This window comes from Pyrus communis, chromosome 8 (genome assembly GCF_963583255.1).
Source record: "Pyrus communis chromosome 8, drPyrComm1.1, whole genome shotgun sequence".
Lineage (NCBI taxonomy): Eukaryota > Viridiplantae > Streptophyta > Magnoliopsida > Rosales > Rosaceae > Pyrus > Pyrus communis.
The window spans coordinates 25,181,412-25,286,049 of NC_084810.1; the positions used below are offsets into that span (position 1 = coordinate 25,181,412).

General features: G+C 37.1%; 10 protein-coding genes across 12 annotated transcripts in view; 2 read left to right on the forward strand and 8 right to left on the reverse strand.

The window, feature by feature from the left end:
- Window positions 1-12,660: 12,660 nt before the first annotated feature.
- On the reverse strand, window positions 12,661-13,693 carry LOC137741329 (heavy metal-associated isoprenylated plant protein 47-like). Of its 2 annotated transcripts, XM_068481049.1 has the most exons (3): window positions 13,626-13,693; window positions 13,329-13,407; window positions 12,661-13,209 (listed from the first exon to the last, which is right to left on the reverse strand). In XM_068481049.1, the coding sequence occupies exons 1-3, from the start codon at window positions 13,629-13,631 to the stop codon at window positions 12,956-12,958; spliced, it is 339 nt and encodes a 112-aa protein (XP_068337150.1). In that variant the 5' UTR covers window positions 13,632-13,693; the 3' UTR covers window positions 12,661-12,955. The 2 variants fall into 2 exon arrangements, with proteins under 2 accessions (XP_068337150.1, XP_068337151.1); XM_068481050.1 differs by lacking the exon at window positions 13,626-13,693 and having other exon boundaries at window positions 13,329-13,591.
- Window positions 13,694-17,644: 3,951 nt separating this feature from the next.
- LOC137741596 (heavy metal-associated isoprenylated plant protein 47-like) lies at window positions 17,645-29,379 on the reverse strand. Its single transcript, XM_068481290.1, has 3 exons — window positions 29,295-29,379; window positions 29,135-29,196; window positions 17,645-17,830 (listed from the first exon to the last, which is right to left on the reverse strand). The coding sequence occupies exons 1-3, from the start codon at window positions 29,377-29,379 to the stop codon at window positions 17,645-17,647; spliced, it is 333 nt and encodes a 110-aa protein (XP_068337391.1).
- A 4,796-nt stretch (window positions 29,380-34,175) lies between these two features.
- LOC137742037 (NDR1/HIN1-like protein 10) lies at window positions 34,176-36,705 on the forward strand. The gene has a single exon (XM_068481770.1). It carries the CDS (start codon window positions 34,599-34,601, stop codon window positions 35,397-35,399), a length of 801 nt encoding a protein of 266 aa, XP_068337871.1. The 5' UTR covers window positions 34,176-34,598; the 3' UTR covers window positions 35,400-36,705.
- On the reverse strand, window positions 34,635-38,231 carry LOC137742036 (sufE-like protein 1, chloroplastic/mitochondrial). The gene is made up of 3 exons (XM_068481769.1): window positions 36,674-38,231; window positions 34,999-35,148; window positions 34,635-34,770 (listed from the first exon to the last, which is right to left on the reverse strand). The coding sequence occupies exon 1, from the start codon at window positions 37,852-37,854 to the stop codon at window positions 36,706-36,708; it is 1,149 nt and encodes a 382-aa protein (XP_068337870.1). The 5' UTR covers window positions 37,855-38,231; the 3' UTR covers window positions 34,635-34,770; window positions 34,999-35,148; window positions 36,674-36,705.
- A 1,459-nt stretch (window positions 38,232-39,690) lies between these two features.
- Window positions 39,691-42,472, reverse strand: LOC137741585 (fructose-bisphosphate aldolase, cytoplasmic isozyme 1). Its single transcript, XM_068481280.1, has 4 exons — window positions 41,946-42,472; window positions 41,217-41,489; window positions 40,676-41,085; window positions 39,691-40,150 (listed from the first exon to the last, which is right to left on the reverse strand). Exons 1-4 carry the CDS (start codon window positions 41,971-41,973, stop codon window positions 39,788-39,790), a joined length of 1,074 nt encoding a protein of 357 aa, XP_068337381.1. The 5' UTR covers window positions 41,974-42,472; the 3' UTR covers window positions 39,691-39,787.
- Window positions 42,473-42,617: 145 nt separating this feature from the next.
- Window positions 42,618-48,306, reverse strand: LOC137741584 (uridine kinase-like protein 3). Of its 2 annotated transcripts, XM_068481279.1 has the most exons (15): window positions 48,148-48,306; window positions 46,978-47,138; window positions 46,773-46,864; window positions 46,531-46,600; window positions 46,059-46,177; window positions 45,765-45,861; window positions 45,296-45,375; window positions 44,689-44,883; window positions 44,512-44,595; window positions 44,325-44,385; window positions 44,165-44,225; window positions 43,747-43,840; window positions 43,563-43,635; window positions 43,324-43,406; window positions 42,618-43,216 (listed from the first exon to the last, which is right to left on the reverse strand). In XM_068481279.1, the coding sequence occupies exons 2-15, from the start codon at window positions 47,132-47,134 to the stop codon at window positions 43,037-43,039; spliced, it is 1,446 nt and encodes a 481-aa protein (XP_068337380.1). In that variant the 5' UTR covers window positions 47,135-47,138; window positions 48,148-48,306; the 3' UTR covers window positions 42,618-43,036. The 2 variants fall into 2 exon arrangements, with proteins under 2 accessions (XP_068337380.1, XP_068337379.1); XM_068481278.1 differs by having other exon boundaries at window positions 43,563-43,840.
- Window positions 48,307-66,767: 18,461 nt separating this feature from the next.
- LOC137743420 (kinesin-like protein KIN-14F) lies at window positions 66,768-74,912 on the forward strand. Its single transcript, XM_068483308.1, has 18 exons — window positions 66,768-66,987; window positions 67,358-67,571; window positions 69,319-69,482; window positions 69,925-70,068; window positions 70,191-70,547; window positions 70,673-70,741; window positions 70,901-71,128; window positions 71,294-71,375; window positions 71,503-71,598; window positions 71,678-71,857; window positions 72,055-72,161; window positions 72,265-72,444; window positions 72,555-72,721; window positions 72,819-73,072; window positions 73,181-73,344; window positions 73,434-73,625; window positions 73,796-74,505; window positions 74,598-74,912. The coding sequence occupies exons 2-18, from the start codon at window positions 67,409-67,411 to the stop codon at window positions 74,737-74,739; spliced, it is 3,399 nt and encodes a 1,132-aa protein (XP_068339409.1). The 5' UTR covers window positions 66,768-66,987; window positions 67,358-67,408; the 3' UTR covers window positions 74,740-74,912.
- A 5,977-nt stretch (window positions 74,913-80,889) lies between these two features.
- LOC137743219 (low affinity inorganic phosphate transporter 1-like) lies at window positions 80,890-85,704 on the reverse strand. Its single transcript, XM_068483102.1, has 2 exons — window positions 85,687-85,704; window positions 80,890-82,476 (listed from the first exon to the last, which is right to left on the reverse strand). The coding sequence occupies exons 1-2, from the start codon at window positions 85,702-85,704 to the stop codon at window positions 80,890-80,892; spliced, it is 1,605 nt and encodes a 534-aa protein (XP_068339203.1).
- Window positions 85,705-87,866: 2,162 nt separating this feature from the next.
- Window positions 87,867-91,846, reverse strand: LOC137743358 (leucine-rich repeat receptor-like serine/threonine-protein kinase RGI4). The gene is made up of 2 exons (XM_068483238.1): window positions 88,826-91,846; window positions 87,867-88,716 (listed from the first exon to the last, which is right to left on the reverse strand). The coding sequence occupies exons 1-2, from the start codon at window positions 91,734-91,736 to the stop codon at window positions 88,253-88,255; spliced, it is 3,375 nt and encodes a 1,124-aa protein (XP_068339339.1). The 5' UTR covers window positions 91,737-91,846; the 3' UTR covers window positions 87,867-88,252.
- A 10,696-nt stretch (window positions 91,847-102,542) lies between these two features.
- The window catches only part of LOC137743441 (protein transport protein SFT2-like), a 2,654-nt gene continuing 558 nt past the window's right edge, over window positions 102,543-104,638 (reverse strand). Inside the window, exons 2-4 of the mRNA XM_068483331.1 lie at window positions 103,336-103,603; window positions 103,130-103,234; window positions 102,543-102,939 (exon numbers count right to left, since the gene is read on the reverse strand). Coding sequence (XP_068339432.1) covers window positions 102,829-102,939; window positions 103,130-103,234; window positions 103,336-103,603 — 484 coding nt within the window. The 3' untranslated portion in view covers window positions 102,543-102,828. The remainder of the gene's footprint in view (window positions 102,940-103,129; window positions 103,235-103,335; window positions 103,604-104,638) is intronic.

The window sequence follows — 104,638 nt, forward strand, 5'->3', positions numbered from 1 at the left end:
TATTGGGTCAAAAAGGCTTAAGGATTTGGGCTTCATAACCAGGTAGGGTTCTAAGGCCCAGAGGCCTTGGTTCCAAGGAACTGGGCCTTGAGGTTCACTAGGCCGAAGGCCTGTTTTGGCTTTGGGGTTCGAATGGACCTTGGGCTTGTAAGCCCAGCCCAAAATAAGGGTTTTAAAGAAAATAAATATAATCAAATCAATTAAATAAATGGGTTGGGTTTGGAGATTTAGCGGGCCAAAGGCCCGATGTTGGTCACGGCCCGAAGGCCTGGTCTTTTTGGTTTGGGCTTGAAGGCCATTTCCTCATCGGGGAAGAAGGTCAAAGCCTTCCAAGCTCCAGTCGACGCCATTTCGCCGATCTACCGTCCAATCTACTTACGAACATGAAGATACAAGAGAAGGGAAGAAGTTAGTTACCTTTGTTTCGTTGAGAGAAGACCGGAAGTGGCCAGATTTGGGCTCGCACACCCACGGTTCGCCGGACTTGGGTTTTGGGTGCCCTCTGGGTGTCCCGGGGTTCCACAGAGACAAAGGGAGCGGGAGAGAAAGTCCGGGAGAGTGGTGGTGGTGCTACGACGTCGTCGGATGCCTCTGGGTGTGAGGGTGGTGCTGCGTCGATCGGGAAATAGAGAATGAGAGAGATTCGGGAGTGAGAGATAGAGAGCTGAAAGAGAGAGTCTTGGGTGGGGGAAAGAGAGAAGAAGGGAAAGGGTTAGGGAACTGCCACGTGGCAGCTACAAAGAGAGAGGAGAGAAAATCTAAAAAGGATACATATTGGTTAAGGATACGGGGACAAATTTGTAAAAAAAAGTGTAAATCTTTAGGGGAAATGTAAAATTCACAATAAATTTGGGGAGGGGTTTTACAATTGTAAGATTTAATTGTTTGATATAATCAATTGAATAAAAAACAACAAACCTCTTTTGTATATAAAAGGTAAAACGTCAAGCGACTCAAACATGTCTTATTGACTTGAAATACAAATCTGTTTACTTCTTTTGTCTCACTCCCCAAAGTGCCAAACACCAAACCCTAAACAACTAAACCCATTGGCCTTTATGGCATTCCCCAAAAAACTCCAAATCATAAACACCCTTGTTTATTCTTGGCCGGACTTCAAAGTCTCATTTAGGATCCCAAATCCTCAGAGCCAGCCCCGCTTATATTATTTCCCCAATTGATAAGAAAATATGACTTTATCATTGTACATCTTCGCTAGCACAAAATAAGAAAAGAATTGTACCAAACCAATCCCTCAGTGTTTTAAAGTTTTAGAAAAGGAGTTACACTTATAAAAAGTCTTCAACGCTCCAAGTTTCACAGAGCTTGATATCTAAAATTTGTATTGACATGTATGCAATCATAGTACATTACGTAAAAAACAAAGTAAACCAATTCTTTTTTGTCTTCTATTTACCGGTTTGGCTTCAGTCCCCGTTTGTATTTCTTTGTTTTTTATTTGAATAAAATTTTGGTGATGGGGGACAAGGGATCATTCTATTGGGAAGTTAGCCCTTCAAATTGCTCTAGGCCGGAAAATAACCCACTTTTGTAGTTAATGGCTAAATTTCGGGTCTTGATTCTTTTTTACCGCTTTGCGCATGTTAAGAGTAAGGCTACTTTTGTAGTTCAACTCACCTAATCTTCATCCTCCTCATTTATATATTTAAAAAAAAAAACAAAATTCATAGTATTTTAGTATTTTAGTAAAGCTGGAGAGTTTGGAAAATCTCTCAATATCTTTTTCTCATCCTGATATTAGTCCTTGGATCTCATCGGCGATCAAATTCCCACCAGCAAGTGCCGCAAAATCACCAATAAAAAATAATAATAATAATAATAATTTCAACAGAAAACCCACTTCTAAATCCAAAATCACAAAAACCCCATATTTGAACAAAACAAAACCCAAATGTAAGATCCCAAGAACAAACCAAGAAACGCTAGCTTTTCTGGGTAAAAATCTTCTTCGAATCAAACTGAAAGCATCTATTGGCTTGGTCAAAGCCGAGATTTGTGAGAAAGAGGGAGAGAGACGTACAGAAGAAAGAATGCTTTTCAATGAAATTATTTTATTTCATATCAAAACAAGGTATATATACAACCCTATACAGATATGGGAAAGAATAATTACATCCTAAACTAGGAAACCAATTACAGTAGGAATCCCACAATTATAGGAATCCTAATACAAGTCAACACTCCCCCTCAAGTTGGTGCATAGATGTTGCACATGCCCAACTTGTCTAGAAATTTGGAGAACTTGTTACTAGAAACCGCCTTCGTGAGAATATCTGCTACTTGGTCGTCCGTTCCTATGGGAGGAACCTCAATTACTTTATTATCTAGCTTCTCTTTAATAAAGAACCGATCAACCTCTACATGCTTGGTCCGATCATGTTGCACAGGATTATGAGCAATATCCCATGCAGCTTTATTGTCACAGAATAACTTCATAGGTAGACCTTGTTTGACACCCACATCTTGCAACAGAAACTTAAGCCACAAGAGTTCACAAATACCGAGTGCCATGCCTCTAAATTCAGCTTCTGCACTTGACCTTGATACGACATTCTGCTTCTTGCTTCTCCACGTTACTAGATTTCCCCCAACAAAGGTGAAATACCCAGATGTCGAGCGTCTATCATCCGTCGATCCTGCCCAATTAGCATCCGTATAGCACTCAATTCTGAAATGCTCATTTTTCCGAAATAAAATTCCTTTACCAGGGCTTCCCTTTAAGTAACTCAATATTCTCATAACTGCACTCATATGTTGTTCTCCTGGATTGTGCATATATTGACTAATCACACTTAAGGCATGAGCAAGATCGGGCCTAGTGTGAGCCAAGTACATTAATCTTCCTACTAACCTTTGATACCTCCCTTTATCAACCGGTACTTGGTTCTGATCTATACCCAACTTCATTCCTTCGGCCAACGGAGCAGACACCGGCTTACATGCTGTCATACCGGTTTCTTCCAACAGGTCAAGAACATACTTCCTTTGTGATAGAAATATCCCGGACTTGCATCTTGATACTTCAATCCCAAGAAAATATTTCAAAGGACCAAGATCTTTCATTTCAAATTCTGTGGACAAATAACTTTTCAAGGCTGCTTGCTCAACAGGATCATCACCAGTAACCACCATATCATCCACATACACGATTAGAGCCGTAACCTTTCCGTTCTGGTGTTTCAGAAACAACGTGTGATCCTAATTACTCTGTATATACCCAAATGCCCTCATGGACTTGGTAAATCTACCAAACCAGGCTCTAGGAGACTGCTTTAATCCATACAGTGATTTCTTGAGCCTACATACCTTTTGTTTCCGTTTGTCCGAATCACTGCACCCTGGTGGAAGGTCCATGTAAATCTCCTCAGTCAGATCTCCATGGAGGAAAGCATTTTTTACGTCGAACTGTTGCAAAAGCCAATCCAGATTTGCTGCTAAGGACAGTAGAACACGAACTATATTGATCTTTGCCACTGGTACGAACGTATCAGTGTAATCAATGCCATATTTCTGTGTATACCCATTTGCCACCAATCTTGCTTTAAAGCGATCTACCGTTCCGTCAGCTTTATATTTTACTGTATAAACCCATTTGCATCCTACTGTTTTCTTTCTGGCTGGCAAGTCAGTTATTTCCCAGGTAGCATTCTTCTTCAACGATCTCAATTCCTCGTTCATTGCATCTTTCCAGCGGGAATCTGCTAACGCCTCCTGCACACTGTTAGGAATAGATACAGTAGATAATTGATATACAAATGACTTATTTGATTCTGACAGGTGACAGGTAGACACATAATGGTTTAATGGGTATCTCACTCTGGAATCAGAGTTTGGCTCACTCATGGAATACTTGTGTTTACACTGAGGATCTGCCTCATAAGTGGGTTTGGGAATACCTCTATTAATACGCTCTGGAAGGAGACGAAGTGGAGGTGCATCCGGTGTAGAAGACGATTGGTTATGAAAAGTAGTATCTCGTGACACATGCTCTAATTGCTGCTCTGTTTCACTGCAATTGGGCGGCTGTATCTCATCTTCCAACTCAATACCCGTGAGACCCGTGGGCTGCTCCTCTTCCTGACTTGTTGGCTGCTCCTCAGTAGGCTGCTCGGTAGGACTAAACCCAGAAAACACGGGCTGCTGCCCTTCTCTAGGTGTCACAGGCACATGCTGTTGCCCTTCCCCAGGTGCCGTGGGCTGTTGCCCTCTTCCAGAAGCCGTGTACTCCAAGCTCAACACGTCCCTATTATCGTGAGTCAGAACTTCATCATTGTGGTACTCCCCCTGAAGTGAGGACAGGGAGGAACCAAAGAACATGTCATTCTTGTGAAAACTCACATCCTGAGTAATAAACATCTTTTTACTCGAAGGATGATAACAACGATACCCTTTCTAGGTAGTAGCATACCACAAAAAAACACAACGAAGAGCTCTAGGTTCAAGTTTAGTCTTCCGTTGAGGTGGATGGAGGTGAACAAACGCAACACATCCGATGACCCGTGGGGGAAGATTGGGAGTCGGGGGGCTGCTAGTCTGAGATGTGAGAGCCTGAAATGGCGTATGGAAGTTGAGAGTCCGAGATGGAATGCGATTAATAAGATAAGTTGCAGACATAAGTGCCTCTCCCCAATAATTGAGTGGCAGATGTGCCGCAAATAGGGAAGCACGAACCATTTCCAACAAGTGTCGATTTTTCCTTTCTGCAACCCCATTCTGTTGAGGAGTATACGGACACGTGGTCTGATGAACAATACCATGCAACTCTAAGAATGAACGAAGTTCCATATTAACATATTCTCCCCCATTGTCACTGCGAAGAACCTGGATATTCCTGTTGTATTGTACATCAATCATTTTATGAAACCTTTGGAAGGCCGAACTAACTTCACTCTTCGACTTTAACAAAATAACCCAAGTCATGCGGGTACAATCATCAATAAAAGTAACAAACCAATGAGCACCACCAAGAGTGGCTACTTTTGATGGTCCCCATACATCAGAATGCACAATCATAAAAGGAACGGTACTTTTATTTAAACTGGGAGGAAAAGAGGTTCGATGGCTCTTAGCCATTGCACAAACATCACACTTAAACTGAGAAACATCATTCTTGACAAACAAACTAGGAAATAACTTATGCAGATAACCAAAGGAAGCATGCCCAAGGCGCCGGTGCCACATCCAGATGTCTGACACTTTATTAGTAATCCCTTGAGAATCATCAACGGAGAGAGCTTGAGTCAGCAAGCTAGAACTACTGGTGGTCAACTCCAAGTAATAAAGTTTCCCTCTTCTAATACCATAACCAATCGTCTTCCGCGTCCGGATGTCCTTAAAAACACAAAAATAGGGCCAAAAAATAACCAAACAATGTAAGGCAAGGGTTATTTGAGCAACAGACAACAAATTATAATTTAGAGAGGGAACCACAAGAACAGTGTCAAGTTTCATGGTATCGGAAAGGGAAACAACGCCTTCCCCAATAACAGGGACGACATTACCATTAGCAACATTGACCTCGGTTTGTGTGGATGTTTTTAGTGATGGAACCTGTCTAGAATCATAAGTCATATGTTCAGTAGCTCCGGAATCAATTATCCATGTATTATTCATAACAGAAGTAGAAGTACTGAGTGCCTTACCATCACTTCCTGCCGCAGCTATCATGGCAGATGCCTTGTCCGCTATCTGATCCGAATCATTCTTGGTTTCGGCAATGGATGCTCGAGATTTGTTGCACCGAGGATCACGGGTCTTATCCCAATTCTCGGGATATCCAATCAGCTCAAAACAACAACTCTTGGAGTGTCCTGTCAGGCCACAGTGTGGGCACTTACCTTGTGGACGATCCCGGCTTGTCTGGCTCGGCTGAGTTGATCCAGGCCGGTTTTGTACCCCTTCTCGGTTCAACCCACTAGATGATCCACGGGCCCTTGCTGCCATGGCAGCAGACTCCCCCTTGTCAACCTCTGTCTTCATTGCTTCCTTTCGATCGGCTTCTCGACGAACATAGGCATAAGAAGCCTGCAGACCAAGTGAGGGATCCTTCCGCAGCACTTCTCCACGCACCTGATCAAACCCATCATCGAGACCACCAAGAAACACATAGACCCGTTGTCTCTCAGTGAATTTTTGAAACACTTTGATGTCATTCTCACACTCCATGGATACTTTATTAAAGTGATCTAATTCTTGGAAGATCTCAATGAGCTCCCCAAAATAGGTAGCTAAGGGTCGGCCATTCTGACGCAGACGGGATGCCTTCTGATTCAACGAATAAATTCTAGCCTCGTCATTCTCATCAAAGTAGGCTGCCTTCAAGGAGTCCCAAATCTCCTTCGATGTAGACAACCGAATGTACCGTTTCATAATCTCGGGCTTCATTGAAGACAAAAGCCAACTCTTAATTTTTTGATCTTCAGAAAACCAATCATCATATTTAGGATCGTCTTCGCTAGGTGCCTTGATAGACCCACGAAGATATCCCATCTTCTTCCTTCCAGCAATATGAATTTGAATGAGAGGAGCCCATAAATCATAGTTCTTTTCATCCAAAACCATACCAATATTAAAGCTTGAATTCTCTGACTGCATCATAATTGGAGCAGCCGCTGAAACAATCTGTGAACCAGCCCCCTTTTCTTCAGTCATCTCTCTGTTGCTTCGGTGTTGACTGACACAAACTAGGCAGAGAAGAAAGAAAAAAAAACAGCAGCGGTGATGGGACCTAGAACACGTTGGACAAATCAACAGGGCAGCAATACTCTATCTGGTGCTCGCTGCAATCGGTCAGGGCACGGGCAGCAACAATCCTAAGGTTGCTCGCTGCAATGGATCAGGTACACGGCAGAAAAGAAAAAAAAAATTATTACGGTTCAGTGTCTTTCTAACCCGGCTCTGGTGCCAAGAAGAAAGAATGCTTTTCAATGAAATTATTTTATTTCATATCAAAACAAGGTATATATACAACCCTATACATATATGGGAAAGAATAAGGGAAAGAATAATTACATCCTAAACTAGGAAACCAATTACAGTAGGAATCCCACAATTATAGGAATCCCACAATTATAGGAATCCTAATACAAGTCAACACTTATGGAGGCCAGCGATTAGGAGCTTGGGAGAGAGCTCGAGAAATCTATGAGAGCAAATGGAGGAGCCTGCTTTTCCATGTTTCTTCTCTTCCACGATGAGCAACACGTGTATAGCAGGAAGAAAATCCAATGAAAGGGCGCTCGATGAGGACGCAGGGAACACGCACGCGCAGCATGCATGAAGAAGGGCAAAATCGCCACTTCACTGCACAATCCCAATAAAACCGGAAAACCATGAAGAAAATGAGGGACAGAGCCGGGTGGACACTATTAATGAACAATAGTTTTCCACTGGCTTTTAGAAGATTATAATTTGGTTCCAAAATACTCTGATTTTCCAGATGGAACAAATTAAGGTAGAGAGAGTTTCCAACATTTCCACAAAGTGAATCAAAACCGTGGTTATAATTTCAGATGGAATACAAATTAAGAGAGAGAGGGATATTATATACATATTGATAATGCTTGCATTTGTGAATAATGTATCTTTACAATATAAATTCATAATTGGAAATGTTCAATATCTTAATCTTAATTGATATCATCCCTACAAAATCATTAGAATCAGAGATCGTTGAGTTATCCAACGGTATAAATAAATCATCGGGTAATTGGGCTGTTCACACTATACTAAGTCAGACACAGTACATTGTACGATGCGCTAGTTCTCTGTTTTAGCTGCAAAGCTCATTTAGCACATAAGAGACAGATATTGGATTGGCAAGTCATCCAATAAGGTTAATTGGTGGTGGTCTTTAACGGAAAAGGATCCTCACCGGATTCTTTTTTTAGGGATCCCGGAGATCCTATGATCGTGACCGTTTATCTTATATCGTGCGGTCATAAATCATTTAAATTTAAAATTTAAAATTAAATATAAATTGTACTTAACGAAAATTGACCGCACAATATACAATGAACGGTCATGATCACAGAATCCCCGAGATCCCTAAAAAAAGAATCCGATGAAGATCCTTTTTCGTGTTTAACAAACTACAACCACAATAATTGAAAGAACGAAAGAAATAAACTAATTCCAAGTTGCAAGTTGTAACACGTCTGCTCGTTTGGTCCAGGAGACAAAAATGTGCTTCATGTGATAATTAAATATTGCAAAAGTTTTATGGTGTTGCTGATATGTGTATAGTGAGTCTTAGGAGCCATCTACGTGAGTCAATTCAAATAACAGTTTAAAGGGCTGTTTGATACTCATTTGTTTGTAATTTTTTACTTTTTAGTTTTTAATTATTTTGTTAAAGATAGAGGACAAATACATTATCATCTGACTCATTTGTTTGTAATTTTCTGCTTTTTAGTTATTAATTTTTTTGTTAAAGATAGAGGACAAATACATTATCATCTATTTGAGTGTTGCTGATGTGTGTCTATCATGGTAGACATATGGTGGAGTCTAATGGGCCATTGGTACAATCGATCAACCTTGCATGTAATGTTAACTTGAGCCACCAGTTTATTCTTTGTCACTTAAATGAGGAGAAGACCCAAAATATTTAGAATACATCTCTATTTTTATTTATTGGGACTTTATCTGTTTTGTACTAGTTCTATAGAATATGAGACGATAATTAAGAGAAATTTTATGGAACAAAACTTTGGATCTTGAGGTATTTTGAGTGTAAAGTAAATGTTTTTAATTACTTGAACTACAAATTTCTTGTTAAATGATAATGAGTACATGTACACAAAGTAAACTAAACTTCCCATTTAATTATTGGATTAAGTAATGAAAACTATCCAACTTTTTAGTGTTATTTCAAATTGGTCTCAACATTTCAAAACATTCCAAAAAAGTACCCAACCTATTAAAAATGTTATGTCCAATAGGCCATGTTTGGACTGAAAAGAGACAGTGGGCCTGGCCAAAGCCCATGATCCCACAAATCACTTTTATTTCTTAATGGGTATCTCATTTTAATAGGAATAAACAGTGGACGACCCAAAGTTCAGAAGTACTTTTGAAGTAGCAGGAATGGGCGGCTTGATCGCCCTCTTTCACACTAAAGGAGGATTGTTCAGTTGAGTTTTGCAGTGGAAAAGTACATTTCAATGGCAAGTTCATAGTTCCAAGAGGATCAGAGCTTAAGCATCCAAGTGGAAGCTTATCATCTGGCAATAATCACATCAACCACTTGAGTCAAAGGCAATGAACTGAGAATGAAAGGTTTAATCTCGAAGAATGAAGGGTTTCTATAAAAGGCAGCAAAAAGGTTAAAGAAAAGGACATTCAACTCAACATACAAAATACTTCTAAAAGCTCTGCAACCTACTTTTCACATATTCTCTGACACACCCCGACCTGATGTCCAATGGGCATTGAAACCGAGGTGTGTTGACCATCACCTGTATAGGTGATGAAGCCATGATACACATGAAATCACAGCTAGACTGTGAAACTATTACAATCTATTTAAATTCGGCAGTACGTCTCCTAAAAATAGTGATAAGCCCAAATTAAAACACCTGCAAGTATCACAAATTTTCTCACACATCCCTCGAAATGCCACATCTAATAGGTCTCTGACCCTTAATTACATGCCTGATAACATGTGTAGAGCATATTTGTCAAAATAGAAGTTCTAATAAAAATGAAGAAGTAACTTATCTGTCAAAGCTTCGGAAAGATGTCTCCACATCAAACGTGCTCACCAAAATTGCTACTTACTCTAGTGGCATAGCATACAATACAAATACACTAGCCATGGCTAGTGTAAGTTGGTTAATATAATCATATCATTATTGTAGTCTGGAAGTAATGACAAGCTAAGTGCATGACTGTATAATCATGTCATTAATGAGTAATTTTGAAGTAATGACAAGTTGAGTATAACAGTATAATCATGTCATTACAGAGTGATCTTGACATAATGACAAGCTATAATGACATGAAATCCTATGAACCATACCCTTGGGTTCTAGGAAATCCTTAAATGCCCATTACATACCTTGATCCACTACTGTCCGAATAGCATTTCCTGCTGGACTCTAACAAGCTTGCTTCGCTTCTCCCCTGGCTAAAACAAGCCAGTGGCATATGCTTGCTTTGACTGAGATCTTTGGAGATGATTCTATACTACAATTTGGTGGTGGAACTTACTTGTGAATTTACCACCCCATCAGATTACAAACATTGAATATTCATTCCAAACTAAACTTCTATAAACTTATAAAACTTGATAAAAATTGAGAAAACTTCTAATTTATTGAATAGAGGAAAAATCCATACAAAACGAGTACAACCATCAACAAACACTATATAATATATGTAGCCTTCAATGGATTTTATAGGAGATGACCCACATACATCACATACATCTGTATGAATCCATAAAAAAGGAACAAACACCTAGTAGATTCAACATGAAAATGATTCCTAATCCTCTTTCCTTGAATACAACCACTACACATTTTATGAGTATAATCTAAGGGGGCGTTTGTTGCACCGGACTATCTCGGACTGGATTAGCTTCAAGGACTAAGGTGGACTGGCTTAGACTAGACTAAACTGGACAAACTTAGTGAAGCGTTTGGTGCAGTATTGGACTAAGAAGCTAGATAATAACAAATTCTAATATTTTTTTATTTAATATATAAATTATTAATATTTTATTATGATCTTATCTTTTTCTCCATCTTTTCTTCTCAGACCTCTCAATTCATGTCTCTTTCTCATTCCTGGTCAAACTCCTTATTGATTCCAGTCTCTATTTCTCTGTCCTCCCTCCCTCTCTAGCTATGCGTTGTTCGAACGGAACCTCACGGCTCCAATTTTCCTGATGAGTTGCAGGTTTCCCGATGTGTTTTTTGGCCAACCCTCATTAAATTGGATGAAGTTAGCACGCCAAAAAATTCATCACCATCCCTGGACCGAGATCTTAGCTTTGCATACTCGAATTTGTCATGGATTTGAAGAAGCCCAAACAGGCCGAGACTTCCAAGCCATTTTCCGACCACATTTTGGCCTCGATTCAAGTAAAATCGTAATCTTGTCACTCCCAGCTTCAATTTGGTATATTTTATATGAAAGTTGGTTGTGAAATGGATTTGAAAGAGAGTCGGGAAATTAATGATTGATCTAGGTGATCGGCGATGACGAGGAGTCTGTCGGGAGTGGTCATTGAGCATGACAAGGACGAGAAATAGAGGATAGTCTTAGCTAGTCCCATGGTTATTGGGGGGTCTCACTAAGACCTCTTAGTGAAGGGTTTTGTCCATGCTAGTCCCCTTTAGTCTCATTAATGTTAGTCCCAGCATGGAACAAACACAGTATTGGACTAATAGCTAGTCCAGTCCAGTCCAGTCCAAGTTAGTGAGGGCAAACAAACGCCCCCTAAGCCTCTAAGGTGTGAGAAATCTGCGACTTAGATAGCATAATAGACATGACTTTATTTGCTGAATAACCCAATCTATGATGCCAAACAGAAGATTTCACCGATTGTCCAATGAAAGCACTTGCATTTTGAAAAGTAGAAATATAAATCTAAAACAATTCACCAGGATTACTCTTACCTTTGTAAAAGATTACCCTTGTCAACTTGTCATGCACAAAAAAACTGGGTATCATCATAGACAAACCAATATTTGTTGTCCTTGCACAATTAAGGAAACGACATAAGATTCACAGCAATGGAAGGTACATGCAAAACATTCTTTAAAATAAGAGAGTGAGAAGGAGTGTAAATCAATGTATATCCAAGATTCTTAATAGGCAAACCTTGACCATTGCCTATTTTTATTTTCTCTGAACCTTCAAAATTAGTTACTTGATTAAGAAATATCTGAAGTTATATGGTGAGAAGCTTGTGTATCCATAAACCAAGAGGTAGGATTGGAAAAAGATTTAGATCCTTGAGCAGTCATGGCATTCATGTATGAAGGTTGATAATGATTCTCAGGAATTGGTAAACTTTGTGGTACTGTAAATCCTTGAGGAGAAGGCACCTGATATGAATAATGATAAGCAAAGGGAACTGAAAGTATTAATGGTGGCTGTGGCTGGTCAGAGTAAGTTGGAGCGAAGAAAAATGGTGGCTGTGGCTGGACAGAGTAATTCCTCACATGATAGCATTCCAGTGCAATGTGCCCCTCTCTTCCATAAATTTGGCATTCTTGAACACAACCAGAAGAAACACCATTAGAATTCCTGAAGAAGCAGTTTGGAGTTGTATGTCCTCTTCTATGGAGTTTGGCATTCAGGTTGTAGAGGAGTCATTGAAATAGTATTTCCAGACCAACATTTTCTAATAGTGACATATTCTTTTGGTAACCTAGATAAAGCTACAATAATGACATCATTGTCTAAGATGAATTCACCAGCTGCTGTCTTTTCCCGGATGGATACAAACAAAAATGACATGGGCTTTTAATTAAGATAAATAAAATCTTAGTTAAACAAACTAATTAACGTGTAAAGCCCAAAACTAAATAGTTTATTGAACACAAACTTAGACCATATGAATGCATATGAATGTCGAACTTATTCGAGTGAATGTTTATAAAACTCTTGATATTTTGTGAGTTCGAGAGCACTGAAGACAAATTTAGATTTAAATATTTCAACAAAAAACATACACTAGTCTAAGATGTTATAGACTTAGGCATTTTTTTAGAAATTGCCAATTTTACACTAACAGTAAAATTACAAGAAGGGGGAAACTACACTTTCCACGACAGTTATTTAACCACTGGCACTGAGAGGGCCTGCGGTAAAAAACAAATGTATACAACATGATTCTTGAGGTCTGTTGCAGGAAGCCGATTCAAACTACGGGCCACAAATTGCTGAGTCGTCAAACTCACTTAATTTTGAATTGCTGAATTTACCATCTGTAGGATCCATCGTAGTAGTACTGCACAGCTGGATACTGTGGATAGTGAATATAGCTTGATGCCCACTGAATTGGCTCAGGCTGCTCAGCTGGTTTTTCTTCCGGTTTTTTCACTTCTTCGACACTTACTATGGTGACAGAGCCAAGCTTCTTCTTCAATGATTTAGCCAAGTCAACGGCATCAATTCCGTCTCCGATAACCACCACATGCTCTTTCTCTACTTCTATGGACACCGTGCTCGCACCTGCTTAATCAGTGACTCATCATTAGTTGATTGTTTAATTAATTTTCAATAATTCATATGAATGATCAATGATCATTTGGATAGTCACCAGATTGCTTCTTGATTTTAATGATGCATACCTTTGGCAACCGCAGCAATCTTCAAGGCCTTGGTTCTGCATTTCTCGGAGTTCAGCTGCACCTTCATGACTATCTTTTGCTGCATATACAAAGATCATATGTTGTTAAAAGCCTTTGTGATTTGGCTTAACAAAGGTGAAAATTTCAAATTAATAAAGAACACGGAGTGATTTCGCACAATCTTTTCTCTCGCACACACTCCTTTGACGAAAAAACATGTTTGACAAAATCGTTTCTCTAAAGAAATGGAATACTTAAATATATATACGTTATATCTGAACAAATGAAAACGCTTGCCTTCATGTTCGGGAGCAGAAAATGAGTCTTATGAATCTATGAACTGTTTACTTTATATTTCTACTTGGGCTACTTGGATGCCACTTAAAAACCAATGATAAGGTATTTATAGGAGCTTAATCTTTATAAAGTATTACTTCTTGTTGACTTGTGTGTCCCCACGAAAACGAGTATCTTAAAGTAGGGTTAATACGTACAAAGGACCATCTGCTTGAAAACCAAGATTTTCACACTGGACCGGGTCAGACGCGGTATGCATTTGGTGTACAAGAGACAGATATTGAATTGGCAAGTCAACTGTAAGGTTGGTGTCCTATTTGACTTAATGATTGGGGCATCGATCCTACATTTCATATGGAATTTGAAAAAATATAAATTAATTTCAAGTTTGTAAATACGTCTGCGCATTTGGTTAAAGAGAAAGATATGCCTCAAGTGGACGACCAAGACTTGATTAAATATTGCAAAAGTTTTATGGTGTCGTTGTTTTGTGAGTCATTTCAGATTAAAAAAAAAAAAACTACGGTGGCGTCCAATCGGGTACTACCATCATCGATCAACCCTGCATGTAATCTCAATGAAACATCTTTTACCAAAACCTTGAATGTAATCTTAATTTGAGCCAACCACTTAGTTTTTGTCACTTAATGGAGTGGAAGGCCCAAAAAATATAGAACACATTTTTATTTGTTGGGGCTTAATTTATGTTTTTTTGTCGTGTTTTTGAGAAAGAAGTACCTTAATTCAAAGAGAAACCTTGGGTACTTCCAAGGTGTTAGAGCTTTGTGTGTTTTGTTTTAGTTCCGTAGGAAATGAGAGATAATTAATAGATAAAATTTATCGATCAAAACTTTGAGTCTTAAAGCATTTTGAGTGTAGGTAAACGTTCTTAATCACTTGAATGATAATGAATACATGTACATGGGTTTAATACAAAGTAAACTAAACTTTCCATTTAATTTTTACAAAGGGATATTATGAGGGTAGAATCGAAAAAAAGTCTAAGCTCGTTGTTATCATAGATCTTGCTAATGCGAAAAAAAATGGAGTCTAATTGGCTATTGGTACAATTGATCAACCGTGCATTTGCATGCAATGTTAATTTGAACCACCTGCTCAGTCTTTGTCACTTAAATGAGGGGAAGACCCAACATATCTGGAACACATTCTTATTTATTGGGGCTTTATCTGTTTTGTGCTATAATTAATCCTCATACAATGATAATGAGTACGTTGACACAAAGTAAACTAAACTTCCCATTTAATTATTTAATTTTTTTTTATGCAAGCAATATTATAAGGTTACGTCAAAAAAGTCTAAGTTTGTTGGTTGTCATGGATCTTGCAGATGCGAGACGAAAGTATAAATTGAACAAAACAAAAATGCTCTTGCATCTCGGGAGCAAAAAATTTAAGGACTTATTTGGGACTAGGATTCTTTCTCTTTCTTTTTTCATCTCTTTCCTTCCCCTCTTTTCACACTCTTTATTTTATCTTTATCTTTCTATAAAAAAATTAACATAAGATGTTGACGTGGCTTAACTATAACCGTTCAAATAGAAGGAGAGAGAATGAGAGGAAAAAAAAAAGAGGAGAGAGAATCCTACTCCATCTATTTGACGTTTATCTTGCTTTAATTTTCAATTTTAATTTTTTTCTAGAATTAGAGGACAAATATATGGAAGAAATAGGATATACAACAAGGCGGGAGAGATAAAGAGATAAATGCCACTTTGGACTTCAATGCTCACATAACGCCACTAAGCTCACAAACAAGGGAGGAAAATGACAAGACATCAATTGTCATTATGGGACTCTTCACATATGAGTCAGACCCAACATAAAGAAAGATGAGATTCCATCATAAAATTAATTGATAAATGAGGTGTAGTCTAATCTATTATAAACCTTTACAATATTTCTCTTTTCAGCGATGTGAGACTTTTTACCATTATAAACAAAACTTGATTGTTGCACTGTTTTCTTGTAGGTCACACGCTCCAAATTTTGCCTTATTGGTGGCAAGCAAAGTTGGTGTGTCAAACATAAATTGGATGATTGCTTGTTGGAGGAACTGAAATATTTGCACTAACAATTGGCGACGCCTGTGAAAATTGAACAATACCGATATTGATAAGCGACGCACAAAATTTTCCTAACCGCTCTTCTATGATTTCCCCAATTGATAAGAAAATATGACTTTATCATTGTACATGTTCGCAGTCGAAACGAAAAAGAATTATACCAAACCAATCCCTCAGTGTTTTAGAGTTTTAGAAAAGAGTTCACTTATAAAAAGTCTTTAACATTTCTATCTAGTTTCACAGAGCTTGATATCTAAATTTTGTTGTATTGACATGTATGCGATTATGTAACAAAACAAATTAAACCATCCAATTTTTTTTTATTTTTTTAGTTTTGTCTTATTTTGTGGGTCTTGACTTCGTCTCCCCGCTTTCATCTCTTTATTTTTTATTTAAATTAAATTTTGGAGATGGGGGGCAATGCGTTTTTCTATTTGGAATTAGTAATTTCAAATCGCTTTGAGCGCAAATGAAGTAGTCTACTTTTGTAGTTGAAGGCTAATTCCCGGGTTTTGATTCTTTCTGACTGCTTTGTGCATGTTAAAGAATAAGGCTACTTTTGTAGTTCGACTTGCCTGATCCTTCATCATTCTCATTTATATATAATAAAAAAAATTCAAAGTATTTAATTATATATATATGCTTAGGTAAAAGTGCTTATACTTGGGTAGTCTATTTGCTACAATGAATCTGGAAGAAAATAACTTGGTAAATTACATAAAATTACCTCAATTATTGGGTCAGTCACAATTTCATATCTCATATTTAAAACATTTCAATGTCATACCTCATCTTACAAATTTGTTATAATTTCATACCTTTCGTCAGTTTGTCTGTCAATTTTTTTGTTAAATAGTGACGTGGCTTGAGATGGAGCCCACTCTCTATTAAAAATTAATTAAATATCAAAAACTAAAAAAAATAAAATCATGTAATATTTTTTTTGCATGGGGGACCCACCTCTTATCCCCCTCACCCTTTCTTCCCCATCCACCCTTGTCCCCCCAACCTTCCTTCAACGCCAAAACAGAACCCTCGCCACCCTCATTTCCTCCATCTCCACCTCCCTCCCATGGTGCTCCTCCCGCTCCCCCTCCTCCTACCCACTTATCACCCTTACCAAATTAATCCCTGTAACCAATTTCAAACAAAATACCCCAATTTGACCCAAACCCTAACCCTAAATTTCAAATTCACCTGTTTCGGAGAAAGCTTCAGGCTTTGCTCAAGGGTTTGTGGGTTTTGGTTCAGGGGATGGGAGGCAGCTATGCTTGGGTTCTGGGGTCGAATGAGAAAGAGTTCGATCGGGTTTTTTTGGGTTTTGGTTTGGGGTTCGGGAGAAGAGGCGGGGAGCGACGTTGGCGTCGGAGGGAGGGGGAGCGACAGCGGAATTGGCCAGAAGAGAAGAGAAGAGTGGGGAGAGAATCGATGGAATCGATCACCTACAAAAAAAAATTTCTGGGTTTTTTTGTTTCAAAATTTGTTTGTTTCTAGGAGAGAAGAGAAGAGTGAGAGAGTAGGATGAGTGGCCGAGGAGGGTTGGGGGGTGGGGGAGGGAGATGTTGGCGAGGTGGGATTTGGGTTTAGGGTGGTTCTGGTTTTGGGTTGGGGGAAGACGAGGTGAGGTGGATAAAGATGAGGAAGAAAGTCCCCCATGCAAAAAAAAAAAAAAAAAATTAAATTAAATGATTTATTTTTTTTTAGTTTTTAATATTTAATTAATTTTTTAATAAAGAGTGGGTCTCGTCTCAAGTCATGTCACTATTTAACGGAAGAATTGACAGACAAATTGACGGAAGATATGAAATTGTAACAAATTCGTAAGATGATATATGACATTAAAATGTTTTAAAGATGAGGTATGAAACTGTGACTAATCCAATAATTATAGTAATTTTATGTAATTTATACTAACTTTAAGTAAAAGTGCCTAATTTAGTACCTGCAGAATCTATCATAGTGGTACTGCACAGCTGGATACTGTGAATAGTGAATATAGCTTGACGCCAACTGAATTGGCTCAGCTAGCTTTTCTTCCGGTTTTTTCACTTCTTCAATACTGACTACGGTGGTGAAGCCAAGCTTTTTCTTCAACGACTTGGCCAAACAAACGCCATCAAACTGAGACAAAACCGTGCTTAGATTCAAATTTGGTAGAGAGTGAGTTTCCAACATTGCCACAGACTGAGTCAAAACCGTGCTTAGATTTCAGATGGAATACAAATTAAGAGAGAGGGGTATTATTTATATATATATATATATATTTTTTTTTTTTTTGGACAATGCGTGCATTTTCTTCTTAGCGGATGAGCTCAGTCATCTACTAGCGAATAACGTTCATTCACATTAGAAATTCATAATCGAAAACGTTCAATATCTTAATCTTAATTTGAGACCATCCCTACAAAATAATTTGAATCATAAATTGTTTAGTCATCCAACATTATCAAATTAATAAATCAATGGTACATCATGAATATGATACTTGATGCCTACATTGTTGATTTATTTGATACATTTAAATGATTAAACAATCTCCAGTTTAAATGATATTTTATAGAAATAGTTGTCAAATAAAGATTTAAGGGATTGAACCACTCCAATTATGAAACTCTACAGTAAAGTACGTTATTTGGGAGAATGTAAGTATTACCATGGAAGAGAATATGATATTAACAAGTGGTTTAACAAAAAATACATTAATTAGTACAGTATAATACACCCTTGTACCATACACGAATGTTCTCTAGTTTTGATTGGCTTCAAACATCAATTTAAGCCCTACCTATGTTAGAAAGTATATTACGCCTATGTGTCAATTTTATGTGTTTAAATAATTTATATCTCTATAAAAGTACATACAAAAATCTTCTTATCGATGATCATATCTTGTACATCCCCATTGGCAAACCGAAGTCAAAGTCTTTGAGTAATCAAAACAAATTGATCGTAAAAAGCAGTTTCCAAAATCTGAAAATTTTCCTCGTTCCTTTATTTGTTCTTCCTCTTAACACACAGAGATGAAGAAAGAGAAGGAATGCGAAAAGTCACAGAAGAGAGAAAGAAGACTTTGATATTACAGCAATAACAGTTTTTCATTACATTGGAAAATGACTTGGCTCACTATATATAGTAACTAGGATACTTAGTTAGTAAGTAAACTTGTAACTAACTAAAACCAACACTCTAGGATCATTACACATGTCATAGCAAAGATTATGCCACTTGGTATTCTTATGGTTAATACTTCCAACCTGCAGTCTTTGTTATACATCTTGTGAATACAAATGTGATAGAAGGCATACAAAGTCTCAGTCTTCTGTTTTTACGTAAATTAATATATATGGTACTATCACAAATTTTGAATGAATTCTTTCTTGACGGCCAAACCACCATAATCAACTAACATGGCACTAAATAGGGCTTAGTATTGTGAATTTTGAATGAATTCTTTCTTGACGGCCAAACCATCATAATCAACTAACATGGCACTAAATAGGGTTTAGCATTGTGAACGTAGGGAGAGTTCCTTATATAATTGGTAGCTTGGGCAGTCTAAGGGACTCCAAATCACAATTATATAATTGCCATGTGCTCTGTCTTTTATTACCCATTTTCAAAAATGGCTAACTTAAAATATCATGCATAGGAAGAAATTGAGGTTCCACCATAAAATCAATTGATAATATGAAGAATAACACAACTTATTTATAAACTCATGCAAGGTATCTCCTCACATCATCATTCTCTACACGCCCCCTCACATGTATCTTTCAAGCCTAACACGTGGACACCATAATGGGGTGATGTGGAGTACGTGTGTTTGTTTGGTTGAACTGAACATGTGGAACAACCTGCTTTGATACCATGAAAAAGTTGATGTTCCACCATAAAACATATTGGTAATATGGAGAGTACCAACCTTAGTTATAAGCCTATACAAGGTCCATTCTCACATCAATGTGAAATTCATTCTCAACACATTAGGATCATAATCGTAAACATTCAATATCTTAATCTTAATTTGGGATCATTCACTAGTAAAAAAAACCCTTGCACGACGAAACACACATCGTTACCCAATGTCACTTTGCACGACGAAATTGTAAACTTCGTCGCGCGAAGTCTTGCACGACGAAAAACACATTGTCGTGCAAAGTTACTATGTGCGACGAAATTTTGCGTGACAAAACAACATCGTCGCGTAAAGTGACTTTGCGCGATGAAATTATAAACTTCGTTGTGCAAAGTCTTGCACGACGAAAAACACATCGTACTTTGCGCAACGAAACTTTAAACTTCGTCATGCAAAGTCTTTACAAAAATAAATAAAATAAAATAATTTTTTTTTAAATCTTTGTGCGACGTAATTCAAATATTTCATCCCCTAAACCAATTTATTTTCGTTTTTTATTTTGTAACACACCCCGACCGAGATCAGGGCGTGCTGGCCGCCACCCAGAGGTGACGTAGCCATGTGCACGTGCGGAAGCTAATAAAATAGTAATATAAAAAGTAAGAATAATTAAAAACTAGCAACATAAGGTGATAAAACAAGTGCTAGCGTAAGTGAGACGCTAAGTTCAGAGCATCAAGTCTACAGCAGTCCAAAGAAAATGGTACGACAATAGTACACCCGGAGGTGACCCTACGCTGGTGAGGGTCTGTCAGAAATGCCGGGAAAGCCCTCTAGGAAACCACCGAACCTGCTAAGCAACTAGAACCTGGAGGGGCGCAAAACAAAAGCGTGAGTGGGCAAAAACAAAGCTTTTCTAAAACCATTTAGTAAAATACATTCTAACCCCTCGCCGTAAAACCTGTATACTTCCCAGAAAATAAACATATATACGTATATATAGATATGCCAATCATGCTCGAGAATATGCCATGTCGAATCCTCATAATGAAATGCAAGTGCTCAGGTATAAATCATAACAATAGCATATAATCTGGCAGCCGGAGTCACCTAACGTGACCTGTACGGCTGCATATAGAGCTCAAGTTTCAAACTAAATAACTGAACCTGCCCACGAGTCGGAACCACCTAAAGTGGTCTGTACGACAGGCCTGGGTGTAACATATATATATGCTCTAGTGCTACGATCACGTGAAGGCTGTGCGAATAATCGCGGGTCACCTACGAGTTAGAACCACCTAAGGTGGTATGTACGACAGGACTGTGCACCTAACTTGGATCCAAGCTGAGCGTGTGGTGCGGAAGGTGAACATCACGTGAAGGACTGTGCCCTACTCTGGGCGGGAGCACTAACACCGGGGGTGCAGGTTATGAGCTCTCTAAGTATCTCAAATCACTACTGAATGTAAATATGAACAACGCTTACCTGGCACTTACATGTGCGTCCACAGCACCCAAATATGCATATGTATATATAACCATTGATAAAGCAACTAACGATGCATGACCAATGATAATGCAATGCATGGCATATAACTAATAAACATTTAAATCAATTCTGGGAAAATATAGTATATAGGTATATACGGAAAACCAAAAGCCCACTCACTGGTATGTGGAAGGGTCGTAGCCCCCCTGCCTCGAGTGAGCACGCTCGTCATCAGGATACGTATCACCTATATGCGAAATAACTATAAAAACGTTAATTTTAAAGCACATAACCAACTTCTCGTAATAACTTCTCATACATTGCTCAAAATGGACAATTGAATATACCAACATGCTCTACACAACCTCAGGATCACACCCATATTTTTAGAAAAATTTTCCACCGCCGCACGCGCCCCCACGCGCCGGCCAAGGCACGGCCACACGCGCCGGCCAAGGCACGGCCACACGCGCCGGCCACGCGCAGGCACGTGCCTGGCACGCTGACGGCGTCAACTGACGCCGTAAGGAATATTCCGTTAGTTCTAACGGATTCCGTTAACGACGTCAGGAATATTCCGTCAGATTTGACGGAATATTCCGTCTCCTTCCCCGACGAACCTCCGGCGCTGTCGCCGGCGCCGGAAAATCGCAAAACCTGCAACCTTCGTTTTCTCTCTCGTTTTTCAACCATTTTTCGTGATTCTTGCACCAAAATGAAGCCTAAGACTAGTAGAACACGACCATACAATTTTTAAGGTCAAAAACTACTAGATCTTACCTGTCCAAACCACCCAATACCGGTCAACTCCAAACGCAGTGATTCCGACGTCAAAATTCTTCGAACGAAGTACTCCGAGGCTCCTTGGGACCTCACCAAGCCACCCACGAGCTTTGTTTTCCCTAAAACGCAAGAAAATACGTTTGCATGAATAGTACCCCAAGTCGGACCTCGTGAAATCGACGTGAAAACGGTGATAATCTTACCTGAAAATGGTACAGTTGCACTCCTCTCAACCTCACGAGTTCGACAGTGGTCTTGGTTCCCTCGATCTGCTAAGGTTTGATGGGTTCTTGGTGTGTCCGTACGTGTTCGAAGAGAAAGGGAAGAAATGAGAGCACGGGAGAGAGACAGGGAAAGGGACAGAGAGACAGTGAGAGTGACAGTGTGTGTGTGTGTCTGTGTGGTTCCAAACATGCCAACAAAGCTCACAACGACAATTAAACGTAAAAGAAACGAACCAGGGGTAAAAGTGTCCTTTCACACGCACGTTTTCAATATTTCCGGGACGGGATGTCACATTTTGTACATATAACGCTTAAGAAATTGAACGGTATATATATTTATTAAGTAGCTTTAAATTTATTATTGTAGTTTGGATCGGGTTTTTGTTAGAAAAATATATTATTGTAGTTTGGATCAAATTTTTGTTAGAAAAATGTATTTTAAATTGACGATCGAATTAGTTTATTATATTCACATAGGGTCAACGAGTGTAACTGTAAAAAATCATCAAAATCGGAGTTGAAATAACCATTAAATCGTGATTTTTCGTTTATAACCGTCGAAAAGTTTTGTCTCATTCCTTGATCTCTGAATATTTATTTTTTGCAATTTTTGGCGTATATGATCTCAAACTATATATAAACAGGTTTGACAGTTGGATCGTTGAAACTAGTTTCGTAGAATGTGTATCCCATCAAAACAATAGATTCACTAACACTTAGAGTTTATGTATACTTTCATCAAGTATAACATAAAATTTTGTGGTGTCCATTAGTGTAAATATTTTAAATTGAAAATCGAATTCCTTCATTGTATTCATATAGGGTCAAGGAGTGTAGCTGTAAAAAAAATCATCAAAATCGGAGTTAAATAACCATTAAATCGTGATTTTTCGTTTATAACCGTCGAAAAGTTTTGTCCCGTTACTTGATCTCTAAATATTTGGTTTTTTTTAATTTTCGTCGCACAAAGTGTTTTTTGTAGTAGTGATTCCTACAAAATCATTTGAGTCAGAGATCGTTTAGTCATCCAACAATATCAAATTAATAAATCAATAGCCCATCATGAATACGATACTTGATACCTATACCATTGATTTATTTGATACATTTAAATGATTAAATAATCTCCAATTTGAATATTTTTTGCAGGTATAGTGTTCAAATAAAGATTAAGAGATTGAACCAAAGTAAAATCATTCAAATTGGAGATTATTTAGTCATCTACATATAAGTTAATCATCTCCGATTCAAATTCAAATCCGATGGGGCAGGTTAGACTGAAATTTATAAAAATCCGTCCACTCCCAACCCGACCTCAATCCTATCATTTATTGGGTTGAGTTGGGTTGATGTCTTGTCGGTTTATGTCAATCCAAACCCAACTCAATTTTTAACCCGAATTCTCTCACACACATATTAAGACTTACGCTTCGTATTATTAAGCGAGGTACACTTTTTGGTAGGGATGGAATTTTTCAGAGAGAAAAGCAATTGATTTAAAAAATATTTCTTGTGAACTTCAGATCCATCTGCATGTAGGGAAAAGAGAAAATGGTCATAATCAAGTTCAACTAATTCATGTCATAGGCAATTACATTATGGAGCAAGTGGTTGGTTCTGGATATTCATGAACCAATTCACAGTACACTGGACGAAACTGGGGAGTGCAACAATATTGAACACAGCTTGCCGAAGGAACTGAAGGAGTTGGCTTTTCCACAGTTTTAACTGCCGGCTTCACTTTTTCAACTTCGACTATAGTGCAGGAACAGCCGAGCTTCTTCCTCAATGACCTCGTCAAGCAAACGGAGTCTACATCATCCCCAATCTGTTAGTGTTTAGGCTAGTTTTAGACTAAATTTCTCAGTGCAATTGTTATCAAATCAACAAATAATTGAAATGAGATTGAAGATGATGTATAGAAGGTGAAATTCAGGAAAGAATGGAGTTCATAGCTACTCGAATCTACGTTGGATTCCATCCACCAAAATTGGCTACAAAGTGGGGATTATAGCCGATGCACACCCACACTCGCAGCGTGACTATGATCACGTACTCAACACATGTTTTCATTAACTTTCTAACAAACTAGACATGTGGCAAGATATACACCATAGAGACATAATCTTGAGCGTTCATTACAAGGATTTAAATTCAACTAAAGCTAACACTTAGAACAATTCGATCTTCAACTTCTTCTTCCATGTTGCAGCTGCATTGCTTCAGTGATCCAGCTACCATGCTTATGCACCAAGGCGATCACCTCAATATGATCTGTGTTTGCTCCTTCTATCACACTTTTGTAACACTTGCTTTCATTAATTTTGATACTCTAATTATTTACATGCCAACTATAATTAACAATGAAAAAGGTGAAAATAAATTTTGAATGATAATATCGAAAGGCGCGTACCCTTGTGCAGCAGCTGCAATCTTCAAGGCCTTGGTTCTGCATTATCACAGTACATTGGCACTATCTTCATTGCTGCACCATCAATTTGTGTACAAGATATAAAAATAATGTGATCAATTATACATTTAATTAATGTCAGTTAATTTGAAGAAAACCTTCTCGTTTTTAATTAGTTTCAGTTGGATGAAAGGAAAAAGATATATAATTTCTACAAAATGCAAGAGCAGGAGAATATATATATATATAGGATAGGGAAGGGATCCTTATTTTTTTTTTATAAAAATGTAGATTAGTTGTAGGGTTCACACCACATCGAATTTTAACGATCCAAACCGTTTATTTTTCAAGTTGCACCTCATAGATTATCCTTGCAAAATATTAGTCAAATTGGAAATGTTTAAGACATCTAATTGAGTTAAAAAAAAAATTAACGAATACCTTGTTATATAAGAAACAATGAAATTTTATCTTGATAATTAAATATGCAAATAATTTCGGATTAAATTGAATTTTTGTAAGGATGTATGAATCGAGACTTATAAAATAGACGGTTCGGATCGTTAAAGTTCGATGTGGAATGGGCTCCACACCTAATCCCCATTTTTTTCAAAAAATAAAGATCCCTTTGCATAAAGGACCTAATATATATGAAAAGGCTTACCAGCGGCATTTTGGAGAGAATATTGAAACATTGAAGCTTTAAGTTCTTGGGATGGAAACCCATGAATCTGTGGAAGTAGAACTACATATCGATTACTATGGTACTTATAGAAGATAGGAAGCAGATAGGAACCCTTAATATTTTTCTTGACTTTGTGTTACAAGTCCATATACATGCTACTCCGTACCAATTACATGAGATCGTATCTTTCTTTTTCTTTTCTTTTCATTTTTTTTTTGGTGTGAAAAATATGAGATCGTATATATCATATGGACAAGATTTTGTTTATTGTTATACAAGAACAGTCAGATCTGAAGAGATACTGAACTGAATAGGTTTTCCATTATGATAAAATTAGTTACAACCTCTATTTTTATATTACTCTGTAGCACCCCAGGTAGGTATGATTAATCCACTTGATCTACAACATAATGATAACAAAAGTTACTATTACTAGAATAAAAATGTTACTATTACCATATTTTTTATATAATATTTGTATCATCTCTGTAGTAGAGATGAGATTCACATGTGTTGGTGGCCTCTATCCTTATTAGAGATGGTACAAGTGTAAATTATAAATTTCAAAAATTTAGAATAATACATCGTCAAAACTAAACACAATTACTAGATGTTTATGAAGGCGCAATATTTAATTCTCACAATTCACCTTTGCTCATTGCCTTAAAGGTATGTAGAGTAATTTTTTGTTCTAGCCGTCACACTGTTGCGTAAATTTGTACTTCATTCATGTTATAATAAGTAAAATAATCATAAAATATAATAGTGACAAATATAGTCAAGCCTAAACTTTGTCACAAATTGTGTTAATATATATGCACGTTTACTTTCTTAAAAAAATACACACACACACGCGTTTTAACCCGTGTATATATATACTTCTACAAATCTTGTTATCGATAATCAGATCTTGTTGTACATCCCTATTGGCAAATCGAAGTCAAAGTCTTTGAGTAATCGTAACAAATTGATCGTAAAAAGCAGTTTCCAGAATCTGAAAATTTTCCTCGTTCCTTTATTTGTTAGTCCAACCTGTAGCTATCTTTGTTATATATCTTGTGAATACAAATGTGATAGAAGGCATAGCAAAGTCTCAGTCTTCTGTTTTTACGAAAACTAATATATATGGCACTATCACAAATTTTGAATGAATTCTTTCTTGACGGCCAAACCACCATAATCAACTAACATGGCACTAAACTAAATAGGGTTTAGTATTGTGAAAGTAGGGACAGTTCCTTATATAATTGGTAGCTTGGGCAGTCTAAGGGACTCTAAATCACAATTATATAATTTCCATGTGCTCTGTCTTTTATTACCCATTTTCAAAAATAGATAACGTAAAATATCATGCATGGGAAGAGGTTGAAATTCCACTATAAAATTAATTGCCAATATGAAGAGTAGCTTAACTTACTTATAAGCCCATGTAGGTCTCTCCTCTCATCAATGTGGGATTCATTTTCAACACGCCCCCTCACATGTATCGAATTTTCAAGCCTAACATGTGGACAACATAACGGGTTGACGTGGAGTGCATGTGTCTATTTGGCTAAACATGTTAGACTACATGTTTTGATACCATAAAAAAGTTGAGATTCCACCATAAAACCAATTGGTAATATGAAGAGTAACCAAACTTACTTATAAGCCCATACAAGATCAATTCTCCCATCAATCTGAGATTCATTCTCAACACATAGTGTGTTTGCTATGAAACATTGGTCCCAAAAATAAAGGAAACTAAATCCTTGCCATCACTACGTTTTCCTGAATTTTTTTTTTTCAATACAACAGCAAGAAGCTACGGGATTTTTTTTTTATTCTCTTTTCATACAACAACATTCCGTGGCGATCGAAGAATGTTGTTATCACATATGAAAAGTGAATATTTTATACTCAAAACTAACACTTTGGATAACTAAAACGATGTCATCACTAAATGCTCTGTTAATTGTAAATTATTAGTGAAATTTTTAGAGCCTTGATTTATTGAGATAAAGTTAGGGCCATAATTCAAAGAATGCAAACGGTACATGTATGTAGAACGGGCAAATGTGTCTCAGATCATTTCATCTTTGCATGAGCATTTTACGAATGTGTCTCATATTAGGTTTTAGTGGAAGATGCTAAGTGTTTGCTGCAATCGGTGGCTGAAGTTTCTTGCTTCCTACATCCGCCACCAAGCAAAATGTTTAGCACATGGGCTTGCTTATTTTGCCCTTTATTCTAGTGGTGATTGTACTTGGTTGGACGAACTTCTTATTGTTAACTGTCATTTACTTGATCAAGATATCTTCTTGCCCTATATTGAGTAGCCTATTTCTGTCTTTTTGAATGAAATTTATGTTGTCTCTTATAAAAAAGGGTTTATATCACAAATGGTCCCTGAAATTGACCTACACCATTAAGATGGTCCTTGAAATTGAAAATTAATCAATATAGTCTTTGAAAATAGGTGTCACAAATCAATGTGGTCCTTCCATCACAATACCGTTAAAACTTATGTTACGTGCTGACGTGACACATAAATGGGGCCCACAAGATATAAGAGTTTTTATCACAAATGGTCAATAAAATTGACTCACACCATCAAGATGGTTCCTGAAATTGACCCATCATCAAGATGGTCCATGGACTTGAAAATCAATCAACGCAGTCCCTGAAAATAGGTGTTGCAAATCAATGTGTCATCCCGTTACAATTCTGTCATATGTTGATGTTTAATAATTGATTAAAAAAGTTGTCAAAAACTTCTTTGCACAAAGAGATTATCTCAAGGCAGAGCTCGCAATTCTCCGCGTCACCAAGATCACTGGGGGAGCGCCTAACAAGCTCTCCAAAGTTAAGGTTGTGAGGTTGTCGATCATCCAAATATTGACCGTAGAGTCACAAAAGTCATCACCAATCCAAGTTGTCGCCGAAGGTTGTCTCGATCCTGATCCAATTCGATGAAGGGTGTGAGAGTGTTTTAAGTTTTTTTTTTCTTTTTTTGGTTTTTTTCTAGAGAAGAGACAACAAGGGCTACCATAGATGAAGGTAGAATAATATGGGTTGGGATCGGAGGTGATTGCGGGACTGAGTTTCTGGGTTGACAACTTTTTAATTAATTATTAAATTATTAGACATATTTCTAATTTATTTTTTATTTAGTTAGACTTGTGGGCCCATTTATATTCCACCTCAGCACAGAACAAAATTTTTGACATAATTACAACGGAATGACCCCATTGATTTGAGATATCTATTTTTAGGAACTACATTGATCAATTTTCAATTTTAGAGACCATTTTGATGGTGTTAGTCAATTTTAGGGACCATCTTGATGGTGTGAGTCGATTTCAAGGACCATCTGTGATATAAAAAAAAAAAAAAAAAAGACTTGTGAGACCCATTTATGTGCCACATCAGCACATAACAGAATTTTTGACAGAATTGTGACGGAAGGACCATATTGATTTGAGACATCAATTTTCAGAGACTACATTGATCGATTTTCAATTCCGGGGACCATCTTGATGGTGTGAGTCAATTTCAATGATCGTTTGTGGGAAAAAAAAAAAAAAAAGAAAAAAAAAAGAAAAAGAAAAAGCCAACAAGTATTTGAAGTTCAATTTTCTCCTTATTGGAATCTCAGTCACACACAAAAATACATTTAAAATTAAGAAATCATTAAACGGAAGGGGAATATATATATATATATATATATATATATATATATATATAGACACATACATACATATGTGTGTGTGTGTCAAAGGACAATTACATAATGGAGCAAGTTGGTTGTGGATATTCACGAACCACTTCATAGTACATTGGAGGACATTGCCGAGTGCAATAATAGCTTGCTGATGACGTGCATTCAATAGTAATTGGGTTTTTACCATCATTATCGTCTTTCACTTGTTCCATGTGGACTATGGCGGCGAAGCCGACCTTCTTCCTTAACAACCCCGTCAAGCGAACGGAGTCAACTCCATCTCCTGTCACCTCCAGATGATCTTTGTTTTCTCCTTCTAATGACACTTTGCTCACACCTGCTTTCATTTTAACGATCATCAATTAATTACTTAATTATCCAACTCTAATCAAATATGAATGAAGAAATGATATAAAATAAACTCAATTACATTACCGTATGCAGCTGCTGCAATCTTCAAGGCCTTGGTTCTGCATTTGTCACTGTGCATTTGCACCTTCACTAGTATCTTTTGCTGCATCATATTGTATAAATTAATGCCAAACATATATTGTTAAAATCTTAGATCTTTTATAGAGAACGTTTTAATCGGGAAATTCAGAAGAAAAAAAATGTATTCTTGCCTCTTTTATGTGTAAAAACTTAACAGACCCCATAGTTTTGATTGCATTCAAACGCTTTAACTAGTTATTATTGCTCGAGACCCCGTCAGGAACAATTGATCCTATAATTTTGCATGTGAAAAGACTTAACTGACCGATAACTTTTTCTAAATTTTCAATTCGATAAAATGTAAGAGTAATACTAATGAAATGTTTTAGAACAAATTAAAACGCTTACCTTCATGTTGGTGACTTGAAAGAATGTACGAAATAAGTTTTAAGCTTGTTGGGATGGAAAACTCTATGAATCTATGAATGAATTAATCTGGGAAAGTAGAACTACATATTTATAACGACCTTAGTCCTTGAGTATTACTCCTTCCTTCCTGTTGACTTGTATTTATAACGACCTCAATCCTACCAATTACATTCGACCAAAAAAAAAAAAAAAAAAAATCCTACCAATTACATGGGAGTATATAGAGACAAGTTTTTTTTCGGAATAAGGTACAAAAAGTCAGATCCATATTTTCCGCGGTTTCGCAGACTTAGTCCTGCTAATGGTACTGCAAAACCTGATCTGTCCGCTCAGCTATTGGCAAATAAAAGATTATACATGAACATTCTTAATTCTTAATTCTCTATGTAACTCTTTTTTTGTTAAACCTTCTCTATGTATTAATACAGGCAACCCAAAGAATTTTTCTGTATCACTTTTAGATTTTTTTCCTTTCCATTTTCTGGCATTTAAATCAGTTTTGTTAGGGTGTTTCCAGTGATTGATCAGTAGTCTCAACACCCAAAGACTGAGTAAATCAGTTTTACTAGGGTTTTTGGTAGCGTCAGTAAATTTTCAAGAATACGGTTCGATCGACCACAAAAAAAATTACTTTGTTAGAGGATTAAACTAATCTAGAATTTTCACTCTTTATTTTGTTTCATTGCCTTAGGTTAATTAATTAATTGTACACCTCAGGGAATTAATGGTCTTTTAGATGAGAGATTGGTAGGCGGTTCAGCTCTCAGGGAATTAATGGTTTTTAGATGAGACATTGGTAGGCGGTTCAGCTTTGCAAACTCACAACTGGTGGGATGCTATCCACACACAGTTTTGTACTTCTACATACCTTTTTCAATTTTTAGTCGTCAGATCAAACGAATTGAAGAAGATCAAATAAAAAAAATTAACAAGAGATGTGTGAGAGGTACAAATGGGAGTGCAGATAGCAACACCCCGTACATATCAGGCTGTGGAAAGAATTGATTGTACGTGGTTTTGATCCTTGTATGAATACTTTCTTTGTGTACGAGTTAAGGTTCGAACGGGGGTCTAACAATACTGATTGATGAGATCACGATTTACTTTAGACATATATAGTGAAGTAATCATTATAGTCTTCTAATAATCCAAAAAAACTCGTTAAAGATCTTTTACAGTGTGAAATCCCCTTTTTTCCAGCATACCGGATATCCATGACTACAAGTTCATTTTTCAAACCCTGCAATGCACCTTCTACATACAACAGCAATATATATATGGAAAAGAAAATATTAGTCAAGGTCTTTTTCTGATTAATAAAAAAAAAGTCAAAAGTCTTATTTTTCCAAATAAAAAATAATATGGCACGATCATAAATTTGAGTGGAAATTTTTTATTTTGGGGAGGTGGGGTGGGGTGGAGGAAGATCCATATTTCCCAGCCTCCAGGGACAGATTTTCGAACATATTTGTGACTATGTCAAATGAGATATTCCCATAAATATATGCAAATTGTAAAAATAAACATATATATGATTCACAATAAGTAATGCAATATGACAAGTGAAAGGTGATTGATTATTTTTCTTGACTTCCAAACAAGACAACCTCCACAATATAGGATATCTCCCACATGCCTACGGCCACATTTTAGTTGGATGATGACCCCAACCAGTTGTGAGATATTAAATTGTTCAGTTGCTATATTCTATGCCCTCAGGCATGCACCAACTCGCACCATTTGCTACTTTGACGACGTGTGGAAGCATAGACTGCATAGTACCAATCATTCTATCCTATATATCGAAAAGATTAAGATAATGAAATTTTCTTTACAATTGTCTATGTACGATATGTTGTCAAATTATGTATGAGTACATAAAGACATGTAATTTCATCTAGTTTCTAACAACACAACGTGCTTAATATCCAGTAAGACGTTATGTATCCTAATGAACATAAGGTGTTGTTGTCATTCTAAAAATTTATTGTGCACTTCAAGCTTTATATATTTAAAAAGAAAATTACATTTATGAGGAATGCACATTGAGTTTTTTGAAGTGTCAATAACAAAATCCTAAACTATTGTTGTAAATATTGTTAATTGCGTAATTCTCCAGTTTAGTCATTGTGTAATAGTTAAATGATTTTTTTTTTATAGGTAAAATAGGAAAACTTAGAAATATCCACCAAGTAAACCATAAGCATATAAATAGACATCCTAATGAAAAATACACTCTCAATCTCCATAAGCCTATGTGTGGGTAAGCTCGCATGGCCACATTGTCCGGGTGTAGGGACGCTACAAGGTGTCCCAGTTTCGGGTTGTTTTTTCTAACTCAAAATGAATTCATTTTAGAGTAAAGACTTCTGTTGACTTGCTGTATACAACTTAAGAGAACCCTATCGTTGTTGGCGCAAGATATCTGGGGAAAACACCATTTTTGTGGCTGAAGCTCTGGCACTCGGGACGCCCTTTGGACTGCAAAAGGAAGGGGATACAAGAGCGTGTGTTGAAGGTGACTAAATTAGTCATTGGCGCCATTAAAGGCTCCTACTCAACTCCTTGGAGGTCGAAGACATTAAGTGGTTAATGACTTCCTTTGACTCTTTTCCGTATTTATGTGCTTATGGAGGCAAATTCCTTGACGAATGTAGTCCCTAGGACTGATTTTAGTTTTAGTAACTTCCAAAATTGGGATAGAGCCTTGCCCTTAGTGGCAAGGAAAACTTTCTTATCTGATTGTATTGGAATTGGATTTAATCATGGTCACACTATTTAATACTTATTTTATTTTCTTGAGCAAAATAAAAAAGACGGGGCGTATGTGTGGTTAGGCCTGCAAGGCCACATTGTCGAGGTGCAGGGACGCTAGAAGTTGTACCAGTTTCGGGTTGTTTTTGTGTTCTTTTGTCCGACAGTTGCACCTAAGATGGGTCGTCTTGTGTCTGTATCCATGCGGTTACTCCGATAGTCGAACCTTAGAATTTGCTCACAATTTAATGTGTTTTTGTAACTCAATGTGGGCCCCATTTAGAATGAGAGTAGAACTACCATGGACTTGATTTGGGTAGCTAAACTTTAATGGGCTACTCAATTCGACCCACGAAATCTGGTGCCGTGTTGATCTATCATTAATTTAGGGGGGCTATTTGGGATTTTCAAGAGTCATTACGTAACTTTTTCTTTTTTTGTCGAAAGACTCATTACATAACTTATTCACGGGAGATTTTTTGTGTATTCGAAACATGTGCATATATATCATATTTTATTATACAAGTGAAGAGACACTTGAAATAAAAAATTTCTTCCGCTTGTATAATAACACTAACATACAATTCCGTATTTTGAGCGCAAACTCTCTCCTTATTCACAACGTGAATGGCCCCGTCTCCTACCTTCCGTAGCAGATCGCACTAGAGTAGAGTTCCGCTGTACCAATCCACCCAGCTGCCAGCCTGACCTAAAGCATTCATGATTGGCATGGCTTTTGGGGTATATGAATCAAGGAAATTACAAATTTTAAGGATCTTTATGCAGCACTAGTTCTAATTACTTGACGGTACACTTTTGGTGGGTGATTTTAACGCATTTGTTTAGCTTGTTGTCATCCGAAAATATTCAATTTAGAGTGCCATTAGTTTTGAAATGAGTGATAAATCTGCTTGTCTTATAGGAAAATTATGTGTCCTACCCATCACATGATAATGTTTTAAATATTTGGACGATTAAGCATCAACACATGCAAAAAATAAGTGTCGCGGAGGTGAGAATGCTTCGTTGGATGTGTGGATACATGAGAAAGGACATGATTAAGAACGATGATATCCGAGGTAAAGTAGGAGTTTGGACATGTGAACTGAAGACCTACAAATGCTCCGGTTAGAAAATGTTATTATGAAATAGAGGTTTAGGCAAAATGAGTAGAAAAAGACCTAGGAAGACTTGGAAAAAGACTAAAAGACATAGAGTACTTAGAGCTAACGGAAAACTTGACGTAAAATCGAACCCAGTGATGTTTTAGAATTCATCCAACTGATCCCACTTAGTAAAATGAAACTTTGCTGTTTCTTATGTTTAAAAAAGTAGGAAAAGACAAAAGAACAAATAGTTCATGCTCCCATGATAGTTAGTTGATTACACATGACCTGCTTACTTTTGAATCTTTTTGTCTAATATTTTCTGCGCTGTCTTTATAGAAGGCCTAACTTTCGACCTTCCTTAGTGGCTAAACAAATCATAAGCTCCAAACCCCTCGATCTGGTTGATCTTTTTGGATTGCTTCGAGAGCCAACACTTATGCTCACATGTGCTTATGGTATAATTGTTTTCATTAGAAACAAGTAGAAATTTTTAAAAAATAAAAAATAAAAAAATTCAGTTGCAAAAAAATATTTAACTTGTCAAAAAAATATAACTGTTTATGCTAAACGCAATGGAAAACTGTTTTAGTTGTCAAAAAAATATTTTTAGCCCTCTTAAATCAGTTGCAAGCAGGCACTACATCTAACCACTCACAACTTCGACTGGTCTAACCAATCAAATGACAAAAGTGCTTATAATCAAAGCACTTTGCAGAACAAGGCGACTTCTGTTTAGGACTTTTCCACACAGTGCTTGCAAATTGAAATCAGCAGTTTCAAAAGCAAAACCATTCAAACCACAAACATCTACAAGTTTCCCACCTTTAGCTCCACCTAAACCCCCTTTTGCAAATACCAATACAAACAAATTGGTCCCACTTCTACCCCTCAATCAAATGCTTCTTTTCCTTTACTTGCTTTAACCAATTAACTAATCTATTTAAACAAACAATTATCTTCATCTTCCCCCTTCATTACTTGGTTCAGCTGTTTTGCTTCTCGTTGTTTTCCAGAGATGTTTGCCCTTCAACCTCCACCGCCGTCCCCAATTCCACCTTCACCGCTACCTCAACCTCCGCCCCAACGGCATAGCAGACGCCCGCCCCCATTCCCAAGGCCAACGACACCAATCTCCCTCAGCCAAATCATCATATCAAAGCGTGCTGCGAATGGAGAAGCTCCAGCACCTGATGCAGAAAACCTTAATTCAAGTAAACCAACAAAGCAAAAAATACTCCGGCAACCTCAACGGACAAATCCGCTTGTATGGTGCTGTGCAATTGCATGTCTCATATTTAGTGTTATTCTTATTTTCTTTGGAATTGCGAGTTTGATACTTTTCTTAGTTGTTAAACCAAAAACTCCATCGTTTGACATCCCCAATGCAAGCCTCAACACCATCTACTTCGACTCACCTGAATATTTCAACGGCGACTTCACTTTCCTCGCAAATTTCTCCAACCCTAATCGGAAACTCGATATAAGATTTGAGTATCTGGTTTTGGAGCTTTTCTTTTCTGACAGGCTCATAGCAACTCAATCTCTTGCACCTTTCACACAAAGACCTGGAGAAGGAAGGGTGGGATCAGTTCGCTTGATATCGAGCTTGGTTTACCTTCCTGTCAATCATGCTGTGGCACTTCAAACGCAGGTGCTGAACAATCAAGTTAACTATAATATGAGAGGAACATTTAAAGTGAGAGCCAGTCTAGGTATGATCCATTTTTCTTACTGGTTGCATAGCAGATGCCAATTACAGATGACAGGTCCGCCGAGGGGTGTTTTAGTTGCAAGAAGTTGCAAATCTAAAAGATGAAGATCCAGGAGCATTCTTTCCTGGTATCTTCCTTCTATGTTCCTAGTATGTCTACTTTGAAACCTAAATGTGTAAAGGTCATACGAGCTATATAAATATGATAAATGAGCATTCTTTTCTACAAACTTATGAAAGTCCTTTTCTTTTCTGTTTTTGCATTCGGACATTCGGTTGGTTGTATCACAAATCCATTAGTAATAAAACCTAAAGAAGGACACAATTTATCATCTAGAACAAATACAGTGCTAAAGATATGGGACTAAAGAACAAAGGAAACCCGATAGCCTCGTCTGCAGAACGGAAAAAGAAAAGGTCTGCTGAATTGGAACTTTGTTTGAGGACAGGAAGCACTAGACTTCTACTTGTGGAAAACTCTAGCAAGAGATGTATGGAGATTCAAATAGGATCCTGCAAAGATTTACACATAACTTCTCCCTTGTTTTAACACTGACACATTATTCTGCTATGGTGCTCCATCACTGCACTACCGCTTTCATATGTTTACTTAATTAAAAGAATTCATATGAAAAGCAATGTTCGGTTCAAATTTTTACAGAAAGTTAGCTAGACAACGAATCACAACAACAGTTGGAGAATCCAGCAACAGGTTTGTGTTTGTGGGGGGTACTTTTCTAGATAGCTCCTGTCCAAAGTGTCCTAATCAGAAATCACCTAATACACTACAACTTTTAGATCCATCAACAGTTTATATAATCAGAAAAGATATAAAGAAATTGATTTGTAGTTTAAAGAAACACCACAAGATAACAGTCCGATGTTCAATACGACTATGTAGTAGACAATCAATCATGTTACTAATGGACAGCTTGTGGCTGGAGCGTAGCCAGCAGATGAAAACTAGCACAGCCTCTATACTTTGTACTAGAATTTCTACCAGACAACAATACATATCTAAACTGCCTTACAAAGAGATTTAGTCTGCAAATTTACGGTTACCATTACAATTATTGATCTCCCTAAGTGCTATATCGTTACGTTTCATTATTTGCTTTAAAAGCATATCCATTGTCATATACCAAGTCAATCAAAGTTCGAAAGAATCACAAAGACAACTAAAATATATAGCTAGTTCGCGAGAATGTTGTCACCAATATGTAATTCAATTATGCATTGTAATGATTCAAGGCAGCAATGTTCACATTCTAACAAATCTTATGAGCACTATGTGTACAACAGTTCTGAAAATTCAGACCAACAGCCTCATTATACGATCATCAAGCAAAATATAAGAACAAAAATTAAAAAATATGAACCTCTTTTACATGAGAAACCCGGAGCCGTGCCTTCACCCTCCACTCACTTCAGACGGTGTTTTCGCCACAATCGACAATGCATGTAGTCCACTTTGCAATTCTTCTTGCAACAAACCATATATAAGCCTATGCCTCTTAACCAAACTCTTCCCTTCAAACTCCTTAGACACAACTCTCACATTGAAATGCGTCTCCCCATCACCACTTCCTCTAACCCCGGCATGCCCGGCATGTTGATAAGAGATGTCTTCCACTTCCAATTCCACAGGACTTAACTCTCCCATCAATTTCTCCTGAATTATCTTCCCTCTGCTTCCCAACTCACCTGAATCTGCCACATTTTCGCTCATTTCACTCGCTACCAGTTCCAATTGCTTAACATTTTCTCCAGAACTCAATCCAATATCCTCACCCTCAATCCCACCATCAACTCTCAAACCCGAATTCGAATTCGAATTCTTTTCCCCACCCACTTCAGAATCCACTCCAAGCTCCAAACTTTTGACACTATCTTCAATTTTTGCTGTGAAACGCTCACTCTCCCCTCCATTTTCTTCCTCCACAAGCAACTCCTTCGCCTTCCTCTGCATCAACCTCAACATATTCACAAACCCATTATTCCTCGATGGCGTCAAGCTCTGCTGCAGCCCCAGAAGCACCGCGAAATCGGGCGAAACCCGCAAAACCTCATCCACCTGGCGGCCAGATAACCCGCCAACTAGCAAAGCAGCGAGCCCCTTGGTGAGGACCGAGTCGGAATCGGCCTCGAAAAACACATTCTTGTCCGAATCAAGATACGCCCTGACCCACACCTGAGAGACGCATCCCTCCACTTTGTTCTGCTTCGTCTTGAATCGATCATCCAACGGCTTCAAATTCTTGCCGTAGAACAGGAGCTGCTCGTACTTGGCCTTGGGGACCTCTACGGACTGGAAAAGCTTGACGATTTCCTGGAGCTTTGGAGGAAGGTCCTCGACCGGCTGCAGGGACGTGGAGCTCGAGGCGGATGCGGACGGCGGCGTAGGGGAGGAGGAGGATATGGTGGGGATTCTTTGGAAAGTGATGTGCCTTTGGGGGAAAGACAGAGATGGGGGTTTTGGGGTCTTAGGGTTGAGAATTGAGGTAGGGATTTTGGTGGTGAATAATCGAAACGACGATGAGATTGAAGAAGACGACGACATTTTTGGAGGAGGAGAGCGAAGAGAAGAGAGGGACACAGTGGCAGATTCAGAGAATTGAAGTAGATGGACTCAAAACTCCCCGTTTTGTCTTTTACTAGTGAGCTGTTTATATGTTTTCTGGGCCTTGAGTCTCATAGTACCAAAAAAATGAAAATAAGTCCAGTGGAATATAGGGTTTGATATAAATTCTCTCTGCATGACTTCCATTCTTGGTTAAGCGGGCATGTTGACAACACTGCATAAGTATTTGTCTCTAGTTTGATAACATGATATTTACAACAACAATTAAGCTTTATATCACCAAATGAAGTCGGTTGTATGAATCTTAGAACTTACTGCGCTCAGTTTTGTGCCAAGTATTCTATTAGCTTCAAGTTATCTATATATTTTCTTCCAGTCTCTTTTCAAATCTTCCAAGATATTCCTTTGCTCCATTTACCTTGTGTCTATATCTCATAGTCGTATCTTCTAATGAAATCATATGTAGATCTTTCATTCGCATGTCCAAACCAATATAACTGATTTTTCTATTAAATGATTGTTATGAAAGTTGTACTCCTCATTTAACCTTGAATTTTCTTTTCTTGTTATGTGACTAATTTCATAAAAAAATATGACAGATATCAACTCGTGCAGGAAATAATATGAGTACGAGCAAAAGTTGGAATCTCATGAATGGTCTTGTTACTAGGATATAATCATTTGTACTATTTGAAAGGCGGCTGTTTTCTCTGGAATGTTTTTAGCAAAACTTAAAAACCTAAGCACAATTCTAAACATCTTTCGTTTGTGCAACCTAAACATTTTCGTTGTAGAGATTATGTCCAATCACAGCATTATATTAGTCATGAGAACGTTGTTCATCAAACTTGGAACCTCGTTCAACGTTAAGAAAATAGATACCACGAGATAGAAAAGTTCAACTATGTGCAAAACTCAAAGGTTTCGAGTTTATGTAGTTGAAGCCACGGTGTCAGTTACCCTAAACGTAAGACCTCAACCATGCACTCCAGCACAATTAAATTATCAAAAACGAATTCAAGCAGAACAATTTTGAAGGGTTTAATGGAAAACAACTTTGAATAAACAAAATAAGCAACAAAGCTTCACATCATATAATTGAACAAACTAACATTATATAACGACCAAGATCCTGGCAAAACATTCACATATTCTTGAGGACAACATCTTCATGCGATAATTGGTGATATCCAGTTTCTTGACTGCTCTGGGCATCCTCCCGGTTCACAAACTCGTCCAATCCAAATCTCTTGCGGCTCCAGATATAGCCACAGCAGCTGTGAGTGTGAAAAAAGTTGGAGTTTTACCATAAATCTAATTGGTAATATGGAGATACCCAATTACTTATAACACGTCCTTACGATGAATTTTTAAGCATAGCACATGGACAACACAAATCGGGAAATGTGGAACACGTGTGGCCATTGAGCTTCATACATAAGACAACTTGCTCTGATATCATGAAGAAAGTTGATGTTCCACTATAAAACCAATTGACAAGATGGAGAATAGCTCCATTTCTTATAAGCACATTCAAAGTCCATTTTCTTCCAATGTTGGGTTAGTATGCTCTCAACAGAGTGTGCTATTGGGGCCGGTCATATCCTTGGATGATGGACGTGGCAAAATTAGCATGAGGGAAATGTGGTTGTGGTATGAGATCTTTTGTAGCACCATGAAACTATGACCTGTATGCCGTCAGTAGCAGTTGCACGAGGAAACAATTAACGTTATGTCTTTGTTGTTGTATGGCACTTCTCTTGGAGTGTGAATTTGTTGCACTGAATTATATCGGACCGGACTAACTTCAAGGTATAGAGCAATAAGTAGAGTTGATAAAATAAAATTACACTGAATATTTTTTATTCTTGATCTTATACCGGCCATCCAGTTAAGGGCTTTAGTACTAGTTCTAGTACTTGTATCCCTTAACAAACAAGCTCTCAGAAGCCAGTCCACCGGCACTTCCTCCAGAGTACTTTCCAAGAGTGGCATCTGAGTTTACCTTGCACCTTGTCAAGAACGTCTCCTGAGCTTTCGCAACATTCTCCTTCTTCCCACCCCAAGTCTTGAGTGTGCTTGCTTGCAAAGCTCGCCCGAACGAGAACGAAAGGGTCCATGGCTTCAACACATCCAACCTGTTCATTGCATCCAAGTTGAGTGTTGCCTCTTCCTCACTTTGTCCTCCGGACAGAAACACAATCCCCGGCACAGCTGCTGGGACTGTCCGGCGCAGTGCAGTTACTGTGTACTCGGCAATCACCTCCGGCGTAACCTGTGCAAAGATTGAAGCCATTTCAGTTTGAAGAAAAACTACGTTGATAATGTTGTATGTGCCGGTTATATATAACCTTCCTCTCTCAATACGTCTACACGAAACTACTATTATATGTTGCGACCAACATGCATGTGATCTATGAGAAAAGAACTTTTATGTTACAACCCTTATCGTAACTCCAACAATAAATATAACATGTATACGATAAACTGTGTCATGCTATCATAGTATTACAAAGTCATCTAAATCACGATTCCTACAATATTTAATATAACATTCAATGGTGAAATTTTAAACTTAAGATACAATAACTTGGGTTAATTTTATACACACAGTAAACTCTTACATTCCACATCTTCAAATTAGTCATATATACAACAGTTGTATGCAAGAAGTTCTTTGCAAGAGACATTATACATAATATATCAACACACACGTGTATATATACAACTATTGTAAGTAATAATTTCTTTGTGAGAGAGAGCTCAAGAGAATTTAGAGAATAATCAATTTTTTTTTCACCTTTGGGCTGTCAGAGCCTGGAGTAACCATGTTGGGCTTAAGGAGTGTGCCTTCAAGAAGAACATGTTGCTCATTGAGTGCCTTGTAAACTGCTGCAAGAACCATTTCCGTAGCAGCCGCACATTTCTTAATGTCATGGTCTCCATCAGTCAAAATCTCTGGCTCAACGATTGGCACCAGTCCGTTCTCCTGGCAGATAATCGCATAGCGAGCCAAACCCTGCGCATTCTGCTGGATGGACAGTTCCGAGGGCTCTGTTAGGCCTATCTTGAGCACCGCGCGCCATTTGGCAAAGCGCGCGCCCGCCTTGTAGTACTGTGCGCACCTAGCTCCCAGAGAGTCAAAGCCTTGGGTTGTTGTCTCTCCGTTTGTTCCAGCTAACTCAACGGTGCCCTTGTCAACCTTGATCCCTGAATCAAAGTGGTAAACATTGACATCAATGAAAATACCAAAATATGGAAACTTGAAGAGAAGTGTCAAAAAAAATATGTCGAAAAAAACTATGTTGCTTCTATTTATCGAAATTTAACTTAGACCATACCTGGAATGACATTGTTTTCCTGGAGGATTTCGACGAAGGGTTTGCCATCAGAGCTCTTCTGGTACAAGGTCTCCTCGAAGAGGATGACACCGGAGAGGTAAGGGAGGGCGTTGGGAGAAGTGAAGAGAAGTTCTCGGAGAGCTTGGCGGTTGGACTCGATGTTCTCGACGTTGATACTGGATAGACGCTTGCCAATGGTGCCTGTGCTCTCATCTGCTGCCAATATGCCCTTGCCTGGGGTGGCAATGTACTTGGCATTCTTTATGAGCTCCTCTGCAAAAAAATCAAAAGGGCTTGAGTATCATTCGAACTTTTTACAAGTTAAAGTATGACTGCAATGAGTTATATATGCCAAAATGTTCTCTCAAGGAAATTGTCTTTTTTTTTTCTTTTGAAAATTTTCTTGGTCAATGACCTAAATTGTTTTGAACGCAGTGCTTATTAGGACTCACGTCCACAAGAACTCATTTGCAACTGGTTATGTAAGAAGTACTTGTGCTCATTTGCAACTTTTTTTATTACAAAGTGCTTATATATAGACATGTAACTTTTCTTTTTCTAAAAAATGCTTCATGAAAAGTATTTCTATGATCTAAAAGCACTTTTCAAAAGCAATACTAAACAAGTTCATCATAACTATACGTGCATGAGAAGGAGACATGCATATGTTACCCAACAATACCACATGTAATTAGGAAAATCATATTGAGAGAGAGAGAGAGAGAGTACCAGCATACTTGCCAACAAAGGCTGACATGGTTGAGGATTTAGGATAGGTATTGGATAACACTGGACGAAAGTGCAAAAACAAACTTACACACCCAACAATCTATATAGACAGCTCCGGCGGAATATGCCATCAGAAATCCACCATGGCATATAGAGACACACGTGTCAAAAGGTTAGCCTAAGGAAAGTTATCAACCTAGGATAGAGCAACGAGTGATCACTCTCCTTGCCAAGTGGCAACGCATCCTTAGGCAAAAGTTTGTGTGGAAGGCCTAATGATCCTCATCCAAACTACTCAGAAGTTGAAGAGACAACCAAAGGAAGATTTTGGATTCTACTAACCAATGATGTGTGCCTATCCATTTCGGTTTTCTGTTTTCGGTTCATTATTAGTAAATGGAATGCGAAGGACAGTCGCCCGATTGTCAGTGGTAATGTATCCATCTCGATTGATTTCACACACATTAGGATGACAAGCAATCAAAATCAGTAGTTGAAACTAATCACAGTCATAACGGCTGGCCTTAGGTACATGTCTTCAAGGAATTCTTGGTTACGAGTGTATACCACACCTCTCTCACATCCTTCACAATTCTCATCATGTGACGAGTTATCTTGAGAGGGGTATACCCCGCTGTATGCAAGAATTTGCGAAAATGAGGAACGATGAGGAGAAAATTGCGAAGCAACAAAAAAATATTATCATCATGCCGGTAAATGTCCTGGTTCATAATACATATCATGGGGAGGGTCATTCATTTGCCCGTAAATCGCTTCCCCTTTAAGCCATACAAATGCAAAGTGAAGTTCAAAGGGAACTTGACTATCTAGGCACACACTCACTGCCTGCTATGACAACTAGCGGTCCAACCCTTTCGACGGCATCATCACTTTATAAAGAGTATCATTTGCGAAGGAAATTCCCTATAAGCCAAATAGTTTGAAAACAAAATTACCAGAGACTCGAAGGATGATAATTCGGTTTCATGAAGTCAAAATTTTTTCAACCCTGAAATGTAGAACCCAGCATCATTGCGGAAAATAACTCGAGTTGATCAAAGGGCTGGACCAACTAGCAGTTTTCATTGGAACTACACTGATGAAGGAGCTACCACTTGTTGATCATCATCATCAGTTCCAAAATATCGGTCCCCAAACTCACCCATGCCAGGTACTACACGAAAATCTTCGTTCAGACCAGTTTCAATCTCAGATGTCACAATCTTTATTCTGGGGAAGCGTTTGCAGACCATGTGCACACCTTGAGGTGCCTGGCCAATTGATATGAAGCATCATTAGGAGTAAAAGTCAGAGGGTAGTCCAAAATCAAACTAAGAGTCAGAGGAACCTGAAGCACGTTAGAGAGCCGTTAACTTACAGATATGAGATTGAGAAATATAATGTTGGACTCTGGCACCCCCTTCTCCAAAATTAGAGAAATAGCTTGAACAGCCGAGTTCCCTAAAGACAAAGGTATGATCGTATAATAGCCAATAATTCAACACAATTTTAAAAAGAACCACTTTTGACAGTCATTTCTTTTCTATGTTATCGTAGTTGATTACGAAGAACCAGCAAGTCCAAACAATAACGATACATTATCAGAAAAAAACGAACCTGTGCCTAGGATAGGATCCAACAGTAATACATGCCTCTCTGAAATGTCGTTGGGTAGTTTTTCATAAATTAGCTGTTGAGACAATAAAGCAATAAGAAAAACAGTAACAGAAATGCAGACATGCAAATGCATGCAGTGGGACCAACACGAAGGGTGGGAGTGAGAAGAGAGAGAGGTGTGAACCTGCTGACCATTGTCTCCTTCTCTATGAATAAGAATTTTTCCAATCTTGATACCTTTACAGCATGCTCGCAAAGCATTCTCCATACTCTCGCCACTGGTAAAAGGAGAATGTTAATCAAACCATGAAAACGTATAGCAATTCATTTTTTTTTTTTTACATAAAATCAAACTCAACAGGAGATACAACATTTGTACGTGATAATTACAAGACCATATGGTTCATAAAGACAAGGTTGGGTTTCGATTCAGATCTACTTAATGCCTCTATCTATCTATAATCATCATTTGTTTTCACAAGAATGCATTTGAGCGAAACCGTTTGTTCATGCGTAAAGAAAGCCAAACTAAAAAGAAACATAAGAGGATATATTTTTTTTCTATCCAGAAAAACCAAATGCCTTAAAAGGAACGGATGTACCTCCTGATGATAGACACACCGCACAACCTCTTGCAAAAATCCACACCGATATACACAGACCCTGCATTCAGACCAAAGGAACGTTGAAGAAAAGGATTAACCAAAATCAAATATGGGAAAACGGTATTATGATAAGATGTGCAAATGAACATCATCTTACCAGTTGGAGTGATCACCTGCTTTTCGGTAAATGGTAGATGTCCCAGGCCATGTTCAACAACCTATTCAAGATTAAGAACTTATGATGAGTGGTTTAAACAGACAAATAACTGGCCCTATGGCCCTATTTCACTTATGATCTTAAAACCATCAAATCATCCCCTTGACTCGAAGAATCAAATACCCACCAAACGAATCAACCGGTCTGAATAGAAAACAAAATCATGCTTTGTTGTTTGAGAATCACGTATGAGAGTATGCATACCCCGTATCTGCATGAGACCAGCAACAATAATTGGTGAGCCAAAAAAATTAAACATACAAATACATATTGAAGCTTGAATGAAAACATATAGGATGGGCACCTGAAAGGTTGAGTGTATGACATATAGATTGGGATATATTTTACAAAGGTCATGTTGACCAAGCTTAGTACGAATATGTTGTACTATCAAATCAACAGCTATGTGATTATCTCCGCCGCGAGGAATAATGATATCAGCATACTTCTTCGTTGGAAGAATAAAGTCATCAAAAGCCGGCTTAACAAACTTCGAGTACTGCATTAAAATGATAAGCACCATCAGAGAAAAGGCACCATAAAATAAGTACGCTGTAAGCATTAAATTGGTTGCCTAAATCACGTGATCATGGGGAACAAAGGTAAGAAGAGGTAATAGAGACGAAAGAAGAAACCCTTAACACCCCGAGTAAAATAGTTCTAAGAATGGTTTGAGTACAATAGGTAGAAAAAATTATCGAATTCATTCAAGAGTATACCACTTATCTTGAATTCCTTTCTACAAGTACTGAGCACTAACAATCTACAAGAAGGGAATTCTAACAATTATTTTCACTGAGAAAAAATAGTCACATACACTCTTTTATGAATTCACAGCATGAAAAGAACTCTACATATAAGCTCGGAAAATCAACATAAATCTAATAACAATGAAATGGAAAGTTGCAAACCTGATCAAGAACTTGACCAATATCCCTTCCCTTCTCAACTGTATCACGCCTTATCCTCCTAGCCAACCGAACATCAGCATCTGCACTGAAAATTTTACAATGTGAAGTGGCCTAATTTAGTAACAATATGACGTGACATATACCATTCTACTTATAACAGTAGCTTAAAAAATAAACTATTACGAACAATTGATTTCAACATAGGATCAGAAGATATTAAACGAAAAGCAATAAAACCATGCAACGCCAGAGACCCCATACCCTGGCTGATCAAGTTAAAAAATTTAACATGAAAGCCAAATCGTATAAATTAGACGAATATACTAGAATTTGAAACAGAGAAACTTTTCACAAAGTGAGACTATGAGAGTCGTTTGTGGTGACATAAGCTTTGATAGCGCACTATATCCTCGAAAGGCAAAGAAAAATTATCAATTAGAAAGGAAGAAGTAGGTAAAAGAAAAATGACCTGTATCAACAAAAATCTTCATATTCATTAACTCTCGTACACGAGGATCATGGAAAGCAAGAATGCCTTCCAAGATGATGACATCTGAAGGGTTTACCTGTTAAGGATGATAAGATAAGATAAGCATTTCAGTGCATAAGAGAATTACACAAGATACACGAAAATGAGAATGTGTAGACATGTGTTTTGATATAATTCCAAAAACTATCCCTCCGCAAGAATACGGCCTCAAAACAACAGGTAACTAGATGTTGGACAATATGTCTAATAGATACCGCAGATTTCAAAACTTACCCGTCTAGCTGGAAACACGCTATTTTTGTAACTTTTGAAATCATAGTTTGGAATATCTACTGCTTGCCCATGCTTCAACTTGTCCATTGAAGATAACAGTTTCTCGGTGTCAAATGCATCTGATGATACCCAAATACTATGAATTAAAATTTGAAACACAGCCAGCATAAAACAGAGCCAACTAGCACGCATTATAAAGTACTTTGAAGGTCACAATATAATTTTAAATTTCTATAATCCAACCATGTGCAAAGCACTAAAGAAAAACTACACAGAACCAACTTGTTGAGTTACTCAGAAAACTAAGAGCATGACATTACTACTGTCTGGTTACCATTTTAGTGTCTCAAACTGTAGCAACATGGAATTCTTTGATAGATTGCACATGTTTCATTTTAAAATCATGAAATTTTCATATAGATATTTGTCCATTTACATTCCCTTAAATTTGAAGTTGCAGTATTGCCCTCACCAGGATGGTCAAAGTTGTATTCATGTACACGTTTAAGTTCCTCCTCAGTCAGATTATGATAAAAGGAATCCTGTAATAATATCATCCATGATATATAAGATACTAACTTGGAAAAATGGTAAAATTCTCAGTCGTGAAATACAGGAGAACCAAATGATAAAGAAAAACATGCAAAGAATACGTAACAAGTAACAACTACCCTAATAGACCACAAAATTCTACACTTGAACAAGGAATATTACCTGGTTAACAAGAACAACACGCTGATCATGAAGCTGTTGTATAATCATATCACAAACTGTAGTCTTACCAGAAGCTGCCCCACCAGCAACACCTGTGACAATATGTACAAAATGATGGATCATTTGAAAGCAGAGTTAAAGAAAGTAGCTACCACGCCTGCTTAGAAACAACAACGAAATAACCAAACCGTAAATCCATACTTACCAATAACAAAGGGCTGTTTATGCATGTTTCCACGTGCTGATGTTGTTGGTTGCTCCACCTTCTGTCTTTGTTCTAAGCCATCCATGTGAAATCCAGAAAAATGAACCCCTGAGGAGGCCTCTATCATATCCACAACTGAATTCGAGCCCATGTTCATAGACCTGCATAGAAAGGGGTGAAGAAAAGGTTGATAAGGTCATGAAATAGAAAGCAGCATTCAACTCTACTTTGGCACTAAAACTTGAATTGATTAAGCCAAGCTTGTGTTAAATTCAGGTACAGGTAGCTGGTTAGTTATTTCGGAAGAGCGGATCTATTATTTTTCTTGTATAGGTGAAGTACTCTGAAGTGAATTTATAGCTCCCCGAGGTATCAAATTAAACCGTTTATACTACGCAATCCATTCTAGATTACAATATTAAGTAAAGTTGATAAATGATGATATTAATAAGCAAGAAAAGTAGTAAATTTTAAGACGATGATACTAATATGCAAGTAAAGTTGTAAACTTTAACACGCTAGAACGACCAAACAAATAAGATACTTATGAAACCAAACAATATTGGATCAATGTTGTATATTGCGCATATCTAATCATAACTACATAGTAGCTAACACTTTAAAAAGCTATTAACTAAGCTAAAAATTACTGATCAAACCTCAAAACGAATAACAACAATACGAATACAATAAGGGAATACCACGATCGTGCGGACTACACACTCCTTTTTTGTTCCGTGCACCATTCATCTTCAAAACAACAATAATCACGAAACCAACAGATTCCGAACCACAATGGCATCGAAAAAGCGGATTCGATTGCACGAAATCACAACGGCAGCAACAAAAATAGCTAAAAAAACTCAATCTTTACTCCCTAATCATTGCATTTCCACATTTCACACTTCCAACACATACAAACACAAAGCTTTTCATGCAAAAAAAAAAAAGAAATTGAAGTGATCATCTTCCGCCGAAAGCATCCAAAACAGCAATTGATCGAAAATTTCAATTCAGAGATCCAATGTGCATATCCAAAGACTCAAACTTTAATCCACCAATTAAAACCTCCCAATCAAACAATCAAAATTAACCAAAAAAAATATTAAAATTTCCAAAAATTTAGATTCAGTAGGAAAATATCAACGGAGGAATCTGCCAATGCGATACCTGGTGAACTCCGCCGAGATTTCTAGAGAGAGAGAGAAAGATATTCGAACGAACGCAAGCAGTTTCAAAGAAATTCCAGAGAGAGAGAGAGAGAGAGAATGATCAGACCGATCCCGATGGGTTTAAATAGTGGCAGCCGGAGAGCGGACCTCGCACCGAAGTTAAGGTTGTTTAAATTACGAAAATAGTCCTGGGTTTGGCGGATATTACGATTGTGCCATCCACTTCGCTATTTTAATCTCTGATATTTTTGGGTTCGTACGGTCCACAGCTTGGATCTGCCTCGATATTGAGCTGTCCGGCCTTATCCATCGTGGCACTGAATCAGAAGCGGGACCCACGTCTTTTGAAAATGTCTAAGAGGTGAGAGACATTATTGCATGTGTTTTTCAACACGGTCTTTACGGTGCACAGCAAATTAGGGTATTTCTTGGGTCGCCTATCGAATTGAATGGGATGAAGAATATTACAAGATAAAAATTAATAAGATGTATATAACAGGTGAAAAAGTACGTGTGAATAACACCATTGTTTTTTTTTAACATAAATAATTCTCTTACGTTAATATAAAACTCTTTTTTTTTTTTTTTTCGGTTGAGCATCAAACGCAAAATTAATCGGCAACAGTGGAGATTGACCAGGATTTTTTAAGCATTTATACCCTCAATAATAACATCTTGATACGCGAAATGATGATTTTTTTGCCAACGCAAAAGATATTTTCCATTTTCAAATTTTTAAAACCGATATAGAAAAAGACAGCGATGTGTTCTGTGAGGAAATCTTCTTGGAGAAACTCTCAGTTTTAATTCTCCAAGACTTCTCTACAAAAACCATTTTCGTGTTCAACAGACAAACCCTAAGAAAAATAGGAATTTTCCTTGAATCTATATGGGAGTTTCCTACTCTAATACAATAGTTGGTAAAAGTAAATTGAAAAAAAATCAGTTAGCTTTTGAATAATAAAGTGAATGAGGAAAATAAACTTGAAATTTGAATAAAAGTCAAAATTTATAAATTGACATGCACCAATTCCATTGTTTGGATTCATAAATATAGAAATTCAGAATTTCCGCATGTAAAAAAAAAAAACTTAGAATTTGAAACCTCAAATTCCCAAGTTTAGATTGAGAGTTTAAAAATAACAAATTATGTATCCAATTCCATTGTTTTTTTAGGTTAACCAAACAAGAAAATTCATAAATTCTAAAAAATAAAATCTCGTCATTTCAATTTCAGTCATTTTAAAATTCCTTAGTAATCGTAAATTTCTTCATCCAAACATAATGTTACAGAAAAAGAATATGCTTGAAGTTCTTGTGACCTTTATCCATTTGAAGATCAAGATTGATAAAGTTTTGCTTCCTGAAAAAAGATAGCGACGAAGAGTTTTCGATACCCGTGTTCTTCTCTCATACTTTTAGTTCACTAATGCAATTAGATTCTGAACTTTTGCTTTCAAGGAAAAGGACTGGTAGACGTTTTCTTTCGTTTCAAATTTCTAAATCTTATCCAAGACTCTAATAATAGAAGGTGAATTCTTATCTGAAGGTGGAAACTTTTTGCACGCATGGATCACTTGATTGCTAGGGTACAGGTAAGGTGCACCACCCTCGAGTGTACTGCAATCTCACACACATTTTATGCATGTAGCACAATAAACGTTATGCATGCACATATGTGAGTGAAAAATATAAAAGACAAAATATATTTTAATACGTTGAACCTTATGCAGGTACTCATAACAAAATTACGTCACCTTTGAGATATGAACTCATCACAAATATATATTTTTTGCTAGATCATATATATATACACACACACACACATACTTTAAAGGTAGAATATCGAACTTCACATTTGCTTTTAGAGAAAACGTGACTACTAATACTACTGAAAACAAGACATTTTCGAATTATAGAATATAAGATGCATACGGGTGATCCGAAGGTTGATGATCGTTAGTTGTACAGCCACAAATTGCCCTTTTACTTGTAAGAATGAGATTTTCGATTCTCATTTTATTCTCTATAAGACAATAATGTGGATGGAAAGAAATTTACTTGGTGAACCTAACTTGCCTATAAACAAACTAAGTTTTTTAGTTAAAAATGGTTTTAGAAATTGGCATAACTCCTTGTTTTAATCTCTGACAATAAAAATCGATAGAATCATAGAAATGGTCCTTGAGTTTATCCACTGTAAATCATTTTGGTCTCCATGAATATACTCTTAAAAAAGGTGGTCACGTGGTCAAACTCAATGATCATTTCTATCGAGTTTCATTGTCAGAAACCAAATTAAGGAGTTATCCCAGTCTCAGAAATGATATTTTCTAGTTTTAGAATAATCAGGAAGCTCCACTTACATGCATAGTTAAAAACAATCAAATGCACGCACACTCTTAACTAGAAAAAGAAAAGAAAAGGTTGTATAGAGAACGCTTGGAATTTGCCTAGTTTTGAGCAGAACTTTTCATACATTACGCATGCATGTGTTTAACATACTAAAATGGAGAACATGGTATTGCTCATTTGATACCACGTATATGCATAAAATAAATTGATAAGGACTTAGAGCCTGACTATGACGTATCAACTTGTGATGCATTTGGTTTGAAATCCACAATCTATACGCAAGTAGTCATTTACTATAATGGTGGAAAAATGAGTTGAACTTTGCATGACAGCGTGAGTTTGAACCCCGTTGATGACTAATTTAACAAAATTCATCATTAAAAAAAAAAACAATCTATATATATTCATAATTTAAATACTTTAATCAATAAAACTTTTGGTATGAAAAGAGACATACTAGTGTTTTAGAAAAAAATGAAAATTAACTAGATTTCAGTGTATAGGTGTTTGTTTGGGCCCAAAATATTATTGTTGGGCCGAGCAGCAGAATGTGCTCGGCCCAAGGTGATGATAAATACTATGGGCCGAATAATAAATCCCGGGCCAGCTGGCAGGGTCGGCCAAATCCTATCCTAAGTAGTCTGGATGAATAGAAAAGGTCGAGGAAGTCCTGGTGCGACCAAGATTCTCGACCGGCAAGGAATGGAGTCCCGAAAAGAAGGAAAATTCAGAATCCCAGTAGGAGTAGGTTTGTTTGAGTTAGAGGCGAAATGGGACAAGGACTCCTAATCCAAATCAGAATTGGTTTCAAGGAATGGGGCACTATAAATTCAAGAAATCATGCAACAGAAAAACCCCTTCAAATCAGCATACAATTGCCCTGCGCAAAACCTCTCAAACACCTTGAGATTTTCCCTTTTCTTTTCATGCCGACACACCTTCAGTTTGGATAAACAGCACTGTGGAAGCACCCGGCGAGCACCTTCAGTTTGGATAAACATCACTGCTGCCGCAGAATCAGCCGACCGAGAAGCACCTTCAGTTTGGATAAACAGCACTGCGTCGAGGTCGACCGGTTATCTATCTAAGTCTCGGCCGAGAAGGGTTTTCGAACCTTTGTTGGCAGAGGTCACCTTGCTAGCCCTCTCTGCATAGTCAGGTGTTACGAATTACATTGCTCGGCGTACTGGACGCCGAGTGGTTTTATGATTGGATACTCGCAAGTGAGTTTCAGGGTTCGGCATTCCGACAGCCGAACTACGTTTACCATCAAGACATACATCACGTTTGAGTACATGTGCCCATACAGTTTGGTCTCGATTCGACGTGCTTATACTCTCACGAATATAATCACAGTGACCGAATCGGGCTCCGACGATTTGTGAACTCCGCAGAATTAGTAGCCTTGTCTTCAGGCTGTAGAACCCAGAGACCGAGAGTGTTCATTCCTCGGTCGCAATCGCAAGATAGAGAAGTCAGCGACGCGCTCGAAGCGACATCAACAAAATTTACTCCTCGGCCAAGCTCGGCCGACGAGTTGGCACGCCCCGCATTCAACCGAAGGACGTAGTTAGCTTATTAGTTACTCGGCCTGCGCGCCACGTAGGTCTTGTAATTTTTAGAGTCAACAGTGTTTTTCTTTTTAGTGTTAAGAAAGGTCGACATATACTAACATGCATGTTTTAGAAAAAGCAAATGAAACTTTCAATTTTTTCTTTCTAATATTAAAAGAGTTCGACTCCTAGCCTCGGTCAATGAGAGATCTCATCAGTTTGTGTCACACTGCCCTCCATGATATCACCCAATACACACTCGGCCATTTCACTACCTGAACTTCGTGGAAATGGCAAGTCTTGGTAGATGTATCGTTCCGAGTCTGACTCTTATGCATGCATGCATGCATGCTATACTAACCCACCTAAGCATCAACACATATGAGCCTTTGATTGGTGTGTAAAAGAAATCAGAGTTGTTGATTTTTGTGTGGTAGGTCAACGAAATGAGTTAGTGGAAACCATCGAATTCAATTTGTGCGCCTCATATATGTTGATCATTTGGCTCTAAATACTAAAATCTAAAGTGACGTTGACTATACATCTATGAATCTAGAGTGACGTTGACTATACATCTATGACTCACACCTATGTCAGCTCATCAGTCCACCTCATCATTCCAGCTCAGCAATAGTTAGTTAGACAGTTAAGAGTGTGGCTGAGTTGTTATAGTTGTTATCGAATTAGTTAGTTAAAATAGCTTAGACTGCAAGATAGTCACAATGGCTATATAAACTGTATTCTCACAGTTGTAAAGATTGATTTAGAATTAATACAATCAATTGCTTCTCTTTCTTTCTTTCTTTCTCTAAACACTCACAGTATTCTTAGTAGATTTTATGCATTCTTCGTTCTCTGTTAACATGGTATCATCACCGAGTTGATTCTTGGTGACCTTCTTCTGCTAATTTGTGATCGAAACGGAGGTAAAGCTCTTCGATCATATCTTTTCTGGTTCGGGTACAGATTCAAGAAAGCAGTATTATCAGGTTCATGGTTCTTTATGATATCTTGCACTCTATATGTTTGATAGAATGGCGCAATCAAATTTTTTGCTTCAAATTTCATAATTGTTAGAGGCCGATACCCATAAGTGTTGAAATCATGGAATGTGTAGATCAATGAGGTGTTTGTTGGGATAGAGAGGCCGATAGCCATTTTCCTTTTATGTTTCACTTCAGAAAGGCCGATAGCCAGCAGTGTGCGTAGTATTCTTGTTGTGTTTTACATATGAAAGTTGAGATTTCATCATTTCATCAGAAAAGCCGATAGCCAGAAGTGTGTGCGTAGAATTCTTAGTGTGATTTACATACGAAAGTTGAGATTTTATCGCTTCAGAAAGGCCGATAGCCAGAAGTGGTTGAAAAGTTCTTACGAAGATTCAATTTGTTGCTAAAGTTGATACAATGGCTGATTCAAATGTCAAGATTGAAGGGTTATTGGGAATGTTGATTGTAAAACTTCAAAATGATAATTTTGTTAAGTGGAGCTATCAATTTCAATCAGTTTTAAGGGGATATGATTTGTTTGATTTCTTTCTTGGAGAAAATCCTTGTCCATCTAAGTTTGGGGTTAATACGAACACTAGTGTAACAAAGGAAGTTACTCTATCTGTATAAAGAATGGGTGAGAAAAGATATGGCATTACTGAGTCTTCTTATTACTACTTTATCTGATGAGGCTATAGAGCATGTCATTGGGTGCAGAACATCTCATGAAGCCTGAACATGTTTACAAGAAAGGTTTGCATTGATCTCAGTTGTTCAGGTTAATCAGTTAAGGACTGAATTACATACAACACAAAAAGGAAGAGAATCTGTGGATAAGTTCTTAATGAGGCTGAAGAATATAAGGGATCAACTTGCTTCTGCAGGAGAAAGAATTTCAAATAATGATTTAATGATTGATGTGCTATCTGGTTTACCTGTAGAATTCGAAATGATTAGGACAATGATCTTGGCAAGGGATACAACTCTATCTTTAAAAGATTTTAGGGCTCAACTTCTTGTTGCAGAAGGGAGCATTGAGTCCAAGATGCAATCTTTGTCAAGTTCTATAGCTGCAATGTGTGTCCAAGGTGAAGGATCTAACTCTCAGTGATATCAGGGCTGTGAACATGGTGAAAGCTCAAATACACAAGGGATGCAAAGAGGATACAATGAAGAGCAATTTGGAGATAGCTTTCAAGGTGGCTCTAGTTTTCTGGGCAATGGAAATAACAGGAATGGCAACACTAATTACAATACAAGAAATGGTAACAGTAACAATTTCAAGAAGTTTGGGAATGGAAACAACAACTTTAAGAATTCATCTTCCAGATTTCATAACATGAATGGAAATTGGGGTAATAACAATCACTTTGGGAATGGAAACAATAGATATTCTGGAAATGGAAAAGCTCATCAGAGTGGAGGAAATGGCTATTTTGGCAATAATTATGGAAATGGAAGTTCTTTTTCTGGCAATGAGAGTTTAAATGGTGGCAATGAGAGTTCAAATAGCTGCTACTCTAAGTCAAATTGGGCTGGAAATACCAATTTAAGTCTTCTGTATCACCAGAGTGTCAAATATGCTCAAGAAGAGGACATACTACACCAAACTGTTATTACATATCTGATAATGGGAATGTCTAGAGTTCTAGTCTTGTGATGTGTCAAATTTGTGGAAAAAAGGGCATATTGCTCTTGAATGCTATCACCGGAACAACTATGCTTACCAAGGTAATCCATCACCTTCTTCTCTTGCTATGACTGCTCAGACAAACATTGAGTCAAATGCGTCTACTGGTTCAGTATTTCCAAATGAAAATGGACATGGTTTTTTTGCTAAAGATCATTGGATCATTGACACAGGGGTTACTCATCATATGACTGTTAATCTAAATCATCTCAATAATGTTACTTCATACACTGATGATGAGAATATTACTATTGGGAATGGTACAGGTTTATCAGTTACTCATATTGGTTCAACTTCAATATATGTGCCTCATAATGCTATATTGTTGAGAAATGTGCTTTGTGTACCTACAATTGCTGTCAATTTGTTATCTGTTAAAAATATGTGTAAGGATAATGGTTGCGAGTTTATATGTGATGATATTGTGTTTTTATACAAGACAAGGCAACTAGGAAAATACTTTACCAATGAAAGAGTGATGGTGGGGATTTGTTTACAATACCAGTGAATGTGTTTACCAGGTTATTTGCTGCAAAGTTGGGAAGATGTTCAGCTTTTCTGGGGAAGAAAGTTCAAGTTTTAGTATGACATCAAAGGTTAGGACATCCATCTGAGGAGGTTCTTGCTGCAATGCTAAAGAAGTCAAAGGTGATAGTGCAAATTGTTCACAATCCTTATGTTCTTCGTGTATTAGTGGTATAATGACTAGGCAACCTTTTCATGTAAAATAGTCTGAAGCTACTTTTCTTTATAAGAAGATACATATTGATGTATAGGGGCCCTCTCCAAAGGTGTCTGTACAAGGATATAGGTACTATATTAGTTTTGTGGATGAATATTCTAGGTTCATTTGGATATTTCCCATGAATAATAAATCACAAGCTTTTGAGATATTTGTGAAATTTTATGCCTTTATTTTGAATCAATTCAATGCTATAATCAAGTGTTTACAATCTGATGGAGGGGGAGAGTTTTTAAGTAAGACATTTATCAGTTTTCTGAAGAATAAAGGAATTCTCATATGATATCTTGTCCATATACTCCCCAACAAAATGGCCTTACTGAGAGGAAACATAGACATGTGGTTGAAACTGCTGTGACTTTGTTAACTGAAGCAAATTTACCAACTCAATTCTGGTATCATGCATACACACATGCTGCATTTCTCATTAATAGGATGCCAAGTAGAAATCTAAGTATGAAGTCACCATATCAAGTAGTTTTTGGAATAGAACCTGAGATTCAACATCTAAAAGTGTTTAGTACTATAGTTTATCCATTTTTGAGACCATTTAATGAGAATAAGTTGTAGAAAATGTCAATTCAGTGTGTATTTCTTGGCTCTATGATGGAATATATGGGAATAGCTTGTTACAACATTAGTACTGGTAAAATAATCATATCAAGACATGTTATTCACGATGAGGAGGTTTTCCCACATACAAAGTAAAATCAGTCACAAAAATGCAGAAGTCTTCAGAATCAACACAGGATAGTTCACACAGTCCTTCAGTTCCAATTGTGATGCTGAAGCCATTTCCCAATGGCAATGGTTATGCAAGACAAGTTTTCGAAGTATATAATGGGAATGATAATACATCAGTTCAAGCAAGTGAATCACAGGAATTCAGTGGTGCAAATTCACCTTCATCTTCACACAGAAATGGTTTTCACAGTTTTGATCAACATGATAGTTCCCATCACCATCACTCTGGTATCTCAACTAGTATTTCTTCTATGTTGCCTATCTATCACAATTCTCAGCTTGAGGTAATTCTGCCCATCTCTTCATTAACCAGTTCATCTTCTGAGTCTTTACTTGGTGAAATACCAGAAAATATAGTCCAAACAAGGTTAAGAACTAAAGCTATAGAAAGAAAGAATTATGCAGCATTGGTGTCTTTGGTGTCTTTTTGTCCTCAACTTCAAAGTTTACAAGTCACAAATGAAGATCCATTTGTTGGAGGGTTTTCTTTTCTGTCTGAGATTACAGATTCATCTAAACCATCATGTTTCAGAAAAGCAACATCAATGTCTTAGTGGCAAAATGTGATGCAAGAAGAGTAGGATTCTCTTCGAGCTCAAGGTACTTCGAACTAGTACATGCTTCTGAAAATAGATCTATAGTTGGCAGCAAATGGATGTATAAGGTGAAAATGAACCATGATGGTAGTATTTCAAGATACAAGGCAAGACTTGTAGCTCAAGGTTTTTCACAGGAACATGGAATCAACTATTCTGATACTTTTAGTCCAGTTGTGAGGCATACAACTGTAAGGATCATTATTGCATTAGCTGCTATGAGCAGGTGGGAGTTGAAACAACTTGACATAAAGAATGTTTTTTTTTGCATGGGGAGTTGCAAGAGGAGGTGTACATGAAACAACCACAAGGCTTTGTGGATCCCAGTCATCTAACTCATGTTTGTAAGTTGTTGAAGTCCCTATATGGTTTAAAACAGGCACCCAGAGCCTGGAATTCAAAGTTTATAAGCTATCTACAAGCAATGGGATTCACTGCATCAGTCTCCGACACAAGTTTGTTTATGAAAACAGATTTTGCAGATATAATCATTTTACTGTTATATGTGGATGATATTATTTTGACTGGATCAAGCTCAGTTAAAATTCAAAATGTAGTCCAATAATTGTCAACAGTGTTTGATTTGAAAGATTTGGGAAAGCTCACTTACTTTCTTGGTCTATAGATTCAATATAAATCAAATAGGGACATTTTTGTTCATCAAGCAAAGTATATAAAGGATCTCATTCATAAATCAGGAATGGATTCTTGTAAACTAGTTGTTACTCCTTGTAAGCCTCATAGTCAGCTCATATGTTCAGAAGGTAATCTCCTTGCAGACCCTAGTACATACAGAAGCATTGTGGGATCTCTATAATACTTGACATTTGCGAGGCCTGACATTGCATTTGCAGTCAATGCAGTGTGTCAATATATGAACTCCCCAACTGAGATACATTTTGGTGCTGTCAAAAGGATTATAAGATATTTGCAAGGAACAATGCATAATGGGATAGTGTATTCTGCAGACTCACAACCTATTCTCACAGTTTTCTCAGACTCTGATTGGGCTGTAGATCTCAATACAAGGGGGTCTGTCACCGAGTATGTTGTTTATCTTAGGGAAATCTGATTTCATGGCAATCAAAGAAACAAACGTCTGTGTCCAAAAGTTCTACAGAGGCCGAGTATAAAGCTCTTACTCATACTGCAAACATAGCTTGGGTTAGACAAATTCTCAAAGATTTGAAATGTTCAGTGCCTCAACCTCCAATAATCCACTGTGATAATATGTCTGCAATAGCTTTAAGTTCAAATCCTGTCTTCCATTCCAGAATCAAGCATTTAGATACAGATTATCATTTTGTAAGGGAAATAGTGCAGAACTGAGATCTTGAGGTTCTCTACATTCCAACAGAAGAACAAACTACAGACGTTCTAACTAAGAGGCTACATAGTTCTTCGTTTCTCAAGCATTGTTACAATCTAAAGCTTGGAAATCCTAGCTTAGATTGAGGGGGAATGCTGACTATACATCTATGACTCACCTATGCTAGCTCATCAGTCCACCTCATCATTCTAGCTCAGCAATAGTTAGTTAAATAGTTAAGAGTGTGGCTGAGTTGTTATATCTGTTATTGAATTAGTTAGTTAAAATAGCGTAGACTACAAGATAGTCACAATGGCTATATAAACTGTATTCTCACAGTTGTAAAGATTGATTCAGAATTAATACAATCAATTGCTTCTCTCTCTTTCTTTCTCTCTAGTTCTTTATTTCTCTCTCTAAACACTCATAGTGTTCTTAGTAGATTTTATGTGTTCTTCATAGTCTGTTAACAAGTGAATCCAATTTCAGATTATGGTACACTTGCCAAATATTAAGGTCTTGAGACTTCTTTCATTGTGGGACATGTGGCTATTCTTTTTAACCAATCAGATTAAAGTTTGTGAGAAGGCAATAATTAGGTATAACTTGGAATTCCGTGGGTAGTTTTGTTGTAGAGTAATTGTCTTCCTTCACGATGTTGTCAAATTTTTATGGAAAAATAGGGTCTAATTGCTATATTAAATCACATAAAAAATAAAAAATAATTCATGCAATTATATATCAAAGTAATGCATGCACACAAGTAATCAATGTTAAATGAGTACGACATAATGGATTAGAAAAACTTAAAAACATGGTTGAGGCAAACGTTGAACACTTTGTTCTTAAGACAAGTTTACACCCCACTACGGTGCTTATTATTGATCGGCGCTTGTCTCTCAAGATACAATGACCACGTCTTTATAATAGTAGCACTCCAAATCACAATGCTCCAATGAATCACGATTGTGTTGAATACTCTCTCATATGGATTCAATGAGATTCTCTAATATTTAGTGCACTATATGTATGAATATGTAAAACAATGAAAAGTTATTTTACTTATTTATAGAATTTGAGATACCTCTTTGGAAAGCATGTGATCATTAATGAAGAGTAAAAAATTACAACTCTTCATTAGGACAGACAAATATTTCCACCAAAAGGCATCACTTCTAATTTCCATTCAATTAATTAATTTAATATAATAAAGATAATATTAAATTTTTCAACATGTTTAGAGAGATTTTTTAGTATACTGAGAACACGGTTCTGCACATCAAGTGTCATAAAAACAAGTAATTGGATACTTGAAGAAAAAATTACAAATAATTGTATTATGACACTTGTTCTTTTAAGTCATGTTTCCGACACACTGAAAAATTTCTCCACTCTTATCGCGTTTATATTCCCATGTAAACTAAGCTCACATGTTTTTATATGCACCACGCAACCGTAGAATTTTGACTTGTAGCTCACTTCCAACCAGCTTTGTGTTTTTTATTTAGTGCTTTAACTTCCACGTTTGATTATGGCATTTAGCTTGATCATAAAATCAAAGAATCTAGGAAAATAAATAAACATCTGTATACTTAAGAAGAAAAAAAAACGTGCATCGAATTATTTCCCTATCAATATGTGCTTAATTTTTTTTTAATAAATAATAGTATCTACACTAAAAAGAGTGTTTGGAAGAAGGGAGGGGGGGGTGGTTGTGCATTAATGGACAAGTCATAATAATGTGGTGTTGAACCCTTACACGACGGTGGGGGTTCAAATCATATTGGTGACTAATCTAACAAAATTAATTGTTTGACCCAAAAAAAATAATGTGGTTCAAATTTGTCTCTGGAGAGCTCGAACCCAAGACCTCTTGAAAAGAAATATCACTAATCTGTAGTACTTAGTGACCATTATATTCTTAATTATATCATTATCAATTAATTATGTGTAGGGAAATTTGAATCCAAAACTATGGTGTCAAATTAAGCATTATGTTCTCTCTTTTATTGAAAGAGAACCAACAGAAGTCTCGAACAACATCCGATAAAGTTGGAAGACCATAAAAAGCTCGGCTCAAAACCAAAATATCCCATTCACCAGAAGTCTAAAACCTCGAAGAGAATTTAACCTGTAGGGTCTGAAACAAAGAAAGAAATCTAGAGAGAGAGAGAGAGGGAGAAATTAATTGGAGAAGCAATTAAGTAGATTAAAGATGTGCAGGGTGCTTATGTTTATATTGTGCCCGGTATTAGTCATTCTAGTCATCGGGGCATTATTTGGGTTGGGTCCGTTCGCAAGGGTGAGGCATTATCACATTGTTAACCAGCAGCAGAAGCAAGCTGTCGATTATTCCTGCTAACCAAATGATGATCACAATGGGTCTTTATGCATGAATGGGACTGCAAAACAGTTCTTGGATTCCGGGGCACCTCCAGTGACCACAAATAATCTATCCAAGTCAAGGAGGACTTTTGATCCGGGTGGTGGCGGGTCTGATGTCGGGGATGGACGGGAGGGCACGGATGAGACCGTGGAGGATGTCAAGGAGGAGGCTGCCAAAGGGGAGGCCGAGGATCAGGCTGAGATCTAGGGTTTAAAGGTTAATCTTAGAATTTTTGTTGATTTGTGTTGGCCCTTCTTTGTTTATTTATTGAGTTAGTAGGCCTTGATTTGTATTGATGGCCCTTTTGTTTGGCTTCAGTCTTTGTTCTGATTATCTGATAATTAACAAGGTTCACTAGTTAATTATTAGATAATCAAAAATATAATGAAGCCAAACAAAATAAGGCAATCAATACACATAAAGGCCTACTAACTCAATAAACAAACAAAAAGAGGCAATATACAGTTGAAGGTCTACGATGTAAGGGTGAACAATTGCTATTTTGTGGTGCGGAGCTAGCGGTTTGGGTTGTCGGCCGCTTCTGATTTCCAGACAGCTGTGACAGGTCAACCCTCGCTTAGGTTTTTAGGGTTTTCTCTACTAACCATATTTGTGCTTTTACCGTTTGAGCCCCTATGGAGAGGATCTTTCTTTATGGGTTGAAAATCTTTTATGTTATTTTATTTATGTACTATTTTGTAATTGATGCACAGAAGAATCATCATACTTTGTTTGCACAAGTAACGCCTTCTTTCTATATGCCGGCCCTTTTTAGAGCTACTTACTTTGTAATCTGTCCATCCAGACTTTGTTTTATGAATGTTCTCCACGACATACTTAGAACACGTGAATCTCACCTTCGTAAAACAATACACAAATAGTTAACGTTGTAAATTAAGTTGATGATGTATATATGACACCAAGAAAGGAAACCCAGGTATGTTATTATAAGCTATTTTGTTGAGAGTCTAATATTAAGAAATACAAGTGAATATATATTTTACATAGCTGATTGTCCGCTTTGGGCTTACCATTCCCTCACGGTTTTGTTTTTGGGAACTCACGAGCAACTTCCCAGTGGGTCACCCATCATGGGATTGCTCTAGCCCCCTTCTCGCTTAACTTCGGAGTTCCTACGGAACCCGAAGCTAGTGAGCTCCCAAAAGGTCTCGTGCTAGGTAGGGATGGGAATATACATATAAGGATCACTCCCCTGGGCGTTGTGGGATGTCACAATCCACCCCCCCCTTAGGGGCCCGACGTCCTCGTCGGCACACACGCGGCCAGGGTTAGGCTCTGATCCACCGTAGCACGTTATTGTCCGCTTTGGGCTTACCATTCCCTCACGGTTTTGTTTTTGGGAACTCACGAGCAACTTCTCAGTGGGTCACCCATCATGGGATTGCTCTAGCCCCTTTCTCGCTTAACTTCGGAGTTCCTACGGAACCCGAAGCCAGTGAGCTCCCAAAAGGCCTCGTGCTAGGTAGGGATGGGAATATACATATAAGGATCACTCCCCTGGGCGTTGTGGGATGTCACAATCCTAGTATCAGAGCCCAAAACAGACAATAACGTGCTACGGTGGTGGAGCGGGCCCGGGAAGTGGTTCCGCCCCGGGCCGGGATGTGACACATATTATACTAATCTAGTGTACCGAAATATTTGTACCTAAATATATTGTAATGAATTAGTAGCACATAAGAAAATATGCAAAAATATAAGTGTACCGAAAAATCTTTACTAAAATATTTTCTATATAAGATAAAATTATAAATAAAAAAAGAGAGACATTGAATACATATGGTGGCATTAAATAGAGTTTAGGGACTAAAATCAAATTTTAATCTTGTATAAGACATTTTTCTAAACGTCATCTTATTTAAGGATTAAAATCTAATTTTCTATTATTAATATCAATGTGACTTGAACATGAGACATTTTACTTACAAGTGAAATTGCTATTTCCATAAGTATTTATAACAACCTTATATCCTGCATGGATAAAGCGAGTGTTAAAACCATTTGTCGTTCAAAATACAGGGAGGAAAATGTATAAATCATTGCTTCTGCATAGATAATAAAGGAAGTGTTAAAACCATTTCTCATTCAAAATACAGGGAGGAAAATGTATAAATCCATTGATTTTGATTTGGGCTATATCAGAGCAAGGACTTAATGGGATATGGTGTCAAGTATGCATTCCTGCTGCTAAAAGTGTTTATAGTAAAAAATCCTTCCAATGATATAACTCCAGTGTATGAACTTCTTAGGTGCAACTTTCACCCCACTTGAGAAATGATTCAGCCCATAAATTTGGCTAAAACTAATCGACTCCACCTTTGATTATGCATATGTGCATACAGCCCCAAAAGGGAAGGAACACTTTCGTCACCTTAAAATAAAAGGATAGAAAGAAAGAGAAAGGAAAAGGACAGTGGAAACTTCGGTTTTGATTAGCATGTTATAGGAATTATAGTCCTTTTTGACTTCACAGAAATTGCTCTCTTCAACAACATCACCAGGCGTGCAGTTGCTTACAAGTTTGTAACCATTTCGTGTTTTTCTTGTCGATTTTTTAGCTAAAGTAAATATTTCGTTTTTAATTTTTAATTTTTACATTTTTGTATTTGAGATATGAGAAACGTAAATAAAAATAAAAATAAAATCGAAATTATTATCAAACCAAACCCTTATTTTGTGTTTATTTCCATAATATTTTGGCCCTAGTCGAGCTTCCTAGCCTCTAAACCACGCACACAAAAGGAGTAGCATGCCTGAATTATATAATGGCCCTGGTACCCAAATAATCGTTTTCTCTCATGCCAGATAACATCATTCTACCGTCAAAATTAAGAAAATAGCTGACTTAGTGTTAACCTAGTTCATAGAATGAGTACTCATTTCTTGGTGTTAACCTATGCCCCCTTCTCTATAGCTTGGAATAAGGGTTATGCCATACAATCTCAATAGGATAATGCTTTCCTTAATGAGGAATCCGTATATCCCACTTCTTTCGCATAATGTATATTAACTGTATAAACTTCATAATCTAAACTATTCAAGTTTTTCAGGTTGACGGGCCAAGGGCCCATTCCAACAACATCGATACTGTCCCCACTTTACCACCTGCCCAATCCGTCGGGTGTAGGGTTTTATCACAAAAGGCATTGGTGTTAGTTAAAGTGGGATAATTCTATATAAACTGCTCTGTCTTCTTCCCTCTGTCCGATGTGGGACAAATTGAGTTCCAACACTCCTCTGCACGTAAGACCCCATTTTATGGGTCACACGTGGAGATCCACACATCAGCAACCACGTGGAGCCATGTCGGGGCTCACCCATCGCGCGGGGCCCACCCATCGCGCGGGGCCAAACGGAGACCCACCTAATCAGGTTGCATCGTTGGCCTACGTGGAGCCATGTCGGAACTCACCTATCACGTGGGGCCAAAGGGGACCCACCCAATCACGTGGGCCCTTGACTCTGATACCATGTAGAATTTTCAGGTTGACGAGCTAAGGGCCCACTCTAACAACACCGATATTGTCCCTACTTTACCACATGCCCAATCCATCAGGTGTGAGGTTTTATCACAAAATGCCTCAATGTTAATTAGAGTTGGGTAATTCTATATAAACTGCTCTTTCTTATTCCCTCTGTTCGATGTGGGACAAATTGAGTTCCAACAATATGAAACTAACCGACGTGTAAGTACTACATATACGATTATAATTCTGTATGAATCGAGATTTGCATGAGCATTGAGTTGTCCATGAATCTCACAGAACTATTTGAAGAGTTATACATCTGATGCAATGTGCAGCAGGGAAATAAGGGAGATATGGTAGATAAATTTTTCACTGCCGGAACACACGACCAATTGGTTGAATTTTTTTATTTTTTTAAGTTTCAAATCAATTTTATTGATGCACTTGGTGTACTAAATCGTGTTTCCAATACACTGAAAATTTTCTTAACATGATAATTGGCATTCAACTAGTATACTAATTATTCTTTCTTGTTTTACCTTTAATTTACTAACAATTTTGACCACAATACATGCTTAAAAGAGAAGCCGTCTCTCACATAGCTTTAATTAACTAACCAAAACAAAAGTTAATAAGTAAAGTAATTATCTAAGACCATTGATAAAGAGAACCCTTCCACTAAGTGGTCCATTAAATAGGGTACAAAATGCGAAAAAAGGTTTGGAAAGCTTTCCCTCTGCAATCATTTGAAAGTGGGGGATCCAACGTTCGAAAGTGGACCTAACATATTGGACTTTGCCTCTTCTTCGTTTCAAAAAATAAAACCCTAACGTATACTTTCAATAATTTTTGCCTTTATTTCATCAAAACGTGACCCGGCCACCACCAGCTGAGGACATTTATTGAAAGCTGATACTTGCTTTTCCTGATTGACACCAACTACATCAATATGGCAAATGTGTCATTTGATTAAGATGCACGTTAAATAATTAAATCTATGTAAATGAATGAATAGTAACTTACAATTAAATTAATAATTAATTGATCTATTCTGAATTAAATCAGAACAATCTGCTGGGATTGTTCATCAAACCATCCTTTTCTTTTTCACAAAACACTAGGATATCGGTGAAATTAAAGAAAGTAAAGGACATATTTGGCAGGTCCTGCAGCTCAAAACTTTTAGAACAATTATCGCCAATTAATTAGAAAATAATGGGGCTCACTAAAACACATATTTTCTTAATTAATTTGGTACATTGTGTCGTAAGATTGTTAATATGTACCGTACATTTAAATAGGAAACTTGATCAACAATCTAAACCTGAAATTTAATAACATAACTAGTATGACTGTTTTTTTAAAGGATGATAACCGATTAAACGAGTCGAACTACACATAAGATTTGATCATCAAACTACAATAGTAGCATTCTTCTCCAAACCCATACAAGATGGTTAGAAAGAATCAAGACTCCGAAATTAGCTATCAACTACAAAATAAACTATTGTCATTTTGCTCAGAATGACTAGAAACGGCTAACTCTCCAGTAGATGACTACCTAACAAGAGATAAGTTCTCTTCAAATAATGACTATATACTCTATGATTGTATTGACGACCTGAATTATCGTTGTTCCACTCCACAGGAACAACCTTGAAAGTCACGCTAAAATGGATAAGTCGGCTAGATTATGGGCAAAATTAAGATTAATGAACCTACAAGCTTAATGATGAAGACATATAATTGGTATCACTATTACCACTAGCGAGCGATCATATCATATTCAAAACCAAAAAAAGGCCATGTATATGGCCAACAGCACCATGAAGGATAATAGAGGCCAAACCATGAGTTATGGTACCTCCAAAGTCGACAAAGAAACAATACTTTCATAAAAGTAGTTTTATTTTAGCCTATGATCCCACAACAAACTACTCTTTTTTTAAGTGATTTCACACAAATTTTTTAGCTTCTCACTTTTTTTTAAAATTTATTTCTGGTTATCGGATAGAATAATCAAACTAATAAAATTAAACAAGTGTGTGTCAGAGGTTAAAAAAAATATATGTGTTTATCAATTTTCTTTTTAAATACTATGATACTGAGAGGATTTGGACAAAACTACATAACTTTTTTTTTTTTTAAATATTATTATTATTAAGGAGAGGGAGAAATATTCTAATTACATTAATTACGGGAGAGGGGAATTTTAAACAGGGACTCATGGGTAGAAACTCAATACCTTGTCCACTAGGATATTGGAATACTTGCAAATTAATGTAATAGCTCTAATCAAGTATCAGTATTGTTTTCACGGCAGTTGAACCTGAGACAATCTACTTACAAGTGAAAATAAATACTTAACTGTATTGATAGCAAAGCTTGTGAAGTCTGGGACTCCCATAACCTGATTTGGGTTCACCCTAGCCACTTGGAGGAGAGCAACTTACATGAAACAAGTTTACCGTCATGTGGCGTCCCAATTTAATAATACAATGTCATGTGTTGAAAAGCTTACACATATCATTGTTACACATATCATTGTTTTATTAAAACGTGACACCACAGTGACGGTAAACACTTTCCATATAAGTAATTTCACCACACGGAGGGACAAGATCCAAGTCAAACTCACCCTCAAACTTTGATATGTTTTTATATTTTTCGCTAAGCTAACCCCTCTCAACCCCATGAGACAACAACGTTTCAATTTGCAGAGTCTTTTTAATATTTCACTCAACTGGACTCTCACTCTCTCTTCCTCTCACATAGAAAAGCATCCAGTGAGGTCATACTCAATTTTGAAGGCTCTTTATCACAAGCACACGAGAAGCTTGCTTTCACCTTCCATTTCTGACTCGGATCAGATCTAAAGTATTCAATGCCAAGCTGAGCTCAACTTCAACTACTGATCCAACTCACAAAATACCATTTTAATTTCCTGGGTTGGTTTAATTTCCAGAGTTTTCAAGACCCTTTTAAGGTAAGAGCCTCACAAACGCACTGCACTCGTTCAGATCATGATCAATGTTTCTAAATTTTCATTTTCTGTGTGATACATTCTTTCACTAAGTTATGCCACCAAACTCTGCCTCTTTCACTCCTTCGTTGTTTGTAAGAATGTAAGTTCTCTTAACGGAAGTGATTTTTGACTACCCTTCTCTTAATCACGCAATGCGTTTGTAGTTGAAATGATTACGAGCACTTAGGCTGCAATCAAGGTTCCTTGTTTGAATCTCCTCGACAATGTCGCTTGTATCAAAAGAAAAAAAAAAAAAAAGTTTTAGTTATCAAGGTTCCTTGTTTGTGCAGTTCTAACTATGTTTTTTTTGTTATTTTATTGAATTGTGCAGTGGTTGCAGAATAAAGAACAAGTAGTATATAATTTCTTGGAGAACTAAAAAATGCCACAAGAAAGCAACTTTAATTCAATATTCTTCACATCACCTAGCAAGAACATAAGAGGCTTAAAGGGTCTAGTCTCCAACAGTGAGGCTCCTCCATTTGCAAACACTGAGGAGTTCATCAATGACTATGAATTGGCTCAAAGGAAAGCTGAAGAAGCAGGTACATTTGTTCTTTAATTACATTTTAGCCAAAAAATTAAGAGACTTCTCTTCCAGAGTTTTAGTTCAAAATATTAATGTTTTTGGGGTAGTGGTTTTTTTTTCTACTTTCAAATTTGTCTTAGCTCTTTCATTAAAATAAATAAAAAAAATAATTTGTCTCAATTCATCTATGCTTTGGGAGCAGCGGTTTGGAATCTTTAATACTTGACTCATGGGTAGGTAGGTTATAAGAGATTTTTCATTATGCCAGAAACACAATCGGTTACACTAAACATTTTCTCGTAGGTTAGATAGTTAAATAAGAAGTTTATAAAAATATATGTTACAATGTTTGAGTAGTTGGATCTTTGATCGGACGGTGTATGTGATATCATTTCTACATTGTGATACATGTTACAATTTTTTTAAAAATTTGTGAACTCTGGGAACAAATATAAAGTATGTGATAAAATAGAAAAAGTAAAAGGAAGAGCCAATATGAAGTATTTTGTAAGTAGTGATTTCATATATCGATCACTTATGAATTATGATGATTTGGACCTACCAATATTGGGTGGGTTCAAAATTACCCATCTTTGTTGATATATACATATTGATCTGCCGAAAGAAGGATTTAGATTAGCATAAATTAATTTGCAAAAATACTCTTTAATTATGCGGTAAAGGCCATCTCTTCAAGCATCACTATTTTTAATTTTTTAGTGGGGTTGGTGGAAATAACAGTGCAACTGATAGCCATAGTGTCAACTTGTTTCAAATTTGAAATTCAGGATTGAAAAATGACTGAGACGAATTGTAATTTGTTAAAAAAAATTGACTGAAATCTTGGACATAAAATTTGTTTTGATATGAACTGGAGGTGGCGTTAAGGAAGTTTGGAAGTGTCATGAATTTTTAGTGTGATGGTCACACTCTTATGTGGTATTATTAATCCACATTATACTACAGTAGATGACATGATTGATATGTCATCGACTTAAGCGAGAGTGTAATAAGCGGAGGGTGATGGTAACATTGAAAATTTACTCTACTAACTACAAATGAAGTTGCTGTGGAAACTTACAAACTACCAAAAACAATCCAAATTTAAAGAAAATAAAATCCAAAATTCACTAAATAAATTTTTTGTTCTGCAATTAAGTCTTAACCTAAATTTCGTTTGTTATTGTGTCTTTGTGTTTTTTAAATTCCAATAATGGTGATTAACTGTGTTCATTGTTCTAAAAGTTCTCACCTAGGATGTCCTAGGCACAAGGCCACTAACCACAGCTAGATTAATCCCTAGGCGTTTTAAAAAATTAAAAAAATAATAAAAAAAAAGGGCGTTTGGAAATGCCTAGGTGCCTACATTTTTGCATTTTATGTTTTCGTTAAATTGTAATAGACTTGTTGGATACTTTGGTGAATAATATTTATTATATATTTGTTTTCTAAGTTTCAATATGTTATAGTACTTTATAATTTATGTATCATTCTATTTGGGAATTCGCATTTACGAATACAAGTACATATTTTTTTTAAGAAAAACTAATGAAAAGGGCTTGACAACTTTGAGTTTTAATGATAAGGACAAAATAAAGGGTAAAGTGAATAGTACCATGATCGACTTTTTAGTGTAAAAATATGATTTTTCATTAAAATAAACAATACCGTAGGTTTTTCATTAAAACTGCCTAGACCCCTAACCGCTGCCTGACTACTAGCTTGCGATTTTCAGAACATTGATTGTGTTTGTGTTATTTTAGCTTCAAGGAGATACCAAGCAGCAGAATGGCTGCGGAAGATGGACTATGGCGCTTCCGGAACACTTTCGAAAGAGCCCTCTGAAGAAGAGTTCCGCCTTGCACTCCGCAATGGCCTTATTCTCTGCAACGTCCTCAACAAAGTCAATCCTGGTGCTGTTCTTAAGGTTATTACACATATCCACAATTTAGACAGTTAGGCCTCGTTTGGTCTCTTGGACTGATTGAAATGGAGAGAGTCCACTATATTCAATCTATTGAATGAAGAAATGAAAAAATTGCGCGAATATAATGGCTATCCATTCCAGTCAAATCCTAGATACCAAACCAGGTGTTATATCATATGCATGACCCCCAGTTGTTTCATTTTGCAAGGAATTGTCCTACATCTATGGTCATCATAATTCACAACTTTGATTATTTTTTAGAACTTGTGGCGGGTTTGTTTTGAGTTTTCGCAAAACCATGCGGTGGCGTTCTAGAATTTATAGAGTCCACCCTACTTAGTGGAATAAAGCTTGTTTGTTGTTGTTATTGTTTGTTGTGGCGGGTTTGTTTTGAGTTTTCGCAGTTCTAATTGGGTTGCTTTCTTTGCTGGATTTCAAATAGGTGGTGGAAAATCCTATCATTGCCGTTCAGTCAACGGAGGGGGCTGCACAGTCTGCAATTCAGTATTTTGAGAACATGAGGAATTTCCTTGAGGCTGTTAAGGACATGCAGCTCTTGACATTCGAAGCATCTGATCTCGAAAAGGTTTGGTTTCCTTGTAGAAAAATTGCAGAAGGGTTGGATTCTATCATAGTTTGCAACATTTCGTAATAAATCATAGCTGCTACTGTCTCTTTTTCGGGATTTTGAGGGATTTGGATTTGCAGGGAGGCTCGTCGAGCAAAGTTGTAGACTGCATTCTTTGTCTCAAAGGATTTTACGAATGGAAGCAAGCCGGTGGAATTGGAGTTTGGAGGTATGGAGGGACTGTGAGGATCACATCCTTCCCAAAAGGGTCACTTTCCTCTTTAGGGAGTGAAAGTGCTGATGAGTCAATAGACGAATCGGACTCTTCACAGTTTGAACAACTATTGGAATTTCTTCATCTTTCCAGTGAGGTGTCAACCGAAGAATCCAGAACTGCGAATGCTCTGGCTTTCCTTTTCGATCGCTTTGGACTTGGACTTATACAAGCTTACCTTCGAGAGGCTAATGGGATCAAAGACTTGCCCTTGAATGCAATGGTAGGTAAGATCCTTACCATTAATATGATTCTATTTTCACAAATTATAGAACACGCGTATATTGCATACTTCTTTTATACTTGCTAAATAGATTCTGATTCAGTTTAGTGACAAAAAACGTATAGGTAATCGATACTTTACTGAGTAAGGTAGTCAAGGATTTCTCAGCACTGCTTGTTTCACAAGCCACTCAGGTATGTTAAGAATCTTCACCCCACGGTGTTTCTGTTACTATCATTGTGTTGATTGTTGAAGTACCTTCACTGGATCATCTTTTCAACTTAAGCAGATGTTATTCGTCAGCGCATGGAAATAATCTTATATCCCTGTCTGTTTTTACAAATTTTCTGCAGCTTGGCCTTTTTCTAAAGAAACTACTGAGAGGAGACTTGGGTGGTCTATCGAAATCTGAATTTGTAGAAGCTATTACACAATATCTAGGTCAACGAAGTGGTCTGGTGTCAAATGATCTATCCAAGTTCTGTATTTGTGGTGGGAAAGGTGGAGAAGCTGTTCAGCGTAGTAGTAGTCACTCGTCTGTTCATGAAGAACTGATTAACATTCAACAGAAACAGCTTGAGGTGAGCACACAACGTTCCGTTTCCTGCAAATAGAATTAAGAAAATTTAGCAGGTGAATAAATAGATAAAGTACATAGCTTTTCTTCCCTTTCCTGTTCGGCAGAATGCAAGACATGGATTTTCTTCTTGCTAACTGTTTGCTTTGTCTGTTTTGGATATCTTTAGGAGCTCAAATCATCTTTCCAAGAGACGAAATACGAAGTCAAACAAGTTCATTCAAACTGGGAGGAGGAACTCAGAAGGCTTGGTAATAATTCTGAAGATTTGATCTGCCTTGAGAATATTTCTTTCAAATACAAAAAGGATTCATTTAGTTGCATTATGTTACTAGTAGGGATTGGATGACCTCACACTTTCAGTTTGTTCCGTCTCAGTGCATCATATTAAAGGCCTCGAAGTGGCATCCTCGTCCTACCAACAAGTTATCGAAGAGAACCGAGTTCTTTTCAATCAAGTGCAAGACCTTAAAGGTGTTCATTTCACCCCAGTTTAATTAATTATTTAGCATTCTAGATATGGAGCTTATTTAGAAGATTTGATTTCCTGCAGGATCAATTAGAGTTTATTGCAGAATCAGACCCTTCTTACCGGGGCAATCAAACGAACAGTCGACTGTGGATTATATTGGAGAAAATGGAACCATAATGATTGTCAATCCCCTTAAACAGAGCAAGGATAAAAGAAGGGTTTTTACATTTAACAAAGTCTTCAGAACAAATGTCACACAAGGTATTCTATTGTAGCAAAGTGTTCAAAGCGCTGTCGTAAAATGATTTTGGAAATTGGAGTTAATGTTGATTGAAATAAAATGAACAAATGTTACTGCACTACTACTTTTATTGTCTCCGAAAGACAAAAATATGCAGTTTATACCATCAACCATGAACAAGACATTATTAATGATCTCTCTCAACTGTTCTTTGCAGAGCAAATATATGGTGACACTCAGCCGCTGATCAGGTCGGTTTTAGATGGTTATAACGCATGCATCTTTGCGTATGGACAGACTGGCTCGGGGAAGACATACACAATGGTAATGCCAATCTCATTGTAGTTTTGAAAATAGAAGTGACCATTCTTCCATATGTTGATTTTCAAATAGTATTGAATACATATTTCATCCTTATCTTACGCAGAGTGGCCCTGATTTAACAACAGAAGAGACATGGGGTGTAAACTATAGAGCCCTTCGTGACTTATTTCAAATATCGAAGGCGAGGCTAGACATAATAAGATATGAAGTTGCAGTTCAGATGATTGAAATATACAACGAACAAGTGAGAGACCTTTTAGTCAGCGATGGCTCTAGCAGAAGATATCCTTGCCCTTCCTTTATTTTTATTCCAATTTGAGTCCAAGTTTAGGTCTTACAAATACACAAGCTCTATAAACAATGTTATCATGTTATTTCCTTAACTTATATGGTACGTTAGATATACGAAACAAATCTCAACTGAACGGCCTCAATGTACCTGATGCAAGTTTGGTTCCAGTGACATGTACTCAAGATGTTCTTGAGTTGATGAAAATCGGCCAAAAGAATCGCACTGTTGGCGCTACAGCTCTAAATGAGCGCAGCAGCCGGTCTCACAGGTGGATGATTTATATTTCTTTTCGTGAAGTTTAAGCATCATTTTGTGTTTTTTTATGTTCTAACTAGTGACTTTTGGATTGGCTATTCCTTCTGCAGTGTTTTAACAATTCATGTACTTGGAAAGGAGTTGGCTACTGGATCTATTCTAAGGGGTTGTCTCCATCTTGTGGATTTGGCCGGGAGCGAGAGAGTTGATAAATCCGAGGCTGTTGGCGAGAGGCTAAAGGAAGCCCAACACATAAATCGATCGCTTTCTGCACTCGGAGATGTCATATCTGCTCTTGCACAAAAGAGTACACATGTTCCTTACAGAAATAGCAAACTGACTCAAGTCTTGCAAGACTCTTTAGGTAAATTTAAGAACATATCTGGTCTTATTGATGGAATCCACCATTCCAAGTGCTTAGCATTTTGTTTTGAGCTGAAATGTTGATGATCTTAATTTTGTCTGTGTTTAGGTGGTCATGCAAAGACCATGATGTTTGTGCATATAAATCCTGAACTTAATGCTCTCGGGGAGACGATCAGTACCCTCAAGTTTGCTGAGAGGGTTGCATCCATCGAACTTGGGGCAGCTCGATCTAATAAAGAAACGGGTGAAATCCGTGAACTTAAAGACGAGGTTTCTCTCTCATTTCTGCAGTTTTACTCTAAATTTTCAACTAATTTTTGTTATAATGCTTGCTTAAAAGTTAATTTGTATCTGTGTAGATTTCAAATCTAAAACTGGCATTGGAGAGAAAGGAAGCTGAGCTTGGGCAATTCAAAGGTGCCACACAAAACGCCATGGACTCCCACAAGTCAAGAGCTGTTTCACCTTTCCGTGTTCCGAGAAATCGTACTGGAAACAGTTCAAAGCCTGAAAACTGTCAGCGACCCTTGGATGGTACTAAGATTTCTGAGGTAAATTCCGTCATGCGAATGACATAGTTGAAATTCGGTACTATATTTTTCTTGAGAACTAATGATAGCATTAGACTTGGGAGGTTCTTTAATTGCAAACAAATGAAATAATTTGATAGCAGACGATAAAAGTTCATCTCATTTTTGTGCTTAAATTTGGTGGCATTCAGGCTAGAAGTTGTTCTTCGGGCAAGCAAAGGCGGTCGAGATTTCCCTCTGCATTCGCGGACAAAGAGATTGCACCGAAGATGCCATTACTAGTTGAAGACAGATTAGTCATCCCTGGAAATCTCAGATCACCATCACCTCCAGTTAGGAGATCAATATCTACTGATAGAGGGGCCTTCATCAAAAGTAGAGTTAAGGCTGACACAACTGAAAACCAACCTATTGCGAAAGTACCATTTCCAGCTAGAGTACCTGTCAATAAATCCCTTGCAACTATGCCAGTGTTCCCATCATCCGACAACAACTCGAGGGTATGCATCAGTTCGGAAGAACCAACAAAGCATGAGGACATTTTCGGTGCATTAAACAGCCTCCAGAAGGCCAACTCCAAGAAAGTTTACCAAGAACATGAAGACGAGCAGTTGGAGCAAAATCTTAACGTAAGACAAGGCGGTATTAGAAAAATCAAGAATGAGAGTAAGGCAGCTAAGGCCAAGCAGAACCGGGTACCAGCTAGAATTCAAAATTCGGATGCAGTGACAACATTGTTTCCTAACTTGGATGCTGGTGAAAAGATGGAAGAGGCTCGAACGAGTGACTTCTCTGAGCCAGAAAATGAGCATTTCCTCATTTCTTCACCCGTGCATAATCCTTTGATGGCAAAAAAGCTTCGGCAACCCTTGCCAAGGAACTACATAAATCTTGAACCGCGGTATGATCGACAAAGCAATGGTTTTCCTTTATAATTTATTTTTTCCGGATGCTCATTCTGAACCAGTGTTACTTATGTTCTGTTTTATGCAGAGGACTAATGCAAGCATCAGAACCTTTATTGGCTGGAAAACCCGAAAACAAGCTTCAAAATGGTGTAACACGGAATCAAAAAGAAGGCGGCAACATGACCATGTCTGAAATCAGAAGGAGCCGGTCCACACGAAATTTTTAGTATTACCATGAGGAGGAACTTGACATTGTGATTGAAACATTGTTGTTCGGGCCCAACGATCCTGAAATATGGATTAGCGTAGACAGGACAGTGGCAATTCGGATTATGAACTTAAATTGGAGGTTTAGAGGGAATGAAACTGTTACGCTGAATGATATGCCAGTTGAAATTTTTTGGGATGTGCATGATTGGTTATTTAGTAGCTTAGGCACAAGCCAAGGGTTTTTCACTTTTAAGGCAGGGAGGGTAGATTGGGAATCATCTAATGTCAATTATGATTAGGGATGGGTAAATACCCATTGATTATGGGTAACCGCGGTTATCCGCCCATTTAAATTTGACGGTTACGGTTATGGGTAACCGTTTAGATAAATAAACGGTTATGGGTATAACCGCTTATCCGTGAAATTTAAATGGGCGGTTATGGGTATTACCCACCGTTATAAACAGATACCCATATCACCGTTTATTTTAATATATATAAAACTAAAAAATAAAGAAATTAGTTTCTAACTAGGTTTAGTATCCCGAGATATATTTGATTATAAGGGGCTATATAATATATATACACTTATATTTATGCCTCACTTGAGAGAAAAATATAGTTGATAGAACGGACTAATGTTTAATATATGTGATTGAATGTGCTAAAACATTGTAGTGTTCGACAATTTTGTTTTGGAGTCTTTTGGAGCTTTGACCAATTCAAGATAATGATTACCTTTAGATTTAGAAACATGTTATTATCAGATGATGCATACCTATATATATTATTAGAGTTGTTAGAGATTGAAGTGAAACGGGAGTCATGTATTATTCTGTTTATTTTCTTCACTCGTATTAAATAAGAGAAATGAACGTAGAGAGAGACAAATGAGGAAAACATGATTATTACTTTCTGCTTTTCATCTTTTTGTACTACCCATACGATCCAAGCATACGTCTCTTTTAATGCATGTAAAAGGCTTACACACCAAAACAATAAAAACCAAACTTCTACTATTTAAGCAATATAATTTTGACTTCTATTCTTCCACTTTCCACCCTTAGCCATATGTGGTTGTTTTCCTTATGTAGGCATTCACACCATATTCACAACAGAAATCATTACTTGAGTATTTATAGTCTCAACAACTACTAATGTTAGTGAGAAACAATTAAGAATTAATTACAAAAAACAAAAAGGCACAACTTTGTATTACTTGTAGGGCAAGTAACCCCATTATTTTTCTTAAAAAATGCACAAGGTACAGAGAAATATCATCACAGTAATTCCCAAGCCTATCTTTTCTCTTTATGCAGCTCCACCCCTCTCTTTCCTTCAGTTAAATTTAGGCCACAATGCATTGTTAAATACGCTCCTGACATTAAGCTAAGGAATTGAATGCTTGTTTACTACAAAGCCGTTCATAATATTCATCAAGCAATCCAAGTAATCTATAAAATATGGTTTCAATTTCGATATTTTTTCAGCAATGATTGCATGAAACATTCACCATGAAGCATGAACTCTAATTTTACGTTTTTTTTTTTCAAATTATAAATTCAGCTTAAATTTATTGTTCTTATTATTGTGGTGAATTGAATATGCGTGAATAAGAGAAGAAAAAAAATGGGATTTTTCAAACCCTACACGCATATGAGCCGCAGCCTGAAGCCGCGCTACCCGAGCCACCAAGTCGTTCCTGCTCCAAAACTCTAAGGTCCAAAACAAAGCCGTTTTACATCACCTTTCTTACGGACCTGGGCTGCCTGCAGTCGACCCGCAACCCAATTGGACATATGCACCAAACTGTCCCACTTGTTTTTTTTTCTTTATGGCCTTGTTTTATTTTTGGCTCGCATAAAATAACAAGCCCATGGGTTAGGCCTTATTTTTCACTTTTCCTTCTTAGCCCAATTATTGGGTATATAATCTATTAACCCATTTACTTCTCATTTGTTGCCCAGCAACCCAACAACCACTCTTTTGGGCCTGCAAGCCATGACAGGCCCATATTTTGGGTCGTCACTCGTTCTTTTCACACATAGGTCCCAAAGCTACTCCCGTTCACTACATATGTATATTGTGTTTGTTTGCAGGTATCATGAACCTAGAGTTTGTACTTAAACTCGAAACTAGAAGTTTTGAAAATAAGTGTCATAGAAATTCGAAGTTTCATAAAACAATACACCCATAAAAATCCGGAGTTCTTGTAGGTGATTTGTTAGGATTACATGTAGATGATGCTTTTAAAAACAATTGTAAAATTTAGTTTGTGGAAATTACTTTATTGTCCATAATTTTATTTTGTGATAGAAGATAAAAATGTTTTTTCACCCTCTTATAGCTGACAAAAAGAGTTTCATTAATATGTGGTTTAAAATAACTTCTTCCTTACAAATCTATTATATGTAAATAAACTAACTTGAAATAAGTCCAATTTTATGGAAAGAGATCCTCTCCGGATCCCTTTCACCAAATCCACGCAAGCAATCAATCCAGGCCCTTGAAATTTGATCCAACGGCTACAAACAGGAGTCCCTTTAAAAGTTATAATAACTTTAGCCGTTGGACCAAATTTCAAGGGTCCGAATTATGTGATTGGATGGATTTGGTGAAGAGATCCAGAAATGATCCCTTTCCCAATTTTATGGCCTAACAATTAGATTAGTCCAATTTTTAGTTGTTTTTTTATTTAGGTCCATGAATAGGACTCCATGTGTCAGCACTTTTTGTTGTTAGGTTGATACTTTGCATTGTGATTACTATTTTACTCTACTATAGGTGAAAAAAAAAAAGAAAATGATACGATCGGTACTTTGATAGCGATTCTTCTTCAGGATACTCGCTACAAAGATAGCGACTAATACAAGAAAAAGTCGCTATCTTCATACCGATCCCTCCCTTTTCAATTTTTATTTTTAGTTTTTTATTTTTATTTTTTATTTTGTTAATGTTTCTTTTATTTCTCTTACCATAACAATAAACTATCATATTCGTGTTTTTCAAAATATATTTTTTCCATGCAAAATATATTATAATTCATTTTTAAACATTTGTAATCAATGATTTAAAACCTAAATTTAAAGATATTTTTCTATTTTCTCACTTTAAGAATCAATAAAAAATAGTTTTAAGACCTAATAATCAGTAGGATCACATCCAAAGGTTTTGCAATATTTTCCTTAACTCCAGCGCAAAATATTTCTTAAAGCTAAAAATTTCAAATTTTTTTTTTCACAAAAAACTATGTGCTATAAGGCAAAGTTAGAGTCATTCTAGTCGCACCACATATTTCCTAAAATTAATTTAGGACATTTCCAAAATTCCGAACACCTATAAATCTCTTGGGGGGCCTCGCTATTAGTTATATTATTTTTCTATTTTTTTTTTCAACTCAGTTACCCTATTAGTCGGCATAAACCCAGATTTTAGCTAAGCTTTTATAATCTAAACTACCTATCATATAAGTACTTTTACAGTCTAAACTACATGTCATATAAGTACTTGTACAAGCTAAACTACCTATCATATTATAATATTAGTCGGTATAAACTTAGATTTCAACTGATCTTTTATAATCTAAACTACCTATTATATAAGTACTTTTACAGTCTAAACTACCTGCCATATAAGTACTTGTACAAGCTAAACTACATATCGTATTGTAACTGCCTATCATGGTGCAATAAGTAATTTTACATGATTCTAACAGTAAGATGTAGTCCTCCATCTTGGTAATATTAAAAGCCCCTGAAGCTAACACAATCAATGTCGAAAGCTCTTGAGCAATTACTTACGTACGACAATCAATGTATAATGCTCGCGAATCATGTAGACTAGAATCATGTAACAAATACCAGCAAAAATGAAGCTTATTATTGTAAACGACTCAACGAAAACATGTAAAATTACTTGTAGTTCTCATAGCTTCATGCGAATTCAAATTCAAATTTGGATACTAATCTGTAGGAATCGCAAGGAAAATTCAAAACATGAGTAGGATAGAGTTTTTGATGAAACGACGAGATTTGATGAGTAACTTTTTTTTTTTTAATTCAACAATATATTTTACACTAAAAAAGATGAGAGTTTTTTATGAAAGGATGAGATTTGATGCGTAACTTAAAGTTCCATGTTAATTCTAGAAGAGTCATGATAAAACATTCAACGACAATCGGTGCAATTTTGTTTTCAAATTATGGACACTTTAATTGCTTTACTTATTAGACCCTACCTATGACTGTGCAATACATTAGACCCATATCAAAACATACGGATCAAGATCCTCTCTTGAGCAAAGGGTGAGGATCCTCCTGACCAAGCCCATCGGGCCGTTGAAATTTTATCCAACGGCTACAAACAGGGGGGCCTCTAAAAGTTATAATAATTGTAGTCGTTGGATAAAATTTCAACGGCCCGATGGACTTGATCAGAAGGATCCTCAGTTTATGATTATGGGAGTAGAAATTGCATAGATGGAAACTGCAGCGGTTGCAGTTTGCAGCACATTCCGTTAACTCACCAAAAGGCAAAGAGAGCTCATCAAACATAGGAGGATTTTGCCACTTTCTCTGTGCTTGGAAAACCGATTGACACTCTCTGAGCCGTATATATATATATATTACGGTTAGGCACTCTGTATTGTTCGTTCAATGTTCATCTAGTTTGATACTATTTTAAAAGTTTGTAACTAGTTCTATTTGAGCATGTTTCCCTATTTTATATAAACTTCTTCAAAGTATAGGAAGATCTTCGGAAGATCAAAGAAAGATTCCGTTCTTCCATAAATAAGTCTTCCAAACCTTATAACCTTATATTCTCATAAAAGTTCGTACAGTACTTTTGTTACGACTATAAATTTTGATACTAACTCTCTTTTCTTGAGATCCACTAGCTCAACTCAATGACACCTTTATACGCCAAAAGTTCCATTTAGATTTCAATTCAGACATAATAAGAAAATAGAAACTACGAGGTACAAACTGAAAGGTACGACAAAGCAATGCTCATTATTTGAAAAGGCTAAGTTGATGTACATGGAGGAAAATGTGGGCAGGAAATTATTGCTTCGCACTAAAGCCGTGTTGGATGAAGGAAAAAAAGAAAATGACACTGTGATTGAAGTTTTGTTGCCCGAGCCTAACGATCCTGAAATGTGATTAGTTTGGATGAGATTCGTTATGAACTTAAATTGGAGGTTTAGAAGGACTGAAACTGTGATGCTGAATGAAATGCTAGTTGAAACTTTTGGACATGCATGATTGGTTGTTTAGTAGCTTAGGCACAAGCCATGACTTTTTCTTTTTCAAGGCTGGCAAGCTAGATGTACAGCGGGTAGCATCTGGTAGCTTAGGCAGTCCACAGAGCCAATATAACTCACTAAAAGGAAAAGGGGAGCTCATCAACCAAAAGAGGGTTTGCCATTGTCTCTCTGCCAGGAAAATGGAGTGAGAGTTTTTGAGCCGTACATGAACCACGGTTTAGTATTATTTATTGTTTGTGCAATGTGTAAAACTAGACACAGGTTGTTTCACTTCAATTGCATACCCATACAACAATGGGATGCATGTATTTATAACAACTTCAGGATTACAATATGGGTTTGAAAACCCTGGATACAAGGAGCTTTTCAAAATACAAACAGAAACCCAAAGATTACATACACAGCTTGCGTACAACAAATATTTGAAATACAAGTCCTATAAACTAGGAGTAACAGAAAGGATAAGAGTTGGATCAGAATCAAACTCCTCAGAGTGCGGTGAGTACTTCTTGACTTTGACTTCGTCTAACACAATGTTCTTCCAATTCTATGTTTGATTAAAAAGTTTGTAATTGGTTAATGCATAAAAAAATTATTCACTAATTTAGTTTTTGAAGATAGAAAGTTCGAAACTATATAAAAATTTGAAGCCACTCAGTACTACGGGTGGTACTCCTCTTCATTTGGAAGTGAGTTCCAATCTCGTGGATGACGTATTTGATACCAAATTAGACTACCCATTGTATAGTTTTACCGAACTCCTCCTCCCCTTAGTGTAAAAATATCAATGTACTCAAAACAAAAAATTAAAAAAAAAAAAGTATTGAGAACTAACAAAAAACAACACCAAAAGTTGAACTCAATTCTTAACAATCACATTCCTAAACAGTAACCTAGACAATTAAACCATGCTGGACTGCTCTTCAACTTCAACTTCATTCTCTCTTGACATCTCCTCCAGTGACTTTCCTTTCGACTCTGGCACCAAAAATGTAAAGAAGAACCCAATAACGTTGATCGCTGCAAGAACATAGAGAGCATTCTGCATTCCAATTCCAGCTGGGTACCCTGGATCAGCCTTAGCCGGGTCTTGATTCTGGGCAGCATACAAAAACCCGAAAGCCCCAATAATCGCTCCCAACTTGCCCGCTGCCGCTGAAATCCCATGACAAGTGGACCGAAACCTAGCTGGGAAAATCTCCACCGGCACAACAAACGTTGTAGCATTGGGTCCAAAATTGGCAAAGAAAAATGTTAGAGCATACATGACAATAAATCCAATATTGTTTTCAGGTCTAATCCAGTGGTGGTATGGAGCTGCCAAGGCAAGCATGAAAACAGTCATGAAAAAGAACCCAATTAGCTGAACTGCCAACCGACCAATGCGATCTATGAGAACGACCGTGACCCAATACCCCGGAATTGTGCCGCATAGGGCTATTAGGGTTTGTGCCCTTGCGATTCTGAAAAGCTCATCTAGGGCACTCATAGAGCTTGCTGACGGCAGCCATCCGACGGCGCTGAATATGTCCTTTTGGAAAAGATTTTGGCTATAGTAAGCAATGTCTAACAATAACCAACACATAGCTGTGCCCAATAAATGTTTACCGTGACGCCTAAGAAACTCTTTGGAAAATAGACCAAAACTTGAGGACTTGTTATCTTGGGATTGCTCTTTGATTTCAAGATTCAACACTTTTGCCATGTCTTGGCACGCCTTGCTTTGATCCTTGGCTACTAAGGCAGTATAACGAGGGGTCTCCGGCATCTTCATTCTCGAATAGAAAGTTAGTGCGGCTGGAACTGCTCCGAACATGAGAATAATCCTCCAGACATAGTCCGCTTGAGGGACTGTCGACCCAAGTGGATCAACCGAGTAGGGCTCGGCATGGTATAGGACGCGAAAGATAGAAGAAATCACAAGAGTCACCAACCCACCAGCCAAGATCCCGAACCCTTGCATAGCAAAAACCGAGGCTATAAATGCCCCGCGGTTCTTTTTGTTCGAGTACTCCGCCATGATCGTTGCCGAAAGTGGGTAGTCGCCGCCAATTCCAAAGCCTAGCCAAAACCGGAAAAAGCAGAGTGTGGCCATGACAGTAGTTGGGGAGTTGCTAAAAGAAAGGCCGGAACAAATAGAACAACCCACCATTAGTATTAGGGTTAAGCCATAAACACGCTTGCGGCCGAGCTTGTCCCCGAGCCACCCGAAGAAGAGCTGACCGGCTAGGGTTCCGCATAGGGCAACTCCATTGACAGCGCACGCCACGCTTGGAGGAAGGCTGCCCGGCTTTGAAGATCCGGGCACATGGTAATAAATGCGGCCCAGGAGCTTGGTGACGAGGGAGATACAGAAAAGGTCATAGGAATCGGTGAAGAAGCCCATGCCGGAGATCACAACTGCTTTTAGGTGGTAGAGCTGAGTTTTGGCGGTATCCAGCATGGACAGGACTTCGTTCTGCTGGTCTTTTACCTCCATGATTGAAGCCTATAAATTTCTCTCTCGATTAATTTGTTTCTAAACCATTTGTTGGATTGGGACTGTGAGTTATAACTACAAAGAATAGAATAGAAGGGAGAGTGAGTCGTGCATGATTGTATTTATAGGGAAGACGGTGAAGTGTCCTATTCCAAAACTATTTAGTAGTCCGTTGTAGTGGTAGATATGGATTTCAATTGTTGTTGTATCCAAATCCAACAAATAAAAATCATATCCAACAAAAAAAAAAAAAAAAAACTAAAATCATTAAAATAAATAATAAAAAATATAGAGGTGTGCTATCCACACATCTTATTAAATTTCGTCATTTGATATTCTTTTATTCAGTTGATTCAACGGCCACAAATTAAGAGTGTATATGAAGTAAATAGAGGTGTGCAGGGGAATTGGTGGGCAGTTTTGTATATACACACACAATTAGTTACTTCCAAATTTATCCTTTGCCAATTTCTTCTTCCTATATTATATTCTGCTCTAACAAAAACAAACAGAAGCAGATGCGTGCAGGAGAATTTGTGAGCAGTTTTGTTAAAGAGAAAAAAATAAGGCAAAAAGCCACAGAAAATGTGACTCCCTCCTCCCAAAACCCAGAGAGAGAGAGAGAGAGAGAGAGAGAGAGAGAGTTATTGAGAGGGATCCTTGTGCACTTGGGTAGTTCGTGAAGCTCTCTCTCATGGGGTTTTATCTGATATTCTTTCTCTTCTCTTTCATGCCTCCTTGAAGCTTTCTCTCTCAAGGGGTTTCTTCTCACTTTTCTACAGTGATCCGAGCGTTTCTGAGCATTCTCGGTGCTGGAACTTTCTCCAAACTTTTTTACTGTTGAATTTCTTTTTAGTTTTGTTTTTTATAAATATTTCAAAATTAAAAATAAGGAACATTTGTGACATCCCACATCGTCCAAGGGTGTGATCCTTATATGAATATTCCCACTCTACCTAGCACGAGGCCTTTTGGGAGCTCACTGGCGCCTTTTGGGAGTTCACTGGCTTCGGGTACCTAGCACGAGGCCTTTTGGGAGCTCACTGGCGCCTTTTGGGAGTTCACTGGCTTCGGGTTCCGTAGGAACTCCGAAGTTAAGCGAGAAGGGGGCTTGAGCAATCCCATGATGGGTGACCCACTGGGAGGTTGCTCGTGAGTTCTCAAAAACAAAACCGTGAGGGAATGGTAAGCCCAAAGCGGACAATATCGTGCTACGGTGGTGGAGCGGGCCCGGGATGTGGTGGACCCCGGGTCGGGATGTGACATTTGGTATCAAAGCCTAACCCTGGTCGTGGTGTGCCGACGAGGACATCGAGCCCCTAAAGGAGGTGGATTGTGACATCCCACGTCGCCCAGGGGTGTGATCTTTATATGGATATTCTCACTCTACCTAGCACGAGGCCTTTTGGGAGCTCACTGGCTTCGAGTTCCGTAAAAACTCCGAAGTTAAGCGAGAAAGGGGCTTGAGCAATCCCATGATGGGTGACTCACTAGGAAGTTGCTCGTGAGTTCCCAAAAACAAAACCATGAGGGAATGGTAAGCCCAAAGCGGACAATATCGTGCTACGGTGGTGGAGCGGGCTCGGGATGTGGTCCCCCCCCGGGCGGGGATGTGACAACATTAGTATATAGAAGTTAATCAGGTTATGAAACAATACGTGACAGAATTTAAGTTTTAAGGTGAGTATACACCATAGTTAATTTATGGTAGTGAACAAAAATTGCCCTAATTATATATGCAGGTCTTAAATTTTGATTTCCCTTCTTTATAACAATGCTTTGTCAATCTTCGAAAATTTGATTTTTTTTTTTTTTTTTTTTGGTGAAATTTTGCAAAGTAGTCAAATTCCAAATAAAAATATGTAAGTATTGTATCCAAATTCCAAATAAAAATAAGTTTGCAACCAAAACATAGATAGAAACATATATTGCATCCAAATCCTAAATGGAAACATGTTAAAGACTTTTATTCTAGTGTTTTCAGAAGTTTACAATTTTAACTGTCTGAGGAACTTGAGCATGCTCGAGGGGAGATCGAGCACTGCCTGAGGAACTCGAGAGGGGTCTTGAACTGCTAAAGGGAGCTCTTGAGTCTTAAGTGCCTATATTTATAAATCTTTAAAAAAAAAAAAAGACGCCAAGTTATTTAAGTTAATAGAAATGTTAGGACTTGCGTCACGTAACATTTTATCAATTTTCGAATTTAAATAGAAGTGTTGAAACTCCAGGTTAAACGCATACCTGAGCCCATGATATTGGCTAAAATAAATGTGCTCTCATTGTCACTAGCACAATTTAATCGTATTCCTCTACACTTATAGTGAAAAGTTTTAGTTTCGATTCTTATTTATAGCAAGTTTGAATCAAATTGTTATAGTTGACCTATTATGTGGCTTAACTTAAATGCCCTACCCCTTAGTTTAATTATCATTGTACTAAGAAAAATGCTCTCATATGCACGAGTTCGTGTCTCACTCTTTACAATTTAGTTGCACACACTTTTTTATTTATGGTCATCAAATTGAATAAATTATATGGAATCAACGCCCAGAATTAAGCATGAGTGTTTTTAGAAGCTAAAAAAATTGTGTGACTTATCGTTGGCTAAAATAAATGTGCTCTTGTAGTCACTAACATTACAGTGTAGCGGTATTTCTTTCCATTTGTAAGTTCTCGGTTTTAGGTTCGGTTCTCGTTGATGACGAGTTTGAATCAAATTGTTATAGTTGACCTATTATGTGGCTTAACTTAAATCTTCTACCCCTTAATGTAATTATCATTGTATTAAGAAAAACGCTCTCATATGCACATGAGTTTATATCTCACACACTACAATTTAGTACACCTTTCTTAGGTTCTCACACCCTGTTACCTTTCTTAGTTCTCACACACCTTTCCTTATTTATGGTCATCAAATTGAATAAATCAAATGAAATCAATGATCAGGATTGAGCATGAGTGTAAATGACTTCATTAGCACTTAAAATAAGCCCAAAAAAAGAATAAAATGGATCTGGAAACACCAATTATGTGAAAACCAAGTGGCGCGAAAGTCTGTTACACGTTAAATAGTTCTTCTTGCTAGCAATCATTATTGTCAAAATCAAATCTCATTAGCTAGAGGTTGAAGATTTTCAAACAAATAGAGTATAAACTGTGTAAAAGAAAAGAACATCTGAAAAAATGGCATGTGTAACACCGCAGGGGCTCTCTAATTACCTGGATATCTCTTCCCATCCTTATTTTCTTTGGACCAGTCGTTATTGGATGACTCGTACCACCATATAATCGATTTTGCATTTGTGTTATCGTATGCAGGAGTCAACTGATCTCCAATTATGTGTTTGTGTTTTCTGGAGTTATTCTTTCATTTACATCTTCTGTGAGTTTGACCTTGAAGTTTATTGTAGAGGCCTAATCAATGATAGCTTGTATGCGGAAGCATTTTCTCGTTCCAGATGGTCTTCCTCAAGTTGGGGACCAAGGCAAATAAAGCAAGTAAGCCACTATTTCTGTATGAAGAGAAATGTCATAGACAGAGATGACTATCGTTAGATTCATATGTTCAAGGACTAAGATTGACAAGCTAAACCTCGTTTTTTTTTTTTTGGTGCTGTCCCACATGTTCATATTGCACTAGGTTGTTGGCCGTTGTTGGAGTCTTTTATATTAAAAATCTAATTAAAACCAATAAGCAAGCGTAATCGCTAGAGTCCACCATCCACATTAGCAAGGGTAAAATGTCTGATTATATGTAATTAACAAGAATCGTTATTGTTGGATTAGGCGCTTTTCAACAAGGGAGTGAGTATTGTTAATGCTGAGAAGGCAATTAAACTGGTTTTTGAGGAGGGAGAACCAGGTGAAGATAAGGAGCTAATTCACGGCCGGTTGAAGCTCTCAACGGACAATTTAGTTGTTCAGGCCTCAAAGCAGTGGCTCAGAGGTCTAGAAGTGCCTAAACAAACAAGGAAACCAAGGGTGTCATCGACTTCATATTAAAGAAGTTGGAGTTTCAGTACCCACCCTAGAGCACATTGATGCTCTATTTTTTCCATGCCACGTAATTAGGAACAAAACGGTACTGTCCAAAACCCTCAACTGGAATGTTAGTCGTGTAATATGTGAAGAAATTGGGATTCCATCATAAACCAATTAGCAATATGAGGAGTAGTTCAACCTCTTATAAGCTCACGCAAGATCCCTCTCATTCTCAACAGTATGGATAGTGTTTTGGTCTGTAATTTTACTTGTTGCTGTGGCCAAAAAACAATCACTTTAGCGGTTTAACCGTTATCAGTGCCGGACATATGTTGCGTTAGCCTAGCCTGGCTTCACCTAGTTGAGGTGGGGTGAAGCCGACCTTAATGGCAACATAGCTTGTAGACAACCCAGAAGTGGGCACTACTTAGCTGTTTTTTGATAGGGTACCAACATTTTCTGGCTGAAATCAGGAACTCTCATGTCTTCAAGTATTGTGAAATGAATAATTAGCTCAATGAAATTCAGTTTTTTGTGTTGCTAAATCCGAAAATTCGAACCATTCTATTTGTTTCAATACTTTTGCCTGTTTTTGTACCTCTTAAGAAAGTATCTAAGGGTGCATTTGGAAATGCTCATGTGGAAAACTCTTCTGCTTATAAGCTAAGCGATTATTTTGCTTATAACGAATTTATTAGAAGAAAGCACTTTCTAGGTGCTTTTTCAGAAAACACTTCCAAATGTTTTACAATTACAACCATAAAAACTTCTAACTTTTGAGGCCGAATATATGAAAGTACTTCTAGCTATTTTGAAAAGCACTTTCAAACTAACCCTAAATGTATATCTCAGCCATGTGCTCAAAAAGTGGATGCTAATTCTTGTGCAGTTGTAACGTTTTGGAACAGTTTACTTGGTTTTGTGTATTTTATACACACACACACTTATATATATTTATATATTATATGTATATGTAGAGGTATAATGGTCCTGCTTTTTTATACATGTGCTTCTGATCGTGACACACCAGGTCTTGTAATCCAAGATTAGTACTGTTTCTTTGCTGGAAAGCCTTGTTTTTTCAGATAAGCACATGGACATGCGATGTGCAGTCGGGGTGGAGGGGGGGGACCATGTGAGTGCTTCGTTGGAAAGAAAAATATGTCATGTCATGGAATGAAATCTCATTCCCCTTCTCCTTACATTAAATGTAATTACATAAATTCAAATGAGTAGAATCTAAAATTGGTTCAGAATTTTTGCCCTAATTCAGATTATGTTTTTCAACTAAAAATTCATTAATCGAGATCCTTGAATTTAACAAAACAGTACACCATTGGTTATTCTCGTTAACTTTCGTCTAAAGCTCGGTTAGTATAATGATGTGACACATGTATGAGTCTTACATGAGCAATTTTACTCAAATCCATAAATGCCTATCATTGTTTAAACTTCTACATACCCCACATTTACTCACTCCTAAATACAAGAGAAACTTGTCAAGCGTCGCCGTGTGCTATAACTCTCTCATGTGAAATCGCTGGATTAGTTTGGGCATACCGCGGCCTTGACGTCTCTGCTGATGTAAGTCCTCCCAAAAGACAGTTAAGCCACTTTCCCTTAAATGCCGTTATTTCTTAGTGGGGAGGCAATTAATTATTTCAATCTAACCATAAATAATTAAAAAAAAAAAAGGGAAATTTACACTAATAATCCTCTAATATTCTTCCTTGCTCTATGGGATTTTGATTCTCCCTAAAGATATATGTACATTAGTAGATGAACTATGAAGCACATTAGCTTCTCATTGAGACCTTGAATCTTCAGAGAAAGCAAATGAGCAGTTAGAAGAGCCTTGTGAAACTGCTCTCCTAGCAGGAGGGGATGCCAGAATTGATTGCAACCCTCCTCCCTTTAACAACTCTGGTTCCGGCCTTGCGCTGTCTACATGTCGAATTTCCTTGAGCATTGCAACGACATCTTTCATCATTGGACGTTCCTCAGCGCGAGTGCTGACACAGAGAAATGACACGGCTAGTGTCTGCAGCATTTCGTGCATTGTAGGATCAGATCTTCCCCTGAGCTTTTGATCGAGAATGTCAATAGGGTCTCGCTTGCTCGCCATGTGATCTCGAATCCATTGAACTAAATGTGCACCTCCGGGCAGAGTTGGGTCTAATGGATGCCTTCCTGTTAGTACCTCTAAAAGAACAACACCGAAACTGTACACATCGCTCTTCTCAGTGATACTCTGCATCGATGCATGCTCTATAATCACCGCAAAATGAAAGCGCGAAAACAATAGTTAGCGATTTAATGGTGAAAATTCGGTAAGAAGATTAGGAACTAACTATACATTGTTGAAAGTATAGATTACCTGGAGCCATGTATCCATATGAACCAGCTAATTGAGGCCGTTGACCTGTTTTCGAAAATTCATCATCACCACTGCTGTTCACAATCCTAGCTAACCCAAAGTCAGCAAGATAAGGCTCATAGCCAGGACCCAACAGAACGTTCATGGCTTTCACATCACCATGCAGAATAGCCGGCACGCAGTCATGGTGCAAGTACGCAAGCGCATGAGCCACGCCTAGAACAACATCGTATCTAGCTTCCCAATCTGCTCCTCCCTTTCCTGAACCATGTAGTAGTGAGCTCAAGCTTCCATTGGGGAGGTAATCGTAGAACAGAATTTTCAGGTTTCGATTTGAACCCCAACCCAAGAGGCGGATGATGTTCTTGTGCCTAATTAATCCAAGCGTTTGAATTTCGGAATTGAATGCTCCTGACTCTTCTGATGACCACATCTTCTTCACTGCTAGTGTTTCTCCATTCGGAATTGTCACTCTGTATACAACTCCAGAGCTTCCGGTGCCAATCACATTCGATGATGTCAAATTCCTGACAATGTCATCAATAGAGAAATCGAGCTTCTGGTACAAGGTCATTTCCCAGCTGTCATCTTCCCTGAGAATGTTGCTGGCTATACGCGCACTGACTAGTGTGTAGACTGCGAGCAGGAGAAGTACAGCACTGACACTAATGAGAACCGATGTGATCAGCTTCATAACTGATCTGTTGTGCCTTGATCCCATCCTATCAGCTGGAGTTGTGACTCCACCGGAGATGTAGAGACCTTTGTTTGCAGCAAGGTCACTAAGAGGGAGTTTCCGAAAGAATGGGGTGTTAGGCAATTCGCCGGATAAGTCATTGAAAGAGACATTTAGGGAAACAAGGTTTTGAAGGCTTGTGAGAGTGTTTAAGTTTCCGGAGAGCTTGTTGTGGGAAATATCAAGGATTCCTATCTTGGTAAGACCAGAGAACTCCGATGGGATTTCACCCGAAAATAGGTTGCAGCTTAGGTTGAGGGATATTTCGAGTGAAGGAATTTGACCAAGTTGCTTTGGAATTTCACCTGAGAAGCCATTGTTGCCAATGTCTAGCAGTTGAAGCTTACTGCAAGAAAGGATCTCAGCAGGGATGCTTCCAGAGAGCTGATTCTTCCCGAGATTGAGTTTTGTCAATTCGGTTAATGATCCAATGCTGTGAGGAAGCTGGCCGGTGAGCCTATTGTCAGAGATGTCAACAAACTGCAGGCTTTTAGGCAGAGTGCCAGGGACAGAGCCGGTGATCCCATTTGAATGGAGATCAAGAAACTCGAGGTTCTGACATCCTGATATCGATGGAGGGATTTCTCCAACGAGGCGGTTGTTGCTCAAATCAACAAAATTTAAGCTCTTCAAGTTGCCAATCTCCGATGGAACAGTACCTGCAAGCCGGTTATGATTCAACCTTAACCTGTACAGGTTTGTGCAGTTTCCTATATCCGGCGGTATAAAGCCAGACAAATCATTGGAAAGCAGCAGCAGCTTGGTGAGATTTTGCAATCCGAAAACATGTCTTGGTATTGAACCAAAAAGGTTGTTGTAAGAAAGATCAAGACCCTGAAGATTCTGACAGTCTGAGAGACTCTCAGGAATGTTGCCTGTAAGCCTATTTTGCCATGCGAAAAATAGAGTTAAGCCCTTGAGGTTGCCAATGAGAGCAGGAATCTCCCCCGAGATGTCGTTGTTGTCAACTTCCAAATGAGTCAGAGCAGTGCAGTTTGAGATTTCAGAAGGTATAGTACCTGATAACTGATTGACACTCAACTGAATCTCTTGAAGATTTGAAAGCTCACCAAAACTTTTCGGTATCTGGCCTGTCAGGAGATTTTCGGAGAAGTCCATGACTGTGACCTCCCTGCAGCTTCCAAGCTCACTTGGGATTGAACCGACCAAGCTGTTCTGCCACAGCAACAGACTCTGAAGTTTTCCGAGCTCTCCAATTCGCTTTGGGATTGGACCGGTGATGGAGTTCTGGTACAAGTACAGGTTCTGCAGCTCGCTGCAGTTTCCGATTTCTTCAGGGATTGGACCGGATAGTAGAGATGTGTACAAGGCTACGGTCTGGAGTCTTTTCAGCATTCCAATTGATGAGGGAAGGCTTCCAGTAATGCTGGTTTCAGCAAGGCCTAACATGACCAAGTTGGTGCAGTTTCCAATCTCCCAAGGTATCTCACCATTGAGATTCTTGTTCCCACCTGCTCTGAAAACTTCTAGCTTTCTCAATTCTCCAATACTCTTTGGAATTTCCCCGCTAAGTTGATTGTCGTAGAGTGTAAGATACACAAGGTTCGAAAGATTTCCAATGCCGGAAGGGATTTTACCTTCGAAAAAATTTGTATTGAGAGATAAAGTTTGCAGCTTGTTTAGGCTGCATATTTCTTCCGGGATTTCACCCGAGAGAGAATTGTCACTGAGATCAACAATACTAAGCTCGCGATACTCTCCAAACTGTTTTGGAATTGCGCCAGTGAGATTCGTCGAAGAGAGGACAAGGGTCTTTAAGGACTTGAGACGCTGAAAGTTTGAAGGCAATGAACCTTGAAAATTCAATGCCTTCAAGGTTATCTCCTCCACTTCTCCATTGGAGCTGCAGCGAACCCCGAACCAGCTGCATGGACTTGTGTCGGAAGGATTCCATGATCTCAATGCGTCCGTGGAGCCGTTTAAGCTGTTCTTCCATGAGAGAAGAGCTTGGCCTTGTTCGTCAACGGAGTAACAAGAAGAAAAGAAGAACAGAGAGTTTATTGAGAGAAGTAAGGTGATGGAGAAGATATTGGGAGAAAGCAAGTGATTCCTTAGAGTTGCAGGCATTGCTAGTGAGAGAAGAGAGAAGAGAGAGAGAGAGAGAAAGAGAGCAGCAGGTGATTTGTTTTGGGATTGTAGAGGGAGGAACCCCATGTTTTGTTTATAGAAGAAAATAGCAGAAGATCTGGATCCAAGAGCTACTTCTTTATTCTATTAATTAATATTGTTTATTAATTTTAGAGATGGTGATGCAGATGGGGTCTTTTGGTTTTTAAATGTAAGTGGTTTATCTTTTAATTGGCAGAAAGGTTTTTTGTTTTTGCTCTCGAATTAGGCTATTTAAACGGAAATGTTACTGTATCACAAACCAATTATGTATTATTACATCAGAAAGTTAAACGTACGAGAATACATAATTGACTTTAAATACTGTTACAATGACATTTCTATTGTAAATAAGTTCTTCTCCTAGATATATAGACTTCTAGTTGTTATCTTGTGTGCACAAGTAACTTAAGTCGTCTCCAACCGAAGGGTCTAGAGGGTCAGAGAACTGAAAATAATCCGAAAATCGTCTCCAACCGAGGGCTAGGTCAGATGGCTCGTGGGCCCCCACAGAATCTGAAAGGGCCAAAGGATTGGCAGCATGCAGCCAGCCAGTTAACCTGGGACTAGCCAGAAATTCAAAAAATCATGTCGGTTATAACTGACAGAAATGCTTAAACAAAATTTTAAATCCGACGGCTAGCTGACTAGCCATTGTATTCAAATTTTTTTTTGTTTTTTTGTTTGGTTTTTTGGGCCATTTTTTTTTTTTTTCAAATTCTTAAAAATTCTAATTTTTTTTTTCTATAAATACCTAAACCATTAATTAAATTTAAGTGCTAATTTTTTTGGTTTTTTAGGCCAGTTACCGTTGTAATTTTTAAATATAAATTGTAGTTTTTAAATTTAAATAATAAATTATGTTTTGCCCTATGACCCTTTGACCCTCGGTTTGAGACGGAGGCAAATATGACAATGTATTGTTCATTAAAATATTAATATCTTAAAGGGCCAAAGTGTGACATCCCACATCGCCCAGAGGAGTGATCCTTATATGCATATTCCCATCCCTACATAGCGCGAGGCCTTTTGGGAGCTCACTGTCTTCGGGTTCCATTGGAACTTCGAAGTTAAGCGAGAAAGAGGCTAGAGCACTCCCATGATAGGTGACCCACTGAGAGGTTGCTCGTGAGTTCCCAAAAACAAAAACCGTGAGAGAATGGTAAGCCCAAAGCGAACAATATCATGCTACGGTGTTGGAGCGGGCTCGGGAAATGATCCGTCCCGGGACGGGATGTGACACAGAGGGCTAAAACGAGCTTTCTAACCAGCACTCGGTTGGAGATGGGCTTACTTTTACCAAGTGTAATTGTAATAGTCAGAAATCACGTTGATGTTGCTGAATGTCATGAAAGAACAATTGCCCTTTTTTTACTGCTCATTTTGACAGTTATATTATCTTGTTTCCTCTTTTGAGGCATTTGTTTTCATCCATATATTCAGGTATTAATTAGTTCGATAAAAACGGACATGCTTTTAGTGGGACTGATACTGTTAAAGAGTAAAATCTGCCCATGACTCTTATATAAAAACTTAAATGTAGCCAAGGATGTATTCCGCTCTTTTTATCTCGCTCATCACACTTAATGAGATAAAAAGAGCGCACATTCCCGTTATATTTACAAATCTCCCATTATCTAATGACACTGTCCAGAGTCTTCAGATTATGATAGCTTAGTGACCAAAACCAACTGGATGTATTTAGCTCTGGAATTGTTAATCAAGAGGACAACATCTTTCTTAAATAATCCCGGTCCCCAAAATTGTGGTCCAGGAATTTTAGTGGTCAGCAACATTTGCTGAGCCAGCCATATCTAATTTGATACCTTTCTCAAACAGCAATTTTGTGGTGATTGAAGGAGCTGATGAGGACCATGTTCCTGCTCAATTGAGGAAACACATTCTGGTTGGAATTAATAACTTCATCAAGTAGCAACAGACTTCAACAAAGTCTCAAGTGGTTAAAAGATTTACTAATGTATTTGAGGTATTGTCACTTGTTTTCGATTTTACTATCCTAATATCGGTTATATCAAAATAAAGACAAAAATTAATATTAAACAAGATTAGTGAAGGTCCACTGAGTTCAATGTTTAAAATATGCAAATTTATAAAAATATCAATAGATATATCGATTGTCTTCGACGAAAATTATTAAAATTTGCAAATTGGTCGATATATATAAGCATTCAAATTCAACGCAATTTTCTTAAAAAAAAAAAGAAAATTTCAAACGTTTGAAATGTGCAATGTGTTTAGGCAAAAGCTCTGTGGTGAATCGATAAATATCTTATCGATATTCATTGATTTTTTTTTATCTGCCGATATAGAGTGAAGTTAATTTGCATTTCACCCCATTTATCGATCCTTTATTTTTTTGGATATTTCGACGGAAATATCGATAATTTCGTGCATATTTTAAACATTGACTCAATTTTTGTTAAAATTTCATTTATTTAGTTAAAATTTACCCCCATGTTTTTTGTTGTACTAATGACTTCGTCAAATATGTAAACTCATATCTCTGATAGCAGATGCATGGCCTGCATATATTGCAGCAGACTTGTGGTAAATGACAGCAACTGGGTTTTGGTGGAAATATTGAACATGATTAGAAAAGGTCAACTGGGTTTTGGTTAAATAAGAAATTAAACAAAAAGAAAGTAAATTTTTTTATATTTAACGCAAATTTACTTGAATTTCAGGGATCTGGACAGATCATTCTGCAGAAACAGCATGGGAATGTAGAGTAATTTTGTAAAAGCACGTCGTTGAACAGTGAAGTGCACATGGAATATTGAGGAATATGTGAAAATTAAGATGGTTCTTTTTAACCATTTTAATAAGCTGCAAATCTGGTTATGCTGTCGGGGTCTTTTCTGTGAAGTATTATAAGAAAACAAAGAAAGGAATGCTGGCCTCATTTGGAAGGAACAAAGTCGCATCAATTCAGAGTTTTTAAGTAATTAATTAGTATTTATTCACAAATCAAACCCAAATTACCTACACAAAGCAAAGCTAATGTTGCATTATTGCTCACGGCGCATCCATTGGAGTTTATAATTAGTGCCTTGTTTAATTTCTTGGGATCAATGGGGTGGTGGTAACATGCTTTCTTTGTCTCTCTTTTCATATATAACTAAGTTGTCGTGCATTTTTTTTTTTTTTTTTTTATGATAGTGGCTACCCAGTCGGAGAAAAAGATTAATACTTGTGTGTGGATATGATTTCAGTATATTTATGCTAGAAAAAGTTTTATTGCAATATTTTCATGTTTAACAAAAAAATGATTAAGAATTGAACTTGTTAAAGAATATTGATCAACTGGGTCAGTCTTTTAAACTGTAAATTCAGATTTAAATTCCATAACAACAAATTGTTAAGCTGAACTCTTATGTTAGGACTTTCATAAATTACTTTTATCAATAAATTCTCTCCTTAAAATGACAGAAACATGAGCATATGTACTACTATAGTTTAAGAATGCATGGTTCGTTTGGAAATACTTTTAAAATGACTGTAAGCGTTTTTAAAGAAAATGTTTTTGCGTTCCAAAACACTTGAAGTGCTTCATGTAAGAAGTTCATTTGTGTATACTAAGGATTAGTTCAAAAACATTTTCACTAGGAGTGCTTTCATTCATTTTAAAAACGATTCCAAACCAATCAACACCTAATATTAATTGCTTGTAGCTAATCATGCATGGTCCTTAGAAATATTTACTGATATAGACCCTTCAAAGGTTGGACAACTTTTAGAACAAATACTCTCTTGATTTTATTAGAGATCTCCTTACCACATTTCAACTGTAAATTGTCATTCACTTTCTATAAGTTACTGTACACCTTACATTATATGAAACGAAAATCATCCATGATATAATATTATGGTCCTCATGTGTGCTTCACTTGTAGGAAGATGGGAAACTTCCAGTTTCTCTCCTTTTATGTTTAACTCATCAAAAGCAACATATATGAACATCTTGTGCACATTAAGGCCATGTCTGATGGGTACTTGTACATGCATAGAATTAGTATATATGTTGAGGGTATGAAACTCATGTCCGGAAGTAAAGCCTCACATTACTGAGATAATGTCATATCGTATAAACAATCCATATGGTATCAGTAAATATATATAACAAGCAAACTAGTTATTCCACGTTGATGTATTTCACTATCGTAATCATTACGGGATGGTTTAGTGGTTGGAGACGAATTTTAAACTCGTATTTCACACAACATCTTATGGGTTCGATTCTTGACGCTAATGAATGACATGATGATGACCATTGAAATTTGGAAATGTCTTTGTGAATTTTTCTACTGTAACACAATAGTTTCTCCTCCACCAATTAACTGTATGTGTGAACTTACATCATTCTTGACGTGAATACAAGTTACCGATAAAAGGGAAAAGGAAAAGTTAGGAAAGAAACATTTGGTATTAAGAACGTCTAAAAAGAGAAAGCGATATATTTGTATATGAGCCAAAGTAGGCGAAAAGGGACACTAACAAGTAACATCAAAAGAAGGGAGAGGAGGACACCGTCGAATGTTTTTAGGCAAGAAAGCCAATAACTAAATGGTCCCTCCATCGACCCCACTTCTAATTGTGAAGTTTTCTTTGTGAAAAGCAGGGTAGAAATAAAGAATTATTTTGTAGGATATAAAAAATTTCTGTGCACGTATGGAAGTGATGTTACTTTTTCACGTAGCAGTAATTTGTATAGTGAAGTTGTGGGACAGAGATCTCAGGATCTCATTCTTTAGAATCAAATTGTCACACACTTCAATTACTCTTTCACACAAATTAAATGTCCAAATTTCTTAATCTTTAAGGTTTAAACACCGGTCACTAAGATCCGGAGAATATCCAAATTCGAAGTTGTGCACTGCCAGATTGAAAAAGAAAGGAAGTACTTTGTCAGACTCTCATTTATTTCTTAGTTTTTCGGTAAGTAAATTTTCTAGAAAATTATATTGCCATTTTTAAAGATGACTTGTTAATTAAAGCTTGCGTTAAATTAGATTATCATTTTAGTTATTCATCACGTGTAATATAATACATTGTATGTACTTACGTGTATAATATAATATGCCTAATTATCGAAAGGTCAAGAACAAAAAACTAAGAAACACTTGAGCTTAATATAAAAGAATGAAAAAATGTTCTCATTTTACATTTGCATGCAAGCAAGTAATTAAGGAAAATGAGTTGTAAGGAAAAACAATATTTCATAAGTTGTTCATGTGAATATATTAGCTCACAAATAATTTATGAAAAAGCGAGGAAAGTGGTTTGGATCTGGATCGAAATATGTTTTAGATTTCAGATAGCATCCAATACATATATATTCATGGGTTGTAGGAATCTGAGATTTTGTAATGGTTGATGGCAACAAATATAAAAGGGCACAAGACATGACTTGACCCTGCTGGTTTAAGATAATGCACCATCTAGGAATATAGTGCTACTGGCTGCTGCATGCATGATGCAAACATGTAGAAGAAAAAAAAAATGAAAGTTTATATTTGTGGTCTATACTTTTCGTCTTGTTTATGGCATCGTGCTTTCTGGTTTTATTAGTGCCATGTTAGTAGGTTACAACCTCCCTTAGTGCAATTTATTTATTTGTGTTGTCATTAATTTCTGGGTTTGGCATGAGAGTTGCACATGAGAGACAGAGGTGATTGTTTGTTAATATATGAAGCTTTGCATATGGCATTGTACACACGCATATATAGAACCAGCTTCTTGTCGTGAATTATGTCAACTGTGTACGGTGACGTGTGGGTAACACACAATCACAGTTCGGACAATAGGAAAAAGTTCTCGACATCGATCTCGCTCTGTAAATAGTGGAGCGGGATCCCCTTAAAAATAAGCTCATCATATATATATATATATATATATATATATATATATATATATATATATATATATATAATCAGCTTTATATGGGAAATTATGCTCTTACTGTGTACGGTGCTATGTAGGTAATACACAATCACATTTCGGACAATAAGAAAATGTTATGGATCTCACCCTATAAATACTGGAGCGGAATCCCTCTTAAAAAATTGGCTCATAGTTTTATATTTGAGTAATGTTAGGTAAACTAAATTTTGTAAATTAAACGACATGTAAGTTGATGATTGATTTATTACATAACGTTGAAAGACGTTCTCATTTGTATTTGTAACACATCATTTAATTTATAATTTTAATCTTTAAATTTAGTCCACATATGATTACTCTTTATATTTTCCAAACCTTTAGCAAACCAAGAAAATGAACATGCATATAAATGGCTTCCCATCCTTCATACTTGTGCTGAATTGCTGAGCGAGAATATCAGAGAATATGATTGATGGTGAGAGAAATTTTCTTTGAAATTGCACAAGTGGACCCTAGAGGGCATAGACCTTTTGTCATTGGCTGTTGGGAAAATTTGTTAGAACCCTTTTTTTTTCAGTCTCAGAATAACAATAAGGTCTATCATCATTGATCCAACGAGATCTGTCATAGGTGATATCTTAAGAAAGTTAAGGTTGTGCCATAGAACTAATTATTAATATGTGGAGTAGCTTACGTATAAATTAATATAAGACGTTCTTTTAATCAATGTGAGATTCAATCTCAATAATCTCTATCTTTACAAACTATAGTCTCTAAAGACCGTCTAAAACAAAAGGAATTTTCTTTATAAAATTACTACACCATGCACGCTATTATATATAGGTATATAGATGTATAGTTCCAAAATTTTATTAATCTCAATAATAATAATGTCTATGATTGATCAAAAAGATTTTTCATAGATCTCTTCTATTAAATCTGTACGGTCTACAGCAGTCTAAAAGGAGAAAAATATTGATAAGACTAGAATACAATATGTTATCATGCTGACTTAATAAGTCTAATCATTTGGAAAAAGAAAAAGTAATTTAATTTGTGCTGCTCAATGATGAGAATTTTTTGTAGTACGTAATCATAATATTGTCTGCTGGTATTAGCATTAGGTGAAAGAAATTAAAAGAGAAGCAAAAATAGTATTGAAATATTGTATGGAAATCTTATGGAGACAAATAAAAACAAGATATTCACAATCTTCTTTTGATTGAAAACTTATAACTTCTTGGATATTTGTTTCAATCACCTTTTCTTTACCTCCTAAAATCCAATTCTTCCCTCAGAACCCTCTCTAAGCTTGTTTTTATTTTTATAAAATTAAATTCTCCCTTAAGAACCCTCTCTAAACTTGTTTATTTTTCTAAAATTAGTGCTACCACACTTTTGGAGGAATCACTATTATGCGCAATTTGATCACCAGAGACCATGTTTTCTTTATTAATATCTCTTCCCCCATAATGTTTTATTGAGCAGATGTAGAGAGAGCGTTGGTGTCATTGCTTCAAGTGGTGGTGATAGTTCTCACGATTTAGGATTGGGTTGTTTTAGGAGTTTTGTTTTCTAGGGTATTTGGGCTTGGTTTGAGATAAAATTAAATTTTGGTGATATAAGATTTTTAGTTGTGTGACATTTATCCAATGTAGTTTGTGCAGTTTTTATTATATGTTTTACAATTCCAATATAATGTTAGAGTTTATGTAATGAAATTAGTTTCATTGAATAACAGAAAAAAAAAAAATCTAGTGCTTATTTGGTATCTTACAAAAAATATTCATAAATTTTAAAAATATTTTTTAAGACCACCTCTTAAGAACAATTTTTTATAAAACTCAAAAACTTTTTTGAGATGAGTCAAAATTGTTTTTTAAGTGCTAACAATTTAAAAAAAAAAAATTCTGCCAGCAACTCCCCAATTTCCTCTTTTCTACTAGTGGCCCAAGGCAGAGGACCTAGAGAGAGACAGAAAAAGTTAAAAGAAAGGGAGAAACAGAGAACGGCAAGAGGCAAAGAGGGGTTCGAGAGAGAGGAGATCAGAAGAGATCGGGGAGACAGAGAGATAAAGAGATAAAACATAGAAAAGCGAAAGAGATGGGAGAGAGAAGACAATGGAGAGGGATGGGATGGAGAAAACAGGATTCAAAAAATAAGAAAATTTTCATTGTAACCGGAATACAGTAGTACATCACATATTTTTATATAAGTGGTGAAAAATTTTATAATTTAAGTTATTAACTTTTAACACACATATATCATCATTTATATAGTGACACGTGCTGTATCACTCGTGTTCCGATCACATTGAAAAATCTCTCTAAAAAAAAAAAGGAGATAAGAGTAAGTTTTTAGTTTTATAAATTTTAAAAACAAACTTTTTATGTTTTCATGAGATAAGCTATATTTCAAGTTGTTTTTGAGTTCATATTTTCAAAATAATCATACCAAATAAGAATTTTAGGCTTGAGACTCAAAAATTAATTTTGAGTTAAAAAAAGTTGAATTCAAGTTAAATACCAAACAAACTCTTAACTATTTTATTTTTCACAAACTTTGACTTTCTACCGTCAAACTATTGGAATTTGGAGTGCATAATTGAGGTTGCACTTATACACTGACAAAATTGACTCAATCAAGCATCTAACCATGTTTTTGGTCACTTTTAATTGCGATCTAATCTACCATCCAACCTCAACTATGATCATTGCTAGCTTTAGTAATCGGCTAACGATGGACGAATTGTCTCCTCATTTATCCTCTTTACCTAGTCAGATTAGGTACCCAATAAATATTGAAACGGATTAATTGAAGAAAGTGAAGGTGTCATCATAAAATTAATTGGTAGTTTGGAGAGTAACTCAACCTTTTATGAGGTTTTGCATAGTTTGGTTCCTCATCGATGTGGGACTTTGTGCTCACGTTCTCACACATCTTTTAATGTGTGACGTTGTTGAGCTTCACACGCAGGGCAACCTGTTGTGATACCATGAAGAAAATTGAGGTTCCAACATAAAACTAATTGGCACTATAGGAATACCCTCAACCTCTTATAAGCCCTTGCATAATTTGTCTCTCGCCCATGTTAGATTTTGTCCTCACATTCCCAAATTAATTAAACCATCATTGGAACACTAACTTGGCCTGATTAGCCTTTTGTGTTTGCCTTGATATATTTGTGATGATGCCATTTGATCTTTAAACCCATCACACTCTGCCTCTTTGTTTTTAGCTTTGTGTTTACTTGGTGGAGAAGATGGCCCTTCTCGTTTCCCAACAATTTTTTTCAATACAAAAAACAAAGGCTTTAACGTGTACAATGCATCTTCTTGCATAATCTCCATATCAAAGGTCAAATCCTTGTCCCAAGTTACATTTTTCTGTCACCATCTTTCCTGGATTCCTGGATTTGGGTGTTTGAACACTTTTTTTAAACCATTTTTTAAGTCATAGTTTTTAATTACATTAAAAGAGGGACAATGGGTGTTAGGCAGATGATTGTTGCTTATAAAACTTGCTTCTTTACCTAAAGCACCACGTGTAGCGATCCTAAACCAACCCTTAACTGTCAAAAATTGTGTGATGAGGGTCCGAACGCGCTCGGCTTTTATATCTATAGAATTTGATCATCCAATGAAACTATTTATACTATATTTATGGATCAAATATTTGACCGTGGAAAATTTCACGTATGATCTAGCTTTTGTAAGCATGTAATTCCATATAACTGCGAATATTGCTACAAAAATTAATTTTTTTTATCAAGTTTTGTTCATCAAATGATGTGTAAATATGTTATTTCTTCATACCTAATGTGTACAAAAACATTGTCTGATGAATAGACTTGGAAGAAAAACTATGTATTATTAATTTCAATTTATAAGAGATGTGCTAACCAATGTGATCACATGATATTACTCAAATGGATGAGAAAATGACGGTTCGAGGATTTATAATTGTACAAATAGTGCTAAGAAGACTATATATTTAAATTATATTTAGTAAACCATATGATATGATTGTTGATGATTAGACTATCAGTAGATACATTACATAATTTGCAAATTTCGTCTAAACAATGTTCGGGCCTAAAAAACAGACCTTTCAACCCAAAGAAAAATGGCGATGTCATGTGTCCATGTGAGAGGAGCCTCTCAACAAATCTCAAAGGTGGTTTCCGAGACGCTTGCATCTTCTTCAAGCATATACAGGAGTTTGGAAAGCATTTTTTATTTGTTGATGACGCGACAGATCTAAACAACTCTTACCTCACGGAAGGGAGAATCGAATTTGAGTACTCTATCATAGATACGTAGCTTTATAAGAACTTTGGCTTCATGAACATGAAAATTCACAGCAAAACTCTCCAACCTAAACTTGGCAAATAGTTTGTGTTGTGTCAAACTCGTTATCTTAATGGATTCTTAATAGGTGATCCAATAACTACGCGATTTGTTAATGGGCCGTGTCGTTTCGTGTGGGGTAATAGATCATGCAAAAAATTGTCATGTTTAATACCTAAATCTGACAAACGATATCTTATTGGGTTCTTAAATGGTGATCTGATAATGTCCAACATGTTAACGGATGAACTGATAATGACCCAACTCATTAAGGTTAACCTAAAGCTTGTTATTTTCGTGTCGTTTCCTGTCAATTTAACAGGTCGTGCAAGATATTGTCAAGCCTAATTTTCTAGCACGACCTAGTCCAACCCTTCTCTACATTCTCTTTGATAGATGTAACGTGGGTTAAATTAGTTGGCCGAGAAAACTACAAGGTTCCAAAAAGGAATATGCCAAGAGTATTTCTTGCTGAAAATTTTCAGATGTCAAACATCAGGCTGCAGTTACAAGGCCAAGACTACTGAAGCAAAACAATAGCAAATTGAAGATCTTCAATGGGACGCATATTTAACCCAGCTTATGATAGAGCGAAGCTCACATGAAAACAATAAATAGCAGAGCCTGTTTTCTCAGTTAGAATTTCACAATTCAGCATTCAACAAATCTTCCCTCCAAGGCTTCATCACGCAAGACGTTTCGGTTTTCATTTATACCTTGCGGGAAACGCATTGCAGTTTTCTCTGCGAATTGATCTAAAATTGATGCTTCACAAAGAATTAAACCCTGAAATTTTTTAACATGACAGCTTCCACTCAAGAAAATGCCTCAGGTCATACTAGACTGACCAAAAATCGTAAGAAATATACAAGGCAACAAAGACGTCAGAGTCACCTCCCAAAACATCTCATTACGGAAGATGTAAGGGCAGACGATAGGAACTTCAAACCCGCAGATCCACCAGGAAAGTACGAAACAGCATAGTAAGCAAGTGCCAGAACCTGAAAGTTTTCATTTGCGCACAAGTTCAGTGTCTGACGGGACAATTAACACTCTTCGTTAATCATCATATTTGAAAACAAATATCCAGGCAAGTAAGACATGTCAGAAACAGATTTAAAAAGCAGAATCATCAGCCAGGTGGAAAAAGAATCGAATAGTATATCGTAACGATGGAAAAGAATTAGATACCTGTAACACCGAGAAGACAACAGATAGAATGTAATTGTGTAGCACCATGGATACATATATGGTACCCACCATACTGCCTAAAAATCCAACAGTAAACGGAAGACTCTGCATACATCGTGGAAAAAAAAGTACATCATCAGACAAGTAAATTAGGCGTGGGACAGGTTACAAAGACAACAGAATAGGTACATATGCGATCGAGTTACCTCTTTTGAAGACATGTGAGCAAGCTGATTCTTTGGACCTTTGAGTGCAAAGAAGGATGCGATAATAAAGGCACACCCAAGCGTAAAGCAGATAGCAAACTTCTGAGGCATCAACACCATGACAGGAAGGAACATGGTAAATGCGATAAAAACAAAGAACATCCCCGTTGCTAGAAACAAGCCAAAATACATGAGAGCTTTTCCTGAAGGGACATTACTAGTAGCAGACTGGAGGCTCCCAGGTATATCTCTCACTCCTTTGGAAACCCTATACAGGAACCGAAAAATTCAAACAAAGACCGCAGCAATTCTGAGATAAAATAAAATCCCAGAAAACAAATCAATATTAACTTTCGTCTCAAACTTGTCCATTCAGTGGGTGTAGGCAAACTATACAAAACTAGGGTACTGGGTGAATGATATGTTTCAGGCAAAGAATGGGAGTGAATTTATATTTAAAAATGATTAACCAGTTAGATGTTTACAATCTGAAAAATCATTCCATAGAACAACAGAACGACAAGAAAAAGCAATATGCGTTCCCTGCGCCCCCACTCCTCTTCTTCCCTGACTTCTGATTTATGTCTATATGCCACATTACTAGGATAATCTTTCTGCCCATCATGAAGGAACAACACCACTATTGAAATAACTGTTGGATTTTAGTCTTGCTTAGAGTTATTTGTGAACTGTGAAATTTAAGAACTTTAGATCTACTACTAAAAAACCATTGTGCATTTCGCAGCTTTTTTCTAATCATATGAAGCTGAGGCACACATATTCAGTTTACGCATTCTACTAACTTAAATACACTCTGCTATGAGCTAATTCTCATTTCTTAAATACCTCACCAGGACCCTCCACTAATCCTGTAACTCATATAGCTTGGAAGCTCTTCGTTTAACTGTAGTCCAATCATACAGTCAGGACTCAGAAGGAAATTCATAGACCCTAAATCAGCATATGAAACATCATAACCGGTATGATGCACTCAATCAAACACTAATCACAGATCCAAGCACAGAAATCAGATGCCCGTCATCACATTACATACCTAATCCCTATCGCAAATTTTACGAAAAGGGTCAAGAAATTAGCTTATTCTACAGACTCACCAGCTCCTAAACCCCTAAAAGCCAAAATCTCCATATCAGATTCACCTCAACATTTTGTCATTTACACAAACATAAACATAAACAGCCCCATACAAAATTCACCAAAAATATACACAAATATCATTAATCCAATATCAGATTCACTTATTTATACACAAATCCCCAAACCCATGATCAAGTTCACCTAA

What these genes read in the sequence shown, in the direction of transcription:
- LOC137743358 (XM_068483238.1), bottom strand. Translation starts at nt 91,736, where the DNA reads ATGGGGTTCCTCCCTCTACAATCCCAAAACAAATCACCTGCTGCTCTC. An exon ending in ATATGGATACATGGCTCCAG is followed by an intron (nt 88,717 to 88,825) that starts GTAATCTATACT and finishes CGGTGATTATAG; the next exon opens with AGCATGCATCGATGCAGAGT.
- LOC137741585 (XM_068481280.1), bottom strand. Translation starts at nt 41,973, where the DNA reads ATGTCAGCCTTTGTTGGCAAGTATGCTG. An exon ending in CTTTGTTGGCAAGTATGCTG is followed by an intron (nt 41,490 to 41,945) that starts GTACTCTCTCTC and finishes ATTTTTTTGCAG; the next exon opens with AGGAGCTCATAAAGAATGCC. An exon ending in GGAAAACAATGTCATTCCAG is followed by an intron (nt 41,086 to 41,216) that starts GTATGGTCTAAG and finishes ACTTTGATTCAG; the next exon opens with GGATCAAGGTTGACAAGGGC.
- LOC137742037 (XM_068481770.1), top strand. Translation starts at nt 34,599, where the DNA reads ATGTTTGCCCTTCAACCTCCACCGCCGTCCCCAATTCCACCTTCACCG.
- LOC137741329 (XM_068481049.1), bottom strand. An exon ending in GATTGCTGCGGTTGCCAAAG is followed by an intron (nt 13,210 to 13,328) that starts GTATGCATCATT and finishes CTGATTAAGCAG; the next exon opens with GTGCGAGCACGGTGTCCATA.
- LOC137742036 (XM_068481769.1), bottom strand. Translation starts at nt 37,854, where the DNA reads ATGTCGTCGTCTTCTTCAATCTCATCGTCGTTTCGATTATTCACCACC.
- LOC137741596 (XM_068481290.1), bottom strand. Translation starts at nt 29,379, where the DNA reads ATGCAGCAAAAGATACTAGTGAAGGTGCAAATGCACAGTGACAAATGC. An exon ending in GATTGCAGCAGCTGCATACG is followed by an intron (nt 29,197 to 29,294) that starts GTAATGTAATTG and finishes AAATGAAAGCAG; the next exon opens with GTGTGAGCAAAGTGTCATTA. An exon ending in TGGAGGTGACAGGAGATGGA is followed by an intron (nt 17,831 to 29,134) that starts GTTGACTCCGTT and finishes GTTTTGTCTCAG; the next exon opens with TTTGATGGCGTTTGTTTGGC.
- LOC137743420 (XM_068483308.1), top strand. Translation starts at nt 67,409, where the DNA reads ATGCCACAAGAAAGCAACTTTAATTCAATATTCTTCACATCACCTAGC. An exon ending in ACTTGCCCTTGAATGCAATG is followed by an intron (nt 70,548 to 70,672) that starts GTAGGTAAGATC and finishes AAAAACGTATAG; the next exon opens with GTAATCGATACTTTACTGAG. An exon ending in TCAAGTGCAAGACCTTAAAG is followed by an intron (nt 71,599 to 71,677) that starts GTGTTCATTTCA and finishes GATTTCCTGCAG; the next exon opens with GATCAATTAGAGTTTATTGC.
- LOC137741584 (XM_068481278.1), bottom strand. Translation starts at nt 47,134, where the DNA reads ATGAACATGGGCTCGAATTCAGTTGTGGATATGATAGAGGCCTCCTCA. An exon ending in GGATCCTATCCTAGGCACAG is followed by an intron (nt 43,407 to 43,562) that starts GTTCGTTTTTTT and finishes CTTTGTCTTTAG; the next exon opens with GGAACTCGGCTGTTCAAGCT. An exon ending in TATTTCTCAATCTCATATCT is followed by an intron (nt 43,217 to 43,323) that starts GTAAGTTAACGG and finishes TCAATTGGCCAG; the next exon opens with GCACCTCAAGGTGTGCACAT.